Source organism: Pan paniscus, chromosome X, assembly GCF_029289425.2.
Source record: "Pan paniscus chromosome X, NHGRI_mPanPan1-v2.0_pri, whole genome shotgun sequence".
Classification (NCBI taxonomy): Eukaryota; Metazoa; Chordata; class Mammalia; order Primates; family Hominidae; genus Pan; species Pan paniscus.
Genome location: NC_073272.2, coordinates 155,860,386 through 156,004,564, shown reverse-complemented (window position 1 = coordinate 156,004,564; position 144,179 = coordinate 155,860,386). Strand labels below are relative to the sequence as shown.

Here is a 144,179-nt window from a genome sequence, read left to right as displayed (position 1 = left end):
TAGTAGTACTTGCTTCAATTGGGACAAATATTTTTCACCCGGAAACTAATTCAAGGCTACCTTTTTCAGACTCCTTCGAAGGCTGCTAGAATTGGTCCCTTGAGTAAGCTGAGTGTTGTGGTGCCCCTGAGTTCCCATGCCACAGAAGCTCGAACCTCATTCATTAATATACTAGCCCTAAGGCTTGAAACCAGCCTGGCCTGGCTTGGAGGCTTTAGATCACTCTCTAGCTTCTGGCCAATAAGAATGAGCTTCTAGGCCAGGCATGGCGGCTCACGCCTGTAATCCCAGCACTTTGGGAGGCCGAGGCAAGTGGATCACTTGCATCCAGGAGTTCAAGACCAGTCTAGGCAACATAGTGAAACCCCATCTCTACAAAAAAATACAAAAAATTAACCTGGCGTGGTGGCACGGGCCTGTAGTCTCAACTATTCAGGAGGCTGAAGTGGGAGGATTGCTTGTGTGGGGAGGTCAAGGCTGCAATAAGCTGTGATGACACCACTGTACTCCAGCCTGCATGACAGACTAAGGCTGGAGTGCAGTCTCCAAAAACAAAACAAAACAAAACAAGACAAAACCAAAAACCTGCAGCCTGCACCACTCCTACTGGTAGGCTTGCTCTGATATCAGCACTTCAAGCAGGTGATAACACTATGAGGTTTATTTTTAATTGCTACGTGTGGTGGTTGTATTTCCTCAGAATAAAAATGCACTTCCTTCCTCTCTTTGAAGTGAGATGTGGACCTGTGATTTGATCTGGCCAAGAAAGTGTGACCGAAAATGACCTGGACACTTCCAATGGGAGCTTTAAAAGCCAGTGCACAATTTATCACTGATCCTTGTTCTGCTTCAGTCATCGTAGAAGCCCAGGTCAGGATGGAACTCCCACCAGCCTGGATTGCTGATTAAGGATGCTCCATGTTAGAGCAAAAATATAAGTTGTTTTAAACCACAGAAATTTGGAGGTGGTTTCTTATTGCAACATAACTAGTCTCTATTGACTGATACTCCACGGTGTAAGATTACTCATGGGATTTTTCTAGCTCAGAGTTTCTCAATTTTGGTAGGATTGACATTTGGGGTTAGTTATTGCTTTCTTGTGGGGACCATCCTGTGCATTGCAGGATGTTAAGTGGCATCCCTAGCCTTTACCCACTAGACACCAGCAGCACCCCATCCCAAGTTGTGACCATCAAAAATCCCTCAACAGTATGATTCCACTTATTTGAGGTACCTAGAGTAGTCAAAATCATGGAGACAGAAAGTCAAATGATGGTTGTCAGGGGCTGGGAGAAGAGGGAAATGGCGAGTTAGTGTTTAATGGGTACACAGTTACAGTTTTGCAAAATGAAAAGAGTTCTATGGATGGATGGTGGTGATGGTTGCACATCAGTGTGAAGGTGCTTAGTGCCACTGAACTATACACATGAAAATGGTTCAAATGGCTAATTTTATGTTATGTGCTTTGCCACAATTTTTGAAAATGGAAAAAAAAATGTCTCCAGACATTGCCAATGTCCCCTGGAAAGCAAAATCGCCCCTGGTTGAGAACTAGTGTTCTAGCGGTAGTGCAACACATTCAATTGTAAAATATGTGTAAAAACGTGGGCTTAGGGCTCAGCCCTGCTTTTTGCCATTGAGGGTTAGAATCTCATCTCTTCTAAAATATTTTTTATCCACTCAGATTTTAGGCCAGGATCAACAGGACAATTGAACGGTTTGATCTAGAAAAAGCCCCTGTCTATGGACCCAAAACTGGTGTGATATGAATACACTCTGTAAAAACTCTTACACTGTTTTAAGCTTTACATCTGATAAACAGAGCACAGTAGAGACTCCACTTGGGATAATTTTTCCTGAAACCTACTTGGTTTTCATGCTGTTTCTGCAGTTAAGGTGCCTCGTCTTAAAATGTGTTGAAGCAAAAGAATGGGAAGAGCCAAGGGACACATAAGGGAGTTTCCAAATGACAGAACTGCAAACCTGCAGGGCAGTCCTCTGCTGAGGAAGAGGTAGCTTACACTCTGAATGCATCTTGAGGAGTATTCTCCATACCTGAGGAATAAATTAAGGCTAACAAGGGGGCCTAAATGGTGATTGGCTCTGCTCTTGACCAATTGAATTCCATGGTCGGACTGAGGCAGCAGAGGGCTTCTTACACCCACCTCCACCACCATCACCCTGCCTAAGTCATCTCAGAGAATCCTCTTTCTATCTCAGTATTGGGCCTACATTCTTATGCTTCAGCCCTTTTCCATAATGACCCCTCCAGATTGCCACACTCTAGAACCACTACAGAGGGTGGCGTTACTGCTGTATGGACACTTCATCTCAAAGTGAGGGGCCAGCTCACATGATTTGCAGGGTTCCTTTCTCTGGCCTTCTAAAACATTCTCCAGGTTGAGGCTGAAACTGCTCCCCCAAAGCCCCATAATAGGCATGAACAGATTATCCTCCTCTTCTTGGTTCTCATGGCTAGAATCCTTAACCAATCCTCTCCCCACAAAGTAGGGTTGATTTCACAAGCTGTTATTTCAGCTGCTCGTTCTGCCATCTGCTCTTGAGTTGCTTGGTGAACACCTCCAGCGTGCTTGGAGCCGCACTGTCACACTTCGCCCCAATCAGCTTCTGGCCCCCCACACTCAAACACATCTGCATTGGCACACCCCTCCCACGCCCCAGTTCTGCCCACAGTGGATCCATCCATCTGCGCTCCAGGCCCCAGCCCCTTGGGAGCTTGCGCTATCAATTACTTGCACTTAGTTCAGAACCTTTAGCCACTCCATGTCCATGGTTATTTCATTTATTCAATGTAGTAACATGTTTAAACCTCTCCCGTCCTGGAAAAAAAAAAAGTCCTACATTTAACCCTATCTCCCTCTTTAACTTAAAGTCATCTGTAATTTTCCTTGCCATTTATTTACTCCATGTCCCAGGCTGAACAGTATCCACACACCCCCAAAAATTCATGTTCTCCCTAGGAATCTTAGAATGTGACTTTATTTGGAAATAGGGTTGTTGCAGATGTAATTAGTTAGGAGTGGACCCTTAATCCACTATGACTGGTGTCGGTGTCCTTAGAAGAAGAATAGAGGGAATGCAGAGGCACACACAGAGAGGAGGCCATGTGATGATGGGGGCGGAAACTGGGGTGATGCATCTACAAGCCAAGGAATGTCAGGGCTTGCAGGAAACCCCAGAAGCGAATGGAAAGGCATGGAGCAGATTCTTCCTAGCATCTTCAGAGAGAGCATGGTGCTGCCAACACCTCGTTTTGAACTTCTAGCTTCCAAAATTGTGAGAGAAAAAATTTCTGTTGTTTTAACAAGACACCCAGTTTCTGGTATTTTGTGACAGCAGACCTAGAAACTGAATATACCCTTTAAACCACCACCGTTTTCCTTTTGGTTCCAAGATTCTTTCGTGTATGACCTGCGAGAGCCAAATCCAGTCTTTATTTGGCCTCTCTGGAGCACGTGCAACTCATTTATTCCTTATTGATGCTTCTCCCCCACATCCTTCTCGGCCTCCTTCATTGCTTCCTAATCTCACAGCCAGCTACCGCATACTGGAGTCCCTGGGTTCATCACCACCTTTTCCCACTCTGTTCCTGCTCCACTGCAATCTCATCCAAATACCAGCTCTCCTCCCACCCCCATGCTGATGATTCCCCAAGCCCTCTGGCCTAAGCCTCTCTCCTGAGATCTACTTTGAGTTCCCCACTGCCTCCTGGACATTTCCACCTAGAACTTGTACAAGCACTTCAAAAACTACATGGCTAAAATGGAAGTCATGGTCTAGAAGCCTCCTTCCCAAATAAACCTGCTTTTCCTCCTGTAACCTGCATGTCAATGAGAGGCTTCATGTTCACACAGGGGCATAAGCCAGACACCTGGCATCTTCTTGGGCTTCTCCTCTGCACCCTTGGCCGTGGTCACTGAAGCCAAAGGACTCTGCCCATAAGGGTTTGGGGAATGTATCCTCTGCATCCCTGCTGCAGCTGCTTCAGCTCAGCCTCTTACCACCTCTTGTGGCTAGCGGAGACCTCCACTACACCAGACTTTCATGCTGCTCTGGGAGCACTTTCTTATACCACCTTGTTTTAAGCCATTCCCCTGCTTTGAATGCTTCAGGGTTTCCTGGTCACCTGCAGGATGCTGTCCTTAGCATTCTTCCACTTGGAATAACAACGCCTCGTAGCATCTGGCTTTCAGGAGTTTAGAGTGGAGGGGCTCTGCATTCAACTCCAGGACCTACCACATACTTGGTGCGTGGCCCTGGGCAACATACTTACTCTCTCTGTGCCTCAGATTCCTCACCTGAAAATGGGGATAATAATAGTACCTACCTCATAGGGTTGTTGTAAAGATTAAATGAGCGAATATGTTCAGAGTACCCGGAACTGTGTCCAGCATGTCGTAAGTGGGCACTAAATATTAACTGCTGTTGCTGTTAAGTATTACCTTTCCCCACTCATTTCTGCACAGCTTCCCATGTGCGTTGTTTTCCAGCCGATCAGAACACTCTTCCATCTTAGAAGAAAAAAAAAAAGCCCTACCTGTGTTCCCCTGGCTCTTGGCCTTGACACACACTGTCTGGAATACCTTTCCCACCACCTCTCACCCCATGCTCCCTGTGAACATACTTCGACTCATCTTTTCTAACCTAAGTGCCCTCCCCTGCAGTCAAGCATGCTCTTCACTGAGCCTTCGTAAGGCCCTTGTGCTCACCTCTATTGCAGCACAGATCACACTGCATGATAAAGGACCATCTCCTGTCTCTCTGTCCATCTTTCAGAGTTTGCTGTATTGATCTTAGTGATGTCAGCACGTGGCACTCAGCTAGACAAAGAAAGCAGGCTCAATAAAGGCTGGTAGAATTAAGTAAAGAATTGTATAAAGGCATTAAATAGAGATGGGGTACAAATATGTCCCAGGCTGCCTGGGATAGTCCTGGTTTAGGCCATGGTCCTGATATAATTACTAACAACACCCTCTTTCACTGTCAAAAATATCTCCTTTGGACAATACATTATAAGGTCACTCTAGGTATTAGAGCTGTGATTCTCACCCTATCAGGCCCAATTTTCTCTTTGCTTAACAGCTATTTTAGAATACCCTATGCACTATCTTTAAATGGGATTGATAGGCAATAGAAACTGCCAATAACAGAATTTCAAAAAAACCAATGTAATACCCTAAATAGAATGCTAAATGGAAAATGAAGGCGATTTTTTAAAAAGTAGCTTAAACTAAAATTGTGTGTGCAGTATTTTGATGTGTAAATGCTTAGGTCTTACACTTCTGGCCAAGATGGAGTAACAGAGACCAAAATTACTTTCTGACCTAAAACAACAAAAATACTGGACAAAATATATGAAACTATGGCCCTCAAGCAACAAAGGGAATCAATCACTGGAATCAAGCATCAAAGGGCAGTGATCCTCAAGAAATGAGAAACAAATGAGGCTAGCCCCACAATTGACCTCCCAAACACCTTAGAAAACTTTCCAGGCCACAGCACAGGAAGAAAGAATGCAGATGGAGCTCAGAGATCTTCCTGAGTTGAGAAGACAGAACTGTGAGTCTGGGAAGGCCAATGTGGCTAGAATTCATAGGGCAGAATATTGAGGAGGAGAGGGCTGTACAGAGACAGAGCTCTGGAAATCTGAAGATAATACTTACCCTCCTTGACTGTTTAACAGAGTAGTGATCAGAGTATGCAGGTATGAAAATCGCCTGAGAGGCTGGACCCGGTGGCTCGCACCTGCAATCCCAGCACTTTGGGAGGCTGAGGTGGGTGGATCACAAGGTCAGGAGATAGAGACCATCCTGGCAAACATGGTGAAACCCCATCTCTACTAAAGATACAAAAATTAGCTGGGTGTGGTGACACACGCCTCTAGTCCCAGCTACTCAGGAGGCTGAGGCAGGAGAATCTCTTGAACCTGGGAGGCAGTGGTTGCAGTCACCCGAGATCCAGCAAAGCATGGGCAACAGAGCAAGACTCAGTCTCAAAAAAAAAAAAAGAAAGAAAGAAAAAAGAAAACTGCCTGAGAATGGAAAAAGAATCATCCACAAAGAGAGCCAGCCCCTCTTCCCCCACTGGCTCTTAGGACCCCCATCGCAGTGGGGGAGGCACCCCCCGCGAGGCCGGGACTGAGAGGCTGCGCCTCTTCCCCCCCTGTGTCCTGGGACCCCCATCGCAGAGGGGGGAGGCACCCCCCGCGAGGCGCGGTCTCAGAGCCAGCCCCTCTTCCCCCACTGGCTCTTAGGACCCCCATCGCAGCGGGGGGAGGCACTCCCCGCGAGGCCGGGACTGAGAGGCTGCCCCTCTTCCCCCCCTGTGTCTTGGGACCCCCATCGCAGGGGGAGGAGGCACCCCCCACGAGGCGGGGTCTCGGAGCCAGCCCCTCTTCCCCCCCTGGCTTATGACCCCCATCGAGGATTCTAAGATCCTTAGGACCGACCTGGAGGGCTGTGGGTATTAGGTGTCCAAGAAGAAAACTCAGATCTGCCGACGACCGCAGGTAGCTTACTTGGGATTTACTATTCGACAGGTGTCCGAAAGCAGCCCGGGATCCCAAAGAAAGCAGGTCATTTGCAATCTTCCGGAGCCTAAGGGCAGAAGGCTGGTGAGAGAATTCCTAGGAGCTGTGGGGTTTTGTAGACTGCGGAGCCCAAACTTTGCAGTATTAGCCACGCCTTTGTATGACGTCACAAAGGGGGCGGGGACCGGGAACATTTGGAATGGGGATTCCAACAACAGCAAGTCTTTCATGACTTAAAGGAAAAACTTCTGAAAGCCCCAGCCCAGGGGCTAGCGGATCTCACAAAGCCTTTTCCATTGTATGCGTCAGAGAAAAGATGGCAGCTGGACTTTAAACCCAAACTGTGGGGCCCTGGCTGAGGCCGGTGGCCTACCTCTCTAAACAACTAGACAGGGTTTCGAAAGGATGCCCCCCCTGTTTGAGGACCTTCGCAGCAACTGCCCTGCTAGAACCAGATGCAAATAAGCTTACTCTTGGGCAAAACCAGAACAGAAAGGCCCCCCATGCTGTGGTGACTGAGAGCCAGCTCCTCTTCCCCCCCTGGCTCTTAGGACCCCCATCCCTGGAGGGGAGGCACCCCCGTGAGGTGGGGACTGCGAGCCAGCCCCTCTTCCCTTCCTGGCTCTTGGAACCCCCATCGCAGGGGTGGTGAGGCACCCCCCGCGAGGCGGGGACTCAGCCAGCCCCTCTTCCCCCGCTGGCTGTTGGGACCCCCATCGCAGGGGGGGAGGCATCCCCCACAAGGCGTGGACTGAGAGCCAGCCCCTCTTCCCCCCTGTCTCTTGGGACCCCCATCGCAGTGGGGGGAGGCACCTCCCGCGAGGCGGGGACTGAGAGACAGCCCGTCTTCCCCCCCTCGGCTCTTAGGACCCCCATCGCAGGGGGAGGAGGCACCCCCCTGCGAGGCGGGGACTGAGAGGCAGCCCCTCTTCCCCCCCCCCCCGGCTCTTAGGACCCCCATCGCAGTTGGGGGAGGCACCCCCCGCGAGACAGGGACTGAGAGCCAGCTCCTTTCCCCCCCTGGCTCTTAGGACCCCCATCACAGGGGGAGGAGGCACCCCCCGCGAGGCGGGGACTGAGAGGCAGCCCCTCTTCCTCCGTGGCTCTTGGGACCCCCATCGCAGAGGGGGGAGGCATCCCTCGCGAGTCGGGGAATAAGAGTCAGGCCCTCTTTCCCCACTAGCTCTTAGGACCCCCATCGCCGGGTCCCCCCTTGATGCGGGGTGTAAGAGCCAGCCCCTCTTCCCCCCCTGGCTTTTAGGACCCCCATCGCAAGGGGGTGAGACACCCCCCGCGATGCGGGGAGTAATTGCCAGCCCCTCTTCCCTCCCTGGTTTTTAGGATCCGCGGTGGACTCGCAGCCTGTTTACGGTATTCGGAGTGATATCATCTCCCCCTCTGGAAATGATAAACTATTTCACAGATGGGGGTACACCCTCGGTGTGCAGAGGGTGTACAGCCGTCTGTTTTGGGAGTAATATCATCGTCCTCCTCCCTGAATATGAAGAACAGTATCATAGCTGTGTTTCTACTGCAGGTGTGATTGGGCGTCACATCCTCCTCTCCCACGTGGAAATTAGAACCGATATCAGTGGGGGCGTGCACACCTTCTGTGATATTTAAAGTGACATCATCCTCTTCCCTCCAGGATCATGAGAACAATATCCCTGGGGGGGTGTGCACTTTCTGCGATATTGGGAGTAATATCTCCCCCTCCGCCTTGGAATATTATTAAGGACCATCTCACACGGGGGTGTACACTTCCTGCCATATTGGGAGTAATATCGACCTCTCGGCCTCTGAATATTAGGAACAATATCATAGGGTGGGTGTACACCTCCTGCTCTGTTATGGGGAGTAATATCTATCTATTACGGGGAGTAATATCATCCTCTCCCTTTCAGGATGTTAATAACAATATCACAGGGTGGGTGATCACAGCCTGCGATACTGGAATTATCATCATCCTCTCCCCCTCGGGATACCAGGAACAATATCACAGAAGAGGTGTACAGTCCCTGCGATTTTGGAAGTAATATCCTACGCTTCTTCCGTGAATATTAGGAGCAATATCACCGGGTGGCTGTACATTCATTGCTATGTTGGGAGTCATGTCATACTCTACTCCCTGGATATTAGGATCAGTGTCACAGGGTGAGTGTACACCTACTGAGATATTAAAACTAATATCATGCTCTCCATCCCTGGATATTAGGAACAATATCACGGGTAGGTGTACACCCCCTGCGGTATTAGGAGAAATAATACGATTAATTATTAAGCATCAATCTTAATATTATTGTTAAACATCAGTCTTAATAATTATCAATGGTAATATTAATTAATAGTATAACGTTATTAATCATTAATGATTATTTTAATTGTACGATTATGCATGATTAAAATTATCTGTATTAATGTCATTTTTCAATAATATTAGTTATTAATCCCTGGGCGTGAGGACTGTGAGGACGGAGTTTTCTCTCCTCAGGACCCACCCAGGAGGGGCCACGGCTTCGAGACACCTGGGGACACCTGGGGCTGCATCCGCGATGAGGACATCTCTGGGACACCTGGGGCTGCATCTCCGGGACACCTGGGGCTGACCCTGGTACCGGGAAAGGAGGAGGAACACGGAGACGCCCTCGTGAGGTCGGGGACCAGCAGGCACCACAGTCTAAGGCCAATGAAACAGGCGCCCCTGGATTAGTGCTCGGTGTTTGTTTTGTTTTCTTTTGAGAAGGAGTTTCGCTCTTGCTCCCCAGGCTGGAGTGCGATGTTGCAATCTCGGCGCACTGCAACCTCTGCCTCCCAGGTTCAAGCGATTCTCCTGCCTCAGCCTCCCGAGTAGCTGGGATTACAGTCATGCGCCATCACGCCCGGCTAATTTTGTAGTTTTAGTAGAGACAGGGTTTCTCCATGTTGATCAGGCTGGTCTCGAACTCCTGATCTCAGGTGATCCGCCCACCTCGGCCTCCCAAAGTGCTGGAATTACAGGCGTGAGCCACTACGCCCGGCCAGTGCTTTGTGTTTTAAGGCTCTTTTGTTAACGCAGTGGAAACAACACAGGAAATGGAAAAGCAGGCACATTATCATTCTCAGGCCACTGCATTTAGCCTGGGCGACAGAGCGAGACCTTGTCTCAAAAAACAAAAACAAATGAAAACAAAAACAAACCATTTTGTGTGTCTAATGGAAGTGACCTCGTCAACAACAGTCTTTTGTTGAGAAAGTCTGTTTAATTGGCAGTGTATTTGTAATGTTACATAAAATGACGTCTGCTTTATAAGCATTCTCATTCCTATATTAGATGAAATGTATTAACTATATCAAGCTTTGATATTATACCATAAAATTACTTGAAGAAAGTCACTACTCTTTTTTTTCCTTTACCTTGACCATTTTAAATAAAATCATATTTCATTAAGGTTAGTTAATACTGAGCTGTAAATATGTATGGTCCTGGGGTCTTTTCTTTCTTTTTTCCTTTTTTTTTTTTTTTTTTTTGAAACGGAGTCTCGCTCTGTCTCCCAGGTTGGAGTGCAGTGGCGCAATCTCGGCTCACCGCAACCTCCACCTCCTGGGTTTGAGCAATTCTCTGCCTCAGCCTCCTAAGTAGCTGGGATTATAGGCACTTACCACCATGCCTGGCTAATTTTTTTTTTTTTTTTTTTGTATTTTTAGTAGAGATGGGGTTTCACCATCTTGGCCAGGCTGGTATTGAACTCCTGACCTTGTGGTCCACCCACCTCGGCCTCCCAAAGTGCTGGGATTACAGACATGCGCCACTGCTCCTGGCCTCTTTTCTTTTTTTGACATGGAGTCTCACTTTGTTGCCCAGGCTGGAGTGCAGTGGCGTGATCTCGGCTCACTGCAACCTCTGCCTCCCGGATTCAAGTGATTCTCCTACTTCAGCCTCCCGAGTAGCTGGGATTACAGGCCTGAACAACCATGCCCAGCTAATTATTTTTGTATTTTTCATAGAGATGATAGGGTTTTGCCATGTTGCCCAGACTGGTCTCAAACTTCTGGGCTCAAGCAGTCTGCTTGCCTCAGCCTCTCAAAGTGCTGGGATTACAGGCATGAGCCACCACGCCTGGCCTGTCTCATTCCAATAAGGAATTATTAGCTTTTTCTGAGCACCACTGTGTGCAGGTGTCTTGCTCAGGTGAACTCACAGCAGTCTGCTAGGTATGGCTAGCGCCCTGTGCAGAGGGGAGGGCCAGGCTTAGGTGACTGAGTGACTCACCTACAAATTACACAGCCTCCAGTGGCTTCACACTCAGGTTCCAGCCCAGAACCAGCTCTCCAGGGCCCACTCAGGGAAAGTTTATGAGTTGAATGAAGACGTGTCCAGGCCACACAGGAGAGGCATCCCAATTGTGGGTTCGTTTATGTGATCATGAGGTAGCCCAGGTCACACATGGAGCCTCATGAGCCACACAGCCCCTGTTATAAATACACTAGCCCGGGGCTCCCCAGAGCCCAGCTCCAGGAAGTGGATTCACACTAGTATTTTTATACTTGGTTAGAGCTGAGGATGCCTGTACCTCGCTTCCGTCCACACCCCTCCCACTCTCTGGATGCTAAAGATACATTCCGGGGCCTGCCTCGCCCCCACAGACCAGGATCCAGCTCTGCTGAGGCTCCCCACAAAACCCCAGAAGCTCTGCAGGCATGCAGGGTGGGAGGGCTGCCTATCTGAGCCAGAAGGGGCTTTTGCCTTTGGGGGCATCAGGCTGCAGGTACTTCTTTCTGCTCAGGTTGCAGGAAGCATGAGAGCACCCAGGAGAGTTGCTCCCTGTAGCTCAGGGCCCGGGGAGCTAACAGTCTCCATTTCATCCTGCCTTCAAAACTTCAGCGCTCCCAGCCCTAAAACACTCTTGATGCAGGAAAGGTGAGCCCAGAAATTGGGGTTTAGCACAGGAGGGATTTTGGCTTCACCCAGGAAAGAATTCAAGGGCGAGTCGGTGGTATTAGAGAGCAACTTTTATTTAAGCAGCTGTGCACAGTGGCAGCAGAGGTACTGCTCCTTATGGAGCAGGGATGCCCCATAGGCAGTGAGCCCAGAGTAGCAGCTCAGAGGCAGTTCTGCACACATATTTATACCCACTTGTAATTATATACAAATTAAGGAGGAGGTTATTTAGAAATTTCTAGAAAAGGGGTGGTAACTTTCAGGTCATTGCCATGGAAAGGGGCAGTAATTTCCAGCTGTTACCATGAGAACGGCAAACTCACTTGGCACCAGTGGGTGTGTCTTATGGAGGGGTGCTTTTGCCTGTTTCAGCTAGTCTGTAATCTGGTCCAGAGTTCAAGCCCTGCCTCAGGAGTCAGGTCCCACCTCCTATCTCAGTCTGGTCACAGCCCTAACTAGGCAGATGATCCCAATGTCAGCCCAAAACCCAGCAGTCAGGCCCTCCTGTGATCTGCCTGGGGCACCCAGGAAGGGGATGGGGCATGCTGGGATGGGCCATGATGTGTGGGGCCAGAAGTCAGGCCCTCTAGGTTGAAGTCCTAAGCCCAGTAGCTGTGAATGTGACCTTATATGGAAATAGTGTCTTTGCAGATGATCAAGTTAAGATTAAATCGTTAGGGCCAGCCTTAATTCACTATTATTGTGATTTTAAAAAGGGGAAATTTGGACACAGAAATGCACACAAGGAAAAATCCCTGTAAAGACTGGAACTTTGGCCAGGCACGGTGGCTCATGCCTGTAATCCCAACACTTTGGGAGGCAGAGACAGACGGATCACTTGATATCAGGAGTTTGGGACCAGCCTGGCCAACATAGGGAAACACCGTCTCTGCTAAAAATACAAAAACTAGCCAGGCGTGGTAGCAGGCGCCTGTAATCACAGCTACTCCAAAGGCTGAGGCAGAAGAATTGCTTGAACCTGGGAGGAGGAGGTTGCAGTGAGCCGAGATTGTGCCATTGCACTCCAGCCTGGGCGACAAGAGCAAAACTCCGTCTCAAAAACAAAACAAAAAAAAGATTACAGCTTTGGTGTCACAAGCCAAGAAACTAACAGAAGCTGAAGAGAGGCCTGAAACTAATCCTTCCCTAGTGCCTTCCGAGGGAGCATGGCCCTGCTGAGAGAGTATAAATGGGACTCGGCCCACCTCCACTAACGTGTTGTTCCATACATGCCCGCTGACCACCAGACCTTGCCGCACCACCCTCCAGGTGCCATACTCGCTGGCCAGACCTTGCCAACTGTCTGAAATAAACTAAGATAAGCAGCATCCCGCCATAAGTCTTACTGACGGGAGTTGACTGTATCACCTGCTTGTGCACAAGGCCAGGAGAATGACCCTGGTCTTATGATAATACTAAAGTCCTCACCCAGGGAGGGGCTTATCTGCCATTTTCTGATCATGCAACGTATGTGTTAGCATGCGTCTGAGCACCCTTGACTCCACCCCATACGTGCAATGACACTCATGTAGCTCATAAATTATGTATGTCACCCTCCTTAAGACACCACAATGCATTCCCCTTGGGGAGTCAGCCAAGAATTCTTCCTCCTGCACTGTCTCTCTTCTGCCCAAACTTTCGGGGCATAAGACTTAATAAAGTCTTGTCTGGGAAGCTTCCTTGGCCTCATATCAACTTCTGTTTCATGGGAGCCCAAGAACATGTGGTTGGGAACACTGCCAACATCTTTATTTCCAACTTCTGGACTTCAGAATTGTGAGACAACAAATCTCTGTGGTTCTAAGCTAACCATTTTGTGGCACTTTGTTACGACAGCCCTAGGAAACAAATGGAGGCACGTTCTGCTCCAACTGCCACTCTCTCCAGACCACAGCTCCTCCCCAAGCCCACGCCATGAGAGGCTGAGGACAGAAGCAGGACCCTTCACAGGCCACCATCACTGCTGGATGGTCACCCCCAGCCCTGACTGTCTGGAAGCTCCAGGCTCAGCTCTCAGTTTCCTGGAGCAAGTGGGAGGATGAGGACAAGGAGGAACGAGGGCACTGGCCTCCCAGGAATTGTCCCTGAGCCTCCATTCTGCTGTCCTGAAGCTGCCCCTGAACCTCCAACTTGCTGTCCCCAGAACTGTCATTGAGCCTCCACCGTGCTATCTCTAGAGCCCGGAAAGCCCAGGGCTGGACAAACCCCACCCCTCACTCCTCCTCTGGCCCCTTGTCCCAGCCATCAACACTTTGGAACAGCCATCAAGCCCCTTTTAATCTCTAGAAAGGTGCCTCAGTAAGGCACAGAGAGGTCACACCAGGTGGTCATGGTGCCTTACCTGTGTCCACTGGGCCCAGGCTGGCCCTTTAAGGGTATGAGGGCAGAACAGCTGAGAGACCACACCCCACTTCTCAGAGAGGTCAGGGATAAAGAAAAGGGACAACGGAAGGAAGAACTTGTGGCCAGGATGCTGAGGGTAGAGGTTCCTCCCCACAGGCACTGAGCAGAGGGGTTGAGGGGGGAGCCTCCAGCCTCCATCCAGACAGGACCTCTGACCGCTGCTAGGGGCCCCTTCTCAGGAGGTTCAGTCTCAGACAAGGGCTCCAGAAACTTCAGTCCATTTTCCCAAAATGGACATGATGCATCTGGCGAGTCAGGGACCTAGAATGTCCAGGACCGAGCCTTGCTGAGGACAGAAGGGAGCAACATGCCCTGGAGGTCCTCATGCAGCCCGGACCTCTGGCAGTGACCAGCCAGCACCCAGGCAACTCCTTGCTGGGTCTCCAGGCCCTGATGGTCACAAGAAAGGCCACAGGCCAGGGCTGGGATGGGCCCAGGGCTCTGTGTGTTTCCTGGGAGGGCTGAGAGGTGCCATCCCCCATAGCAGCCCAAGGCACAGTAGTTGTTGTTGTTGCTGTTGCTGCTGCTGCTGCTGCTGCTGCTGCTGCTGCTGCTGCTGCCCTCTGAGTCTGGGGGAGCCAGCCTAGTGGGGGACGTGGGGGCCCAGTCCTCCTGTGGCAGATAGGCAAGCGTCTGTACCCTCCACTCCGTACATCCTGCTGGCAGCACATCCTCTGAGCTCAGGTTCCCCGGGAGCCTGGTCCCAGGGCCCTCCTGTTCCTCCTCCAGGGCCACAGATTTCCAAGGATGCGCTGGGCCACAAGTGAGCAGTGCAGTGGCCTCCTGGACGCAGGGCTCCAAGGCTCCTCGTGGGGTGCCAGCACAGTCCTGGCTCAACAGCACACCGGCCCTGTGGGCCCCCATCCAAGTCTGGAACAGAGCACGGGAGGAGGGAAAGGCTCAGGCAGCATGTTTAGAACTCATCACGGGAGCAGCTGCCTCCTTTCTGGCAAGCCTACTCTCCCTCCTCCTCCAGAAAGCCCTCCTGAGGTCCATACCCAGAGGCCAAGCATCACCTGTGTCTTGAACATTCTGTTTTTCCTCCATGTGCCAGCCCAACCTCAACATGGGACCCGGAGTCCCTTCAGGCCCCTCACCACTCCGCCAGCACAGGGTCTGGTGCTCACAGCAGTTTGAACCAAGGTACAGATGGTGATATCTGCCCAGGACAGAGCCAACTCCTGACAGCATGTGCCTCAGAGCCTTTCAGCGGCTACAGAGACTGGGCACTCCCACCACACACACACACACACACACACACACACACACACACACACACACACGAGTCGCTGTCAGGACTGGTGACTTTCAAAGCGCTGGGCTACGGCCAGCAGACCTGGATCCTTCTGTGCGGCCACAGGAGACCCCCGCCTCCAAAAGGAAGCTGTTCCCTTGGTGGGACCAGGAGCCTCCATCCCATGCACCACACACACAGCACCCTCCGTCACTGCACTGCTCCCTGGAGACCAACCTATGGCACCAGATCCTCACCCACGGGTCTAAATAACCCGTGGCAGGTGTCCTAGTTCTCTAGGGAACAGCTGGTGCCCGCAACAGGATGACAGTCCAGGGTACAGTCACAATCTGACCTGCTCAGCCTTGTCATCAGCTGCCCAGGCTCTTGACAGTCACATCTACCACCTTGGGGAAAGAGGGAGACTCTGCCAAGAGCCAGATGCCCGGTTCATGGTTCAAATTATATTTTTGGACAAAAATCTTGAAAACTAGGCTCCTCATTGAGAGAGAAAAGGATTTTTCTGCATAGTAAGCTGGAGCCGCAGTGTGAAGGGGACATCCTTGCTGCACAGGGCCCAGGGATGCCCTAGGGCACAGGGAGGGAAGATTCTGGAGAAGAGTGGTCAGCTTGGCCCAGACCCCAGGGAGGGGCCCTCACTGCCTCTTGTCCTTTGCCCAAAGTGAGGAGTCTGAGGGGAAAAACCAGAGACCACTCACTGCAGCTCTCCCTCTCCCGCTCCTCCCACCCAGGGGGCATGAACCGACAGCTCAGCAGGGAGGGGAGGGGCTGATGCAACCCCCAAGTTGCTCACTGGTGCCTGGGCTGTAGGAGCCCAACATGGGCGGAAGAGGGGGAAGTGAAGAGCCCACTCCTCAGCTGTGGTGCCATCATGTGATCCGGGGAGACCAGGGGACCAGGCAGAGCAGGAGCCCAGAGGCAATGAGAGCCCCAAAGGCAGCGCACACACCACAGACCCTTCCCCACGGCCACAGGACAGACACCTTCGCAGAAGGAGGAGGTGAGACACATGGTGGGTGCAGACAGCTGCAAACCAGAGGGGACAGAGATAAGTCATGAGAAATTTACATTTTTTCAATCAACAATGGAACTAGAGACCTGAGAACAAAAAGAAATCAGTAATGGAGAATAAAGCTAGTTTTTCCCCACTTGAGACACAGCGTATAAATTGAAATTCACTGAATATACAAAAAAGGCTCCAAGCACTGACAAGCCTCCCATACTGGCCACCAACTCTCATGAAAGCCAACATCTTGGGCAGGCCAGAGCTCTGGGCAACCCCTGCCCCCCATGTCCTGCCGTGGTCTCTGCACACACCTGGAAGTTCCCATTGTGCACACTGTAGAGGGGCTGGAAGAACACCGCTGGAGAGGGCACGTTCTGGTAGAAGATTCTCTTCACCCTGAGGCCAAGAGAGGCCAGTCAGAGGCCTATGGCGACCCAGGTGGCCTGAAGTCACTGCAGAGGCTGAGCTTCCTTCCATCAGCAGGAGGTCCGCCCACCTCGTCCCTGCCACTGCCTCTCTCCCATCTCATCACATCCCAACCCACTCTCAGGGCAGGACCCAACTGGGCCTCCTTGCCTAACGGCTGCATAGAACTGACTTATACTGAGGCGCGCGTCCTTTACAGCATGAGCTGCGATGGCGGGTTCAGAACGGGGAGTTGTCAGCTAGATCCTCAGCCCGCAGAGGGAGCCGCACCTCCAGGAACTCTGTCTTTGCCATCAGCAAAAGGTCTGTGGCTCCCACCCCACCCAGTGTCTCCCTGAGCACCAGACTTGCTGCCAAGGATCCACTGACCCTCCCACAAGGATGTCACCTGGGGCTCCAACCCAACAGGTCCAAATAGACTTCACCAACCTCCCCGCAAGGCTGTCCCCCATTTCCCCACCTCAGGGGTCACCACTCATATCTCATCCACCCACATGTCCCTTCTATTTCCCCTCATGAGACCCTGCAATTCCCTCCACCTTGCTCTATCTCCACTTCTTTCACTGGCTCACGCCAAATCGTCTCCCTGTGGGCACCCCACTGGCCCCCAGCAGGTCCCCCATGTCCCCTTGTCCCAGCAATCTATTCCTCAAAACATAAACTAGGTTGTGTCACACAGTTTTACACTTTCCTTTGCTCCAAGGAGAAGCCAAGCACCCTCCCACTTAGCCCCACCCAACACCCCTCTCCCCACACCCTCTTCCTCACATCTGCGGCCTGACATGGCCCCTGCACCCTGTCTTGTAACCTGATGTGTGGTGCATGAGGCGTGACGGTTTATTTAAGGAGGGCCCTTGTCCATCTTGTTCTGAGAACAGGGTCCTGAGCACACCAGATGCCCCAACTGACCTTTCATATAACGTGTGAACAAATGAACAAACCAAGCTCCTCCAGAGGCAGAAGACTAGGACCTCAGGCTCTTGATCTTGGTGACTCTGGGTCTGGTCGGGACCAAGCTGCCCTTATCTTCAGCCTCTGCCTCAGATCCCCCTTCCCTGCTCTCCCCTGGCAACTTGACAACTCTCTACTGGCCCAGAGTGGAGACTGGAAAAGCCCACCCCATCCAGGACCAGGCAGTGGAGAGGGGAGGGGAGGAACCAGACAAGGGTGGCCCTTGACGCCCACCCACCACACACTCACACCTGCACACAGTCACACATCTGCACACATACACTCACCCACCACACACTCACACCTGCACACAGTCACACATCTGCACACATACACTCACCCACCGCACACAGACACACATCTGCACACATACACTAACAGGTACACTCTTACCCACTCACACATGCACACAGTCACACATCTGCACACATACACTCACCCACCACACACACCTGCACACAGTCACACATCTGCACACATACACTCACCCACCACACACTCACACATGCACACAGTCACACATCTGCACACATACACTCACCCACCACACACACCTGCACACAGTCACACATCTGCACACATACACTCACCCACCACACACTCACACATGCACACAGTCACACATCTGCACACATACACTCACCCACCACACACACCTGCACACAGTCACACATCTGCACACACTCACCCACCACACACTCACACCTGCACACAGTCACACATGCACACAGTCACACATGCACACACCCACACCTGCACACAGTCACACATCTGCACACATACACTAACATGTACACTCTTACCCGCTCACACATGTACACACACACACACACACACACACACATCAGCTACCTACCTGGGCGACAGCTTGAACAGGACGTAGGTCAGGCCAGTCAGCAGGAGAAAGATGGACACAGCAACAAGGGTGTTGTCTGGCCGCCCCCAGGGTGGGATCAGAGGGCCTGTGGACAGGAAAGGCCCAGGGCTGTGAGCAGCCTCAGTGCCAGGAGGCTCCCCACAAACCTACCTGGCAAGGGTGCGCCCTTTAGTGCCCTGGGCCAAAGTGGAAGGTTTGTGATGGGCCTTGGAGGTTTGTGTCACCTGCTGAAGGACCTTGTGTGAGCCATGCTCCTGGGCCTCACTCTTCCCATCTGCCACACGGTGGGTCATAAGTTCCGTGGGCGGTCTCAGCACTGCATTGCACAAGGGTCAGTCCAGCCCTCAAGGACACTGAGGTCATGTCCAGCCTCCAGGCAGGAGCACCAGCCCTGGTGTGCAGCCCTGCCACCCTTACTCCTAACAGGAGCCACTGACTACGGGTTCCCAGGAAACCCCAGAATTGGCAGGTGTTTGTGTCCTCCCTATAGACCTCAGACCTTCAGAGGAAGGGGATCAACTGAGGCATGGCTGCCTCGGGGAGGGGCTTACAGGAGGGTGAAAGGGTGCAGGGCTGAGGTGAACAGGGGAGAAGACGCCCAGCCCAGACTCTGGAAGTGCAGCAGCCACAGCAGTGCCCACCTTGTCTCTGGGGAGCCTGGAAGCACACAGGCTGGCTCCACTCACTCCACTGGCCTGTATAACGCTCCTCCTCTACCACATCATCCTCCAGTGTGGCCATCTGGACACGCAGCCTGGCCTCATGGATAAAGCCAGGGTCCAGCTCAAAGGCTTCAAGTATAAGCCAGGTCACCCCGACAATGTGATCCCTGTGCTGGGCCTGCTGTGGGGACAGTTGGCAGGTGCTGAAGGTGGGGCTGGGTCCCTCAGCCCTCGAGAATACACACATGCATTATATGCTCATATAACACACTCTTGAACACACTTGTGTTAACACACAGACACACTCACCACATTCACGTGCACACACACACACAGAAGGCACACTCACACTCACAGACACAGCTGCGTTTGCCCACAAATACACATATGCACACACAGGCAAACATGTCTACAGGCACACTTTCACACTCATCACACTTGCATGCACACTCATAAACAAAAGTGTGTGCACAGAAGCAACTCACCACACTCACATACACACTCATACACATAGGCATGCCCATGTGCACACTCACACAAACGCAAGGCACAGGCACACTCATATGTACACTTACATATAAACACACAAACATGGGCACACAAACATATGAGTGTGCACACTTACATATGTGCACACATAAACACATACATGCACACTCACCACACTTATGTGCACACACTCACAGAGACACAGGCGCACTCACCCTACTCCCATACACACACATAAAGCATACACATCTGCATGCCAGCATGTGTGTGTGCACACACACCCCGCTCTAGTTCCTCCCTTCTCATCACTACAAGTTGACATCTCCCTATGTAGAGTGGGGAGTCTACCCTGGACTGCTGTTCCCAGGAGAGAGGACCCCAGGGAAAGCCAGCCAAAGTGTTACCTCCCAGGCCTCTTCCTGCTTCTTGAAGGCCAGCTCATAGCTGAGAAGTGTGGTCATTGGCTCCAAGGCAGGACTGATGCTCCAGGTCAGGATGCAGTGGCCAGAACTGATGTTGCTCTGCAAGTCAGAGGGCGGGTCCAGCTTAACTGGAACAGAGTGAATCCATGTGAGGCTGAAGCCCCATGGATCTGGGTGTGTCAGTCAGAACACACAAGACTGGGGTCTGAAAGACTCCCAAGGGGAATGGTCAAGGCCCTCTCAGACCAGGCACCTCACTGGGAGACTGGTCCAGAAAAGCCCCAGGCGGGACAGGACAGCAATGACTTCCTCTGGCCTCTGCAGCTAGACTAGGTGGTTTCTAAATCTTGCTTTCCCTTTCCTTCACAGTCTGCTGCTGGAAGCTTTTCCCAGCATCTTATTGGAGTCCTTCCTGGTATGACTGAAGTGCATTTCACATGACTCAAGTGCCAGCCCCTGCCCCAACTAGCAGCCGTGCATGTTTATTTCCTGCCAAAACCCTGCCCCTGCAGTAACCATATGGGCCCTCCCCTCCCAGGGGCCAAGCCTGCCCCCAGCCCTGGATCTCACTCGGCTGGGACTGAGAACACTCACTGGGCCACTCACAGGCTGCAAGGCCCTGCTCCAAACCCCCAAGCAGCCAGGATGTTCTTGCCAAGCGGCCCCGCCCCAGACCTATAGCCGCTGCTCACCGTGTCTCCGGGGCAGGTACTCCGGGTCCACCAGGCTGACCTGCTCCCTCCCAGACATGCAGTGGTGGAAAGTGATGGTGAAATTGTCAGATGGCATGAGCACTGCCTCAGGTGGCAGCACGACGGTGCACTCACTGCCCCGCAAGATGCACTTATGTGTGTCGCCAGGAGCCTGGTTGCTGGAAAGGGCATGTGTCAGCACCACGGGGCTGCTACACTGTCCTGGCATAGCTGCTTCAATCCTGGGGACCTCACCCTCATCCCTGTCCAGGTGGGCATGGCCCTCCACGCTCACCTGGTGAAGAGGAGCCAGGGGCTGGAGCCCTGTCCCAGCTCTGGGGCAGACCAGTGGCAATCGATCCTGAGAATGTTGTTGGTGAGGCAGGTGAAGGTTCTAGACCTTGGCCCTGGAGACAGTGACCGTCAGGAGCCCACGGTAAGTACTTCAGGCCAGAGCTGAGCTCGGGGGTTGGGGAGGATCTGACAGCTGACACCCTAGCAGGGCAGTCACCAGTAAATGATCCCAGAATCTGTCCAGGGAAGCACTGGGAGGCCTGGGAAGTGATGGGCTCTGACCCGTGGTACACGGGCAAGTCAGATCTGGAGAGGCGTCAAGAGAGTGAAGGAAGGCAGACTACGGTCGGTCCAGGGAATGAAGGTAGGGAGGTAAAAGTAGGGAGACTAGAGACTGAGGTCCAGGCTGACCCCTAGAGGACATATCCCAGCACAGTTTGGGCCAAACCTTTCCCTAGAGGCTCGACATCGGACAACCCAGTCCCCCAAACATGCCCTAGTTCTCCACCCACCTCATACAGACATTAGTGCCCAGCCCTCACCTTGTCCTTCCCCTGTGACAGAGACTCCCAAGCAGACACAGGTGCAGATGCAGGTGCAGGCCAGGAGCCAGGTGCCCATGTCTCGCCTCAGGGCCTCACTCTCCAAGGTCCAGCCTGCAAGGGACTGGGCTGAGGGCCCTGTGCAAATCATCCCTCTCTGGAGGGGTGCTCCCCATGAATTGCTCCCCAGCAGAGTGCTCCATGGGTCCCCACCTGCACTCACACAGTGTCCTGTGTCCTAACACTCACACACTGTCCAGCGTCCTGGACCACTGTCCAGGCTTTACTGATAAGGAACTGAGCTCAGAAAGGCCATTTGACTCAGCCAAAGACTCATGGCTGCAGGGTGTAAGGAACACCCTCAAACTTAGATCCTGGCCTCTGACTCAGCTAGGTCTCCACATCTGCCGAGAAGACTCCTCTCTGGGACAGTCATCCTCTGCCAGCCCATCCCCCATTCCCGAGCCCAGGCCCCATCCTGCAGGGGAGTCAGGGTTGGGGGAACTGGTCACTACCAACAACCACCATAGGTACATTTTCTACTTTAATTCTCACAACAGCTCTGTAAGGGAGAAGCACTGTCCCCGTTCACAGGCAAGGAACTGAGTCCCAAGGAGGGGAAATGACTTGCCCAGGGTCACACAGACAAATTCTAAGCAAATTTTTTTTTTTTTGAGACAGTCTCCCTCTGTTGCCAAGGCTGGAGTGCAGTAGTGCAATCTTGGCTCACTGCAACCTCCGCCTCCTGGGTTCAAGTGATTATCCTGCCTCAGCCTCCCGAGTAGCTGGGATTACAGGCATCTCCCGCCATGCCCAGCTAATTTTTTTTTTTTTTTGTATTTTTAGTAGAGACGGGGTTTCACCATGTTGGCCAGGCTAGTCTTGACCTCCTGACCTCAAGGGATCCGCCTGCCTAGGCCTCCCAAAGTGTCGGGATTACAGGCATGAGCCACCAGACCCAGCCTCTATGCATTCTCTCTCCCTTTTGTCCTCTTAAATAAAGACCCATCCAAGTGTTCTGCCCCAGAAAGGTGGACGAGGGTGGCAGCAGGGTATCCGTGCAACAGATGGCACTTTCTGAACTCTGTTGCACCCCTGTTCCAAGGCACCTGCAAAGAAGAGCAACACCAGAAGGGCAAAGCCCCCCGATGCTGCAGCGTGAGGCCTGAGCCCCAGGATCCCTAGGGGAGCCAGAGGTTGGCTAGAGATGAGGGGCTGGGTGTCAGGAAGTGCTTGGGTGTGGGAAGGCCGCTGACGCCCTGTCACCCCATTTGCAACTCCAGATGGTACACCGATAGCCCCTAGGCAGGAAGCAGGGCCACCCTGGTTATACAAGACTGATTACTGATAAGGAGGAGGAAAAAACCAGACACGCACACAGACTACAGCATGCATGCCCTTAAGGAACCCGCACACCCCCAATGGGCAGCAGGCACTAGTCTAACCCCACTCTGCCCCACTCCCGGCAGCGTATCCAGGTACCCATAGGACAGTCCCCTGTTAAGACTGATGATCAGGAAGCCTCACCCTTTCCTAGAATGGAGTGTGCAGCCTGGAACCACCAGCCGCAGCATGAAACACCGTGGCAAGTTCTCTGCAGCAGTGTCTGTCCGTTCTTGCAGCAGTTACTGGAAAGGTGGGAATGGGCAAGGCAGTCAGCCTGCTCTTGGGATATGTGAGGGCAGGGTTGGAGTCACCACCAGGACCTGGGGAAGCACAGGCACAACAGCCACAGCTGAGAGCTGACGCAGGCCCCAGAATGGACAACTGCTGCCCCAGCAGTAGAGAAACACCCACATCTATGTAGAATCAGGCCAGGCCAGCCACAGGCTAACCCAGGAGTAGATGGCTTGAGAGCAGGGAGTGGGATGGCTCCAAGCTCAGCAGGCCTCGTTTCTAGACAGGGAAGGGGGATGGTAGGGCAGGATCCACATGTGACACCTGAGAGCTACAAAGTAGGACCGGAGAGTTGGGTACAGCGACAAGGGGGTATGGCCATCTGAGGGGAAGTTCTCTGCTTTTCCTCTGCACTGAAAAGTTACATCTGTACCTGGTAAGCTGAGCAGGGCAGGGTCACCACCCTCCTACAGATGAAGAAACTGAGGCTCAGAGACCTGGGACCTGCCCAATACCTGGCTCCTGACACCTCTCTTCTTGGCCCATTCTCACCAGCTTCCACATAAGCCTGTGAACTTCCCGAGGGCAGTGCCTGCGAGGCACCACTCAGCACATGCCCCAGCAGAAGGCACCACAGTGCTTTATAAATGGGGTGGAGCTGCAGGCAGAGCTGCCTTCCCCCATCCTTGACCACAGGGCCAGGCAGTCAGGGCAGGTGCATACACCCCTACTCGCAGGCTCCCTGCTCCTGAATGTCACCAGGGAGGCCTCACCACAGCTCAGACAACACCTGGTAACAGGCTGGTTGTGAGAGCAGGAGGGGAAACCAGTGTCTGCCACCTGGGACAGAGCTGCCCCGACACCCCCAGTCCCGCTGGGGAGCCTGGCTGACATCACTGCCCAGCACAGTCTATCCCGCCTTGGGTCTGTGGACATAGCCTTCAGCCCATGATCACTTTGGTCTGTTCTCAGAGCCCCACCCGTTCCATGACCTCAGTGTCAAAGTCTGGCCCAGATGCCTACTAGGCCTCATAGCCTGCCTGCCCTGCTTCCCTGGGCCACTGTGAAGCTGTGGGCTGCCCTGCAGCTGGAGCCCTGCCTCAGATCACAGGCTCTGCCACACCCACAGGAGGGTCTTTAGACAGCCTCAGCCCTTCACCTTTCCTGGCCCTCATGCCCTGAACACTCACCTAATACAGAGCAGGCCACCATCATGGAGGCAGTCCAGGCAGCCCTGAGCATCTCTGTGCCTCGAAGCACACTCTCCAAGTTGCCCTCACACCAGCTACTGCATCCACTTACTGCTACACAGAGACTATTATGCATATATATATGTGTGTGTGTATATATATATACACACACACATATATATGTGTATATATATGTGTGTATATATATATACACATGTATATATGTGTATATATGTATATATATATACACATGTATATGTGTATATATATACACATATATATGTGTATATATATATATACACACACATATATATATATATATATATTTTTTTTAGACGGCGTCTCGCTCTGTCGCTCAGGCTGGAACACAGTGGCGTGATCTCGGCTCACTGCAACCTCTGCCTCCCGAGTTCAAGTGATCCTCCTGCTTCAGCCTCCCAAGTAGCTGGGATTACAAGCATTTACAAGCATGAGTCACCATGCCTGGCTAATTTTTGTATTTTTAGTAGAGACAGGGTTTCACCATGTTTGTCAGGCTGGTCTCGTACTCCTGGCCTCAAGTGATTCACCTGCTTCGGCCTCCCAAAGTGCTGGGATGCCAGGCATGAGCCAACACGCCTGGCCATATTTTGTCTTTTTTAATGGGGGCAGGGAAGGTCCGGTTCTTCTGGACCATTCAGGAAGCTGGCAGCCATACAGGTGGATAGGATGGAAGTTACTATTGAAGTGGACACCTGTCCAGCAAGGTCTTCTGTCTGCTGGGGGAAGAGGAAGAAATGCAGACCTTGGTACCCCAGAAGCAGCTGGAGCCTGGGGACACGGAGGCTGTGCCAGAAAATGGCGCTGGAAATGGGAGCAGGGGCCAGCTCCCTCTCTGGACCACATGAGGACTTCCTTCAGCACAGTGGGAATCCCCAATGCTGTTGGGCACAGAGTATGTGAGGTGCTGACAGGGGTGGGGATGGGCAGGAGGCAGGAGGGATGGGGTCTGAAAGGCCAGCTGGAGGCAAGTACAGAGACAACAGACACCTCATAGAGAAGGTGCAGGGAAGGCAGGGTGGGAGAGAGATGGCACCAAGAAGCATTTCCCACACACTTTCAGAGAAGAGGATGAGGGGCAGTGCTGCATCCGTGAGGTAAATGTCTGTGGGAACGCTGGGCCACAGCTCAGGAAGAAGTCAGGGCTGGACTTGGCACTGCAGAGGTGTTGGGTGGACAAGGGCACATACCCAGGGCAGAGGGGAGCAGGCAAGGGTGGGTGGGAGAAGTACAGAGAGGCGTGGAGGAGACCCCTGCTGCTCTGCTTCCCACTGTCCCCTCTGCCATCTTCCCTCCCCATCACAGGCCTGGTCCTTCATGAGGCCTTTCCCCAGTCCCCTAGTAGGCCTCCTTAGCTGGACGGAACCCCTGAGCCTGAGCACAGGCAACTCTCCTTCTGCACAGCCCTGAACTGACAGGGCCCAAGGGTTGAGCAGTGGCCATGGGCCAGGGCTGGAGTAAGGATATTGGCACAGTTCCCTGGGAGTCTGGAGGTGAGACGGGAAAATGATGTCCGTGCTCTTCCTGCTGTCTTGGTGAAGAGGTACCCACGTCGCCTGCTCTGCCCAAAACACCCCTCCCACAGCCTTGCTGCCCCACTGCAGTTGAAGGTCATCACTGTGCGTTGTCCCTACATGAGGCTCCTTGAGGCAAGACCCTGTTTGATCATGTTGCATCCCCTGCACCCAACTCAACTGTTTGATAAATGTTTTCCAACCCCCGCCCCACCTGCAGAGGCTGCCCTTGCTTCTGGACGGTGTTCATGTTGTGGGTACCCAGGAGCGGGGCTCTGGGATGCTACTTGAAGACACGCTGAGAGGATACCCACTCTTGATACTGTCTCAAACTCTGTCTCAAAAAAAAATTAATAATAATTAAAACGCCTGCCCTGCCTGTCAGCTGTAGCGTGACAGCTCTGGGAAGAGGGTGAGCCCAGAACAGCATAAATCACAGGAAGAGAAAATGGGGGCAGGGAGGGGAGAGGAGGATCCAAGCAGGGCCCACATCCTCCAGCTCATCACAAGAACAGACTATCCAGACCCCAGGAAACTGAGAGGGTGATGTTCTTTCCAAAACAAACCCTCTCCTCCCCTTCCTCTGCTTGGCTGGGTTGACCCTCCCTCTGGAATCCCACCCTCACCTGCTGCCCCACACACAGCTCCAGTGGGGCATACCCATCCTCCTGGCTCCTCTTCTGCCCTAAAACACCCAAATGCCTCGGGGTTGGTAGAAGCTTTCCCAGCCCTGGGCCTAGACCTCAGCTCCACCCCATGGCCATCACAACTGAGGCCCAAGTATGCCCATTCTCACCCCACAAAGGCACCCCCACAAAGGTCAGTTCAATCACTGAGGAAGCAGAGTTCCTTCCATAATTAGAAATTCTGCCTGACAAACTCAGTGCCCTTCCCTCCATCCAGTTGGAGCGTGGCCACACTGGCCACAGCAGAACCCATGACCCCTACAGGACTGGAAATTAGTTTGTAATCCTTGAGGTCAGGGCTGCAAATTTTGCCATCTCTAAGAGATACCCAAGGCCAGGACACCAGAGGAGGTAAAGCTAGGGTGGCGCTCTCAAACGCCACGCTTCCACAGTGGCTCCCTGGGCCCCTAGTTGGAGGGCCACATGTCCCTCTCTGCCTTCTGAATTTCATGCTGACTTGAGAGGTTGGGAAGCCCAAAGCACAGACTCACCTTCCCAGATGCATCTGCCCAGTCCCATCACAAGTCTGAGGCATCCCCAACCTGGAGGTGATTTGTCACCCAACTATCTCTGGGTGCACAGCAAAGACCCTCAGCCTGATTCAGGAGATAACTGCAGCAGTTGGTGACATGAGCCTTGCACGACAGGTTCACACAGGCCGCCCACATCTGAAACCACAAGCGCATTACAGAGCTGCTCTCCCGAGCAGAGCTGAGAAGTGTCTGTCACCACTAATCTTCTAAGTCAGGGAACTGTGAGACATGACAACCTTACAGTCCCCATGACATTGAGAACTGCCAGACATGGACTTCAGTGATTTGTCTACTGACTGGCAAGTGAGTGTCCACTGTGTTCTTCCCAAGAAACACCACTGAGATGCATTAAACTGACCCCAGGAGGCAAGAACCTGTGCAGGTGCAGAGCAGTGCCCTTGTCCCCTTCTACACTTTGCCAAAACCAGAGGTGCAGGTTCTCCTTCCACCAGCTAAAGCAACCTGTGAGCATCAGGGGTGGGGAGAGTATTAAATATAAAATTAATGCAGACTCAGTTGAAGAAAAACAATACAGAAGAAAAATTATTTAACAGGGTCCCCTTTCACCTCCCCCAAGAAGTAGCCACTGTGAGTAGTTAGGCACAAGTCCATGCAGACACTTTTGCTTTTTGGGGATTTTGTTTGTTTGTTTGTTTTCTTTTCTTTTTTGAGATGGAGTCTTGCTCTGTCGCCAGGCTGGAGTGCAGTGGCGCGATCTCGGCTCACTGCAACCTCCGCCTCCTGGTTTCAAGCGATTCCCCTGCCTCAGCCTCCTGAGTAGCTGGGACTACAGGCGTGCGCCACCACACCCAGCTAATTTTTTGTATTTTAGTAGAGATGGGGTTTCACCATGTTGGCCAGGATGGTCTCGATCTCCTGACCTTGTGATCCTCCTGCCTAGGCCTCCCAAAGTGCTGGGATTACAGGCGAGAGCCACCTCGCACCCGGTCTTTTTTTTTTTTTTTTTTTTTGACCGAGTCTTACTCTGTCACCCAGGCTGGAGTGCAGTGGTGCGATCTAGGCTCACTGCAACCTCGGCCTCCCGGGTTCAGATGATTCTCCTGCCTCAGCTCCTGAGTAGCTGGGATTACAGCCACCTGCCACCAAGCCCAGTTAATTTCTTTGTATTTTTAGTAGAGATGGGGTTTCACCGTGTTGACTGGGCTGGTCTTGAACTCCTAACCTCAAGTGATCCGCCCACCTAAGCCTCCCTAAGTGCTGGGATTACAGGTGCGAGCCACCACGCCCAGCCAGACACTTCTTAAGCTGAAACAAATACCTATTTCTTAAAGACTCCTGCTGTGCTGCCACTTTGCAGCCTTCTTGTTCCCCTATGGTGTTGCACCATCTTTCTAGGTCAGCACATAAAACCTACCTCATACCTTTAATGGTAGTATACACCATGGTTTAATAATCCCTGCAATGTCTAGGCCCAGTGCCTCACACCTGTAATCCAAGAACTTTGGGAAGCAGAGACCGGAGGATCTCTTGAGGATCCCAGGAGGTCAAGATTAGTCTGGGCAACAGAGTGACACCCTGCCTCTAAAAGAAAAACAATAATAATCATAATTTCTGCAATGAACATTTGGATTGTTGCCTGTATATGCTATTTTATTTATTTTTATTTTCATTTCTTTAGACACAGAGTCTTGCTCTGTCACCCAGGCTGGGCTGGAGTGCAGTGACATGATCATAGCTCGCTGCAGCCTCAGACTCCTGGGCTCAAGCATATATGCTATTTTAAATGAATTTCGTGAATAATTCTGGGCATGGATCTTCAAACAACAGAGTGAGTCCTACTGTAGGATAAATTGCTAGGGGTGGAATTGTGGGGTCTTAGGGTTAGCATTTTAAAATATTGATAGATGCTGAGATATGGCCCTACATAAAAAGTGTTGCACAGACTTTTGCTCTCACCAACAATGTAAGAATGCCTGTAACCTTCACCAACAGTAAACATTATCAGTCTTTTTCATCTTTGCCAATCTGATAGGCTAAGATATTTCAATGTGGTTCTAATTTGTACTTCCTTGAGTATTAGTCAAGATAAGCATCTTTTCATGTATTTATTACTTGTGTGTTCTTTGGGGTTGAATTTTAATCAGCTTGGCTCCAGTCTTATCTGCTACAAGCATATACTGTTCTACTCACTGGAGCCATCCCTGCACTAGTGTCCTTACCAAGACAGCTTCTTTCTGTCAGTGTGCCTTCTATCTTGCTGAAGCCAGAATTTACTAACTCAAGACCAGCAGACCACACTACCCATATCATAACCTCAGAAGCAGAGACCACAAGGGCTGGATAGGGAGAAAGGAAATTCTCAAAAGAAAAACCAGAGAAGAGAGGCCCAAATTCTACATCTAAATTCTACCCAAATCTCTGGATGACCCTTGAACTATACATCTGCCAGCTAACTCCAAGGAGCCCAGCTAAGGTTAAATAACCTGAACAGAAGTTTCAGCTGTTCACCTCAGGACACAGAGTTTTCTGCCTGCTAAAATAACAAACAAACAAAAACAAAATTAAAAAAAAATTTTAAACACCCTCCAGAGAAATATAACAGAACACACAGTCTCAACAATGTATACCATTCACAATTTCTAAGATAAAAACAAATTTATCAAACACATGAAGAAAGAGTACTATGTCACCCATGCTTAAGAGAAAAGATAATCAGTGAAGATTGACTTCCAGGAATAAGTTGTTGGAAATAGCAAAGGTTTTAAAGCAGATACTCTTACTATGTTCAAATAGATAAAGGAAAATATGCTCCCAATGAATACATAGGAAATCTCAGAGGAGAAATAGAAACTATACAAAAGAACCAAGGCCAGGTGTGGTTCTATACAAAAGAATCAAGGCCGAGGCAAATGGATCCCTTGAGGTCAGGAGTTTGAGACCAGCCTGACCAACATGGTGAAACCCCGTCTCTACTAAAAATACACAGATTAGCTGGGCATGGTGGTGCACACTTGTAATCCCAGCTACCTGGGAGGCTGAGGCAGAAGAATCACTTGAACCCGGGAGGCAGAGGTTGCAGCGAGCCAAGATCATGCCACTGCACTCCAACCTGGCTGACACAGAAAGACTCTGTCTCAAAAAAAAAAAAAGAAAGAAAGAAAAAAGAAAGAAAAGAAAATATATAAGCAAAAAGTGCATCTTAAATAAAAGGAATAGGCCAGGCATGATGGCTCATGCCTGTAATAACACCACTTTGGGAGGCTGAGGTGGGTGGATTGTTTGAGCCCAGGAGTTCAAGACCACCCTGGGCAACATGGTGAAATCCCATTTCTACAAAAAAAAAAAAATACAAAAATTAGCTGGGCATCGTGGTATGCACCTGTAGTCCTAGTAGGAGGCTGAGGTAGGAGGATTACCTGAGCCCGGGGAGATTGAGGCTGCAGTAAGCCATGATCAGGCTACTGCACTCCAACCTGGGCAACAGAGTGAGACCCTGTCTCAAATATGGAATAAATTATAACAATGCATACAAGAAGAAGAAACATTAACCTCTCTGAGCCTCAGTTTCCTTATCTGTAAGATGGATACAGAGAGGACTTGTTATATGTTAAACTACATAAATTGTCACAGCCCTATGAGGTAGAACAGAGGTCAGCAAATGACACGGGCCAAATCCAGCCTAATTTTTAAAACCTGTGAGCTAAGAATGGTTTATACATTTGTATGGATCCAGCATGCTTCCACTGGTTTATACTTTTTTTTTTTTTGAGACAGGCTGGAATGCAGTGATGCAATCATAGCTCACTGCAGCCTCAAACACCTGGGCTCAAGCGATCCTCCTGCCTCAGCCTCCTGAATAGCTGGGACTACAGGTGTCCACCACCACACCTGGCTAATTTTTTGCTTTTATTTTAGAGAATGGGTCTTACTGTGTTGCCCAGGCTGGTCTTGAACTCCTAGCCTCAAGTGATCCTCCTGCCTTGGCCTCCCAAAGTGCTGGAATTACAGGCATGAGCCACCATGCTTGGCCATCTTAACCATTTTTAAGTGTACAGTTCAGTGATATTAACATATTAAGTACTATTATATTGTTGTGCAACCATCACCACCACCCATCTCCACAATCCTTTTCATCTTGCAAAACTGGAACTTTGTACCCTTAACCAACAACTCTCCATTCCCTCCTCCCCTCAACTTGACAACCACCTGTTAACCACCATTCTACTTTCTGTCTCTATGAATTTGACTATGCTAGGTACCTCATATAAGTGGACTTATATAGTATTAATTTTTTTTCCAAAGTTTTTTTTTTTTTTTTTTTTGAGACAGAGTCTCTCTCTGTCACCCAAGCTGGAGTACAGTGGCACGATCATGGCTTACTGAAACCTCCACCTCCCAGGTCCAAGTGATTCTTGTGCCTCAGCCTCCCGAGTGGCTGGGATTACAGGCATTCGCCACCACACCTGGCTAATTTTTGTGTTTTTAGTAGAAACAGGGTTTCATCATGTTGGCCAGGCTGGTCTTGAACTCCTGGACTCAAGAGACCTGCCCGCCTCAGTCCCCCAAAGTGCTGGGATTCCAGGTGTGAGCCACCGCACTCGGCCTATACAGTATTAATCTTTCTGTGATTGGATTATTTATATATGGCCACTCCTGATCTCTTCTGGTTACTATCTGCATGACATGTCTTTCCCTATCCTTTTACTTTCATCCTATTTGTGTCTTTAGATCTAAAGTGACTCTTGTAGACAGTGTATACTTGGATCATTTTTAAATGTTATTTCTGTATTTATTTTTTGAGACAGGTCTTGCTCTGTTGCTCAGGCTGGAATGCAGTGGTGCAATCACAGCTCACTGACATCCTGGGCTCAAGTGATCCTCCCACCTCAACCTTCTAAGTAGCTGGGACCATAAGTGGGCACCACCACACCTGGCTATTTTTTCTTTTTGTATGTTTTGTAGGGACAGGGTTTTGCCACATTGCCCAGGCTTGGATCATTTCTTTAAGTGGTACATTGACAAATTATAATTGTATATGTTTACGGAGTACAATGTTATATTAGAATTTAGGAATATAAGGTGAAGTGCTTAAATCAAAGTAGTTAACATATCCATCACCTCATATACTTTTTCTTTGTTGTGAGAACATTTACTCTTAGCAATTTTGAAATGTGCAATAAATTACATTTATGGCTGGGCAGGAAGGCTCACGCCTGTAATCCCAACACTTTGGGAGACCAAGGCGGGAGGACTACTTGAGGTGAGAAGTTCAAGGCCAACCTGGTCAACACAGCAAAACCCCATCTCTTACAAAGTTAAAAATTAACAAACAGTCAGGTGCGGTGCCTATAGTCCTAGTTAGTCAAGAGGCTGAGGTGGGAGGATCACTTGAGCTCATGAGTTCAACGTTACAGTAAGCTGTAATTGTGTCATTGTACTCCATCCTAAGCAAAATAGTGAGACCTTGTTGCAAAAAAGGCAAAAAAAAAAAAAAAAGCAAACAAAACCCTACATTCACCATGCGACCATGCTGTGCAATAAATTTCAAGTAAAACACTTTATTCCTCCCATCTGAAACTATACTCTTTGACCAATATCTTCCCCATTCCACCACCCACCTGGATCATGTTTTTTTAATCCATTCTGCCAATCTCTATCTTTCAATTGGAGAGTTTATCCACTTACATTCAAAATAATTACTGATAAGGAGAGACTCACTTATGTGATTTTGCCATGTGTTTTCTATATGCCCTATGGCTTTTTTTTGTGGTCCCTTATATCCTGCATTACTGTCTTCTTCTGTGTTTAGTTGATTTTTTTTTTACAGTGAAACATCTAAATTCTCTTTTCATTTCATTTTGTGGATATTCTATAGCTAAGCTATTTTCTTTGTGGCTACCACGGGATTACATTTAACCTCCTAATATTAAGACACTCCAATTTGAATTTATATCACTTAACTTCAATAACATACAAAAACCAGGCCAGGAACAGTGGCTCATGCCTGTGAGAACTTTGGGAGCCCGAGGCAAGATGATCACTTGAGCCCAGGAGTTTTTCGACCAGCCTGGGCAATATGGTGAAACCCCATCTCTACTAAAAAATACAAATATTATCCAGGTGTGGTGGCATTCACCTGTAATCCCAGCTACTCAGGAGGCTGAGGCATGAGAATCTTTTAAACCAGGGAGGTAGAGTTTGCAGTGAGCCAAGATCGCGCCATGGCACTCCAGTCTGGGTGACGGAGTGAGACTCCATCACAAAAAAAAAAAAAAAAAAAACAACCAGCCGGGCATGATGATGCACGCCCGTAGTCCCAGCTATTCGGGAGGCTGAGGTGGGAGTATCAGCTAAGCCCGAGAGGTTCAGGTTGCGATGAGCCGTTATTGCATCACTGTACTCCAGCCTGGGTGACGGAGAGAGACCCTGTCTCCGAAAAAAAAAAAAAAAAAAAAAACAACTATGCCCCTGTACAGTTCCATCCCCACTCCTTTTCAGTTACTGATGTTACAAAATTACATATTTATACATTGTATGTCCAGAAATATAAACTAATAATTTTAAATTCATTAATCTCCTACATTATGTAGAAGACAAAATGTGAAGTTACAAATCAGTTACAGTAATACTAGCTTTTACACTAATACTCATTATCATGTATTAGGCTCTTAAATCAAGTAAAATAACAAAAAATAGAATTACAACCCAAAGTTAATAGTAGCTTTTATAACTGCTCTTGTATTTACCTTTACTAAGATCTTCATTTCTGGCCAGGTGAGGTGGTTCACGCCTGTAATCCCAGCACTTCGGGAGGCCGAGGTGGGAGGATCACCTGAGGTCAGGAGTTCAAGACCAACCTGGCCAACATGGCAAAACACCGTCTCCACTAAAAATCCAAAAATTAGCTGGGTGCAGTGGCGCTACTCGAGAGGCTGAGACAGGAGAATTGCTTGAACCCGGGAGGTGGAAGTTGTGGTAAGCCGAAATCACACCATTGCACTCCAGCCTGGGCAACAGAGCAAGACTCTGTCTCAAAAAAAAATTTATTTCCTTTTATGGCTTCAAATTACTGCCTAGTGTCCCTTCATTTCAACCTGAAGGACTCCTTTTGGCATTTTTTGCAGGGCAGGCCTAGTGGTAATGAAATCTCTCAGCTTTTGTTTCTGTGGGCATGTCTTAATTTCTCCCTCACCTTTTAAGTACAGGAGTCTTGGTTGACAGCTATTTTCTTCCACTGCTTTAAATATATCAGCCCACTACCTTCTGTTCCCCAAAATTTATGATTAGAAATCTGCTGATAGCCAGGTGCAGTGGCTCACACCTGTAATCCCAGAAATTTGGGAGGCCAAGGCAGGTGGATCATGTGAGGTCAGGAGTTCGAGACCAGCATGGCCAACAAGGTGAAACCCGTCTCTACTAAAAATACAACAACAAAAAAATTAGCCTGGCGTGGTGGTGTGCACCTATAATCTCAGCTACTCAGGAGGCTGGGGCAGGAGAATTGCTTAAACCCAGGAGGTTGAGGTTGCAGTGAGCCCAGATCGCACCACTGCACTCCAGCCTGGGTGACAGAGCTAGACTCAGTATCAAAACAAACAAACAAAACCTAAAACTCCATCTCTACAAAATAAAAAAATAAAAAAATAATAATTAGCCATTTGTGGTGGCAAGTCCACTTTCACTGAACACTCTGTAACCCATGCCTTGGAAACAATAATCTCAACTCTTCACATTCCACTGGTTGTGGACACAATTTTGGATTCAACATCAGAGGCACCATATCCCAAGTTACGGGTGAGTTCTCCTTCCCATTAGGTTTGAGTTGACCACTCAAACAAGGGCACACCTGGCCTGGTCATCCAGGCAAGGGCAAGCCTTCTTTCCATGGTGGGACACCCTGGAATAGAGTGGGCCACAGGGAAAAGGGAGGTCCAAATCCCTCAGGGACACCTCAGGGATCTTGTAATCCCTTATCTAAACCCAACATGGGTCCAATTCATTCTTCAATTCATTCCTACTCGCCCTTGGGTTGCAGTCTTAAAAAGTGACCCCATTTTAACCCACAAACTCCCAAAAAGAAGTGTATACTTTTTTTTTGCATTCAGAGGTCCCACATGTTGAGGTCTTTTTGGCTTTATCCCCAAATCCCCAAATAAAAATTATCATATATGCTTCCAAGGAACTTCCTCTCTCCCTGATTCTGATGTCTTAGACGATCCTTCCTTTTGCATACCACACTCTCCTCAGCCTGCTCCTGCTTCACCTACAACCTCTCCATCTGCTCCATCCCCTAATCAACCCTTCCCATAACCAGATACTTTATCCCCCTCACATACTCACTCGGGAGTCACATATGCAACTCTAAGATTCCTCCAAAAATCCCAAAAATGTTTTGCCTGTCCACAAGATGGCAAATAGAGATTTGGGAACAATTTGAGTTCATGTCCCTTTTCCAATGTCTGATCTTTCACAAATTCAACCCACATTGGATTCATTTAGCCAGGATCCCTCTAAGTTCACTCAAGAACTCCTTTGATTTAACCTGACAAGACATATTCGTGCCATTCCCACAAAGAAAAATCACACATATGGTCTTTAGCTCAAGCGTAGACAAATAAAGTTCATGCTCATAATCCTAATGATAAAAGGGTTGAGGCAGAAGCTGTCCTCGACAGAGAACCCAATTGGCAATAACAAACGTTATCTCATCTGCCGATGAGATTATATAATAACGTGCTTGATGGAAGGAATGAAAAAGGCTGTGATAAAACCTGTTAATTTTTCTAAGTTACAAGAAATCACTCAGGAACCATCTGAGAACTCCACCCTTTTCCAAGCTGGACTGGTGGAGGCAATGCATAAATATACAAATTCACACCCTGAAAGCCCTAAGGGCCAATCCATTCTGGCTGTACAGCTTATAGGTCAGGCTTCCCCAGACATCAGACAAAAACTCCAAAAATTAGAGCAAGGCACTCACATTCCCTTCCCTACTTTACTAAATACAGCCTTTAAGGTTTTCAATGACTGGGAGGCAACCTCAAAAATAAAAAAAGGCTCAATTGGAGGAGGAAAAATGCCATTGCCAAGCGAATTACATGGCAATGGCATTGATACATTATTTTTTGTTAGCTAATAAACCCAAGACTCATCCCTATACTACTAACAGAATGGGGGCCTATCATCGCTGCAGGAATCCAGGACACTAGAGTAGAGAATATCCCAAACCTCCAAATTACAAGCTACCCCCAGGACCCTGTCCTCATTGCAAACAAGAGGATCATTAGAAGAGTAAGTGTCCCTCTCTCTCTCAGGAGAGGGCCACCTCTTCCTTCTAGGCTGTTACAGCCACAACCTCACCAACCTATCTGACAGGGGTGTCATGCAGGACAAGGATGAGGGCAAGGGCAAGGACAAGCACCTCTAACTCTATTCCTGGATTATGATCAAGCCTCTGAAAGTCATCCTCTAGATGACTGATGGGACATTGAGGCCTTCCAGGCTCCTATCTTTTCCATCTGTATGGATGAGCCTCAGGCAAATCTGATTGAGACTGAACTAGAGGTAATGTTCATTATAGATATGGGGGCCAGTTATTCAGCTTTAAATGTTTATTAAGGCCCAATGTGCTAGTCCTTCATTTTCCTCACGGGTATTGCATTAGTCCATTTTCACACTGCTATAAAGAACTACCTGAGGCTGGGTAATTTATAAAGAAAAGAGGTTTAATTGATGCACAGTTCCACACGGCTGGGGAGGCCTCAGGAAACTTACAATCATGATGGAAGGTGAAGGGGAAACCAGGCACATCTTACATGGTGGCAGGAGAAAGAGCAAATCAGGAAGTGCCACACTTTTAAACTATTAGATCTCATGAGAACTCACTATCACAAGAACAACATGGAGGAAATCTGCCCCCATGATCCAATCACCTCCCACCAGATCCCTCCCTGACACATGGGGATTACAATTTGACATGAGATTTGGGTGGGGACAGAGGCAAATAATATCATTCTTCCCTGGCCTCTTCCAAATTTCATGTCCTTCTCACATTTCAAATCTAATCATGCCTTCCCAATAGTCCCCTAAAGTCTTAATTCATTTCAGCATTAACTCAAAAATCCACAGTACAAAGTCTCATCTGAGACAAAGTAAGTCCCTTTTACCTATGAGCCTCTAAAATAAAAAACAAGTTTGTCACTTCAAGATACAATGGGAGTACAGGCATTGGGTATATGTTCCCATTCCAAATGGGAGAAATTGGCCAAAACAACGGGGCTACAGGCCCCATGCAAGTCTGAAACCCAGCAGGGCAATGATTAAATCTTAAAGCTTCACAATGATCTCTTGTGACTCCATGTCTCACATCCAGGCCACACTGATGCAAGGGATGGGCTCCCAAGGCCTTGGGCAGCTCTGCCCCTGAGGTTCTGCAAGGTACAGCCCCCACAGCTGCTTTCATGGGCTGGTGTTGACTGCCTGCAGCTTTTCCAGGTGCATGGTGCAAGCCATCAGTAGATCTACCATTCTGAGGTCTGGATAATGGTGGCCCTCTTTTCACAGCTCCACCAGGCAGTGCACCATTAGGGACTCTGTGTGGGGATTCCAATCCCACATTTCCCCTCCACACTGCTCTAGTAGAGGTTCTCACACTGCTCTAGTAGAGGTTCTCCATGAGGGCTCTGCCTGTTGGGAGAAGCTGAGTGTTGGGAGAGAAGCTGAGGCAGGGCTTGCATGTCTGACATAATGTAAAAGAGTCTTGGAACATTTCCAGGGTCCAAGGTCTAAAACCCCTCGTGGCCTTTGGAACACCAAGCTCTGTGGTAAAGGGTAGAAGGCTACCCTGATGCACCATAATCTAAGCCCAGGGCATAAAACCCCTCAGGGCCTCTGGAATGTGTCTAGACTTGCTGGCTCCTTGCTCCTTGCTCTCCCAGGATTGATTGTATCTTGAGTTAAAAGAACCTGCTCTCCATTATCTCAAGTAGCAGAGCATATTCTAAACCATCACAGCTGTAAATCTTGTGCTTAATGCAATGCGCCCTTTCAACCCCACATTCTCACCACCTGTTTCTTTGATCACCAATAAATAGTCTGGGCTTCCAGAGCTCAGGGCCTTCACAGCCTCCATACTCACATTGGCCCCCTGGACCCAGTTTCTCTCTCAAACTGTCTTTTCTCATTCCTTTGACTCCACCAGACTTCGTCACCCCCATGACCTCGTGTTGGGTCTGATCACCCCAACATCTGCCCCTGCAGCAGATTTATGCCTGGACGCCCAGGTGTTTCCATATATCCTCTGAAATCTAGGTGGTGGCTTCCAAGCCTTAACTCTTGCCTTCTGCATACCTGCATGCCCAATACCATGTGGAAGCCACCAAGACTTGGGGCTTTCACCTCTGAAGCAATGGCCCAAGCTGTACCTTGGTCCGTTTTAGCCACAGCTGAAGCTGGAGCAGCTGGGATGCAGGGTACCATGCCTCAAAGCTGCACAGACCAGCAGGGCCCTAGGCCCAACCCATGGAACCATTTTTTCTTCCTCGGCCTCTGGGCCTGTGATGGGATGGGCTGCCACAAATATCTCTGAAATGTCCTGAAGACTTTTTTCCCATTGTGTTGGCTATTGGCATTTGGCTCCTTGTTACTTATGCAAATTTCCACAGCCAGCTTGAATTTCTCCCCAGAATATGGCTTTTTATTTATTTATTTATTTTTAGATGGAGTCGTGCTCTGTCACCCAGGCTGGAGTGCAGTGGCACAATCTCAGCTCACTGCAACCTCTGCCTCCCAGGTTCAAGCAGTTCTCCTGCCTTAGCTTCCCGAGTAGCTGGGATTACAGGCGTGTACCACATGCCCAGCTAATTTTTGTATTTTTAGTAGAAACAGGGTTTCACAATGTTGGTCAGGCTGGTCTTGAACTCCTGACCTCAAATGATCCACCTGCCTCGGCCTCCCAAAGTGCTGGGATTACAGGTGTGAGCCAACATGCCTGGCTGGCTTTTTCTTTTGTACCACATGCTCAGGCTGCAAATTTTCCAAACTTTTATGCTCTGCTTCCCTTTTAAACATAAGTTCCCATTTCAGACCATCTCTTTGTGAATGCAAATGACTGTATGCCATTGGTAGCAGCCAGGCAACATCTTGAATGCTTTGCTGCTTAGAAATTTCTTCCACCAGATACCCTAAATCATGTCTCTCAAGTTGAAAGCTCCATGGATCCCTTAGAGCAGGGGCATAATGCTGCCAGTCTTCTTGCTAAAGCATAGCAAGAATGACCTTTGCTCCAGTTCTCAATAAGTTTGTCATCTCCATCTGAGACCACATCAGCCTGAACTTCACTGTCCATATCACTATCAGCATTTTGGTCAAAACCATTCAACAAGTCTCTAAGAAGTTCCAAACATTCCCACATCTTACTGTACTCTTCTCAGCCCTCTAAACTGTTCCAACCTCTGCCTGTTACCCAGTCCCAAAGTCACTTCCACGTTTTCTGGTATCTTTATAGCAGTGCCCCACTTTCCTGGTACCAAATTTCTGTATTAGTTCATTTTCACGCTGCTATAAGGAACTACCTGAGGCTGGGTAATTTATAAAGAAAAGAGGCTTAATTGGCTCACAGTTGTGCATGGCTGGGGAAATCTCAGGAAACTTACAATTATGGCAGAAGGCATCTTACATGGTGGCAGGAGAGAGACAGAGTGAACAGGGAAGTGCCACACTTTTAAGCCATCAGATCTCATGAGAACTTATTATCATGAGAAAAACATGGGGGAAATTCACCCCCATGATCCAATCACCTCACTAGGTCCCTCCCCTGACATGTGGGGATTACAATTGGACATGAGATTTGGGTGGGGACACAGAGACAAACTATATCAGGTATTGATGGAAAACCCCAACGAGGCTGTTTCACACCACCAGTCTCTCGTAAAAGGGAAGGTTATGTCTTTAGCCACTCCTTTTTAGTCATGCCAAGCTCTCCTGTTCCATTATTAGGTCATGACTTACTCACAAAATTACAAGACAATTTATAGCTAAGGCCCCACTTTCTAACTGTATGAACTCACACTTCACTAAAAGAGCTGCTACAGTCTATAGAACCTCACATTCTAAAACAAGTGCCGTTTGAGGTCTGGAATACTTCTATTTCTGGCCATTCAATATCAGCTGCTCCCATCATCATTCAGCTTAAAAATCCCAGTAAGTTCCCAAGAACCGCCAATACCCCTTGAAAACCAGAAGCCCAAAAAGTGTTAAAGTCCCTAATAACAAAATGTTTAACCCATGGATTATTGTGCCCTTGCAACTTGCATTGCAGCACTCCCATTTTTGCTGCAAAAAAACCAGATGGCTCCTACCAGCTAGTACAGGACCTTAGAATTATTAATGAAGCTGTTATTCCTATTCATCCTATTGTCACAAACCCTTAGTCTCTTTTGGACAAATTTCCTCCACTGCAGCTTGGTTTACTGTACTTGATCTTAAGGATGCCTTTTTCTGCATTCCGTATACAAGATAGCCAATTTTTGTTTGCTTTTGAATAGCAAGACCTAGATACACAAATAACTTAATAGTTAACTTGCACTATTCTGTCCTAGGAATTCAGAGATAGCCTCCACCGTTTTGGACAGGACTTAGCTAAAGACCTGTCCACCCTGCAGCTTCTCCCAGATAGCAATCTACTCCAGTATGTGGGTGACCTGCTGATCTGTAGTCCTAACAAGGCTGTTTTAGAGCAAAATACAGTACGAGTACTGAATAAAATTGCTGATTGTGGATATGAAGTATCTCCTTCTAAGGAACAAATATGCACATAAAGGGTTCAATCTGGGGGTATTTTAACCCCTGGTACAGAGAGCCTCTCTAGCACTTGTAAAGATCTTATTTTACACATGACAACTCCAGTAAATAAATAACAGCTTCAGTCCTTTTTGGGTAGGGCCAAGTTTTGCAGAATATGGATTCTTTCTTTCAGATTAATTGTAAAACCTTTATATGAAGCCCTTAGGGGTTCTTATAACCCTAACCCTAACCCTAACTCTAATACCTAACCAAATCCCAACCCTAAACCCTGTAAACCCAGAAAATCTGAGACAGGTCTCAGTTAATTTAGAAATTTTATTTTGCCAAGGTAGAGGATGCGGGCCCCTGACACAGCCTCAGAAAGTCCTGATGACATGTGCTGAAGGTGGTCAGGGCACAGCTTGGTTTTATACATTTTAGGGAGACAAGAGACATCATTCAATATATGTAGGAAGTACAGTGGTTCCGTCTGGAAAGGCAGGGACAACTTGAAGCAGGGAGGGGCTTCTAGGTCACAGGTAGGTGAGAGAAAAATGGTTGCATTCTGTTGAGTTTCTGATAAGCCTTTCCAAAGGAGACAATCAGAATATTCATCTACCTCAGTTAGCAGAGGGATGACTTTGAAAAGAATGGGAGGCAGGTTTGTCCTGAGCAGTTCCGAGCTTGACTTATCCCTTAGCTTAGTAATTTTGGGGCCCAAGATATTTTCCTTTCACAACCCTGACCCCTAACTTTAACCCTAACCCTAACCCTAACCATAATCTCTAATTCTAACCCTCACCCTAAGCCTAATCTTTGCTCTGACATTCTAACTCCTTAACCCTAATCCCCAACGTCTATCCTACACTTAACCTTAGCCCATAATCCTTCAAAAATTCTGGGTTTTTTTTTTTTTTTTTTTTTTTGGTATAACCTCTAACCCTCTAACTGCTAACCCCTAATACCCTAAATAGTACACCAAGCCATACCTTTTTCTAACCCCAATCGAGTACTGACTCAAACATATGATGTCACCAGGACAAAAAAACTAAACGTTAATAAATCTCATAATGATAGACTTAATAATGTTTAACCAAATCATAGTAAGTGGAATTTGGTACATAGCGAAAACATTATACACCACAATGAAGAGGTCTTTTTTTTTTTTCAGAAAATCAAAGGTTTTTCAACATACTAAAGCCATTCCTCTTCCGTATACTATATAATTAAAATGATGGAAAAAACACGTTTATCTCAACTGTTACAGAAAGTACTTAAAGATAATCAACGTATTTAATGATAAAAACCACCAATAAGCTGAAGATTCGAATTTTCTTCACATGATAAAACACCTTTATGCAAAACCCATAACAATCACCACCTGAATTGTTGGCACCCAAAGCTTTAAGATCAGGAACACAGCACTGATGCTCACTTTCATCATTGTATTCAACACTGTACTAGAAGTTCCATCCAGAACAATTAGAAAAAAAAAAATATATATATATACAAAGTCATTCATATGTGAAAGAAAAAAGTAAAACTACCTACTCACAGATCCCATGATCTCATACACAGAAAATCATAAGGAACCAACAAGAAAATGTTAAAACTAGTAAAGAAATTAAGCAAAGTTACAGGACAAAATATTAATACACAAAAATATATTTCTGTATACTAGCAATAAACGATATGAAAATGAAATTAAGACAACAATTTCATTTCTGAAAACTAACAGGCTGGAATACCTCCAACTGCCCTGGAACACACAGGGCAGGCAGCTTGGGGTGGGGGACGGCCTTGGAATAGGGGCTGTGGTGCTACATGGGGACTTGGCTGCAGTGGCTGCAGGGCTGACAAGAAACAACTGAAGTTCCTAGAGAATCAAAGTAGAATTCCTTAAGAACATAATGGATGAAGAGGAGAAAACGTACAGTGGCTGTGAAAGCCCTGATGCCAAGATGTCAAATGAATATCTTCTGAATCATAAATATGTTGTAAAAAGAGAACACGCCCAAACATCAGGAAGAAGGAAACCCATGTTGAGTGGCCCAGGTCATTTTGCTGAGAATGAAACCAATTAGGTCAATTTGAGAGAGATCTCTTCACAAGTGCTGCCAAAAGCAGGCACGTATTTTACCTAAAAGTTTCGCTATACCTACAGCTCCACAGAGATTCTTAAATTCCCATTTCACCTGAAATGACACTAGAACTCCTGAGGCTGTGAACTTCCTAGATTGTTAATAAAATAAATTGTAATAAACCGTTAGTTCTTTCAGTGTTTAAGACCTGTACTTGAGTTACTATTTTGTTTCATATATAGCATGTTCCTTGTATGCAATGGAGCTACAAAATTCATTGCAAAGAAGATTGTCTTCTGTTTTTTGCATGGCAGAGTTGAAATCTGTTTGCAACATCAACAAATTAAGGACATTTTCACAAACTGAGAGATAAACAAATATGTCAATTCGTAGGTGGTTTTGCCTTATCCTTTGGATATGACTTTTAAAATCAGAGCAATGATGACATAGTGAATGCTGAAAATTAGTCATAAATGAACATGGTCTACAAGTAAATAATGGGGATAAGTGTTTTTATGTATTTAGTATTTTCTTTAGAAAACTATTTCGATCTTATAGCTGTCCATAGCATTACTAGAGTTATGCAAATAATTGCATTATAAACATATTCGTAACTTAGCCAAAAAATCGATTTGTATAACTTTCCAGAAATAAGTGTTGAGGCTGGGTGTGGTGGCTCATGCCTGTAATCCCAGCACTTTGGGAGGCCAAGGCAGGTGGATTTCTTGAGCCCAGGAGTTTGAGACCAGCCCGGGCAACATAGCAAATCCTCGTTTCTACAAAAAATACAAAAAAATTAGCCGGGTATGGTGGCTGAGGCTAAGACAGGAGGATTGATTGAGCCCAGGAATTAGAGGCTGCAGTCAGCCGTGATGGCACCACTGCACTCAAGCCTGAGCAACAGAGTGAGACCCTGTCTTAAAAAAATAAAAGGGAGGGGGGGGAAGAAGAGTTGAAATTTCTTATGTCCTTTGATAAGCTTCAGTATTTTTTAAATGTGTCCTGTCATTTTTATTGCTACAATTTAAGAAGTTTATTTAAAAACAATTCTGGAAGGTTATTAGGTACAACTTGAAGAGGTAACTAAACTGTAGCCAGATGGTCAGCGAGTCAACTATACAACTTAGAGTTCTTATGCATTATGCCTCTTTTGGGCAATTCAAAAAGTACTATATTTTCATTGACTATAAAGCATCCTTTGGAATTTTCAAAACAGAAAGCAAAAAAAAAAAAAAAAAGGCTGGGTGTGGTGGCTTATATCTTTAACCCCAGTACTTTGGGAGGCCAAGGTGGGAGAATTACTGGAGCCAAGGAGTTTGAAGCTGCAGTGAGCTATGATCACCCTACCACACCCTACCTGGGCAACAGAATAAGGCCCTGTCTCAAAAAAACAAAAAAAATCAACAGTAATAATGTTTTAAGAATAAATTTAACCAATATTCAAGACTTAGACATGGAAAATTACAAAATATTGCTGAAATAAATTCAAGAAACCCTAAGTAAATGTAAAGACACTCCATGTTTATGGATTAGAACACAAATATTAATAATTCATCTGCTTAAATATCTAAGCTTACTTTACTAATTGTCCATTGTATAGAGAAAGATATTTGCAAATATTTCTGTAGCTTGTCAAGATATACGCTAGCACTTTTGTCAGTTAACTGTACCTTTTGATTACATAAACATAAGTGTTTAAGCCTGAAATCCCTTGCAACTGCTAATTACTGGTGCATGCAGCCCCCAGTCACGTACTCCCTGCTTGCTCAATTGATCATGACCCTCTCACATGTACCCCGCTAGAGTTGTGAGCCCTTAAAAGGGACAGGAATTGCTCACTTGGGGAGCTCGGCTCTTGAGACAGAAGTCTTGCTGATGCTCCTGGCCGAATAAACTGCTTCCTTCTTTAACTCGATGTCTGAGGGGTTTTGTCTGCGGCTTGTCCTGCTACATTTCTTGGTTCCCTGACTGGGAAGTGAGGTGATTAACGGATGGTCAAGGCAGCCCCTTAGGTGGCTTAGGCCTGCCCTGTGGAGCATCCCTGCCGGGGACTCCAGCCAGCTTGAGCAACACAGATCCTGAGAGCGCTCCCGGGTAGGCAATTGCCCTGGTGGAATGCCTCGCTGGAGCAGCATGTGGCAGGCCCCCATGGAGGATCAATGCAGTGGCTGAACACTGGGAAGGAACTGGCACTTGGAGTCTAGACATCTGAAACTTGGTAACACTAGTCTTTGGAACTTGCCTACCCCATTTTAGTGGAAGTGTGGCCTGATCACCCACAGCGTGCCCGCGCCAGCACTTTGGTTTTTTGTTTTTGACTTGACTTGGATTGCTTGATACTTTGGTTTTGGTTTTGACCTGGCTTGGATTTCTTGATACTCTGATTTTGGTTTTGATTCTGGTTTGGTGTAAACTGTAAAAGTGTGTGTGTGCCCTTTTTACCTGTTCTTTGTTTTGTGGTGTGCGTGTGGTGTGAGCGTGGTGTTTTGTCTTGAGAAAACATGGGTCAGGCACAAAGTAAGCCCACCCCACTAGGAACTATGTTGAAAAATTTCAAAAAGGGATTTTAAGGAGACTATGGAGTCAACATGACACCAGGAAAACTTAGAGGTGGGTTGGCCATCAGAAGGAAGCCTGGACAGGTCCCTTGTCTTGAAGGTATGGCACAGGGTAACCTGTAAGTCAGGGCACTCAGATCAGTTCCCATATATAGATTCTTGGTTACAGCTAGTTTTGGACCCCAACAGTGGTTAAGAGGACAGGCAACAGCAGTACTAGTAGCAAAGGGGCAGTTAGTTAAGGAAGGTTCACGCTCCACCTGCTGAGGGAAGTCAGCACCAGAAGTCCTGTCCGACCCAACACTAGAAGAATCATGGCAGGAATTGGTACCAGCAGTACCCCCTCCTTATCGAGAGGAAGGGCTCCCCACCCCTGAGCCCACAGCACCTCTACCTCCACCAGATAGCCACACTCCTAGACCATCCAGAGTAGACAAAAGAGGAAATGAAGCTGCGGGAGAAACTCCTCCCTTGAAAGCTCGCTTACAGCCCAAGACTGGAATCCAAATGCCCCTGAGAGAGCAGCGATATACTGGGATAGATGAGGAGGGACACATGGTGGAAAGGCGTGCCTTTGTGTATCAACCTTTCACCCCTGCTGACCTCCTCAATTGGAAAAATAATACTCCATCTTATACTGAAAACCCTCAAGCTTTAATTGACTTGCTCCAAACTATTATACGGACTCATAATCCTACTTGGGCTGATTGCCACCAGCTGCTCATGTACCTCTTTAATACAGATGAAAGGCGAAGGGTACTCCAGGCGGCAACTAAGTGGCTAGAGGAGCACATCCCAGCCGATTACCAAAACCCCCAAGAATATATAAGAATTCAGCTGCCAGGAACAGACCCCTAATGGGACCCGAATGAGGGACCAGACATGGAGAGGCTAAGACGGTACCGTGAGGCATTAATAGAAGGTCTAAAGAAAGGGGCTCAAAAGGCTACAAATGTAAATAAGGTCTCTAAGGTCAACCGAGGAAAAGAGGAAAGTGCAGTGCAATTCTATGAAAGACTGTGTGAGGCTTACCGTATGTACATTCGTTTTGATCCAGATAGCCCTGAAAATCAGCGCATGATTAACATGGCCTTAGTCAAAGCACAGAAGATATCAGGAGAAAATTGCAGAAACAGGCTGGGTTTGTGGATATGAATACCTCACAGTTACTGGAAATAGCCAATCAAGTGTTTGTGAATAGAGATGCAACAAGCCACAGAGAAAGCTGTAAGGAAGGTGAACGCCAGGCCAGGCAAAACACCGACTTACTGGCCACGGCCATTAGGGGAATTCCCCTGAAAGGAGAGGGAAAGGGGGGTTCCAGGAAGAATACCCAGTCTAATGGCACACGCTTGCAACGTAACCAGTGCGCCTATTGTAAAGAAATAGGACATTGGAAAGATAATTGTCCCCAACTGAAGGAAAAGCAAGGTGATTCACAACAAAAGACCTCAGATAAAGATGAGGGAGCTTTGTTCAATCTGGCTGAAGGGCTACTGGATGGAAGGGGACCGGGCTCAAGCGCCCCCAAAGAGCCCATGGTCAGGATTACAACTGGGGGCAAGGACATTAAATTTTTGATTGATACTGGTGCTGAACATTCAGTAGTGACCACCCCAATCACCCCCTTATCCAAGAAAATCATTGATATAATCGGAGCAACAGGAGTTTCCACTAAGCACGCTTTCTGTTTACCACAGACCTGCTCGGTGCGGGGACCTGAGATAGTTCACCAGTTCTTTTACATGCCTGACTGTCCCGTGCCCTTGCTGGGAAAAGGCTTGCTTAGCAAGCTGACAGCCAACATCTCCTTTACAAAACAGGGCTCTTTACAGCTAAAGTTACCAGGAACAGGAGTTATCATGGCCCTTATGGTCCCCCAGGAAGAAGAATGGAGACTTTTTCTAACTGAGCCAGGCCAAGAGATAAAACAAGCTCTAGCTAAGCGATGGCCCCAAGTATGGGCAGAGGATAATCCTCCGGGACTGGTGGTCAACCAAGCCCCTGTACTCATAGAAGTTAAGCCTGGGGCCCAATCAATTAGACAAAAGCAGTATCCAGTTCCCAGAGAAGCTCTCGAAGGAATCCAGGTTCATCTCAGGTGCTTGAAAGCATGTGGAATTATAGTTCCTTGCCAGTCTCCATGGAACACCCCCTCCTCCCTGTCCCTAAGCCAAGGGACCAAGGACTACCGGCCAGTACAGGACTTGCACTTGGTCAACCAAGCTACAGTGACTCTGCACCCAACAGTTCCTAACCCTTACACATTGTTAGGGCTGCTGCCGGCTGAGGACAGCTGGTTTACCTGTCTGGACTTAAAAGATGCCATCTTTAGCATCAAAATAGCTCCTGAGAGCCAGAAGCTGTTTGCCTTTCAGTGGGAAGATCCGGAGTCAGGTGTCACTACTCAGTACACTTGGACCTGGCTTCCCCAGGGGTTCAAGATCTCCCCTACTATCTTTGGGGAGGCCCTGGCTTAAGACCTGCAAAAGTTTCCTGCTAAAGACCTAGGCTGTGTCTTGCTCCTGTACGTGGACGACCTTCTGCTGGGACACTCCATGGCAGTTGGGTGTGCAAAAGGGACGGATGCCCTGCTTCAGCACCTGGAGGACTGTGGGTATAAGGTGTCCAAGAAGAAAGCTCAGATCTGCAGACAGCAGGTAAGCTACCTGGGATTTACTGTTCAGAAAGGGGAGTGCAGCCTGGGGTCAGAAAGAAAGCAGGTCATCTGCAGCCTACTGGAACCTAAAACCAGAAGGCAAGTAAGGGAATTCCTAGGAGCTGTGGGGTTTTGCAGATTATGGATTCCAAACTTTGCAGTACTAGCCAAACCTTTCTACAGGGTTACAAATGGGGGCGACTGGGAGCCTTTTGAATGGGGGCCTCTACAACAGCAAGCCTTTTGTAAGTTAAAGGAAAAACTTATGTCGGCCCCAGTCCTAGGACTGCCAGATTTGACAAAGCCCTTTACACTCTATGTGTCAGAAAGAGAAAAAATGGCAGTTGGAGTTTTAACCCAGACTGTGGGGCCCCAGCCAAGGCCAGTGGCCTATCTCTCAAAACAACTAGATGAGGTTTCCAAAGTCTGGCCACCATGTCTAAGGGCCCTGGCAGCAACAGCCCTGTGAGCACAAGAAGCAGATAAACTAACCCTTGGGCAAAACCTGAATATAAAGGCCCTCCATGCTGTGGTAACTTTGATGAATACCAAAGGACATCATTGGCTAACAAATGCTAGATTAACCAAGTACCAAAGCTTGCTATGTGAAAATCCCCGCATAACCATTGAAGTCCGTAACACCCTAAATCCCGCCACCCTGCTCCCAGTATCAGAGAGCCCGGTAGAGCATAACTGTGTAGAGGTGTTGGACTCAGTTTATCCTAGCAGACCTGACCTTCGGGACCAGCCATGGGCATCAGCAGACTGGGAGTTATACATGGACGGGAGCAACTTCATCAATCCACATGGAGAAAGATGTGCAGGATATGCGGTGGTAACTTTGGATGCTGTCATTGAAGCCAAACCATTGCCACAGGGCATTTCAGCCCAGAAGGCTGAGCTCATTGCTTTAACTCGGGCTCTAGAACTCAGTGAAGGTAAGACTGTAAACATCTACACTGACTCTTGATATGCCTTTCTAACCCTCCAAGTGCATGGAGCATTATATAAGGAAAAGGGTCTGTTAAACTCTGGGGGAAAGGACATAAAATATCAACAAGAAATTCTACAATTATTAGAGGCAGTGTGGAAACCTCAGAGGGTGGCAGTCATACACTGCAGGGGACACCAGCGAGCCTCCACCTCAGTGGCCTTAGGAAACTCTCGAGCTGACTCAGAAGCTTGAAAAGCAGCATCTACCCCTTACTGGGCATCGGTAGCAACCCCCTTACTCCCTCAAACACCTGACCTGGTACCTACCTATTCTAAGGAAGAAAGACTTCTTCCACTCAGAAGGGGGGCAAGTAAAAAAAGGAGGATGGATCAGACTGCCAGATGGGAGGGTAGCTGTGCCACAGTTGCTGGGAGCCACAATCGTATTGGCCATGCATGAAACCACTCATCTAGCACAAGAGTCACTTGAAAAATTGTTAGGCCAGTACTTCTACGTCTCACACTTGCCAGCCCTTGCCAAAGCAGTAGCACAATGGTGCGTTACTTGCCCACAGCACATTGATAGGCAAGGCCCCACTGTTCCGCCCGGCATACAAGCTTATGGAGTGGCTCCTTTTGAGGATCTTCAGGTGGGGTTCACAGAAATGCCAAAATGTGGAGGTAACAAGTATTTGCTGGTTCTTGTGTGTACTTACTCTGGGTGGGTGGAGGCTTATCCAACACGAACTGAAAAGGCCTACGAGGTAACCCGTGTGCTTCTCTGAGATCTTATTCCTAGGTTTGGACTGCCCTTATGAATCGGCTCAGATAATGGGCCAGCATTTGTGGCTGACTTGGTACAGAAGACAGCAAAGGCATTAGGAATCACTTGGAAGCTACATGCCGCCTACTGACCTCAAAGTTCCGGAAAGGTGGAGCGAATGAATTAGACTATCAAAAATAGGGAAAGTATGTCAGGAAACAGGATTAAAGTGCATACAGGCCCTTCCTATGGTATTGTTTAAAATTAGATGCACTCCTTCTAAGAAAACAGGATACTCCCCTTATGATATACTGTATCATAGGCCTCCTCCTATATTATGGGAGCTTCTAGGCTCCCTGAGAGTTAGGTGGAATTGAATTACAGCGACAGCTACAGGCTTTAGGAAAAATTACACAAACAATCTCAACTGGGGTAAATGAGAGGTGTCCCATCAGCTTATTCGCCCCAGTTCATACTTTCTCCCCAGGTGGTCTTGTGTGGATAAAGGACTGGAACTTAGCCCCTTTGCGGCCACAGTGGAAAGGACCTCAGACCGTCTTCCTGACCACCCCCATGGCTGTAAAGGTAGAAGGAATCCCAGCCTGGATCCACCACAGCCGTGTGAAACCTGCAGCCACTGAAACCTGGGAGGCAAAACCGGGCCCAGACAACCCCTGCAAAGTGACTCTGAGGAGGACGACAAGCCCTGCTCCAGTCACACCCAGAAGCTGACTGGTCTACGCATGGCTGAAGCATGAGGAGAATCATCAAAGGACTCATTTTCCTTATAATTTGGACTTGTATAGTAAAAATTTCCACTGATTTTCCCCACATGGAGGACTGCTCTCAGTGTATACATGAGGTTACCGAGGTAGGGCAACAAGTTAAAACAATCTTTCTGTTCTATAGTTACTATGAATGCCTAGGAACTTTAAAAAGAACATGTTTATATAATGACACTCAGTACAAGGTATGTAGCCCAGGAAATGACCGACCAGATGTGTGTTATGACCCCTCTGAGCCTCCCATGTCCACAGTTTTTGAAATAAGATTAAGGACTGAAGACTGGTGGGGACTCATAAATGATACAAGTAAAGTATTAGCCAGAACAGAAGAAAAAGGGGTGCCCAAATGCATAATCTTGAAATTTGATGCCTGTGCTGTCATTAATAGCAATAAGTTAGGAAGGGGATGCGGCTTTTTTAGTTAGGAAAAAGGCTATATTACTGAAAATAAGTACATTTGTCATGAATTAAGACTGTGTAGAAATGAATGTGGATGCTGGTCTTGTGTCATTTGGGCCACTTAGATAAAAAATGAAAAGGATCCAGTCCACCTTCAGAAAGGAAAAAATGGCCCTTCCTGTACTAAGGGACAATGTAACCCCTTAGAGCTAGTAATAACCAACCCCCTTGATCCTCACTGGAAAAAAGGGGAGCGTGTGACCTTAGGAATTGATGGGGCCGTACTGGATCCTTGAGTAAATATCTTAGTTCGAGGAGAAGTTTACAGACGCTCTCCTGAGCCAGTGATTCCAACTTTCTATGATGAACTAAATGTGCCAGTACCAGAAATTCCAGGAAAAACAAGAAATTTGTTTTTGCAATTAGCCGAGCATGTAGCCCAGTCTCTCAGTGTCACTTCATGTTATGTATGTGGAGGAACTGTAATGGGAGATCAATGGCCATGGGAAGCCCGAGAATTAGTACCTACAGACCCAGTTCCTGATGAATTCCTGGCTGAAAAGAATCACCCTGATAATTTCTGGGTCCTAAAAGCCTCAATTATTGGACAATATTGCATAGCTAGAGAAAGAAAAGAATTCACTCACCCTGTAGGACTACTTAGTTGTCTAGGACAGAAACTGTATAATGGTACCACAAAAACAGTCACTTGGTGGAGTTCAAATCACACAGAGAGGAATCCATTTAGTAAATTCCCAAAGTTGCAAAATGGGTGGACTCACCTGGAGTCCCACCGGGAGTGGACAGCCACCACTGGATTATACTGGATATGGGAGCATAGAGCTTACGCCAAATTACCCGACCAGTGGGCAGGTAGTTGTGTTATTGGCACTATTAGACCATCTTTCTTCCCACTGCCCACAAAAACAGGTGAACTCCTGGGCTTCCCTGTCTATGCTTCCTGCAAAAAGAGAAGCATAGCTATGAGAAATTGGAAAGATGATGAATGGCCCCCTGAGAGAATCATACAATATTATGGGCCTGCTACTTAGGCACAAGACAGCTCATGGGGATACTGGACCCCCATTTACATGATCAACTGAATCACACGGTTACAAGCTGTCTTAGAAATAATCACTAATAAAACAGGCAGAGCCTTGACTATTCTGGCCCAGCAAGAAACTCAGATGAGAAATGCTATCTATCAAAATAGATTGGCTCTCGACTACTTGCTAGCGGTTGAAGGAGGGTGTGTGGGAAATTTAACCTTACTAATTGCTGTCTACACATAGATGATCAAGGGCAAGTAGTTGAAGACGTAGAGATATGACAAAACTGGCACATGTGCCCGTGCAAGTGTGGCATGGATTTGATCCTGCGGCCATGTTTGGAAAATGGTTCCCAGCGCTAGAAGGATTTAAACCTCTTATAATAAGGGTTATAATAGTAATAGGAACCTGCTTACTGCTCCCTTGTTTGCTACCTGTACTTCTTCAAATGATAAAAAGCTTCATTGCTACCTTAGTTCACCAAAATGCTTCAGCACAAGTGTACTATATGAATCACTATTGATCTGTCTTGCAAGAAGACATGGGTAGGGAGAATAAAAGTGAGAACTCCCACTGTTGAGTGAGATTCTCAAAGTGGGGGGGGAATAAGGGAGGAGACCACCCCTCATATTGTCTTATGCCCAATTTCTGCATCAAAAGAAAGAAGAAGTAAAAACTAAAAGGCAGAAATAAAATCCACAAGCAGACAGCCCGGCACCACACCCTGGACCTGGTAGTTAAAGATCGACCCCTAACCTAATTGGTTATGTTATCTATAGATTACAGACATTGTATAGAAAAGCACTGTGAAAATCCCTGTCCTGTTTTGTTCTGATCTAATTACCAGCGCATGCAGCCCCCAGTCACCTATCCCTGCTTGCTCAATTGATCACGACCCTCTCATGTGCACCCCCTTAGAGTTGTGAGCCCTTAAAAGGGACAGGAATTGCTCACTTGGGGAGCTCAGCTCTTGAGGCAGGAGTCTTGCCAATGCTCCCGACCAAATAAACCACTTCCTTCTTTAAGTCGGTGTCTGAGGGGTTTTGTCTGTGGCTTGTCGTACTACAACAGAATTAGCTGGACAAAGTCTTAGAAAATTTGATAAGGTTGGGGGCGCTGGGTGCATGGTTTAAGAGAACATGCATAAAATTCCTGAGACACCCACAAGCCTGCTATGTCCCTGTAATTGAAAGCAAATTGGACTGCAGGTAATTGGGGCTGACTGAATGGGAGAGGGGAGCAGGCAGGAGCACTCATGGGCCAGTAGACCATGGAAAGCCATATGGACCTTGTTCTAAGGCCAGTGGAAACCCATTAGGAACATTAAATCAGGAGAGTGACAGGATGAGATTTATGTGTGTATTTTGTCATTATCCAGTTGAGATCACCTGTGGTGGGTGGGTGGCTCTGTGTTCCTCCTGGTGGGCTGTACTGAGGAGTGCAGTGTTTGCAACTGCTCAGGAGGAAACAGGGGGCAGAAGTGACAGGGGAGAAAGGAAAAAACCCAGTCAGGCAGGCAGTTAGGGTGGGTCCTCAGATGAATCCTTTCAAACAAAAGAACAGCCTGCAGGCACAGATAAGGGAACATGCACAAGGGGACTTGCCTAAGACATGCCTACAGCCACACAGATAAGAAAAGCTACACAGGTGACTTGCCCAGACATGCCCACAATGGAAAATTCTGTCCCCTGACACATGCACAGTAAGGGGAACAAAGCAATAGGTAGTAACTCAAGATAAGAGCCCGCATGTGCACTAGAAAGATGGGGTGGTGCCACCAGAAATTCATGCCTTATGCAAATGAGATACCAAGACCTCATCGGTTTCTTATAAAAGCCTTTGCATTCAACTGTAAAAACAGCAACCCTCTTCTGGGTCCCCTCTCCGTAGTGGAGAGCTTTCATCTTTGGCTTATTAAACTTTCACTCCAACCTCACCCTTTGTGTCTGCACTCCTTAACTTTCTTGGTCATGAGACAAAGAACTCCAGGTACTACCTCAGGCAAAGAGAAACTTCTACGTTGTGGTGCATTGGCAAAACTATGACAGAGGCAGCTTGGATTCATCTCTATTATTTAGATCTGCCAAGGTTGTGAAACTGAGAGATAGTCACAGGAACAGTTCCAGGAAAAGAAAACTGGATCCAAAGGGAAAGAGACATTTTTCTCACAGTCAGCACAGGCAGTAAAGTGAACTGGGTCAGCTGATTGGATTGTCAGGTAGAAACCATATTGATTTCCTGATTTGGAGGTTATGTGGTGGTTACCTGGGAGAGTGTCCCTGCTTTGAGTAAAATACAGCAGAGTATTTTGTGTGAAGTTGCAAATCTGGTACTGGAGTGACCACTGGGGAATCTGAGAGAAAGGATAAAAGGTATTTTGTACTGCCATTGCATGTTTCCTATAAGTATGAATTTACTGGAAAGTAAATTACTTTATAAAACAACCATATCAATACCATACCAGGAAAGTAGAGATGACATCAAACTTCATTATAGAGGCTCCATTTCAGCCAAAGCTGTGAAACCAATAATTCTCAAAAGAGTGTGAATTTCATTAGTGGCCACTGTGTGGACATGATTCCATCAGTAGTAGTGGCCACTGAGTGGATACTAACTACTAGAGGCCATTGTGTGAATATATATTGTAGCCACTATGTCTTGGACGTTGAGAATGATCTCAGGGTGCAATGGCAACAGTGGGATTTTGGGGTTATATTTTTCTACATGAACCCTTCCTGTGCAGAATCCTCTGAATCAGAATCTCCGCTACACTCCGAGTTGTGGACAGAAGCTTTTAATTCACCACTGAACAGTATCAAGTTTAGATCTCCGTCCTGGAGCCTTGAGGAAAATGAAGTTCTTGTCTCCCTGCTCCCACCATCTGAGGGGAGATGGTCAGAAGAGGCGGGTTCACATGCCATCTGGTGGCTGTCAGGACTCAGCACAGGACGCTCTTGCTCACAGTTTATCGGTGGACGTGTGCCCCCTCTTGGCTCTCTTGAAAAATCAATACAATTCAGCATTCATTTACTCAGTGCGATTATTTTGGAAATTCACTATCCCGTGTACTTTTCAAAAATAGTGATGGAACAATTATTTAGAAACCATATGGAATGAAAATAATGTACATGCAAACTAAAATTATGCAAAAATTCACTCACAATCATCCATAGGCTGAAATTTGAAATGCAAAACTATAAACATTCTAGAAGAAAGCCTGTGCAACCTTGGATTTGGTGCTGAGGTTTAACACATAATACCAAAAGCCACATCACAAAAGAAAAAATACTGATAACACAGACTTTATAAAACTAAATTTTCAACTCTGAGAAAGAGCCTATTCAGAGAACAAAGACAAGACACAGACTGGGAGAAAGTATTTACAAAATACATATCTGGTAAAAACAATTGTATTAAAAATATAAAAAGATGTTGGGTGGGGTGGCTCATGCCTGCAATCCCAGTTACTCGGGAGGCTGAGGCAAGAGGATGGCTTGAAGCTAGTAGTTTGAGACCAGTCTGAGCAATATAACAAGACACTGTCTCTAAAAATAATGATAACACAAAAAGAACTCTTAAAAAGAAGCAATAAGATAACTAAAAACCCAATTAAAATGAGTAAATAGCTAAATGGACACCTGACCAAATAAAATATAAAGATAGCAAATAATCATACAAAAGGGTGCTCAACATATCATTAGGAAATTGTAAATTAAAACAACAATGAGATAGCTGCACATCCTTTAGAACTGCTGAACTCTAAAAGAGCCCTGACAAACCACTTGCTGGAGGCTGAAGAACAATAGGAGCTGTCATTCATTGCTGGTAGAACGCATAATGGTACAGTCACTTCAGAAGACACTTTTGCAGTTTTTTTTTCCAAAGCTGAACAACTCTCACCTTATAATCTGACAATTGCACTCCTAAATTGCCTGTATTTAGACAACTGCTTTGAAAAGTTATGTTCAAACATATACCAGCATGTAATTATGTACAGCAGTTCTATTCATAATGGTCAAAATGTAATCAGAATTTCCTTCAATAGCTGACAGTTCTATTCATAACGGTCAAAATGTAATCAGAATTTCCTTCAATAGCTGAATGCATAATCAAATTGGGGTGCATCTATGCAATGGAGTACCATTCATAAATAGAAAGGAATAAACTATCTACGCATGCAAAGACATGGGTAAATCTTGCATGTATACTGCTAAGTGAAGGAAGCCAGTCTGAAGAGGCTACCCACCATTTCACCCCATTTTATATCATATTTTGGGAAAGGCAAAATTACAGAGATAAACGAATCAGTGGTTACATAGGGTGGGTATTTGAAGTATTCTGTATGGTACTTCAATGGTGGATACCTGACACTATGCATTTTATAAAACTGATATAATTTTACAGCCCAAAGAATAAATCACAAGCTATACAAATTAAATCAAACATTTAGGGTGCAGTAGTATCCAAGGATAAAATATAGAATGGGATCAGGAATCTAACTGTATTACAAATTTATGGAAAAACTCACTGCAGGTGATGGGCAGAAAGTGCTAACCTAAGTCACTTTGGAAATGAGTAGAATCTATAGTCTAAAAGCAGAATATACTGAATATAAATAGTGGACTCTATTTTATAAAGTTCTCTCCCCCAGGGGTAATAGTCAATTTTGAAACTACTATATCTGTAAAAAGAAAAAAAAAACCTGTTTTTCATCTATACTCTCAATACTTCACTTCTGACACCAAATATATGAGGGATTTTCCCATATCAACCAATTCTCCAACTTTCTGGACACCAGCTGGGTGTTACATAGTTCAATTATGACATGAACTAACTGGAGTTATTACATACCTAATAGTTTAAGGGCTCAGTAACACCAGACTGCCCCCCCCCCACCACTTCAGATGCCAATCACAACTAGTAAATCCCCAGTTTACTCATACTTCTGTATGACTTAGCTGCAAATTGAACAGTCCCACACCTCCTCCTCAGGATTGATAATTTGCTATGATGGCTCATAGAACTCAGGGAAACATTTACTTATGTTTACTGGTTAATATGATCTCAATGTTGGTGTCCCCCCAAAATTCATATGTTGAAACCTAACCTCCAAGAGGATGGTTTAAACAGGTAATTCATTGTCAAGTGTTGTGGGAAGTCAGAGACCCCAAACAGAGGGACTGGCTGGAGCTGTGGCAGAGGAACATAAATTGTGAAGATTTCATGGACATTTATCAGTTCCCAAATAATGCTTTTATAATTTCTTATGCCTGTCTTTACTTTAATCTCTTAATCCTGTTATCTTCGTAAGCTGAGGATGTATGTCACCTCAGGACCACTGTGATAATTGTGTTAACTGTATAAATTGATTGTAAAACATGTGTGTTTTAATGATATGAAATCAGTGCACCTTGAAAAAGAACAGAATAACAGCGATTTTTAGGGAACAAGGGAAGACAACCATGTCTGACTGCCTGCGGGGTCAGGCAAAAAGAGCCATATTTTTCTTCTCGCAGAGAGCCTATAAATGGACGCGCAAGTAGGAGAGATATCACTAAATTCTTTTCCTAGCAAGAAATATTAATATCAATACCCTGGGAAAGGAATGCATTCCTGGGGGGAGGTCTATAAACGGCCGCTCTGGGAATGTATGTCTTATGCAGTTGAGATAAGGATTGAGATACACCCTGGTTTCCTGCAGTACCCTCAGGCTTACTAGGGTGGGGAGAAACTTCACCCTGGTAAATTCGTGGTCAGACCGGTTCTCTGCTCTCGAACCCTGTTTTCTGTTATTTAAGATGTTTATCAAGACAATATGTGCACTGCTGAACATAGACCCTTATTAGTAGTTCCGCTTTTGCCCTTTGTCCTGTTCCCTCAGAAGCATGTGATCTTTGTTAGACCCTTACTAGCAGCACTGCTTTTTGCCTTTTGAAGCAGGTGATCTTTGTACCTACTCCCTGTTCTTACACTCCCTCCCCTTCTGAAACCCTTAATAAAAACTTGCTGGTCTGAGACTTGGGTGGACATCACGGTCCTACTGATATGTGATGTCACCCCCGGCAGCCCAGCTGTAAAATTCCTCTCTTTGTACTGTCTGTCTTTATTTCTCAGCCAGCCGACACTTATGAAAAATAGAAAGAACCTACATTGAAATACTGGGGACAGATTTCCCCAATAATCAAGGCTCTGCCCTCATGAATGGCACAAGTGCCCTTATAAAAGAGTCTGTAGGGAGCCTGTTTCTCTATTCTGCCATGTGAGGACATGGCTAGAAGGTACTATCTCTGAGAGACGAGCCCTCACCAGACATGGAATCTTCCAGTGCCTTGATCTTGGACTTTCCAGGCTCCAGAATTATATGCAACAAATTTATGTTGTTTAAAAGTTACCTAGTCTATGGTATTTTGTTATAGCAACCTGAAAGGACTAAGACCCCAGTTCATTATAAAGGATATGGTAAAGAAAACACATGAACAGCCAGATAAGGGGGTACACAAAGCAAAGTTTGGAAGTGCGGAAGCTCTGTCCTCATGGAGTTGGGGTTTGCCATGCTCCCTGCACATGGATGTATTTAACAATTTAGAAACTCTTTAAACCCCATCTTTTAGGATTTTTTAAGAGACAAAGTCTCGCTCTATCCCAAGCCTGGAGTGCAGGGGTACAATTATAGCTTACTGCAACCTTGAACTCCTGCCCTCAAGCAATCCTTCTGCCTTAGTTTCCCAAGTAGCTAGGACTACATGCACACACTACCACACCCAACTCTCTTATTTTCTGTAGAGATGGAGTCTCACTGTGTTGCCTAGGCAGGCCTCAAATTCCTGGCCTGAAGTGATCCTCCCACCTCTTTCAGGGATTTTTATGGAGGCTTTATCACATAGGCATGATTGATTATTAACTCAATCTCCAGCCCCCTTTCCCCTCAGAGGATAGGATATGAAGCTGAAAGTTACAAGCTTCTAATCATGGCTTGGTATTTCTGGTGACCATGCCCCATCCCAAAGCCATCCAGGAGCAGAGCAAAAGACATTCCTATTACCTGAGAGATTTTTAAGGCATTTGGGAACTCTGTGTCAGAAACCAGGGTCAAAGACCAAATATGAGAACAAAAAATGCTCCTAGCACCCCTATCACTCAAGAAATTGTAAGGGTTTTGGGAGCTCTGTACCAGGAAATAGAGACAGAGACCAAACATATATTTATTATTAAATCACAACTTATAATTTGAATCAACAACAATAAATTCGGTGTTTATACTGGAACAAGGGATTAAATAAATGGCAGATGGTAGAAGCTAATTCCTTGCTGTCAGAGTGAGAATTTACAGACAAGAAAGGCAGGGGAGGCTAGAATAATTCTTGTGATAATGGATCAGAGTCCATTGATTGGAGATATCAGTATAAACTCACATGTAGCTTAATATATACACAGATGGATCCACATAGAAATCTTTATAATTAGGCATGTATATGTAGGTTAGAACACACACATATATATTTCCTTGCATTGTCAGCTGTGAGGGACAAGATGCAATGAGCATATTTAGCTGCCAGATATAAGTTTTTAAAACCATTCTCTAATAAGGGAAATCAGTGCTCTTGGAAGAAATAGCTAAACTAGGGCTGAGACAGTAAATATATAAGCCAGGATACTCTTGAAGTGTCAGAAAGAAATTGTTAAAACAAAACAAAACATGCAGTTATGTCAAAGGAAAACAGGAGCCAATAGAAAGATCTCCCAATGGCCACAGGTAGGAAATCAAAGCAACAAAATACTGTACAATTGGATAATAACCAAAAGATTGAAGTAACTGTCTGGTTGTCCATACTGTTCTAAATAAATGATTAAATAAATACGCAAATTGGCCAAATAGAAATATCTTATACAGAAGAATTCCAAATACCTAATGTAGACACTCAGCCATCAAGGAGGTAGAGCTAACTCCCTACTCCTTAAGTGTGGGCTCTGCATGCTTATTTCCTCCAAAAGAATACATACAGTATGGACATGGGGAAAAAGTAACTTCACAGTGAGAAACCTGAAAACACTACCTCAGCCAGGTGATCAAAATTAACATTAATGGTGATAATGCATCTTGAGAGCATGAAGAGACTAGAATAGCACTACACATCTGATCTGCTTCCCCCAAACCCATAACCCCAGTATAATTATGAGAAAAATACCAAGTAAACCACAATGAGATATATTCTACACAATACCTGACCAGTCTTTCTTACACTGTCAAGGCTATCAGAAGGAAAGTCTGAGAAACAATCATAGGCAAGAAGAGCCTGACATGACAACTAAATGTCCTGTAGGATCTGAGATGGGATCCCAGAATAGAAAAAGATAGAACTGAGGGAAACCAAATAAAACGTGGGCTTATTTAATAATAACATATTAATATCTGGTCATTAATGGTAACAAATGATGTAAGATGTTAAGAAGACATCTGATACATACTAATATGTTAATAAGAGGGAAAACTAGGTTGCAGCTACAGGGGAAATCTGCATTCTTCTTTCTAATTTCTGTGTGAATCTAAAACTAATTTAAAATAATAACTTTATTCAAAATGTAATTTTTTTCAAACATCTGCTTATTTATTTGTACTAATAATTAAGACTATACTTTCAGGGATCATTTCTATAGTTTGTTAATTATTTGTACTAATACTTAGTAGTAATTGACACTAATTAGTCCTACATTTAAAAAATAAGAACATTCATGATGCTGTGAAGTATATAATGCAGACTAATAAATAATTCCAAATAAGTGCCTCTTTTGCATGTTTTATGTTAAAATAACATACTCGTGTAAACTTATTAATCATATTTTTTACTTGTGGTGTGGTTCTGTCCTGGGTTCACTCTCTAGAAATCTGGTCACCTTAGACCAGGGAAAAAATTACATTTTAGAGACTATTTCAATTCATTGCTGAACATTTTCAAAAGTACAACTTTAAAAAATAAAAAAGGGCCAGGCACGGTGTCTCACACCTGTAATCCCAGCACTTTGGGATGCCAAGGCAGGTGGATCACGAGGTCAGGAGTTTGAGACCAGCCTGGCCAACATGGTGAAACCCGGTCTCTACTAAAAATACAAAAATTAGCTGGGTGTGGTGGCAGGCACCTGTAATCCCAGTTACTCAGGAGCCTGAGGCAGAATTGCTTGAACCCAAGAGGCGGAGGTTGCAGTCAGCCGAGATCGCGCCACTGCACTCGAGCCTGGGTGACAGAGCAAGACTCCATCTCAGAAAAAAAAAAAAGTCCAAATGACAAATTGATTTATTGTGACTGGATCACTTATTGTAATGAATCTTTGTCTTTGTTTCCAAGCATTCCTTTTAACAGTAATACAACAGAAACAAATATTTGTCACTGCAAAAAATATTCAGAGAAAGGAAGAATATGAACAGATTTTGTGACCACGATCATTCGATGTTTCCTTGTGATGCTTTCTAAAACAGAAGAGTTTAAAGGGATATTCAAAGTCAATTTTAGAGAAATTGATGAAACTAGATGAACAAAAGTGGCAGGACATTCTATGAGTGATTTTAGATATTGCTATGTCTTGAGGAAAAATGTAATATACCTTTTAGAGGATCACAAAGGATTATTGGAAGCCCAGACTCTGGAATGTTTCCAAATTCAGTTGAAATTATGTCAATATAGGTAGTAATGAAGGTAATGATAAAATGGGATCTGTGCCTTATTTGTGTAATAAAATCCACAGAGTATTTAATGCTCCTAGGAAAACATGTTAGACTTGAAATACAGTTAATAATATCAAAAGCAAAATACACTTCTGTAAACCAAAAATAAAATTCTAAGGCTCCCAACCTTCTAAATGGACTTCCTCCTCAGCCAAGGCTCTCTAAAATTTAATCTGAGAGACTGTTTCAGGCCAAGACGGGAAGTGAGGGTCGGACATGCCTCATTATACCTCTTTGGAATTAACATCAACACAGACTTTAAGTATGATAAGAAACATTTTAAAACCTATTCTCTGTGAAGCCTACTGCCTGAAGACTTCCTCTGCAAATAAGAATTTGGGTCTCTACAATCCTTTATCTTAACCCAGACATTCCTTTCCATTGATCCCAGGTCTCTAGATAAATTCAACCAATGGTCAACCAGAAAAATTTTAAATCTACCTGTAAGCTGGAAGCCCCCCATTTCGAGTTGTCCCAGCTTTATAGATCAAGCCAATGTATTTCTTAAATGTATGTGATTGAAGTGCCATGTCTCCCTAAAATGTATAATAACAAGGTGTACCCCGACCACCTTGGTACATGTTCTCAGGACCTCCTAAGGGCTGTGTCCTCATATTTGGCTCAGAATAAATCTCTTCAAATGTTTTACAGAGTTTGACTCTTTTCATTGACACTTCCTTACATTTGATTGTACAACAGAAGTAGCTCATCAGGAACAAATGTACCATATTAAAGTATGTTCATATTGTTGACCTAAAGGAAGAAGCTGAGGCACAAAATAGAATTTTACAGTTTACTTGAGCTAAGATGAGGACAGCTGCCCAGAAGACTCAGACCTAAATATCTGTAGATATGAGCTCCATTCAACTTCTGTTACAAGCAGGTTTTTTAATTTGGCAGCCAGCACCAGGGCACCAGGGAGACACAATCTCCTGATGATCCACAGCTGTTAACATTGAAGTGTTAATTGAATGCAAATGACAGGGAGAAGAAACTTCCTGGGCATGTGCTTAAGAGACAAAATGGTGAAGTATGACCTTCTGGGGACACTCCACCAGAAAAGAGAGGAAAGCCTCAGATGGGCACGCGTACAAGCTTCCTAAAAAGACGGCAAGTGCTCAGTTCCCAAGGGTAAGGAGGGCACTGTGCATGCGGGCAGCCCACCCTAAGGGAAAAATCATGGGAAAGAGGTGAGCCTATAAAGTCCTAGGATCAAAGTTAAATGCTGTCTTTGACCTTCAGATGCCCACTTGGGTCTCTTCCAAAGCAAATTTTCCTTCCTTTCCTGTTCTATAAGCCTTTTTAAAATAAACTTACACTCTTCCTCTAAAACTCACCTTGGTCTCTTCTTCCGCTTTATGTCCGTCTAGTCGAATTCTTTCTCCTAAGGAGGCAAGAACTGAAGTTGCTGCAGACACATATGGATTCACTGTCAGTAACTCAGGGTAACTTGCATACCTGCCACTGGTAACAATAATGGAATAAAGTTTTCTTGACTTTACTGAAACGATGTGTTGATGAGAGGAGGTGCCAGCTGGGCTTCCTGGGTCGAGTAGGGGCTCCGACAGCTGTGAAACTCACTCATTTTCTGCAACAGGACTTACTTTGGTCCTGGATGAATAATATTGAAGATATATACTTAAAATATTCCTAACATCAGAATTTGTGCATGTGTTTTCTTCCCCAAGAAAGCTATAAACAGCGAAACTTTTGCTGTAAGCTTCCCTGTGTCCTCGCTCCCTCTCTCCCTTCCCCCTCCCCTGAAACTGAAAGGAATGTTAAAAGCCCGTTTTTCTGTGACCAGCAAACCTTATCTATGCTCCCAATTCCGATTCCTTGTAAACACAGTTTGTAAAATCCTGTGAGATCCTGTCTCCTTTGCCATGCCGCTGCAAGGTCATAAAGTAGATAAACCTTAAGTTACAATTCCGGTTTTCCTCAAGATCTGATACATGTTAATTGTCTTTGTTTCTCGCTCTGGTAACATCTTCCCGCCGCACGTATTTCCCGCCTTAAAGGGCTTAAAGGGTGATCAAAAAATCTAACACTGGCTACCGGCCCAGGACCCCTTCCACGCTGTGGAAGCTTTGTACTGCCACTCTGCTCAATAAAGCCTACAGCTTTTTTCTCTCAGTCTGATCCGTGTCTCTCTCTCACCGCGGGCTGCCGCCACACCAATTCTTTGGCATGGCTAAGGCAAGAACCTTTGACGTTACATTGAGACCAGAAACCCAAAATGATGGTGACTGAGAGTACTACTAATGCCCTATGTTATAAACAAACTGAAAATCTGACTTAGAAATCTGTCTTTATAACAAATAGCTGAGGCTAAACCAATCACAGCTGCCAAGAGTCAACCAATGGCAGGCGGCCAACTGTTCAAACTAGGTTCCATAAAGGCAAATCCAGGCTGTAACCAATGGAGCTGTCTCTGTATTTCACTTGTTTTCTGTATGTCACTTTCTTTTCTGTGGTTATAAATATAACCTGCAGATGTCATGTGGCAGAGCATTCTGGACCATTTTTGGTCCGGACTGCTGCCCGATTCTAGAATCTCAAACAAAAGCCAATTAAGATCTGCAAACCTAGATGTGCTGTAATTTTGTCTTTTAACAGTTGGGTCCTGAAAATGATGGCCTATTAAGCTGAAGTTAATTAAAAATCACTTAACGTCATCATTGGTGTCACGCGCGTCAGTGTGAAGAGACCACCAAACAGGCTTTGTGTGAGCACCAAGGCTGTTTATTTCACCTGGGTGCAGGTGGGCTGAGTCCGAAAAGAGTCAGTGAAGGGAGATGGGGTGGGGCCGTTTTATAGGATTTGGGTGGGTAGTGGAAAATTACAGTCAAAGGGGGGTGTTCTCTTGCAGGCAGGGGTGGGGGTCACAAGGTGCTCAGTGGGGGAGATTCTGAGCCAGGAGAAGGAATTTCATAAGGTTAATCACTCAGTTAAGGTGGGGCAGGAACAAATCACAATGGTGGAATGTCATCAGTTAAGGCAATAACTGGCCATTTTCACTTCTTTTGTGATTCTTCACCTGATCAAAAAAAAAAAGTGCAAAAGTAGATAGAATTAAGAATTCTGTACAAAACTAGTAAGAGAAGAGAAATCAAAAGTCAAATAAGGAGCCAAGTGTATCAAACTGGAAACCTAGAAGAAACAGGTGATTTCCTAGTAAAAATACACATTAAAAAATGGACTCTGAAATAATGAAACTATGAATATCAGCATAGAACAGCTTTGAATAGTGTTTAAAGATCTCCCACTGGAAAAGACCCCAGGACCATCTGAGTTCACAGCTTAATGTTAGCTGACTTTTTTAACTAATTCTGATTTTACAGTCACACATCACATACATAGGATGGTGGTCCTATGAGATTATAATGGAGCTTAAAAATTTCTTCCTAACCATCTTGTCATAACCTCATGGCTCACAGCATTCTTTTCTATGTTTAGATAGATACACAGATACTTCCCATTGTAGTAAAAACTGCATGCAGTATTCGGTACAGTACCATGCTGCACAGGTTTGTACCCTAGGAACAATAGGCTAGACCATATAGCCTAGGTGTGGCAAGGTGTAGGCTATACCATCTGGGTTTGTGCAAGTACACTCCATGATGTTCGCACAATGATAAAAGCACTTAAGGACACATTTCACAGAAAGCATCCCCCTCCTTAAGTGACATTTGAGTGTATTTTAAATGGCCAAAGCCTAGGAGAAAAGTGGGAGCTCAATTCATGTTACAGTTTAATAACAAAGCTTAATAGAGTTAACATATTTCATATAATCTAAGACACCAATGATTATAAGACACACATTCCTTTATGTACCATTACAAATATGCTGCCAATTAAACCGACTTTGTGAATAACAACAACAAAAATGTTGTGAGTTTACTTCTATTAATGCCAGGAAAGTAAAATGAAAATGAATTATGGTTTTGACATGTTAAAGCAAATAAGGAGGAGGTCATTACCCTGAGGTCTTCCTAAGCAAACGCAAACTTAACTTGGAGGCATTTCTAGTAACTCACTTTAAAAAAATTAACAAACCAACTGAAGTCAATCACAAAGAGCCCAGCAGTTGGTTGGCTATAAGCCTAGGGATGCCCACAGAACCATTCCCCAAATCAGGCAGTCATCTAGCTGGAGCCAATCAGGCCATTTCTTCACTTAGCTTCCACCTCTAAAATCTCTGCTTACTCTGCGAGCGTGGAGCCCATAATGCGTTTTCTGTTTTGGTGCTTCTCAATTCATGAATCATTCTTTTGCACAAATAAACTCTGTTTAAATTTATTTTGCCTAAAGTTCTTCTTTTCACAGACATAAGCATACTATTCACACTTAAAACAATGTTGTAAGTTTTAAGACACTTACTCTTCAAAATTTTCAAGCAGTTTAATACGGTAAGATAAACGAGCCACTTAGACACAAATAAAAGCAAGTCTGTAGAGTGTATGTCCTGGGGGCTCTGAGGGGATCCCCTGTGTTGCTCTCAGGGTTTCCCCTTTCTCTGTACCAAGATTTTCTCCAGAAGCAAATCCAAATCTGGAAAAAAAACACTTGGGCTTGCTGTGATGATGAATACCAAACCCTCAACGAAGGGACACTTTTGTAAAATAAAATAAATATAACGTTGATGGCAGCGGCAGGTTGTCTGGAGCGGCTGCTGCCATCATGCCGCCTGCAGCAGGGAGGTGCGAGTGCTGGTGGCAGGAGCGGCTCCAGGAGCAACAGTGGTGGCAGTGGAACCCCTGTGCCCTGTGTCCCCTGTGCCCTGCATCCCTGAGGCAGTCAAATGTGCTGCCTCCACCCTCGCATGGCCGGGTGGGACCTGCTCCCAGGCCCAGAGACTCTACTGCTCCGGACCCTGACACCGTGTTGCTGCTCACCCACCACCACTACGGGGAGGGCACACGGAGGAGGCGGAGCTGGGCCTGGGGCAGTGCTGCACTCCATGGAGCCAGTAGGAGTCAGGGACCAGCTGGTGCCCTCCTGGAGCCCGGTGCCCTGGGAGCTGCCACGATGGGGCCAGGCTGAGCTGGCCGGGCTGTGATAGCACCTGAGCTCAGCCCCAATCCACCTCGCAGATTGGAGCAGGTACTGGGAGCCAGGAGAAGCCAGGCAGCAGGAGCAGACACCCCTGAGCCTGCGAGGGTAGAATGCAGAGGGTGCAGAGTGCAGATGCCCAGGTCCTGTGCCTAGGAGGGTGGGGCTCCCACTTGCTCAATGGCCATGTCAGCCCCCTGCCACCTCGGCCCCTTCTGGACTTTGGGCACTGACAAGCGCTGGGGGGAAGCTGAAGGGGTGGGCTGAGGCTGGCTTGGTGCTGGCCTGTAGGTGCCCCTTAGTGCAGCAGGAGGCAGAAAGGCTCCTGGGTGGAAGGGGGTGGTTCCCTAGTGAGGCCCCACCTTCAGGCTGGAGAGGGCCTGGAGGCTGGGGGCTGAGCTGCGAGTCCTGCCGACCAGAGTGAGAACTTGTGGTGCCCATTCTGGGCCTGCTCATGGCCACACATGGACAAATTGCTTGCACTTCCTCCCCTCTGAGGCCCATAAAAGCCCCGGGCTCAGCCAGAGCAGAGCAGACAATGGGACAACCAGCTGCAGAGAGGAGCTACCCTCTCTGCTAGGAGCTGAACACTCTTCAGGACCCCCTACCTGTGGAAAGGAGTTACCCCTGTGGGTCTCCTCTGAGCTGTTCTATTGCTCATTAAAGCTCCTCTTTGTCTTGCTCACCCTCCACTTCTCTGTATACCTCATTCTTCCTAGTTGCAGAACAAGAACTTGGAACCCACCGAGTGGCAAGGCTAAAAGAGCTGTAACACAAACAGGGCTGAGACATGTCCCTTGCTCGCGACATTGTGAGCAAAGAGAAGGAGAGAAGAGCTGCAGCCCTTGGGGGAGCCCAGATCTGGGAGCTCCCCCAGCCAAGGCTGTGACTCCCTCTTTGGGGCCCTGTGATTCTCTGTGCCTCCAAGCTTCCGGTTGCCACCATGTTCCCTGGTGCCAGGTGTGGAAGCTGCTTGTGGTGTGCCTGGTCCAGCTACAGCCTTGCAGAGAGCCAGCACCCATGCCGGCACCCTGAGCTGCCTGCCCCACTGCAGCAGCTGGCGTGTCTGACTGTGCAGTGGCCAGACCCTACAATCGCTCAGACACCCCTCACCACTCCACGCCTGACTTGCCCTTGGCAGGCATGGGCTCCAGGCCAGTAGCATGAGCTGAGTGCAGCCTACCAGGCCAAGTGGGTAGAACGAGTCCAGCGGGCCAGGGTAAAACTGCAGCAAAGGCTCCACTAGCCACAAAGGTTTCCGGCCAGAAAAGTTACACCCCAAGGATCCCTAACAACATGAGAAAGTAAAACATATGGCAGCGTTCCCTCCTCTGCACTCAGGGCATGGACAGGAACCTTCTTCCTCACCTTCAGGTGTCCTGAAGCCAGGGTGCTTCCCCCGGTCCCTCCTGAGCAGAAGGAGGCTTGGGTCTTCCCTGGGCACGACCCCCAGGTGTTCCTTAGCCACAGAGGGGTCTCCCAGGTGGGTCCTGAGGAGAAGGAGATTTGGGTCCTCCCTGGGCATGGCCCCAAGCTGTCCTGTAGCCACAGCGGCACCTCCTGGGTGAAACCTGAGAACAAAGCTTGGTCCTCACTGTGGAGCTGCCGGATGTCTACGCGGGGAACATGGGGGCCTCATGAGGGTCCAAAAAGGTGGGTTTGCATGCCCCTACAGGCCGTTGGGGGCAGTACAGGATGCTCAGGCACTCACGATTTAGCGGTGCCCATAGGCCTGCGGTCCTGCGGTCCCCGTGAATCTCTGAAAATCCATTGTTCTGATAATTCCATGCCATGATTTTGGAAATTAAAACTGAAAGAGAGCCTACCATCCCTTGCCTTGACCAAAATGGATAGAGATAAAAAGCAAAGTAGATGGTCAACGGACAAAAGTCAATTGATGTCCTACGTATCAGCAATTATGTATGGATAAAACTGGAATTTGAAAGCTGGAATACAGTATTTTAAAAAATCAATATCATTTACAACAGCAGGCCTCAAAATTAAAGTTCTTAAGTATAAATTTTTTAAAAAGGTACACATATGCATTCATAAAAACTAGAAACACAGTTAAAAGAAACAAAACGTAAATAAATGCAGAGATATTCCTTATTCACCATTGGTAGACTAGACATAGTTAAGATAAAAATTGCTTCAAAGTTGATCTATATATTCAGTGCAATCTCAATTAAATTCCCAGCAAACTGTTTCTAAACCTATAATAGACAACACTGAATAAACACAAACTTAAGGAACTCACACATCTGTACCCTAACACTTATTATAAAGCTAAACTAATGAGGAAAATGTGATAACGACCCTGACCCCAACACTGATCCAAAACCTAACCCTAACCCCTAAACTTAACCCTATGCTGACACTGACCCTGATCCAACCCTGACCCTGACCCCAACCCCTACCCAACCCAGATCCAGACACCAACCCCAACCCATATTTATAACCCAGACCCTGACCCTGACCCAATCTCTGACCCCTAACTTTGATCCTGACCTTTAACCTGACCTAGACTTCTGACTCTAACCCTAACTCAATTTTCCCCAGTTCAGCTTGAGTGCCTAAATCTGAAACCATAATCAAAACTCAATATTATCCCAAAGTGAAACTCAACATCAATTTCACCCTAACCGTAGTGGTAACACCCACCGTAAGTCCTAAACCAGAATTGAGCCTGTATCCTGAAATTGTAACTGAACCCAGGTTCAGCTGCTTGCTACTTGAAAGACAAAACTCAAGAGACAGGAGGTGAGAGGAAAAGCAGGTTTATTAAGAAAGCCAGCAAACCTAGAAAATGACATGCTAGCATCCTAAAGTATCATCTTAAGTCACTATAAATTTTAGGTTCTTTTAATGTTAAAGGCAAGAGGTAGAGGAAGGAGTTGGGATCTAGAAGTGACCAACAACTTCAGACATCTGGGCGCCAGTGAGGGCCCAAGGAGGTTGGGAAATTCTTTGTCCTTGGTCAGGTCACAATGCTCCTATAAGTCTTTTAACAAAACACAGTTAGTTGTTTACATGCTTTTTTCTTTAACCTCAGAGTTAGTTTTAAAAGCTACGTGATTGCTGTTTTTCCATATTATCTCAGTGCTCTAAAATTATCCTAGCCTATGTGCAGGAATGGGTAAATGTCCCTTAAACAAAAATAGAATTAGTTATGTTAGTTTTTTTGCTGTTTCACTGTTACAAAACCATCCCCACACTTGAACCCAAATCCAGAAATCTTGACACTTAATCCAAATGTAAACTAGGATCCAACTGAAACCTATTAACCCTATCCTGAGCCTAAGCCCAAGTCCCAACCACAATCCTAAACTCTTTATGTGACCTGTTTGTCAATCATAACCGTGACCCCAATACAAAACCACAAATCCTATCCACATCTGAACCCTAGTCCTAAACACTAAACCCTAACCCAAATCGAGGCCAAAGTCCTATACCCTAAAATCCAGCCCAAGTCAAGAGTCTAATCCCAAACCCCAACCAGATTCCAATCAGACACTGACATCAAACCTGATCCCATCCATAACATCAATACCAACCTGAAGTTGAACCAGAAGGTGAACTATGAACATGAACCAAAACCCTAATTCAACCCCCTAAACTCTAAAGTCAAGCTTCATTCAGAGCCTATGCACAGGCCAGGACATAAACTGCAATCCAAATCTGAATCAAACCCCAACTCCAATTCCAACCCTAACCCTTACCATAAACCTCGATCCCAAACTTGAACCCAAATCCAAACTCTGAATTCCAAACAGATCATGACCTGAACCCTGACCCCTACACCAATCCAAAATCCTTAACCAGAATTGAACACAAACTCAAACTTTAAACCGAATGTAACCTGACCCAAAACCTAAACTCTAAACCCAAGCTGAAACCTGAAGCCAAACATTGAAGCTGAATAAAACCTTAGTCCAAACTTCTAAACTTTAAAACCAAGCTTAAATCAGGAGCCCAACCCAGGCATAAACCTGAACCATACCAAGCCCCAAAGTCAAAGCCAAACCCAAACCTAACTCCAATTACAACGATTATTGTACCTCTAATTTTAACCATAAACACTAATCCCAAACTCTAACCCAAACCTAAACCCTTAACCATGAAACTGACATCTGGGCCTGTGGTTCTGCCCTCTGGGGGCATGGCTCATTCTTTTGTTCCCAGCTGCACCCACTGCTCCTCCATCTAAGGATGAGACTGCTCACCCTGGGCCTGAAGCTCAGGCCTCTGCCTATGCTCATGTGGCTCAGCCTTTTGTTTCCACAGCTTCACCATTTGGGGCCAGGCTGTTTCCTCTAACTCCAGGGCGATGCCACCCTTTAAGCTCAGGACCCCGCCCCCTGCACTCTGGGGTCTGCCCTCCTCTGGGTTAAATCTGCCTTCTACCATTGTGCTCTTGGCTCTGGTCTTTGAAACACAACACTAAAACTGAACCAGCACACGAACCCCCCTATACATTGAAACTGAGCACAAGTGAGAGTCCAAGTTCAAGCTCAACCACAAACCCCAATCAAACCCAAAGCTGAACCCCACCAAAATCCCAGAACACTATACTTACACGAGAACCAGAACATGTACTTGAACCCCTAAACCCTAAAACTTAGCCCTAGAACCCCAATTCTAACATTGACCTGACAAACAAGCCAAACCCCAAGCCCATCCTAATACTAACCCTAATACTAAATCCCAACTAAAAGCCAAACACTGAACACAAGTCAGAACCTGAACCTGAACATTTGAACCTGAACCTAAAACCAAGCCCAAGTCAGAGCCCAAGCCTAAACAAGATAGAACACCAGTCCATATCAAGGCCAATGCTGTTCCCAACTTTGACTCCATGCCACCCTAATCCAACTGTAATCAGGCCCCTTGAGATTTCAGCATCCCAGCATTTTAGTGACTGAAATAATGAAAATTCTGATCAGACCACTGCTTAAACATGTTAACTACTCATTTTTGGCCCATTATTCCCTGTTTCCACAATATAATTATAAACTACTGACATATTCTTTCTTTGTCAAGCAGGAGGAGATAACTTCAGGGCCATGAAAAAAAAAATGGCAGAAGGAATGAATGTTTTGAAGGACATTGCGACCAGCTGTTGATGCCCAGAAGTCTGGTTGTTCCAGGTGTTATCTGAGATTGAAGAAACACAGACTTTGCCCTTCAGTTCTCTGAAATCCTCCCTTATTCCCTAGCTGCATAAAAACTCCTTGCTGCATCTTTTTGTTAAGGCAGATTTGACAGATCTTGCTCTCCCGCCTTCTTGCTTTGGCAAAATCTAATAAACCTTTCTCTATCTCCAAGAACTGGTGTCTCGGTGTTTGGCTTCAGCTGTGCATTGGGTACACGAGTTTGAATTTGGGGTTCCACGACACAATCACAATAATCCAAAGCAGCCCCAACTCAATCCTAGCCCAAGTTCTAGTCAAAACCAGCACCCCAACCCTACCTAACCCTAACCCAAGCCAAGCCAAGCCCTAGCTTCAGCCCTGGTACAAACCTGAGCATGAACCTAGACACTACACCAAAAGCAACCCTGACCACAACACCAACCCTAAACTTTAAAATCGTACTTGACTACTACTCAGACCTCACATCTAAACCCTAAAGACAAATCCAAAGGAGAACACAAACATGAACCCTAAACTGTAAAGCCAACTCAAACCCAAAGGTGAACTCTCAACCAGAATCTGAACCTGAACTTCAACCCTAAAATTAACCTTAACCCTAAACATGAACCAGGATCCAAACTGTAAACATGAACAAGAACTCATACCCTTAAATGCCCAAACCAAGCCTGAATCAGAGCTTGATCTGAATCCTGATCAATACTCCTGATGAAATTCCAACCCCGAACTTTGACCTCAACCCCAACCCTAATCCAAACATAATCAGAAACAAAAAACTCTAGTCACAACCTGAACCCTATCCCCAATTCAGGCTAAGCCTTAGCCCCAGTACATTCAAAGAACAGGCCAAGTCCAAGTGCCAGCTCCAGCCCATGCCAAGCCCCAGCCTGAGAACTGAGTCCAAGCTGAGTCCAAACCCTTACCCCAACCCCCAAATCGACCCTGACTTGAACTCTGTCCCCAACCGTTCCTAACCCCAACCACATACCCAACCTTAAATTCTTAAAACCAAAAACTCCAACCTCAACCTCCAATCTAAACCCATATACACAAACCTGAACTAGAACCTAACTCAAATTTCTAAAGCCTGAACCCAAGCTGGAATCCCTAAACCCCAAAACAAAGCCAAGTCAGGACTCAAGCCTGAGCACCATAAAAAACCCAATTCAAATCCTGCCCCCAACCCCAAACCCAACCCTGACATCCCACACCCACACTTGACATCAATCCCAGTCCCAGCACCAGTGAGAGCTTGAGCTGTCAAGCTAGAAATAGAGCCTGAGCTTGAGCCAAAGCCAAATCCCAAAACCCATTTTGAACCAAACACCAACCTGAATCCCAACCACAATGCTGACTTCAACCCAGAACCAAACCTGGGTTCCAAACCCTGTCCCCAACCACAACTACACCAAACTAAAGCCCTAAACCTGAAATATAACCTAAATCCAAACTCTGAAATTAAAGCATAATTTACTCAAACTCTAAACATTAAAGCCTGACTCAAACCTAAAGGCAAAACCTGAACCCCAATCAAAATCCTAATCCAAAGCCCTTAGCCATAATATTGAAATGGAGTCAAAGCCCAAGTCTGGGCATGAATGTGAACCGCAATCCAAAGTCTGAATGTGAACCTAAAATTTAACTCCGAAATCCTGAACTAGAACCTAACTGGAACCTAACTACACCCCAGCCCAAGCCTGAATCCTAAAACCAAACCCAAACCTAAACCCTATGCCTGAGCTACACCCTGACCTCAACCTAGCCCCCAAAAGAAGGCCTAAGCATGAACCCAAACTCAAACTGATACTCTAACCCTAAACTCAAACTCCAAACATGACTAGAACACTGCACCTGACCACTAACCTGAATTCAAAACCCAAACTCTAAAACCAAGTCTGAGGCAAGGCCCAGGCTGAGGGATCATATCCTGACTTAATTCCAAACCCTGACCTGATCCTTTACCCAAATCCTGATCCCAACACTAACCTCAACTTCAACCTTTTCCATGGTCCCAAACTCAAACCCAGCCTCAACACTGGCCCAAACCCCATCCCCATCCATGGCACCAACTCCAGTGTGAGCAGAGCACTAGTTCAAACCTGAGCCCAAAACTCTAACCTGAACCACATTCCAAAACCAACCACAACCATAAATTAGAGCCAACATTGTCCTCAGCCCAGACCCCTGAATCCAAACTTGAACTCAAGTCAACCCCTGCATCCAAACGAGACCACACCCAAACCCGGACCTCTATTCCAATCATATACCTAATGCCTGACCCATGCCCTGAGTTTGACCTGGAGCCAAATAGCAACTCTAACCTGAATTCGTACCCAAGCCTAAATCCCTGAACATAAAACCATTGCCAGAGTCTGAGCCCAAGCCCATGCCCAAACCATAAATCCAATCTAAACCTAAACTCAAAACATGACTTAAACCGTGAACTCAACCCTAACACTAACTGTAATCTGAAACCAAATTCCAATCAAATTTGCTCTTAAATTCTGACATTGAATGAGAGTGATACCTCAGGCTTAAAACTTAAAACTAAACCTGAGTGAGAGCTCAAGCCCAAATGTGAATCACTCCAGCACTGACTCCAAACCTAAATCATAATCCTGAACCCAAACCCCAAATTGTAAATCTGAATCCAGACCTGAACCTTGAACCCAAACTACTAAACTCCAAACCCAAGCTAGAGCCTGAACCTGAACATGAAAACCCTAAATCCAAATCTGAACCTGAACTAGAATCCAAACCTAGCTAATCCCAATCCCATTACCATTTCCAGCCCCAGCCATAAACTTGCATAAAGCAGGTTCACTGTGCACTGCTTACCAACTTGTCTGGGTCTGGTGAGACAAGTTATATGATGAAGCAAATGTATTAATTACAAATAGGCAGTAAGAGAAAACAGAAGCCTAGGATTCACTGTGAGCCAGTCCCCCAAGGTTCAGGAAAGCTGCTCAGGGCAGATAGAGTCTTGTCGTGCATGCCTCACTTGCACTGCAATTGAAGGATCCTGGAAAGCAGTTTGCTCTGGATTTTATACCCTGGGGAGTACAGGAACTACTTGTCTAAAGCGTCATATGACATCCTGTTCTGGGTGAGGGGCACTGGAACAAAGCCTGGGCTGTTCCAACTAGCTCTTCCTCATCTCAGGGTGTTGCATTCCCAGACATTCTACAATTATTCTTGAAAATTACGAGTGAGAAAGAAGGGAGAACTGGGATGGTCCAAGGATATCTGGAGAACTATCCTGCACCTAGCTCCATCCTAAGCCCCTGCCCTAATCTCAATCTCAGCCAGAGCCCAAGCTCTAGTCCAAACTGAGCTCTAGTCAGAGCTCCAACATGAACTGGACTCAGAGCCCGAGCTTCAACACAGACCTCAAACTGAACCAAATCCCTACCTTAACTCCAGCCCAGAACCAAACTGCATTTCAATAATGTCCTTTAATCCAACCCCAAATCCTAACACAAATACAAATCCAAACTCTGAACCTGAACCAGAACCCAAGTCTGAATCCATACACCCTAAAATCAAAGTCAAGTCAGAGTACAAGCCTGAGCCCAAACCAAATTTCAAACTAAGCCCAAACCTCAGACTCAACATCCACACTAACCCTAACCCAAGCCTTATACCCTAAACCCTAACCATAAATATAAACCTTAATTCCAAACTCAAAATCTAACCCAGACTTGAGCCCAAATCCCTAAGCCATAAAACTGATCCAGAGTCTTAACTTGAAATGGAACCCCTAAACTCTAAGCCTAAACTCACCTGAGCTAGAACCTTACCAAAACCCCTAAACCTGAACCCATGCCTGTAACCTGATCAATCCTAAACCTAACCAAACCCTGACTATGACCTCAATCCTAAATTTGAACTTGATTCCAATTCAAAACCTTCAATCTGGCTGGGTGCGGTGGCTCATGCCTATAATCCCAGCACTTTGGGAGGCCGAGGCAGGTGGATCACTTGAGGTAAGGAGTTCGAGGCCAGCCTGGCCAAGATGGTGAAACCCTGTCTCTACTAAAAATACAAAAATTAGCCAGGCGTGGTGGTGTGTGCTTGTAGTCCCAGCTACTTGGGAAGCTGAAACAGGAGAATTGCTTGAATCCAGGAGGCGGAGGTTGCAGTGAGCCAAGATTGTGCCACTGCACTCCAGCCTGGGTGACAGAGCAAGACTCTGTCTAAAAAAAAAACCAAAACAAAAAAAAAAACCCAAAACCTTCAATCTGAGTATGAATCCAAACCTCAATAATAATCCCAACCCAATCCCTGATGTCAGCACTAATTCTAAAACAGAAGCTCAAGCTGAACTCAAACCCTAACCTGAACTCAATTTCTTAATCCCAAAGCTTACATCTGAACCTGAACCTTAGGAAATAAAACACTGCAATTGTTTTATAACACCAAGTTTTGGGGTTAGGGTTATTTTGCACTGGAGTTCAAATTCTGGGCAAGATGGAGAAAGCACACTCTATTGTGTCTCTCCCACAACTATAAATCCTAGATGGAATGTATGGAGCAGCTAATTTGAAGACTAAAAATGTATGTTAACAGGCAGATTGAAGATCAGAATCTGAAGTACCACCAAGCCTGAAGTATTTCATTGCTTTTTCTTCTCAGACCATGCAGGCTCCAGAGGAAGCCCAAAACCTAACTCCTAGATTTTAAACTGGTAATCCTAATCCCCAACCTTAAACCCTAAAAACCCTGACACCTGATGAATTTACCCACTTATCATTATGAAACAATCTTCTCTATCCCTGGCAATATCCTTTGCTCTGACATCTACTGCAGTTTTCTCATTACTGTCTGCATGGTATATTTTCCCATGCTTTTACCTTTAACCTATATTAACATTTTAAGTGAGTTTCTTAAAGGTAAGAGTTGACTCTAAAAATACACTTTGACATTTAACACTTTATCTTTTAATTGATGTGTTTCATTTGGAGAGTTTCTATTGCTTAGTCTTCAAGGTCAGTAATTTCTACTTCTGCTGTGTCTACTAGGTCATTAATCCAATCCTGTGTATTTTACATCTCAGATATCCTAGTCTTAATTTCTAGAAATTAAATGTGCCTTTTTATTTCATGTCTCTGCTTACCTTTTAGAACACATGGAATACAACATTAATAGCTGTTTTTATATCTTTGCTAATTCTAACATGTCAGTTCTCCATTTATTTAAATTGATAAATTTTTTTATCTTATTGTTGGTCATATTTTCCTGCTTCTTTGTGTGACCGGTAATTTTGTATTTGCTGCCTTACACATTGAATTTTAATTTGCGTGCTGTGTTTGTGTTTCCATAAATATATTCTTGAGGTTTGTTGTGGGATGCAGTTACCTGGAAAACAGTTTCGTCCTCTCAGGTCTTACTTTTAAAATGTATCAAGCTGGATGAGAGGTGTGTTTAGTCTACAGCAATGGTTCTCAATCAGGGACAATTTTGTCTTCCCAACTTTGTGAAATCATTTGGAACGTTTTTGGTTGTCAGAACTGGGAAGACAGTGGCCCTGGCATCTAGTAGATTGATGGCCAGGGATGCTGGCAAAATACTATAATACAATGCACAGGACAGCCCCACATGACAAAAAATATCTGGCTCCAAATGCCAACAGTGCCAAGGTTGAGAAGCTCTGGACTAGGGTTATTTATTCTCCATTACTGAGGTAAGACCTTTCTGGGTACTCTATCAAATACTCTGTGATTCATGAAATTTTCCAGTTTGAATGCATATACAGGCACTACTTCTGGTACTGCGTGAGTGCAGGAAACTCTTCCGTCTAATCTTTTTTCGGGTGGTTCTTTCTCTGCCATTGAGTAGTTTCCTCAGATCTGGAGTCCTTTCTGTGCAGCTCTCTCCTCTCTAGTACTCTATCCTGCAAAGACATCTGTCTTGATCTTCCTGGAAATCTCAAGTCACATCTCAACCCAGGGAATCTGCCAGGCTCTGCCTGGGTTCCTCCTCATTGTATTATGACCTAGTTACTCTCTCTTCAGAATAAGCTGGTACAATTGTAGGATTCAACTCTTCGAAATATCACTGTCCTTTGTTGCCTAGTGTCCAGTGTCTTGAAAACTGTTGCTTCATATATTTTGTCTTTCCGGGGGTGTTATTTCACGCAGGTAGGTAAATGCCCTGTATCTGTTACTCCATCTTGGCCAGCAGTGAGTTGCAGTCTTGAGTTCAATATTCTCTATGAGACTTCTTAAAGTTTTCTTTGTGCTTTTCTAAACTTGCAATGGGGATTTAAAAAGAAAAAACATGGTGTCAGCCCGTGCATGTTAGTTTTCTTATACAGAATATTGCCATGATTTTTTTTCTCTTTGGAAGAGATGTAAAAAGTCACAGCATTTTGGATTTAGATTGTTTGGGCTTAATAAATAGCACGAACCCAAAATAATTTTGTACAGTGTATTCTGACCAGAAGAATGCTTTAACTTACCAAAATTGTCTTGACAAAGCAGTAGAGCCAATACTATGAATGAGTCTAGGAGGAACTGGGCTATGCTAGACTGGCACCATTGCTTTTGCCAGAAGCTGAGAATTTCATAGAATCCCCTTACCCTAGATGGTTTTAGGGTTAGCTTTTCTCAGTGAGTTGCACTTATATGAGACTTGGAAAGCAGAACAAAAGTAGAGGCCAGTACCCTTCAAAGGATACAAAGATGCTTAGGTGCCTGGTGTGTCGCAGCTTTTCCTCAACCTTTTCCATTCCACATCCAACTCATTCTGTGGACTGTTAGTCATGCTAACCAACTGGGGCTGCAAGCCTACTACTTGGTACTTGGCATCAGATCTACTGAAGCTGTGGCTTCCATAAACCTTTCCACATGTCTCTCTTCACACACCAACTTTGGCAAGTGTATTAGTCTTCTCTCATACTACTGTACAGATACTACCCGAGACTGGGCAGTTAATAAAGGAAAGAGGTTTAATTGACTCACAGTTTCGCAAGGCTGGGGAGGCCTCAGGAAACTTACAATCATGGTGGAAGGGGAAGCAGCCACCTTCTTCACAAGGTATCAGGAGAGAGTGAGTGTGTGAAGGAGGAACTGTCGAACACTTATAAAACCATCAGATCTCATGAGAACTCCCTCACTATCATGAGAACAACATGGAGGAAACTGCCCCCATGGTCCAATCACCTCCCACCAGGTCCCTCCCTGGACATGTGGGGATTATAGGGATTAAAATTCAAGGTGAGATTTGGGTGGGGACACAGCAAAACCATATCAGCAAGCAGACATACAGGGATTCTTAGGTTTTCCAGCAAGCTCCGACCTGTCTGCCTATGTCACTGCCTCAAGTGAAAGTACTAGGACTGTTCTTCTGATCTTCTGGTACCTGCCTTCCAGACCTTCACTTCCCAGTTTGTCACACATTTTTGTAACCTTGAATCCTATATTAAACTCTTTGTTTCCCTAACACTTGTCTTGCCTCTGCTGTCTTCACTGGATTCACGCTGATATACATGGCAACCACAACCACTACTTCCACCCTGTTTATTATACTTGAGAAGATGGCATTGCAAGACATAGACTTGCTTCTAATGTAGAACACTTTGGTAGGGTCTAGGGTGCTGCTGTTATTGTTGTTACATTCATTTCCATCAAGATACCCTGGGAAGCAACCCAGTATCTTTGTCTATCTTGAGGCCAGAAAAGATAGATACCAAGAGTCAAGCAAGAAGAAACCATTATCTAAAGGCACCTACATTCACTATTAAGGAAACTTTTGGATTGTAACACTGTTTTTTTTTGCCAAGGGTTTGAAGTAAAGAGAAATAGCTGGTGTCACTTCTTTCTTTATTCATAACCAAATAAATAACCATCTTTTATTTTTCTCTAAGTGTCTGTTAGAGAATGCACATTTCAGTTGAAATCTGGATAAAGCCTAGGGAGAACTTAAATAGGCTGTTCTTAAGTTATTGCAGCCTGTACAAAAATATATTCTATACCTGATTTTAGCCACCTTACGTTCAGAGGTCCCAAGTGACTGATTATTTTGTTGTGACCTATCTATTTGTATATTTGATTTGTGCCTGTTTTTCTTTTATTTCTGTTTAGGTAACCCTGTTTGCTATAATGAATTATTCCCTTCCACCATTATGCCTTCCGCTTGAGTCTCTTTCAGAACCAGTCATTTAACTTTAGATGGAAAGATTTTTCAGAATTGTGCTAAACTGGATGAAAATCCCTGGGGTTCTTTTTCAGTTCTGTCTAAATCATGCACTCAGGATGATAGTTGTGAAGGCTGTGTGATCATTTCAGAATCTTTCATTGGTTTCAGCATGGGCTATATATTTTTTAAGTTCATTTGTGTCTTTTGAAGAAATTCTACACACCTGAGACTATGCTACAGATCTTTACTGGAAGTCTCCAGGTAACACTTCTTAATATATTTTCCGCATAAGTAAAATACTTTTGTTCTGTAAACAATGGCAAATGTCATCAGAAGAAATTAGGTTCCAGAAAGAACTTCTAAAACAAGCAAATCATTGTATTACTCTTAAATTTTATTAACGTCTTCAGTTTGTGCGTCATTTAAAATGAGACATGTGCTTTAAAAAGCATTCTTATACATAAATAGACCAAGGAACAGTTAGGTAATTGATCCCTAAAACATGCACATCAATTTTATTCAGGTGTGTATAAGAAAGGGAAATAAGCTTTAAACCTTTTTCTTTGGATTAAACACATTTGGAAATTATTCAGGAATGCCAAATGTTTTTCTGGAACAGATGTATTTTCCAATAGGAAATACTGATGCAATTAAGAGGCATTAGTGTTGATAAAGAAGACTGGAAAAACGTTTGTGCTATGCTAGATAAACAAGAAAAGAGTTCAAGTGGGCCTAAGATCTATGTCAAATAAATGAATCAGGTAGCATGAATTGAAAGGTTTGGATAGAAGAACAGGTACCATGAGCCAGATTATGGGACACATATATGTTCAAGGCACATGACTAGGCTAAACAGGTGGCTAGATTCTACAGACTAATTTGTTCATTCATTGAGAAAGTGTAAAATGTAATATAATTTCAATTTAATGGCACTTATTGATAAATAAATGCAATTGGATCTAGGGTAGAAAATGTCTTCCTTTCAGATACACACCAGAAATGCATACTAGATAACAGATGCCAGTAGCGATATGATTACAGTCCAATTTTCTTACACTGCAGTTAAATGGTTGTTAAACTGTTTTGTATTAATTCTATATGTCATACTGTCTATTCTCTTTCGAGTTTCACAAAAGAATTCATCAAAACTAGGCAGATTTAAGAATTTATTTAACCACAAAGAATGCTCAAACTATTATTCAACAGGAGTCAAGCCCAAACCCTGGAGTTGACTGCTGACCGTATTCGGTTTGGGCTTTTCCCAGAATGGAAACACTTTTCCAACACTACCTCCCTTTGCACAGCTAAAATGCTAGCATATCCACTGTGGTTCCCTTCTTTTTCTTTGGCAAGTCAGAGGAATTTACCTCCCCACCCCCTCTACTACATATTCTATTAGCGACACGATTGCCCTAAATATTCACAGAAGAAAAAGGAACACATTTAAAAAACTGCAACTTTCAACAATATTTAAACCTTCATCTTCTCAAATCAACTGCAATGGGAAAACAGAAGATATCAAGCTATCCACTGTATTGTGAATGATCAGCACACCGAACTTTATTCCTGAAAGTCAATATTAGAAGGACAAGGATAATTCTGTGTGCTTCTAATGGGCTAGCAAAATGTTCCCCATCTAACTGAAATAAGAATGTTTCATACTTTACTTGTCTGAGCTCTTAGAAGGAAGCAGCACCAACATCATTACAATTCCCCAAATAACAACTATTATCCATTTATATTGTTTTGAAGCACCTAAAACTTCTCAATAACAAAAGACATTAAGATGAGATGTTAGCAATACTGTCTCTTGAATACTTTTGTGTGCACATACAAAGTTTCTCCATAGTTTTAGTAGATAGCTCATAAGACTAGCGGCGACAGCTTTGCGCAATTAAAAACAAAAATGTTTCTCTAAATAGATGACACTAGTTAACAAACCAAAGAAATAAACAAAAGCCTTTTTAAGGCTACTGCTGCAATGAATGGTTCAATCTGAAGTTCACAGGAATAAACTGGTAGATAAGACAAAGATAAACCTGGAGGCATGGAACAAGATTTTAAAAAGTGAGAAGAGGGTTGAAGAGACTGGCAGATACCATCTGTCAGTATGTGAAAGGCTTGAGTCACATGGATTGCTTTTAACTCCTTGTTCTCTCATATCCTTGGTTAATGGTAACTTCTTCTTTCCTATTTCTTCACACAGCTTGGCCATGTAAATCCACCACAGAGAGGTGAAACAATGATATAGATGAACACCTGGAGGGAGGAGGAGAGCAATTTTCTTTTCTTGAATCAATCATATTATTCTAAATAATATATATAGGAAAGTAGACCCTTATTAAGAAATACTTCTGATTCCATTAGAGTAGCAGTTATGTAGTAATGGAACACACTAAACAAGTATTTTCCAAGACAGAAGTGTAGTTAACATTGTCGTTTTTGGTATAACTCACACCCACTTGAATTCTAGCGTTTCCTTCAGTGGGAGAGAAAGCAGTGGGGTTGTTGCTCTTCACTGGTAACTCGGCAGAATCAAGGCTAAATGAGCAACTCATACTGATGTGTCATTAACAAGTCATAAAAAAATCACAAATAACCATAATTCTCCTGAAGTATGGTTTCATTAATTATATTTTTAGGTTTTGCACATGAATTTTATTTTTGATTAATATAAGAATATATTTTAAAAGCCTGAGTAGAAGGCTTTCATCTATATCACTTATGAGCAAGAACACTGCTACGAACTGTTCAGTGGATAATGACACAATAATTACGATGACCAAAACAATGAAAAGCAGATGATGTAAGTAACACTGCAAAAATACTGGTGCTATTACAGATGTGTTTGCTTTTTAATTCTAGATTATAATTTTAAATTATATTATAAAAGTCACTACTTGTTCACATTATTATATCACAAAAAATAGACTTTAAACATTAGGTTCACTGCATTAGTCACTTTATTTTATTTATTTTTTATTTTTTATTTTTGTAGAGATAGGGTGTCACTATGTTGACCAGGCTGGCTTCAAACTCTTGGCCTCAAGCAATCCTCCTGCCTCAGCTTCCCAAAGTGCTGGGATTACAGGCATAAGCCACTATGCCTGGCTTTATTTTGCTTTAAATTACAACTTTTTGAGATCTTTAAGTGACTGATTTCATTATTTGCAAGCTTGGAAAAGGATGCATTTATGAATTGCATGCCCTTTGCTCCAAAAGTGAGCAAAGCATTTTGCCTTGTAGGGAACTATAAATATTGCCAGGGTTGGGGGGCAGATTACAGCAGATTCTGTTTATTAATGAATAGGTTGAACTTCTGACATCATATTCACACATACACACACATACTCACACATACACATGCCACAAATGTAAAGTTTACCAACTTGATGTAAAGTTGACTATTTGTCACAGCTGTAATATAAGGATTTTTCAAGCTGAAGTACATCTCGTTAGGTGACAACACCTTTTGGCAAAGATTGATATTGCATTTAGAGCTGTGCTCTGCATGTAATAAGTAATCAGTAAATATATTCTGAATTTAACAATAATTCAGCTGCACAAATCAACCTAAACTCCCAGACCAAATAATAAGTAAGAAGCTAAGCTCAGGAGCCTAAAATGTGATATTAGAAAGAGAAACCTGAGCAAGGAACCATTCAAGGCCATGACAATTACTTCCAGTATAAAATCTACAGATCTATGACTGCTCTTCTCTTTTAGATAAATCCAGCTGTCTAAGGCAGAGGACCCTCAAGCTGTGGTAGAGGAGAAGCAGGGTCAGAGTTATCTGCTTGGAGGTAACTTTGGGCTTCTGGACATGACTGGAGGATGGGGAGGAAAGGCAACTTTATCTGACCATGAACAGGGTAAAGCACCCCCCACCTGTTAGCAATAGTTTTTAAAGTTGTGGTTTAGGACCTCTTTACACACTCAAAAATTACTGAGGACTCCAAAGAGTTCTTGTTTAAGGGGGATTATAATTATCAGCATTTGCCATATTAGAAATTAAAACTTTAAAAATACATAATTAATTTAAAAATAAAAACAATAAACCCATTACATATAAACAGAAATGTCTTTATTTAAAATAACTACATTTCTGTGAGGTCAGTTTTATAGGTCTCTTCCTATTGAGAATATATAATAATTCTCAATAGGAAGGAGGGGTTTAAGTAGAGATATTTCATAGTGACTTCATAGGAAAGCCACTGCCTGGTCATGTGTTTCACTATTAAAAGACATATGTAGCTCATTTCAGAGTGTTAATCATTGAGAAATAATTCTAGTACCTAATTTCTTAGAGATTGAAAAATAAAGCCATACACTAAAAGGACAAAAACTTACAATTGATACGATGATGATGATAATAGTGAGCTTGAGGTTCTTCATACACATGGCTCGAGCAAGATTTCTGCTGGTAGTTTTGAAGGTGACAGACTAGAAAAGAGGCGAGAATTGTTTAACCCCTGGCACTGACTACATGAATGATTTGCAGTAACAACCTGTGAACATTTTACTTCCATTAATTCCATTTAAGTCCAATGACCTCTCTTTACAAGTAGAGACTGGCCATTCATACTCAATAGTTGCCAAAAGCAAGACTCTGCCAGGCCTATCATAAGCAGTATGAGCCCAATGAAAACGCTTCCCTCTTTTTTCTTCTCCACTGCAGCAATGCACATGATGTTGAGCACCAGAAGTGGTTCTTCCCGCTAGTGGAAAAGAATTTTCCTCTCTATACTTCCAATAAGAAAGGCTCTTTTAAAGCCAGCTGACTGCAAGCACATTCGCCTATTCTGCCCCGTATAATTCCGGGGCTTTGAGCCATAAAAACCTGTTTGATTTCTGTAGGAAGATATGTATTTACTTTTGTGAGGGCCAAAACCCATAGAACTTCATTCCTTCTGCTATCCATTTTCTTTTGCATCATCAATTTCTCAGTATCTACTGAACAATTCCCACCAGGACACAAGGAGTTTAAAACAAAAAGGCAAACAACCAACCAACAAAACTCCCTAATAATCCAGCAATTCCACTCTGGGTATGTACCCAACAGATGTATGCACAAATTCACCAAAAGACATATAAAAAAATGTTGTGGACAGCACTACTTTTCATACCTTAAACTGGAAACCACCCAAATGCCCATCAACTGTACAATGCATAAATTACAGGAGAGTCATAACATGGAATACAATACAGTAATGACAATTCACAATCTACTACTACATTTATACAATTTACCACAGATGAATCTCACAAACATCATTTTGAGCAATAGAAACTTGACATAAACAGAATACCTGCTATATTTTATTATTTATTTTGAGACAGGGTCTTGCTCTGTCGCCCAAGCTGGAGTGCAGTGGCACAATTACGACTCACTGCAGCTTTGACCTCCTGGGCTCAAACGATCCTCCCACCTCAGCCTCCTGAGTAGCTGGGACTATAGGTGTGTGCCACCACTCTTGGCCCCTGCTATGTTTTATTAATCTATGTGGAGAAATCAGGACAGTGGCCACCTTTGGAGAAGAGTAGTGACTAAAAGAAGGCAGAAGGGAGCTTCTGGGGTACTGTTCGTGCTCTAGTTCTTAATCTGGGTGTTGGTTCTACATGGTATGTTTACTTTGTGAAAACACAACATGTTGTACGCTTACAGTTGATGCACTTATGTATATTATACTTCAACATATTGGTTTTAAAAAATCCACTCCCTTAACCATAGATTCATCTCCAACCACATACTCCACAAAGTCTCTGCAGTAGAACAACTGACAGGGGCACCAGTCTTTGGGTTTCACTTCATGAAGAGTGCACAGGATGCCACCTGGAGGCACATACCAAAACTGATTACATCTAGAGCTAAATATATATGTTGAATAGAATATATGCATTGACTAGAACTTTTGAGAAGAAACAGCAGTTAAAGTGAGGAGACAAAAAAAGCAATGGGGGCAAACAGTCCTTAATGGAACAAAGTTAATATGGGAAACAAGATAGAATAACAGTAATAAAAAAATTTCTAATAAGTATCCTCAGATACAAGACATAATTGAACTAATCTTAAACAAAGTCATCAGAGGACATAAAAAATTAGATAACATGACAACATTCCAAAAACTATATTTTAATAAAATGGCATAATTTTTTAAAAGCAGAACATAAATGAGCAAAAGCAGCTTCTGCAGTAACAATTCAAAAAATTTGTTCTGAAAACAGCAAAATGTCTAGGTTGTAAATCATGAAAGAAGATGTAAGATACACGGAAAACTGATCAAGCAAATCCAGGATCAATTTATACGATCAACAGATATTTAACATGTGCTTATTATGTGCCTGGTACTGATTTACACACCTATTAGCAGTCACAGGAGAGAATACAGCCAAAAGAGAAGGATCAATAATCAAGGGACTAACCGAAGAAAATATCCCCCAAATAAGAAAGACTTGAATCTTCAGACTAAAAGGACCTACCCACCATGTGGCAAGAATATTGAAAAAAGGAAAATGTTACACTTTTAGTAACATTTCAGACCTCCAAGCTTTTGTTTCTACTCTAATTTTATTTTTTTCTGCCTTGAAGTATAATTGGCAAATAAAAATGGTATATATTCAAGGTATACAATGTGACATTCTGATAAATGTATCCATTGTGAAATTATTACCACAATCAAGCTAAGTAAAATATCCATCACCTCACATAGTTACTTTTTTGGGTATGTGGTGAGAATGCTTAAGATCTATTCTTATAGCATATTTCAAATATTCACTACATTATTATTAACTATAGTTGCCATGCTGTATGTCCGGTATCCAGAACTTATTCATCTTACAACTGTAAGTTCATACACTTTGACCAACATCTCTCCAGGTCTCCCACCCACTGTCAACCACTGTTTTACTCTCTGCTTTTATGAACTGAACATTTTTTTTAGATTCCATATATAAGTGAAATCATACAGTATTTATCTATCTGTGTCTAGTATATTTCACTTAATATAATGTCTTCTAGTTTCATCCACATTTTAGAATTTTTTTTTCTATTCTGTGAAAAATGCCATTGGAATTTCAACAGGGATTGTGTTGAATCTGTGTATTGCTTTAGGCAGTATGAACATTTTAATAATATTGATTCTTCCAATCCATAAACATAAGGTATCTTTCCATTGATTTGTGTCTTCTTGAATTTCTTTCATCAATGTTTTATAATTTTCAGTGTGCACACTATTACATCCTTGGTTAAATTTATTCCTAACTATTGTACTCTTTTTGATGCTATCATAAATGGGATTTTTAAAAAATTTCCTTTGATTCCTGTTCCAAGATGGCCAAATAGGAACAGCTCCAGTCTACAGCCCCCAGCGTGAGCAACGCACAAGACGGGTGATTTCTGCATTTCCAACTGAGATACCGGCTTCATCTCACTGGGGCTTGTTGGACAGTGGGTGCAGCCCATCGAGCGTGAGCCGAAGCAGTGTGAGGCATCGCCTCACCCGGGAAGCACAAGGGGTCAGGGAATTCCCTTTCCTAGCCAAGGGAAGCTGTGACAGATGGCACCTGGAAAATCGGATCACTCCCACCCTAATACTGCGCTTTTCCAACGGTCTTAGCAAACAGCACACCAAGAGATTATATCCCGTGCCTGGCTTGGAGGGTCCCACACCCACGGAGCCTCGCTCATTGCTAGCACAGCAGTCTGAGATTGAACTGCAAGGTGGCAGCGAGGCTGGGGGAGAGGCGCCCGCCATTGCTGAGGCTTGAGTAGGTAAACAAAGCTGCCCCGAAGCTCGAACTGGGTGGAGCCCACCACAGCTCAAGGAGGCCTGCCTGCCTCTGTAGACTCCACCTCTGGGGGCAGGGCATAGCTGAACAAAAGGCAGCAGAAACCTCTGCAAACTTAAATGTCCCTGTCTGACAGCTTTGAAGAGAGTAGTGGTTCTCCCAGGACAGAGTTTGAGATCTGAGAACAGACAGACTGCCTCCTCAAGTGGGTCCCTGACCCCCAAGCAGCCTAACTGGGAGGTACCCCCCAGTAGGGGCAGACTGACACCTCCCACGGCCGGGTACCCCTCTGAGACAAAACCTCCAGAGGAACGATCAGACAGCAACATTTGGTGTTCAGCAATATTCACTGTTCTGCAGCCTCCGCTGCTGATACCCAGGCAAACAGGGTCTGGAGTGGCCCTCTGACAAACTCCAACAGACCTGCAGCTGAGGGTCCTGACTGTTAGAAGGAAAACTAACAAACAGAAAGGACATCCACACAAAAACCCCATCTGTATGTCACCATCATCAAAGACCAAAGGTAGATAAAACCACAAAGATAGGGAAAAAAACAGCAGAAAAACTGAAAATTCTAAAAATCAGAACACCTCTCCTCCTCCAAAGGAACGCAGCTCCTCACCAGCAACAGAACAAAGGTAGACAGAGAATGACTTTGACGAGTTGAGAAAAGAAGGCTTCAGATGATCAAACTTCTCCGAGCAAAAGGAGGAAGTTTGAACCCAGCACAAAGAAGCTAAAAACCTTGAAAAAAAGATTAGATGAATGGCTAACTAGAATAACCAATGTAGACAAGTCCTTAAATGACCTGATGGAGCTGAAAACCATGGCACGAGAACTAAGTGATGAATGCACAAACTTCAGTAGCCGATTCGAACAATTGGAAGAAAGGGTATCCGTGATTGAAGACCAAATGAATGAAATGAAGCGAGAAGAGAAGTTTAGAGAAAAAAGAATAAAAAGAAACGAAAAAAGCCTCCAAGAAATGTGGGACTATGTGAAAAGACCAAATCTATGTCTGATTGGTGTACCTGAAAGTGATGGGGAGAATGGAACCAAGTTGGAAAACACTCTGCAGCATATTAGCCAGGAGAACTTCCCCAACCTAGCAAGGCAGGCCAACATTCAAATTCAGGAAATACAGAGAACGCCACAAAGATACTCCTCGAGAAGAGCAACTCCAAGACACATAATTGTCAGATCACCAAAGTTGAAATGAAGGAAAAAATGTTAAGGGCAGCCAGAGAGAAAGGTCGGGTTACCCACAAAGGGAAGCCCATCAGACTAACAGCTGATCTCTCGGCAGAAACTCTACAAGCCAGAAGAGAGTGGGGGCCAATATCCAAAATTCTTACAGAAAAGAATTTTCAACCCAGAATTTCATATCCAGCCAAACTAAGCTTCATAAGTAAAGGAAAAATAAAATCCTTTACAGACAAGCAAATGCTGAGAGATTTTGTCACCACCAGGCCTGCCTTACAAGAGCTCCTGAAGGAAGCACTAAACATGGAAAGGAACAACACATACCAGCCACTGGAAAAACATGCCAAATTGTAAAGACCATCAAGGCTAGGAAGAAACTGCATCAACTAACGAGCAAAATAACCAGCTAACATCATAATGACAGGATCAAATTCACACATAACAATATTAACCTTAAATGTAAATGGGCTAAATGCTCCAATTAAAAGACAAAGACTGGCAAATTAGATAAAGAATAAAGACCCATCAGTGTGCTGTATTCAGGAAACCCATCTCATGTGCAGAGACACACATAGGCTCAAAATAAAGGGATGGAGGAAGATCTACCAAGCAAATGGAAAACAAAAAAAGGCAGGGGTTGCAATCCTAGCCTCTGATAAAACAGACTTTAAACTAGCAAGGATCAAAAGAGACAAAGAAGGCCATTACATAATGGTAAAGGGATCAATTCAACAAGAAGAGCTAACTATCCTAAATATTTATGCATCCAATACAGGAGGACCCAGATTCATAAAGCAAGTCCTTAGAGACCTACAAAGAGACTTAGACTCCCACACAATAATAAAGGGAGACTTTAACACTCCACTGTCAACATTAGACAGATCAATGAGACAGAAAGTTAACAAGGATATCCAGGAACTGAACTCAGCTCTGCACCAAGCAGACCTAACAGACATCTACAGAACTCTCCACCCCAAATCAACAGAATATACATTCTTCTCAGCACCACATCGCACTTATTCCAAAATTGACCACATAGTTGGAAGTAAAGCACTCCTCAGCAAATGTAAAAGAACAGAAATTATAACAAACTGTCTCTCAGACCACAGTGAAATCAAATTAGAACTCAAGATTAAGAAACTCACTCAAAACCGCTCAGCTACATGGAGACTGAACAACCTGCTCCTGAATGACTACTGGGTACATAACTAAATGAATGCAGAAATAAACATGTTCTTTGAAACCAATGAGAACAAAGACACAACATACCAGAATCTCTGGGACACATTTAAAGCAGTGTGTAGAGGGAAATTTATAGCACTAAATGCCCACAAAAGGAAGCAGGAAAGGTATAAAATTGACACCCTAACATCACAATTAAAAGAACTAGAGGAACAAGAGCAAACACATTCAAAAGCTAGCAGAAGGCAAGAAATAACTCAGAGCAGAACTGAACGAGATAGAGACACAAAAAACCCTTCAAGAAATCAATGAATCCAGGAGCTGGTTTTTTGAAAAGATCAACAAAATTGATAGACCGCTAGCAAGACTAATAAAGAAGAAAAGAGAGAAGAATCAAATAGACACAATAAAAAATGATAAAAGGGGATATCACCACCCATCCCACAGAAATACAAACTACCATCAGAGAATACTACAAACACCTCTACACAAATAAACTAGAAAATCTAGAAGAAATGGATAAATTCCTTGACACATACACCCTCCCAAGACTAAACCAGGAAGAAGTTGAATCTCTGAATAGACCAATAACAGGCTCTGAAATTGAGGCAATAATTACTAGCTTACCAACCAAAAAAAGTCCAGGACCAGATGGATTCACAGCCAAATTCTACCAGAGGTACAAGGAGGAGCTGATACCATTCCTTCTGAAACTATTCCTATCAATAGAAAATGAGGGAATCCTCCCTAACTCATTTTATGATACCTGGTACCTAAGCCTAGCAGAGACACAACACAAAAAGGGAATTTTAGACCAATATCCCTAATGAACACCGACGCAAAAATCTTCAATAAAATACTGGCAAATCGAATCCAGCAGCACATCAAAAAGCTTATCTACCATGATCAAGTGGGCTTCATCCCTGGGATGCAAGGCTGGTTCAACATACACAAATCAATAAATGTAATCCAGCATATAAACAGAACCAAAGACAAAAAACACACGATTATCTCAATAGATGCAGAAAAGGCCTTTGGCAAAATTCAACAGCCCTTCATGCTAAAAACTCTCAATAAATTAGGTATTGATGGGACGTATTTCGAAATAATAAGAGCTATGACAAACCCACAGCCAATATCATACTGAATGGGCAAAAACTGGAAGCATTCCCTTTGAAAACTGGCACAAGATAGGGATGCCCTCTCTCACCACTCCTATTCAACATAGTGTTGGAAGTTCTAGCCAGGGCAATCAGGCAAGAGAAAGAAATAAAGGGTATTCAATTATGAAAAGAGGAAATCAAATTGTCCCTGTTTGCAGATGACATGATTGTATATCTAGAAAACCCCATTGTCTCAGCCCAAAATCTCCTTAAGCTGATAAGCAACTCCAGCAAAGTCTCAATACGAAATCAACGTGCAAAAATCACAAGCATTCTTATACACCAATAACAGACAGAGAGCCAAATCATGAGTGAACTCCCATTCACAATTCCTTCAAAGAGAATAAAATACCTAGGAATCCAACTTACAAGGGATGCGAAGGATCTCTTCAAGGAGAACTACAAACTACTGTTCAGCGAAATAAAAGAGGACACAAACAAATGGAAGAACATTCCATGCTCATGGATAGGAAGAATCAATATCATGAAAATGGCCATACTGCCCAAGGTAATTTATACATTCAATGCCATCCCTATCAAGCTACCAATGACTTTCTTCACAGAATTGGAAAAAACTACTTTAAAGTTCATGTGGAGCCAAAAAAGAGCCTGCATTGCCAAGTCAATCCTAAGCCAAAAGAACAAAACTGTAGGCATCATGCTACCTGACTTCAAACTATACTACAAGGCTACAGTAACCAAAACAGCATGGTACTGGTACCAAAACAGAGATATAGACCAATGGAACAGAACAGAGCCCTCAGAAATAATACCACACATCTACAACCGTGTCATCTTTGACAAACCTGACAAAAAGAAGAAATGGGGAAAGGATTCCCTATTTAACAAATGGTGCTGGGAAAACTGGCTAGCCATATGGAGAAAGCTGAAACTGGATCCCTTCCTTACACCTTATACTAAAATTAATTCAAGATGGATTAAAGTCTTAAATGTTAGACCTAAAACCATAAAAACCCTAGAAGAAAACCTAGGTAATACCATTGAGGACATAGGCATGGGCATGGACTTCATGTCTAAAACACCAAAAACAATGGAAACAAAAGCCAAAATTGACAAATGGGATCTAATTAAAGAGCTTCTGCACAGCAAAAGAAACTACCATCAGAGTGAACAGGCAACCTACACAATGGGAGAAAATTTTTGCAATCTACTCATCTGACAAAGGGCTAATATCCAGATTCTACAAAGAACTCAAACAAATTTATAAGAAAAGAAACAAACAACCCCATCAACAAGTGGGTGAAGGATATGAACAGACACTTCTCAAAAGATGGCATTTATGCAGCCAACAGACACATGAAAAAATGCTCATCATCACTGGTCATCAGAGAAATGCAAATCAAAACCACAATGAGATATACCATCTCACACCAGTTAGAATGGCTATCATTAAAAAGTCAGGAAACAACAGGTGCTGGAGAGGATGTGGAGAAACAGGAAGACTTTTACACTGTTGGTGGGACTGTAAACTAGTTCAACCACTGTGAAAGACAGTGTGGCGATTCCTCAGGGATCTAGAAGTAGAAATACCATTTGACCCAGCCATCCCATTACTGGGTATATACCCAAAGGATTATAAATCATGCTGCTATCAAGACACATGCACACGTATGTTTATCGTGGCACTATTCACAATAGCAAAGACCTGGAACCAACCCAAATGTCCATCAATGATAGACTGGATTCAGAAAATGTGGCACATATACACCATGAAATACTACGCAGCCGTAAAAAAGGATGAGTTCATGTCCTTTGCAGGGACATGGATGAAGCTGGAAACCATCATTCTCAGCAAACTACTGCAAGGACAAAAAACCAAACACCACATGTTCTCACTCATAGGTGGGAACTGAACAATGAGAACACCTGGACACAGGAAGGGGAACATCACACACCGGGGCCTGTTGTGGGGTGGCGGGAGGGGGAAGGGATAGCATTTGGAGATATACCTAATGTAAATGATGAGTTAATGGGTGCAGCACACCAACACGGCACATGTTTACATATGTAACAAACCTGCACGTTGTGCACATGTACCCTAGAACTTAAAGTATAATAAAAAATATATATATTTATTAAAAAAAAAAAAAGAAAAAAGAATTAAAAGAAAAAAAAATTTTTTTTTTTTTGAGATGGAGGTCACCCCTCTGTAACCCAGCCTGGAGGAATGCAGTGGTGTGATCATAGCTCTCTGCAGCTCTGAATTCCTGGGTTCAAGCAATTCTCCATCTTCAGCCCCCCAAGTAGCTAGGACTACAGGTGCACCCAATCACACCTATTTTTTTTTTTTTTTTTGGTTTTGTAGAGATAAGGTCTCACTTTGTTGCCTAGGCTGGTCTTGAACTTCTGGATTTTAGAGATCTTTCAGCTTTGGCCTCCCAAAGTATAAGTATTAGGATTATAGGTATGAGCTACCATGCACAGCCTTGATTTATTTTTCTAATAGACTGTAATCTAGATAGTAACAATGTGATTTAGGGTGGGGAAAAGACACTCCAGAAAAAATGACTATGTGATTTAGGAGGCTTTGGATCACACCAAGTGGAGCTGGAGACTGAGATCAAGCCAGAGGGCAGTCAGTCAATAATGCCTACATAATGAAACCCCAATAAAAACTCTGAACACTAAGGCTTGGGTAAGCTTTCCTGTTAGGCAATGCTCTGTACATTTTGTCACACACTGATGCCAAGAGAGCAACGTGTCCTGACTCCATGGGAAGAGGACAACAAAAGCTCTACATTTGGTATCTTCCCAAACTCCACCCTATGTACTTTTTCCCTTGGCTGGTCTTACTATGTATAATTTGCCTGTAATAAGCCATAACTGTGAGTATAATAGTGCTCACAGAGTATTATAAATCCTTCTAATGAACTATCAAATCTGAGGGTGGTTTGGGGAATCCCCAAACTTGCAGTTGGTGCCATTAAGTGAGGGTGGACTTGAGTAAACTGTATAGTTGTTCATGCCATGGCTCCAGCGTGAGTGGATGGCTTGACTGAGATCCTGTTGCTCTGCTCCTCTGTGTTGCCAATCAATTTGGCCTTGAGACCTCACTAAGTTCTTTAAGCCATAGTACCTTTTTTACGTCTTTCCATCCAACACGGGACAAGAATATCTGGGAATAAGCCTCCCCAGTGACATGGGATAAACTTATATCTAAAATGCTGATCATCAATGCTTTCAGAAGAGAAAAATTTTGATCAAAAGGGGGAAATGAGAAAAGAAAAACAGCTCAGAGCAGCCTGAGCTATGTGAGGTATATAAAATTTATCAGGCCCAGAAGACATGAGTATGGGGACTTCAGTCACACCCCCCACACAATGCCCAGGGGGGGCAACTGTTTAAAGGCAATTTGTTGCTGACTAGCTGCCTCAACCATTATCTTCATGTTCCTGGAATTTGTGATACAAAGGACAATGTATAGCAATCAATAGCTTATGCTATTTTAATGTAAATTCTTGGTAAACAAATTAGATACTGCCTCTCCTTTTTTCCTTTAAAAACCTACTTGTAACTGCTGCTAATTAGAACATATATTCAGAGCAACTTGAATCTATGCTCCTGGGTTGCAGTCCTCAAACTTGGCCCAAATAAAAAACGTGTAAACTGTATAGTTGTTGAACTTCTCAGATGCCTAAATTCTTCATGCACTGAAATGCAGCAATATTCAGAGAATTTTGAGAGAAAATGATCTTAACCCTAGAATTCTACACCAGTCAAAAAATTGTTCAAATATGAGACCAAAATAACACTTTTGTTCTTGAAGGGATTATCATCCACAAACTCATATGAAGAAAATGTGTGAGGATATACTACAAACAAAGACTAATTCACAATAAATAATTCAAGAAAGAGAAAGATGATGTAGATGAGAAAAAGCAGTGAGGAATGAAACTAATAAATCCGAACATAGTTGTGTGATTCAACAGGTTGTAATGGAGATTCCTCCACCACCCTCAGGTCAACATCTGAACAATGACAAACCATCTGTTTAAAACAAGTTCACCTATAAAGAACAATTGTTAAATGTTTCCCTAAGACATGCCTGTGTCCTAATCCCTATGAATGTGACATATGTGATATTATCTGGAAAAGGGGTCTTTACAGATGTGATTATGTCAAGAATCTTGAGATGAAGAGAGTATCCTGGATTATCCATATGAGCCCTAAATGACATCACAAATGTCTCTATAGGAGGAAAGTAGATGGAGGCTTGACACACATGCAAAGGAGAAGGTAATGTGAACATAGAGGCAGAGACTACAATGATACAGCCACAAGCCAAGAAATACTGGCAGCCACCTGAAGCTGGAAGAGGCATGGAACAGATCCTCTCCTAGAGCCTCTGGAAGGAGTGTAGCCCTGCTAACACCTTAATTTCAGCCCAGTTAAACTGATTTTGAACTTCTGAAATCCAGTAGTGGGAGAAAATAAATTTTTGTTGTTTTAAGCCACCAAGTTTGTGATAATTTGTGATAGCAGCCACAGAAAGCTAATAACCATATATAAAAAGTTGAAAACCAAATATAAAAAGACTCTTAAAACCAGCCAAAGGGGGCCAGGTGTGGTGGCTCATGCCTATATTTCCAGCACTTTGGGAAGCCAAGGTGGGAGGATCACTTGAGCCTGGGCATTTGAGACCAGCCAGAGCAACATAGGGAGACCCCTGTCTCTAAGAAAAATTTAAAATATTAGCTAAGTGTGATGGCGCATGCCTGCGGTCCTCCTACTTGGGAGGCTGAGGCAAGGCAGGAGGATCACTTGAGCCTGGGAGGTGGAGGCAACAGTAAGCTGTGATCGTGCCACTGCACTCCAGCCTGGGTGAGAGAGAGAGACTCTGTCTTAAAAAAACAAAACAAACAACAACAACAACAACAACAAAAGCCAAAGGTGGGGTAAGAATCATTATTTTTCAAGTAAGACTAAGAGAAATGACAATCTCTTCGAGAACATATGAAAGTCAAAGAAAAATGGAATGGCATTTTTAAAGCACTCACTTCAAAAAAAAAAAAAAAACTGCCATTGTGAAAAACTAAAAAACTCTATGCAAAGAAAGTATTCTTTAAAAAAACGATGAAACAGATTTTCAGACAAAAGTTTAGAGAATCTCTCATCAGTAGATCAACATAAGAAACAATAAAAGAACTTCTTCAGTTTGAAGCAAACAAAATCGTACACTGAAACAGAACTGCAGAAAACAATAAAGAACAACAGAAAGAATTACAGGCATATCTCCTTTTATTGTACTTCACATTATCGCACTTCATGGATGCTTTTTTTTTTTTTTGGCAAATCGAAGGTCTGTGGAAACCCCATGATGAGACTATCAGCACCATTTTTCTGTTTTTTTTTTTTTTTTCCTGCTTGGCCTGCACTTTTTGTTTCTTTTTATTATTATTATTATACTTTAAGTTCTAGGATACATGTGCAGAACATGCAGGTTTCTTACACAGGTATACACGTGACATGGTGGTTTGCTGTACCCATCAACCCGTTATCTACATTAGGTATTTCTCCTAATGCTATCCCTCCCCTAGCCCCCACTCCCCAACAGGCCCCAGTGTGTGATGTTCCCCTCACTGTGTCCATGTGTTCTCATTGTTCAACTCCCACTTAGGAGTGAGAACATGCGGCAGCACCATTTTTCTAACAGCATGTGGTCGCTTCATGTCTGTGTTTTGGTAATTCTTATAACATTTCGAACTTTTCATTATTTTCATTCTATCTGTTATGACGATCTGTGACCTCTGATGTTACTATTGTGATTGTTTTCAGGTGCCATAAACTGTGCCTATATAAGATGACGGAGCTAACGGATAAATATTGTGTGTTCTAACTGTTCACTGACCAGCTATTCTCTTATCTCTCTCCCTCTCAGGCCTCCCTATTTGCCGAGACACAATATTGAAATTTGGCCAATTAATAACCTTACAATGGCATCTATGTATTCAAGTGAAAGGAAAAGTCACACATCCCTTGCTTTAAATCAAAAGATAAAAATAATTAAGCTTAGTGAGTAAGGCATGTCAAAAGCTGAGATGGGCCTAAAGCTAGGTGTCCTGTGACAAACAGTTAACCAAATTGTGAATGCAAAGAACAGTTCTTGAAGGAAATCAGGAGTGCTACTCCAGTGAACACACATATAAGAAAGCAAAACAGACTTACTGCTGATATGGAGAATGTTTTAGGGGTCTGGATAGAAGATTAAACCAGCTATAACATTTCCTTAGGCCAAAGCCTAATCCAGAGCAAGGCCCTAACTCTTCAACTCTATGAAGGCTGAGAGAGGCGAGGAAGGTGCAGAAGAAAAGTTTAAAGCTAGCAGAAGTTGGTTCATGAGGTTTAAGGAAAGAAGCCATCTCTATAACATAAAAGTACAAGGTGAAGCAGCAAGTGCTGAGAGAGAAGCCACAGTAAGTTATCCAGGAGACCTAGCTAAGATCATTGATAAAGGTGGCTATACTAAACAACAGATTTTTCAATGTAAACAAAACACCCTTCTTTTGGAAGAAGATGCCATCTAGGACTTTCATAGAGAGAAGCCAATGCCTGGCTTCAAAGCTTCAAAGGATAAGCTGACTTTTATTAGGGATCAATGCAGCTGATGACTTTAAGCTGAAGCCAATGGTAATTTACCATTCTGAAAATCTAGGGCCCTTAAGAATTATGCTAAATATACTCTGCCTGTGCTCTTGAAATGGAACAACAAACCTGGAAGATAGCACATCTGTTTACAGGATGGTGTACAGAAGATCTGTGGAGATCTGCTGCTCAAAAAGAAAAGATTCCTTTCAAAGTATTACTGATCATTGACAATGAACCTAGTCACTCAAGAGCTCTGATGGAGACTTACGAGGAGATAAATGTCGTTTTCATGCCTGTGTGAAAGGAAAATAAATCTTGGGGCCTCCAAATCACTAAGCTAAAGGGAAAAGTCAAGCTGGGAACTGCTTATGGCCAACCTGCCTCCCATTCTATTCAGTCACCCCTCTGCTCACTGAGATAAATGCGTATCTGATTGCCTCCTTTGGAGAGGCTCATCAGAAACTCAAAAGAATAGAACCATTTGTCTCTTATCTATCTAAGACCTGGAGGCCCCCTCCCCACTTCGAGCCTTCCCGCCTTTGCTTCGAGTTGTTCCGCCTTTCCAGGCCAAACCAATGTTCATCTTGCATATGTTGACTGATGTCTCACGTCTCCCTAGAATGTATAAAACCAAACTGGGCTTTGACCACCTTGGGCACATGTTGTCAGGACCTCCTGAGGCTGTGTCACGGGTGTGCGCTCTCAACTTTGGCAAAATAAACTTTCTAAATCAACTGAGACCTGTGTCAGACTTTTGGGGTTCACACCTGCTAATACAACATCCATTCTGCTGCCCATGAATCAAGGAGTGATTTCAACTTTCAAGTCTTATTATTTAAGAAAAACATTTAGTATAGCTGCCATAGATAATGATTCCTCTGATGGATCTGGGCAAAGTAAACTGAAGACCTTCTAGAAAGGATTCACCATTCTAGATGCCATTAAGAACATTCATGATTCGTGGGAGGAAGTCAAAATATAAACATTAACAGGTGTTTGGAAGAAACTGATTACAACCCTCACAAATTACTTTGAGGGGTTCAAGACTTCAGTGGAGTGAGTAACTGCAGATGTGGTAGAAATAGAAGAGAACTAGAATTAGAACTGGAGCCTGAAGACATGACTGAACTGCTGCAGTTTCTTGATAAAACTTTAATGAATGAGGAGTTGTTTCTTATGCATGGGCAAGGAAAGTGGTTTCTTGAGATGGCAACTATTCCTGGTGAAGATGCTGTGAACACTGTTGAAATGACAACAAAAGATTTAGAAAATTACATCAACTTAGCTGATAAAGCAGTAGCAGGGTTTGAGAGGATTGACTCCAATTTTGAAAGAAGTTCTATTGCCAGTAAATTGCTATCAAACAGCAACACATGCTACAGAGAAATCTTTTGTGAAAGAGTCAATCAATGTGGTAAACTTCACTGTTGTCTTATTTTAAGAAATTGCCACAGCCACCACAACCTTCAGCAACCACCAGCCTGATCGATCAGTCAGTAGCCATCAACATCAAGGTGAGACCCTCCACCAGCAAAAAGATTAAGGCTCATTGAAGGCTCAGGTGATTGTTAGCATTTTTTTTTAAGCAATAAACTATTATGCTTAGTGAAATAAGCCAGACACAAAAGGGCAAATTTTGTATGATCCCACTTATATGACATATCTAGAATAGGCAAATTCAGAGACAGAAAGTAGATTAGAGTTACCAGGGGCTGAGAGTAAGGGGAATGGGGAGTTATTATTACTTAATGGTTACAGAGTTTTTGTTAAGGGGTGATAAAAAAGTTTTGGAAATAGCTAGTAGTGATGGATGCACAACATTGTGGATGTAATTAACATCACTGAATTGTGCACTTTAAAAAGGTTAAAATGGCAAAATTTTATGCTATACATATTTTACCACAATTTTAATAATGTAATATACTAAATTCCACTGAAGTGTACCCTTTAAATGGGCAATTTGTATGGTCTGTGAGTTATTTCTCAATAGAAGTGTTAAAAAACAAATAGAGATGGTTAAAAAACAATTTAAAAAGTACTTGAGTAATCAAAATAAAAAAGAAGAGGACAGGGATGCGGCAAATAAAAAACAAAGAGCAAGATACCTACACCTAACTCTATCAAAATTTGCATTACATGTAAGTGGAATAAGCACTTCAATTATAAATATACTTCATATACTCAAGGTAGAGGAAAGTATGCACATGTTAAGGAGACACATGGAAGATATAAAAAAGATCCAAAACAAACTTGTAAAGATGAAACATACACAGGACAGAAACAGCAGATTGCAAACTGCAGAAGAAAAGGTAAGTAAACTTGAAGACATAGCAATAGAAACTATTCTAAATGAAACATAGTGGAAAAAAGACTTAAAAATGAACAAAGCATCAGTGAGTTGTGGGACAGCTTCAAGTGGCTTAATACAGATGTCACTGGAAGCCTAGAAAGAGCTAAACATTTTCATAATTTGACGAAAACTACAACAAACTCAAAGCCAAAGAAACATAAAGAAATATATACCAAGGCATATATATTATAATCAAATTTCTTAAAACCAATGATAAAGAGAAAATCTTTAAAGCATCCAGAAGAAAAAAAAAATACACTTTATGTATGTAAGAATGACAGCAGAATTCTTGTCAGAAACAATGTAAAAGACAGTGATGAACCACCGTTCATCAAGTATTAAAAGAAAGAAAAATCACTGACCTAGAATTCTATACTCAGTGAAAATGTCTTTCAAAAAAAAAAGGAAGTGAAATAAAAACTTCTCAGACATACCAAACCTGAAAGAATTCATTTCCAGTAGACCTACACACTTGAACTACAATGGAAGATTATATGTTAAATTAAAGCATACAGGCAGAGAGAAAATAACATCAGATAGAAACTCGGCCTACACAAAAGAATTAAGAGCACTGAAATGGTAGCTGCATGGGTAAACAGAAAAGACTTCCCTTATTATTTAAATCTCTTTAAAAGATAATCAACTCTTTAAACAAAAACAACAACAATGTATTATGAAGTTTTTAATACATGTGTAAATAAAAATATTCAACAATAGCATAAAGGCCAAGAAGAAACAGCTAGAAGTATACTATTATAAGGTTCTTATCTATTCATGAAGTGGAAAAATGCCACTTTAAGGGAGATTATAAATCAAAGACATACTGTAAACCCTAAAGCAATCAGAAAATGACAAAATGGAGCTATAGCTAATAAACTGACAAAGGAGACATAATGGAATAACAAATGTACTAAATCCAATGGAAGGCAGAAAAAAAAAGGGAACAAAGACTAGATGGGATAAATAGGAAACAAACAGCAAGATGGCAGATTTTAAATTTTCCAATGAAGAAAACTCGAGGCCCAATCTGCTTTACTAGTAAATTCTTCCAAACATCTAAGACAGATAATACCAATAGTACCCAAACTCAGAAGATAGAGAGGTAAGATTTCCCAACTTGTTTAATGAGGCCAGCATATTCCTGACACCAAAACCTAAAGAGAAAAATAAATTACAGACCACTATCTCTTATAAACATAGATGCCAAATTCCTGAACAAAACAATAGCAAATCCAATAAAGTGTTACATAAGAAGGGTAGTAAGTCATGACCTTGCAGGAATGCAAAGTTGGTTTAACACTGAAAAAATCAATGTAATTTGCCATACTAACTGAATAAAGGAGAAAAACCAAAGATCTCAATAAATGGAGAAAAAGCATTTGATAAAATCATGAATACAACTCTCAAATGAGGAATTAAAGGGAATTCTTCCACCTATTAAAGGGTACCTACAAAAAATCTACAGTTAACCACAAACTTAACACTGAATTTATTTTTTTCAAAAAGTATTCAATTTTTCCCCACAAGATGGTCAATAGGCAAGGATGTTCACTGTTATCACTTGTATTCAGTATTGTGTAGAAGGTTCTAGCCAGAATAAGGGAAGGAAAATAAAAGGCAGGAATGTACAAAACAGTAACCAGAACTGGTAAATGAATTTTTCTAAGGTTGCAGAATACAAACAAGGTCAATATACAATAGCCAACTTTATTTCCATATACTAGCAATAAAGAATTAGAAACAAAATTTTAAAATTTGTTACACAATACAAAAGCATGATATTCTCAAGGGTAAATTTAACAAATATGTGCAAGACCTGTACACCAAAAACTAAAAAATACTGCTGAGAAAAATTTTTAAATCCTAAGCAAAAGCAGAGATATGTCACGTTCATGGACCGAAAAACTCTATACTGTCAAGATACCAATGTCCCCTAAAGTGACCTATATATTAAATGCAGTCACAAAGATACACATTGTTGTGGGGTCAAGAGATGGAAAACAAGCTTATTCTAAAACATATATGGAAATGCAAAGCACCTAAAAGAGTGAAGACAATATTGGACAACAAGAATATAGTTGGAAGACTTACACTACTTAATTTCAAGAATTCTATTAAGTTATACTAATCAACACAGTGTGGTACTGGCATAAAGGTAGACAAACTGACCAATGGAACAAAATAGAGAATCCAGAAATAAAGCCCCACAGAGAAGAACGGATAAACAAATTGTGGTAGATTTGTATAATGGAATAATATAAAACAATAAAAAAGAATAAGTGATTACTATAATAAAAAACGTGGATGAATTTCACAGGCATAACAGTGAGTGAAAGAGGCCAGACACAAATAAATTTTAAGAACAGGCAAAACACTATCTATGGTGATATAAGTCAGAAACATAATTACGTCTATTGGGGATTATTAACTGGAAGGGGTATGAGGCAGCCTTCTGGGGTGTTGGTAATGTTTTCTATCTAGATCTGGGTGGTGGTTACATGGGTATAGATATACATAAAAAATAATTGAACTATACACTTAAAAGTAGTACACTTGATACAATTTGCTGCACGTATGTTATTCTACCATAAAGAGAGATACCTGTTAGTTCATTAGTACCTTCTGTTTTCAGTCATGAAGTCAACAAAATTAAGACTTTTATTTGTAAAGTACAGATTATACTACTATTGGTCAAAGACAGACCATTCCCCCTAAGCAGGGTAATCCTCAAGAATTAAGAATAACTAAGAGACAGCCTGGAAGTATCAAAGAAATTGGTCTGCAGATCTGGAATCAGATACTTCTCTGTTTTCTTTGCTCCCCAGCAATGGGTCACAAAGTGAGATCTAGAACCCAGGTGTTTTGACTTCCTGTATGGTAGCATCCTTCCTCCAACTACCACATGCTTTGATGAAAAAACTGTTTATAAACTCCTAGAAAACCTGATAGTAGACTGTATATACTAAAACCTGCTGCTAATAGATGTCCCTGTAAAATTAACAATAATGATGAACATTTAAATAGCTCTTACTATGTATCAAATACTGTGTTAGGCACTTTACATGCATTATCTGATTTAATCCTTAAAATGCTCTGAAGTGGGTACATCTTCATTTTACAGAAGATGATGACTGAGGCACAAAGAGGTTAAGTCATTTGCCTAAGGTCACACAACTAGTAAGTAGCAGAGGTGGGATTCAAATCCAGGCAACCTGATACTAGAGCCTGTGTTCTTAACCACTACAATCCAGCTGTCAGTCACAACGAACATAATCAATCACTGTTTTCTTTCAAGGTGTAAACCTGTACTGTACATTTAAATTTATAATTGTGTAGACCCAAATTGTAGCTGATCTCTGCCCTCCTTCTGTTCACCATATATCTGTCATCTTTCCTTAAAACTTTCATCCACAGTAACTGCATTGAAAATGTGAGGACATATGGAACCATAGTATAAGCAGCTCACAAGGACACACTGTCTCCTTTAAGGCTTATTGGCGCTTTCCAATCGATGTCTCTTGATTGATACAAGGCAAGATGAAACTATCAGTGTAAGCAAAAAAGTGAATTGTCCAGTTTTCAAGATTCATACTGGGTCACAAACGGCTTGCACATTTGTTTCATGTTTTACAAATTTGTAAAGGGAACAGACTGTTACATGCAGTTGAGGTGCTAAATTATACAGGCCTCAATCCAAAGCTTTAGAAAATTGTTTCTGTATACTGAGTATGTTTTCCAAACCAAAGCTACCTTAATGGCTATTAGGGGATGATGTTTCTTTTCTATGCCTCATTGTTATCCTCATTATTACAAAGTAATCACACAATGGAAACGAGAAAGAAAAAAAAAAACCACCAAATATTTGAATTTAAGGTATTTCCCAATTATGTTAGCCATCATCCATAGTTTCTCCACTTTACGTCAGATTCCATATTATCAGATTCCATACTTACAGAATCCACAAGATTTTCTGTTTTGTCAATCAATAATTCCAATCTTTCTCCTCGCTGAGCTACCAGATCTGAAAATATTGGAAAAGTAGAAAAGGTCAAGTTTTCCATTGTAGAATAAAATAAACTTTTTTTAAAAAAGTAATATAACTTAATGAATACACTGTCCTGGGGCCAAAGGACAGGCATGCTTCACCCACTGGTGACACCACTCGAAAACAAGGACTAGCCCACCTGAAATCCCCATGCCCATCAAAACTTCACCACGGCCTCCATAACAACTACACCCTAAGCCACTAAGAAAAATACAGACATGGCTGATGCTGTTTATAGCTGAAGAAATTATACAGACTACACTACTGAATGTACCCATAATCAAAGTCTAAGTGCCCTGCCCAACCAACACCATAGATATATCCTCAAGAAAAGTCCTTGCATATTAAAGCAAATCTAAAAATTGGAAGAAGTGACCATAGAAATACTATTAACAACTATATGCTAATAAACTTGAAAACCCAGAAGAAATGGATAAATCCCAGGACACATGCAACCTACCAAGACTGAATCAGGAATAAATAGAAAACCTGAACAGGCCAGTAATGAGTAATGGGATTGAATCAGTAATAAAGTATAATCAGTAATAAAGTCTCCCAACAAAACCAAAACAATGCCCAGAATCAGCTGGCTTCACTGGAGAACTCCATGAAACTTATAGAGAAGAACTAATATCACTTCTCAAACTATGCCAAAAAATTCAAGAGGAGGGAATTCTCCCTACTCATTCTATAAGGCCAGCATTACCCTGATACCAAAACCTGATAAGGACTCAACAAAAAAACAAAACTGCAGGCCAACAACCCTGATGATCACAGATGCAAAAATCCTCAACGAAATACTAGCAAACCAAATCAAACATCACATCAAAAAGATAATACACCATGATCAAGTGGGATTTATCCCAGGGATGCAATGATGATTCAATGCATGCAAATCAATAAACATGAAACATTCCATCAATAGAATAGAGAATAAAAGCCACATGATCACCTTAATAGATGCAGAGAAAGCATCTGATAAAAAAAGCATTTGATAAAATTCAACATTTCAGGGTGGTTGGCAAGATGACCGAATAGGAACAGCTCTGGTCTGCAGCTCCCAGTGAAATCAATGCAGAAGGTGGGTAATTTCTGCATTTCCAACTGAGGTACCCGGCTCATCTCATTGGGACTGGTTAGACAGTAGGTGCAGCCCACGGAGGGCGAGCCGAAGCAGGGTGGGGCGTTGCCTCATCCAGGAAGCACAAGGGGTCGGGGAACTCCCTCCCCTAACCAAGGGAAGCCTTGAGGGACCGTGCCGTGAGGAATGGTGCACTCTGGCCCAGATACTATGCTTTTCCCACAGTCTTCGCAATCTGCAGACCAGGAGATTCCCTTGGGTGCCTGTGCCACCAGGGACCTGGGTTTCAAGCACAAAACTGGGCGGCCATTTGGGCAGACACCGAGCTAGCTGCAGGAGTTTTTTTTTCATACCCCAGTGGCGCCTGGAATGCCAGTGAGACATAACTGTTCACTCGCCTGGAAAGGGGGCTGAAGCCAGGGAGGCAAGTGGTCTAGCTCAGTATATTCCACCCCCACGGAGCCCAGCAGGCTAAGATCCACTGGCTTGAAATTCTCATTGCCAGCACAACAGTCTGAAGTCGACCTGGGACACTCGAGCTTGGTGGAGGGAGGGGCGTCTGCCATTACTGAGGCTTGAGTAGGCAGTTTTCCCCTCACTGTGTAAACAGAGTGGCCAGGAAGTTTGAACCGGGCAGAGCCCACCGCAGCTCCGCAAAGTCCCTGTAGCCAGACTGCCTCTCTAGATTCCTCCTCTCTGGGCAGCGCATCTCTGAAAGAAAGGCAGCAGCCCCAGCCAGGGGCTTATAGATAAAACTCCCATCTCCTTGGGACCGAGCACCTGGGGGAAGGGGTGGCTGTGGACTCAGTTTCAGCAGACTTAAACGTTCCTGCCTGCCAGTTTGGAAGAGAGCAGCGGCAATCTCAGCACAGTGCTCAAGCTCTGCTAAAGTATAGACTGCCTCCTCAAGTGGGTCCCTGAGCTCCATGCCTCCTGACTGGGAGATACCTCCCAGCAGGAGTCGACAGACATCTCATACAGGAGAGCTCTGGCTGGCATCTGGCAGGTGCCCCTCTGGGACGAAGCTTCCAGAGGAAGGAACAGGCAGCAATCTTTGCTGTTCTGCAGCCTCCGCTGGTGATACCCAGGCAAACTGGGTCTGGAGTGGACCTCCAACAAACTCCAGCAGACCTGCAGCAGAGAGGCCTGTTAGAAGGAAAACTAACAAACAGAAAGGAATAGCATCAACATCAACAAAAAGGATGTCCACATAGAAACCCCATCCAAAGGTCACCAACATCAAAGACCAAAGGTAGATAAATCCATGAAGATGAGGAAAAACCAGTGCAAAAAGGCTGAAAATTCCAAGAGAACAAACTGGACGGAGAATGAGTTTGACAAATTGACAGAAGCAGGCTTCAGAAGGTGGATAATAACCAACTCCTCCAAGCTAAAGGAGAATGTTCTAACCCCATGAAAGGAAACTAAGGACCTTGAAAAAAGGTTAGAGGAATTGCTAACTAGAATAGCCAGTTTAGAGAAGAACATAAATGACCTGATGGGACTGAAAAACACGGCACGAGAACTTTGTGAAGCATACAAAAGTATCAATAGCCGAACTGATCAGGTGGAAGAAAGGATATCAGAGAATGTAGATCAACTTAATGAAATAAAGTGTGAAGACAAGATTAGAGAAAAAATAATGAAAAGGAATGAACAAAGGCTCCAAGACATATGGGACTATATGAAAAGACCAAACCTATGTTTGACTGGGGTGCTTGAAAGTGACAGGGAGAACAGAACCAAGTTGGAAAACATTCTTTAGGATATTAACCAGGAGAACTTCCCCAATCTAGCAAGATAGGTCAACATTCAAATTTGGGAAATACAGAGAACACCACAAAGATACTCCTCGAGAAGAGCAACTCCAAGACACATAATCGTCAGATTCACCAAGGATGAAATGCAGGAAAAAATGTTAAGGGCAGCCAGAGAGAAAGGTCAGGCTACCCACAAAGGGAAGCCCATCAGACTAACAGCAGATCTCTCGACAGAAACCCTACAAGCCAGAAGAGACTGGGGGCGAATATTCAACATTCTTAAAGAAAAGAATTTTCAACCCAGAATTTCATATCCAACCAAACTAAGCTTTATAAGTGAAGGAGAAATAAAATCCTTTACAGACATGCAAATGCTGAGAGATTTTGTCACCACCAGGCCTGCCTTACAAGAGGTCCTGAAGGAAGCACTAAATATGGAAAGGAAAAACCAGTACCAGCCACTGCAAAAACATATCAAACTGTAAAGACCATCGACACTATGAAGAAACTATATCAACTAACAAGCAAAATAACCAACTAGCATTATAATCACAGGATCAAATTCACACATAACAATATTAACCTTAAATGTAAATGGGGTAAATGCCCCAAATAAAAGACACAGACTGGCAAATTGAATAAAGAATCAAGACCCACCCATGTGCTGCATTCAGGAGACCCATCTCATGTGCAAAGATACACACAGGCTCAAAATAAAGGGATAGAGGATTATTTACTAAGCAAACGGAAAGCAAAAAAAAGCAGTGGTTGCAATCCTAGTCTCTGATAAAACAGACTTTAAACCAACAAAGATCAAAAAAGACAAAGAAGGGCATTACATAATGGTAAAGGGATCAATGCAACAAGAAGAGCTAACTATCCTAAATATATATGCACCCAATACAGGAGCACCCAGATTCATAAAGCAAGTTCTTACAGACCTACAAAGAGACTCAGACTCCCACACAATAATAGTAGGAGACTTTAACACCCACTGTCAATATTAGATTGAGACAGAATATTAACAAGGATATTCAGGACTTGAACTCAGCTCTGGACCAAGAGGACCTAATAGACATCTACAGTACTCTCCAAGCCAAATCAACAGAATATACATTCTTCTCAGCACCACATTGGACTTATTCTAAAGTTGATCACATAATTGGAAGTAAAACACTCCTCAGCAAATGCAAAAAATGGAAATCGTAACCAACAGTCTCTTAGACCACAGTGCAATCAAATTAGAACTCAGGATTAAGAAACTCACTCAAAACTGCACAACTACATGGAAAATGAACAACCTGTTCCTGAATGACTACTGGGTAAATAACAAAATTAAGGCAGAAATAAATAAGTTTTTTGAAACCAATGAGAATAAAGACACAACGTACCAGAATCTCTGGGACACAGCTAAAGCAGTATTTAGAGGGAAATTTATAGCACTAAATGCCCACAGCAAAAAGTGGGAAAGATTTAAAATCAACACCCTAACATCACAATTAAAAGAACTAGAGAAGCAAGAGCAAACAAATTCAAAGGTAGCAGAAGACAAGAAATAACTAAGATCAGAGCAGAACTGAAGGAGAAAGAGACATGAAAAACCCTTCAAAAAGAATCAATGAATCCAGGAGCTGGTTTTTTGAAAAGATTAACAAAATAGATAGACTGCTAGCGAGACTAATAAAGGAGAAAAGAGAGAAGAATCAAATAGAAACAATAAAAAATGATAAAGGGGATATCACCACTGATCCCACAGAAATACAAACTACCATCAGAGAATACTATAAACACCTCTATGCAAGTAAACTAGAAAATCTGGAAGAAATGGATAAATTCCTGGACACATACACCCTCCCAAGACTGAACCAGGAAGAAGTCAAATCCCTGAATACAACAATAACAAGTTCTGAACTTGAGGCAGTAATTAATAGCCTACCAAACAAAAAAGGTCCAGGACCAGAAGGATTCACAGCTGAATTCCACCAGAGGTATAAAGAGGAGCTGGTACCATTCCTTCTGAAACTATTCCAAACAACAGAAAAAGAGGGACTCCTCCCTAACTCATTTTATGAGGCCAGCATCATCCTGATACCAAAGCCTGGCAGAGACACAACCAAAAAGGAAAATTTCAGGCCAATATCCCTGATGAACACTGATGCGAAAATCCTCAATAAAATACTGGCAAACCGAACCCATCAGCACATCAAAAAGCTTATCCACCACGATCAGGTCAGCTTCATCACTGGGATGCAAGACTGGTTCAACATACGCAAATCAATAAACGTAATCCATCACGGAAAAAGAACCAATGGCAAAAACCACATGATTATCTCAATAGATGCAGAAAAGGCCTTCGATAAAATTCAACACCGCTTTATGCTAAAAACTCTCAATAAACTAGGTATTGATGGAATGCATCTCAAAATAATAAGAACTATTTATGACAAACCCACATCCAATATCATACTGAATGGGCAAAAGCTGGAAGTATTCCCTTTGAAAACCAGCACAAGACAAGGATGCCCTCTCTCACCACTCCTATTCAACATAGTATTGGAAGTTCTGTCCAGGGCAATCAGGCAAGAGAAAGAAATAAAGGGTATTCAAATAGGAAGAGAGGAAGTCAAATTGTCTCTCTTTGCAGATGACATGATTGTATATTTAGAAAACCCCATTGTCTCAGCCCAAAATCTCCTTAAGCTGATAAGCAACTTCAGCAAAGTATCAGAATGCAAAATCAATGTGCAAAAATCACAAGCATTCCTATACACCAATAAAAGACAAACAGAGAGCCAAATCATGAGTGAACTCCCATTCACAATTGCTACAAAGAGAATAAAATACCTAGAAATACAACTTACAAGGGATGTGAAGGACCTCTTCAAGGAGAATGACAAACCACTGCTCAAGGAAATAAGAGAGGACACAAATGAATGGAAAAACATTCCATGCTCATGGATAGGAAGAATATGGCCAAACTGCCCAAAGTAATTTATAGATTCAATGCTATCCCCATCCAGCTACCATTGACTTTCTTCACAGAATTAGAAAAAAACTACTTTAAATTTCATTTGGAACCAAAAAAGAGCCCATATAGCCAAGACAATCCTAAGCAAGAAGAACAAAGCTGGAGACATCACGCTACCTGACTTCAAATTATACTACAAGGCTACCGTAACCAAAACAGCATGGTATTGGTACCAAAACAGATACATAGACCAATGGAACAGAACAGAGGCCTCAGAAATAACGCTACACATCTACAACCATCTGATCTTTGACAAACCTGACAAAAACAAGCAATGGGGAAAGGATTCCATATTTAATAAATGGTGTTGGGAAAACTGGCTAGCCATATTCAGAAAACTGAAACTGGCCCCCTTCCTTACACCTTATACAAAAATTAACTCAAGATGGATTAAAGACTTAAACGTAAGACTTAAAACCATAAAATCCCTAGAAGAAAACCTGGGCAATACCATTCAGGACATAGGTATGGGCAAAGATTTCATGACTAAAACACCAAAAGCAATGGCAACAAAAGCCAAAATTGACAAATGGGATCTAATTAAAGCAAAGACCTTCTGCACAGCAAAAGAAACTATCATCAGAGTGAACAGGCAACCTACAGAATGGGAAAAAATTTTTGCAATCTATCCATCTGACAAAGGGCTAATATCCGGAATCTACAAGGAACTTAAACAAATTTACAAGAAAAAAACAACCCCATCAAAAAGTGTGTGAAGGATATGAAAAGACACTTCTCAAAAGAAGACATTTATGTGGCCCACAAACATATGAAAAAAAGCTCATCATCACGGGTCATTAGAGAAATGCAAATCAAAACCATAATGAGATACCCTCTCACACCAGTAAGAATGGCGATCATTAAATGGCAATCATTAACAAGTCAGGAAAGAACAGATGCTGGAGAGGATGTGGAGCAATAGGAATGCTTTTACACTGTTGGTGGAAGTGTAAATTAGTTCAACCATTGTCAAAGACAGTGTGGCGATTCCTCAAGGATCTAGAACCAGAAATACCATTTGACCCAGCAATCCCATTACTGGGTATATACCCAAAGGATTATAAATCATTTTACTATAAAGACACATGCACACGTATGTTTATTGCAGCACTGTTCACAATAGCAAAGACTTGGAACCAACCCAAATGCCCAACAATGATAGACTGGATAAAGAAAATGCGGCACATATACACAATGGAATACTATGCAGCCATAAAAAAGGAGGAGTTCATGTCCTTTGCAGGGACATGGATGAAGCTGGAAACCATCATTCTCAGCAAGGTAAGAAAGGAACAGAAAACCAAACACCGCATGTTCTCACTCATAAGTGGGAGTTGAACAATGAGAACACATGGACACAGGGAGGGGAACATCACACACTGGGGCCTGTTGGGGGTAGGGGGGCTAGGGGAGAAATAGCATTAGGAGAAATACCTAATGTAGATGATGGGTTAATGGGTGCAGCAAACCACCATGGCATGTGTATACCTATGTAACAAAGCTGCACATTCTGCACATGTATCCCAGAATTTAAAGTATAATAATAAAAAAAGAGCAAATGTGTAACATAGAAATTGCAATGGGTCAGGTTGAAGTATTTCCATTTTCATCCATAATTTTAGCAGTATGATGACAAAGCTCAAAAGGAAAATAGGATATTCTACTTTTATATATTCAAATAAAAATATATAGTTCGAGGTATCAAAAAAAATTCAACATCTCTTCATGATAAAAACTCTCAAAAAACTAGGCATAGAAGGAATATCCCTCAACATGATAAAGGCCATTTATGACAAACCCACAGCTAACATCATACTGAATGGGAAAAACGAAAAGCCTTTCCTCTAAGAAATGGAAAACTCTCACCACTCCTATTCAACATAGTACTGGAAGGATGCCCAGTTTCACTACTCCTATTCAACACAATACTGGAAGTCCTAGCCAGAGCAATCAGGCAAGAGAAAGAAATAAAGGGCATCCAAATTGAAAAAGAGGAAGTCAAATTATCCCTCTTTGCAGATGATATGATCTTATGTCTAAAAGACCCAAAGACTCCACCAAAAAACTCCTAGATCTGATAAATATATTCAGTAATGTTGCAGGATACAGAATCAACATACAAATATCTGTAATGTTTCTATGCATCAATAATCAACTTGGTGAAATAAAACTTTATGAAATCAAGAAGGTAATCCCATTTATAATAGTTATGAACATATAAAATATTGAAGAATAAATTTAACGAGTAGGTGAAAGACTCCTACAAGTAAAACTACAAAACACTGATGAAAAAAACTGAAGATGACACAAAGATACAGAAAGACATCTTATGGTCATGGATCATAAGAATGTATATTATTAAAATGACCATAAGCCCAAAGCAATCTACAGATTCAATGCAATCTCTATCGAAGTACCAATGTCATTTTTCACAGAAACAGAAAAAACAATCCTAAAATTAGTATTTCAGGAACCAAAAAAGAGTCCAAATAGCCAAAGCAATCCTGAGCAAAATGAACAAAGCTGGAAGCATCACACTACCTGACTTCAAAACATATTACAAGGCTACAGTAACCAAAACAGCATGGTTTAGTATAAAAACAGACACAAGGTCGATGGAATAGAATAGAAAAGCCAGACATTGATCCACGTATGTATAGCCACACATATATAGGCAACTGATTTTCAACAAAGGTGCCAAGAACGTACACTGGGGAAAGGACACTCTCTTCAATAAATGGTATTGGGAAAACTGGATATCCATATGTGGAAGAATTAAACTGGACCTCTGTCTCTCATCACATACAAAAATCAACCAAGATAGATTAAAGACTTAAATTTCAGACCCAGAACTATAAACCTACTGGAAGAAAACACAGGGGAAACACTTCAGAACACTGCTCTAGGAAAAGATTTTATGGCTAACACCTCAAAAGGACAGGTAACGAAAAGAAAAATAGACAAATAGGACTATATTAAACAAAAAAGCTTTTGCACAGCAAAGGAAATAATCAAGAGTGAAGAGACAACCAGTTGAATGGGAGAAAATAGTCGCAAACTATTCATTTGATAAGGGAATAATATCCAGAATATATAATGAACTCAACAGGAGATATACAAATAATCCCCTTAAAAAGTGGGCAGAGGACATGAGTAGCCATTTCTCAAAAGAAGACATACAAATGGCCAAAAGGTATATGAAAAAATGCTCAACATCATAGAAATGCAAATAAAAGCCAAAATGAGATATCATGTTACCCCAGTTAGAATGGTTACTAAAAAGATACAAAATAACAGATGCTGGCTAGTATAAGGAAAAAAAAAAAAACACACACTGTTGGTGGGAAAGTAAACTAGTGCAGCTACTATGGAAACCAGTGTGGAGATTTCCCCAAAAACTAAAAATTAAACTACCATATGATCCAGCAATCCTACTACTGGGTATTTATGCAAAGGAAAAGAAATCAGTGTATAAAAGGGATATCTGCACTTGCATATTTATTGCATCCCTATTCACAATAGCAAAGATATGGAGTCAACCTAAGTGTCCATGAATGGATGAATGGATAAAGAAAATGTGGTTTATAAACACAATGGAATACTATTTGACCATGAAATAGAATGAAGTCATGCCATTTACAGCAACATGGATGTAACTGGAGGTTATTATGTTAAGTGATATAAGGCAGGCATGGAAAGACAAATATCACATGTTCTTACTCACATGTGGGAACTAAAACAGCTGATCTCATGGAGGTAGACAATAGCACAATAGATACCAGAGGCTAGGAAGGGTGTGGGTATGTGGGGCCGAGCAGGGAATATGAGAGGATGGTTAATAGGTACAAACACACAGTTAGATAGAAGGAATAAGTTCTAATGTTTGATAGCAGAGTAGGGTGACTAAAGTTAACAATAGTGTATTATATATTTCAAAATAGCTAGAAGAGAGAATTTGAAATGTTCCCATCACACAGAAATAAATTCTTGAGCTGATGGACACCCCATATATCCTGACTTGATCATTACACAGTCTTTGCATGTAACAAAATATCACACGTACCCCATAAATGTGTACAAATATTATGTATCAATTAAATAAAAGACACTAGACAGCTAGCTCTCTTTTCCTTGCCCGATGGGAGAACAGAGAGAGAAGATGCTGTCTGCAAGCCAGGAAGAGAGCCCTTACCAGAACCTGACCATACTGGCACTGTGATCTTGGACTTCTAGCCTCCAGAAATGTGAGAAAATAAATTTCTGTTGTTTAAGCCACTACATCTATGGAATTTTGTTATGGCAGCCTGAGCTAAGACAAATGATCTCAAATTAACAACCTAACAACTTAACTTTCTACCTTATGGATCTAGAAAAGAAGGGTAAACTAAATCTAAAGCTAGCAGTGGGAAGGAAATAAATATTAGGGTGAACAAATTAAATAGAGAACAGAAAAACTATAGAAAAAAAATCTATGAAACTAGAAGTTGGTTCTTTAGAAAGATCAATAAAATTGACAAACCTTTATGTAGAATGACAAAGTAAAACAGAAAAAACTTACATTACTAAAATCAGAAATGAAAGAGGAGACATCACCACCAAACTTACAAAATGAAAAGGATCTTAGGGGAATTCTATAAACAGGAGTGTGTAAATAAATTAGGTAACTTAGATGAAATGCACAAATTCCTAGAAAGATACAAACTGCTAAACAGACTCAAGAAGAAATAAAAAATCTGAATAGCTACAGCAAGCACAGAGACTAAATCAGTAATTTTAAAACTTCAGGCCGGGCATGGAGGCTCATGCCTGTAATCCTAGCACTTTGGTAGGCTGAGGCAAGTGGATCGCTTGAGCCCAGGAGTTTGAGACTAGCCTGGGCAACATGGCAAGACCTTGTCTCTACAAAAAAACCAAAAAACAAAAATTAGCCAGGCGTGGTGGCACATGCCTGCAGTCCCAGCTGCTTGGGAGGCTGAGGTGGGAAGATTACCTGAGCCCAGGAGGTCAAGGCTGCAGGTAACCCTCCCACCAAGGGAATGAAAGAGGAATTAGAGAGGATCGTGTCACTGCACTCCAGCCTGGGTGACAGACAGACCCCGTCTCAAAAAACAAAAACAAAAACAAAAAAGCTTCACACAAAGAAAAGCCCAAGCCCAGGTGGCTTCAAAGGTGAATTCTACCAAACATTTCAAGAATTAATACAAAACTTTCACAAATCTTTCCAAAATAGAAGAAAAGGGGAACACTTCTTGACTCATTCTATGAGCCCAGCATTACCCTGGTATCAAAACCAAACAAAGACATCACAAGAAAAGAAAATGGCTCTCCCTCTCCCTCTCCCTCTCCCCCTCCCCCTCTCACTCTCCCCACGGTCTCCCTCTCCCTCTCTTTCCAAGGTCTCCCTCTGATGCCCAGCCGAAGCTGGACTGTACTACTGCTATCTTGGCTCACTGCAACCTCCCTGCCTGATTCTCCTGCCTCAGCCTGCCGAGTGCCGCCACGCCTGACTGGTTTTCGTATTTTTTTGGTGGAGACGGGGTTTCGCTGTGTTGGCCGGGCTGGTCTCCAGCTGCTAACCACGAGTGATCCGCCAGCCTCGGCCTCCCGAGGTGCCGGGATTGCAGACGGAGTCTCGTTCACTCCGTGCTCAATGGTGCCCAGGCTGGAGTGCAGTGGCGCGATCTCGGCTCGCTGCAACCTCCACCTCCCAGCCGCCTGCCTTGGCCTCCCTAAGTGCCGAGATTGCAGCTTCTGCCCGGCCGCCACCCCGTCTGGGAAGTGAGGAGCGTCTCTGCCTGGGCACCCATCGTCTGGGATGTGAGGAGCCCCTCTGCCTGGCTGCCCAGTCTGGAAAGTGAGGAGCGTCTCTGCCCGGCCGCCATCCCATCTAGGAAGTGAGGAGCATCTCTGCCCGGCCGCCATTCCATCTAGGAAGTGAGGAGCGTCTCTGCCCGGCCACCCATTGTCTGAGATGTGGGGAGCGCCTCTGCCCCGCCGCCCCTTCTGGGAGGTGAGGAGTGTCGCTGCCCGGCCACCCTGTCTGAGAAGTGAGGAGACCCTCCACCCGGCAGCCGCCCCGTCTGCGAAGTGAGGAGCCCCTCCGCCCAGCAGCCGCCCCGTCTGGGAGGTGTACCCAACAGCTCATTGAGAACGGGCCATGATGACAATGGCGGTTTTGTGGAATAGAAAAGGGGGAAAGGTGGGGAAAAGATTGAGAAATCGGATGGTTGCTGTGTCTGTGTAGAAAGAAGTAGACATGGGAGACTTTTCATTTTGTTCTGTACTAAGAAAAATTTTTCTGCCTTGGGATCCTGTTAATCTATGACCTTACCGCCAACCCTGTGCTCTCTGAAACATGTGCTGTGTCCACTCAGGGTTAAATGGATTAAGGGCGGTGCAAGATGTGCTTTGTTAAACAGACGCTTGAAGGCAGCATGCTCCTTAAGAGTCATCACCACTCCCTAATCTCAAGTACCCAGGGACACAAACACTGTGGAAGGCCGCAGGGTCCTCTGCCTAGGAAAACCAGAGACCTTTGATCACTTGTTTATCTGCTGACCTTCCCTCCACTATTGTCCTATGACCCTGCCAAATCCCCGCCTGTGAGAAACACCCAAGAATGATCAATAAAAAAAATAAATAAATAAATAAATAAATAAATAAAATGATATACCAACAACTCTTAAAAATACAGACATTTAACAAATCCTCAACAGACTACTGGCAGGATGAGTCCAATAATACGCAAAAAGGACTATACACCATGATGCAGTGGGATTCATTTCAGAAACATAAGGTTGATTTAATATCTGAAAATCAATTATTATAATACATCATATTAATAAAGAACAAAAATCATCATTTCAATAGAGGTAAAAAAAGTTGACAAAATCCAACACTGTTTAATGATAAAACCACTCAACAAATAAGAAAAAGAAACTTCCTCAACCTGATAAAGGACATCTATGAAAAACCCACAGCTAACCTCATACTTAATTGTGGAAGATTCTTCAAGATCTCCCTAAGAGCAGGAATAAGACAATGATGTCCACTCTTACCACTTCTATTCAACATTATACTGGAGGTTCTAGCTAGGGCAATTAAGCAATAAAAAGAAATGAAAAGCATCCAGATTGAAAAGGAAGAATTAAAACTATCTCTATTTGCAAGTAGCATGATTCTATATAGAGAAAATCCTAAGGAAACTATTAAAAAGCTATTAGAACTAATAAATGAGAACAAGGTTGTATGATACAACACCAATTTATAAAAATCAATAAAATTTCTATACATTAGTACTGAACAATCCGAAAATGAAAGAGAAAAATTCCATTTACAATAGCATAAAAAAATACTTAGGAACAAGGCAAGAAGGATGTTAGAAGAGATATTGTTAAAGAAAAATTATTCTGACACTGGTTAAAAAATGGTAAGGCAGATTTTGAGATTACTGCAATAGGGGTCAAGGCTATCACAATGGAGGGGAGAGATTGAGCTCAACTCCTAACACAACCAAGACCAGTGGGGATTTGTGGCCAATGAACAGAGTGAGGGGGTCAGAGGATGGAAAATTACTAAGAGGAGGCATCAAGGGCAAGGGGATTCTCTCTAAACTGGCCTAACAGGATTCCTGCTAAAAGCTGGCCGGACTTATATATCAAATATAGGGGACAAGGAACTTGATCAAGGGTGGGGTATTAGCAGGATTCTTTGCTAAGACTTCCTTAGGCAGGCCAAGGACAGAGCCTGAGGATGAGACCTAGTTTAACAGAGTGCTCAGAGGAGCTTGTCTAAAATTTGGCGAAGCAGAGTCTTTGTCATGTAAGACTTGCACACTGAAAACTACAAAACATTGTTGGAAAAAATTAAAGAAAACCTAAATGAATAGAAAGAAAGCCCATGTTCATGGATCAGAAGTTTAATATTGTTAAAATGGCTCCCCTAATTGATCTACAGATTCAACACAATCCCTATCAAAATCCCAGATAGCTTTTTTTGCTATCTGAAATTGACAAGCTCATCCTAAAGTTCATGAAAATGAAAGGTACCCAGAATAGTCAAAGCAATTTTGAGAAAGAATAAAGTTGGAAGATGAATATTTCCTGATTTTAAAACCTACTACAAAGCTATAATAATCATGACAGCCTGGTACTGGCATAAAGATAAATTGAACAGAACTGAAGGTCCAGAAACAAAGCTATACATCCATTGATGACTAATTTTTGATAAGAATGCTAAGATCATTCAACAGGGAAAGAAAAGCCTTTTCAGCAAATGGTTCTGGAACAACTGTATATACATATTCAACAGAATTAAGTTGGATCTCTTCTTTATTCCATACATAAACATTAACTCAAAATAGATCATAGATAGAAATGTAAGAGCTAAAACTAGTCTTAGAAGAAAACAAAGTAGTAAATCTTCATGATCTTGGCTTAGGCGACGGTTTCTTAGATATGTTATTCAAAGCACAAACTAAAGAAAAAAATAAATTGGACTTCATAAAAACTGTTGTGCTTCAAAGAACACCATCAAGAAAATGAAAAAGACAACTCACAGAATAGAGCAAAATATTTGAAAATCATGTATCTGATAAGGGTCTAGTATCCAGAATATATAAAGTACTGTTATAGCTCAACCATAAAAAGACAAATAACCCACTTAAAAACAATATTTTTAAATAGACATTTCTCCAAAGGTAAAGAAAATATACGAATGGCCTATAAGCACATGAAAAAATGCTCAACATCATTAGTCATCAGGGAAATGCAAATCAAAATCACAATAAAGTACCATTTCACTAGACTGGGTATAATCAAAAAAGATACGTTTTGGCAAGGATGTGGAGAAATCAGAATCCTCATACATTGCTATTAGGAATGTATAAAGGTGCAGTCACTTTAGGAAAGTTTGGCCCTTCTTCAAAATGTTACAAAGTTGCCATGTGATCCAGCAATTCTATTCCTAGGTATGTAAGCAAGAGAACCAAAAACATATATATATATAAAATATATAATGTATATAATATATATAATGTTACATATAATATATATTATATATTATATATATTATATGTAACATTATATATAATATGTTATATATAACATATTATATATTATATATAATATATATTATATAATGTTATATAATATATAAAATATATAATATATATATTGTTATATATTATATATAATATATATATATGCTCACACAAAAACCTGTACACAAATGTTCATAGCAGCATTATTTATAATAACCAGACCATGAACTAATGAGTAGATACATAAAATGCATTAATGCATTGGAATTATTAGTCATAAAAAAGAATTAAGTATTGATTTATGCTACGACATGAATGAATCTCACAATCATTAAGCTAAGTGAACGAAGACACAAAAGGCCACATATTACAAGATTCCATTTATACGAAATGTCCAGAATAGGCAAATTTATGAAGAAGAAAAGGGAATTAATTGTTGCTTAGGTCTGAGAGTTGAGGAGAAATGAGGAGCAACTGCAAATGAGTACAGGGTTTCATTTAGGGATGATAAAAATGTTACAAAATTGATTGCAGCAATGGTTGTACAATTCTGTGAATATAGTAACCACTGACTGTATACTTTAAATGGGTGAATTATATGATATGTGAATTATATTTCAATTAAGCTGTTAAAAAAATGAAAGGGAATTAACTAGGAATGTTCTTGTCACATTTTAAATTTGCTGTTTTTTTTATTTTATTTTATTATTATCATACTTTAAGTTTTAGGGTACATGTGCACAATGTGCAGGTTTGTTACATATGTATACATGTGCCATGCTGGTGTGCTGCACCCATTAACTCGTCATTTAGCATTAGGTATATCTCCTAAAGCTATCCTTCCCCCTCCCCCCACCCCACAACAGTCCCCAGAGTGTGATGTTCCCCTTCCTGTGTCCATGTGTTCTCATTGTTCAATTCCCACCTATGAGTGAGAACATGCGGTGTTTGGTTTTTTGTTCTTGCGATCGTTTACTGAGAATGATGATTTCCAATTTCATCCATGTCCCTACAAAGGACATGAACTCATCATTTTTTATGGCTGCATAGTATTCCATGGTGTATATGTGCCACATTTTCTTAATCCAGTCTATCATTGTTGGACATTTGGGTTGGTTCCAAGTCTTTGCTATTGTGAATACTGCCGCTATAAACATACGTGTGCATGTGTCTTTATAGCGGCATGATTTATACTCCTTTGGGTATATACCCAGTAATGGGATGGCTGGGTCAAATGGTATTTCTAGTTCTAGATCCCTGAGGAATCGCCACACTGTCTTCCACAATGGTTGAACTAGTTTACAGTCCGACCAACTGTGTAAAAGTGTTCCTATTTCTCCACATCCTCTCCAGTAACTGTTGTTTCCTGACTTTTTAATGACTGCCATTCTAACTGGTGTGAGATGGTATCACATTGTGGTTTTGATTTGCATTTCTCTGATGGCCAATGATGGTGAGCATTTTTTCATGTGTTTTTTGGCTGCATAAATGTCTTCTTTTGAGAAGTGTCTGTTCATGTCCTTCGCCCACTTTTTGATGGGGTTGTTTGTTTTTTTCTTCTAAATTTGTTTGAGTTCATTGTAGATTCTGGATATTAGCTCTTTGTCAGATGAGTAGGTTGTGAAAATTTTCTCCTATTTTGTAGGTTGTCTGTTCACTCTGATAGTAGTTTCTTTTGCTGTGCACAAACTCTTTAGTTTAATTAGATCCCATTTGTCAATTTTGGCTTTTGTTGCCATTGCTTTTGGTGTTTTAGACATGAAGTCCTTGCCCATGCCTATGTCCTGAATGGTAATGCCTAGGTTTTCTTCTACGGTTTTTATGGTTTTAGGTCTAAATGATAAAGGGGATATTACCACCAATCCCACAGAAATACAAACTACAATCAGAGAATACTACAAACACCTCTACGCAAATAAACTAGAAAATCTAGAAGAAATGGATAAATTCCTCGACACATACACCCTCCCAAGACTAAACCAGGAAGAAGTTGAATCTCTGAATAGACCAATAACAGGCTCTGAAATTGTGGCAATAATCAATAGCTTACCAACCAAAAAGAGTCCAGGACCAGATGGATTCACAGCCAAATTCTACCAGAGGTACAAGGAGGAACTGGTACCATTCCTTCTGAAACTATTCCAATCAATAGAAAAAGAGGGAGTCCTCCCTAACTCATTTTATGAAGCCAGTATCATCCTGATACCAAAGCCGGGCAGAGACACAACCAAAAAAGAGAATTTTAGACCAATATCCTTGATGAACATTGATGCAAAAATCCTCAATAAAATACTGGCAAACCGAATCCAGCAGCACATCAAAAAGCTTATCCACCATGATCAAGTGGGCTTCATCCCTGGGATGCAAGGCTGGTTCAGTATACGCAAATCAATAAATGTAATCCAGCATATAAACAGAACCAAAGACAAAAACCACATGATTATCTCAATAGATGCAGAAAAGGCCTTTGACAAAATTCAACAACCCTTCATGCTAAAAACTCTCAATAAATTAGGTATTGATGGGATGTATCTCAAAATAATAAGAGCTATCTATGACAAACCCACAGCCAATATCATACTGAATGGGCAAAAACTGGAAGCATTCCCTTTGAAAACTGGCACAAGACAGGGAGGCCCTCTCTCACCACTCCTATTCAACATAGTGTTGGAAGTTCTGGCCAGGGCAATCAGGCAGGAGAAGGAAATAAAGGGTATTCAATTAGGAAAAGAGGAAGTCAAATTGTCCCTGTTTGCAGATGACATGATTGTATATCTAGAAAACCCCATTGTCTCAGCCCAAAATCCCCTTAAGCTGATAAGCAACTTCAGCAAAGTCTCAGGATACAAAATCAATGTACAAAAATCACAAGCATTCTTATACACCAATAACAGACAAACAGAGAGTCAAATCATGAGTGAACTCCCATTCACAGTTGCTTCAAAGAGAATAAAATACCTAGGAATCCAACTTACAAGGGATGTGAAGGACCTCTTCAAGGAGAACTACAAACCACTGCTCAATGAAATAAAAGAGGATACAAAGAAATGGAAGAACATTCCATGTTCATGGGTAGGAAGAATCAATATCATGAAAATGGCCATACTGCCCAAGGTAATTTATAGATTCAATGCCATCCCCATCAAGCTACCAATGACTTTCTTCACAGAATTGGAAGAAACTACTTTAAAGTTCATATGGAACCAAAAAAGAGCCCGCATCGCCAAGTCCATCCTATGCCAAAAGAACAAAGCTGGAGGCATCACGCTACCTGACTTCAAACTATACTACAAGGCTATAGTAACCAAAACAGCATGGTACTGGTACCAAAACAGAGATATAGATCAGTGGAACAGAACAGAGCCCTCAGAAATAATGCCACATATCTACAACCATCTGATCTTTGACAAACCTAAGAAAAACAAGCAATGGGGAAAGGATTCCCTATTTAATAAACGGTGCTGGGAAAACTGGCTAGCCATATGTAGAAAGCTGAAACTGGATCCCTTCCTTATACCTTATACAAAAATTAATTCAAGATGGATTAAATTTGCTGTTTCTATAACTCTAAAAATAAATAAGTCATTTAAAAGGAGTCGATTAAAAACGTTGATTTTTCTGGAAACTTTATGCATCTGCAATAAATAATATTGTAGCAATTGTCTGCCTTCACTTTCGGGCAAAATAAATACATTTGGTGACAAAAAAAGAGTAAAAATAAATAGTAGTTGTCTCAACAGATTCTCTAGTCTCTATCTAGATATATAATTAAGACTAAAATCAATTAAAGGAAATCACTTTAAATAGCCAAGACGTACATATCAAGAACCACGAAAACGTTTGCGCATTTTGATTATTAATCCCATTCCTGATAATTAATCTCAAGAAAATAAGAAAAACATAATAGGCACAAAAATATAACAGTACGGTTACTACTGTAGGATAAACTTCTAAATCAGTCCTACTTAAGAGTATTTGCAACTGGTTTACTAAGTCTCTAAGCATACTGTTCAGTCCAATTGACATTTTCATAGCAAGAGGGCCTCAGTGAAGGAAGCACAATATTGATTGACATTCTTCAGCAAGCTCCTTATCTGGTTGCAAAACAGCACTCTAACACTGTGCTAAAGAACCTATGCGTCCAAAATTCAGGCAAGGTTAGGTAACCCGTGATACATTAACTCAGTGAAATACTGTACAATCACACTGACCAAATTATTCTAAACTGCTGAATTATCATAAGGTTCTTAGAAATTAGTCTTGTTAAGCAAACTAGTAAATTTAGAATGAAGAATAGTTGCAAGGACAAAGAAGAAACCATTTGCACAAGCAGACAGTATCACAGTTGTCTCAGCTGACAATTAACTTCCAATGGTAAGAATAAGGAAGTGCTATTTTGGCTTCTCTAGAATAATTTGACCCCAGTCAAGTAATCTTTATCATTTTTGCCCACATGCATGAAACTATGCCATGAAACATACCTATGTTTCTGACCATGATTCCTTTCAGTTCATCCACTTGGGCTTGAGTCTCCATCACTTTGTCTAGGCCCTTATTCTCAGAGTGATGCTTCTATAAGAAAATAAGTTTTAACTTATGGTACCCAGACATTATTTACAATAGGAAAACAAAAATAAGGGGAATGACAATTTACACTGAGGAATGCTATAAAATTATGTCTCTATTGATATAAAAGATACATGTCACTTCACTGGAAAAATGTTACAATACCCAGGAAAAAATATGGGCAGCATAAAAAATGCTTCTATACAAACTATAAGTATGTAGTCTAAAAATTACCTTATTTTAAATAAAATAAAAATAAACATTATATCAAATATACATGTGACTTGTGGGGCAGAGATTGGGGAGGATAGATAATCTGTGCTCAGACAAGGAAGAAAGGAGAAAAAGAAGACTGTAGTTGGGGCAGTGGGGGAAAGAATGCTGCAAAATTGTTCCCCACTTCTTGAGTATGATGAGGTAGGGGCTGGCCCAGCTTCTCAGCATCTGTTCTTGTATCTGCCAGGATCACAGCATATAAACTATTTTTATTGGCTTCTCACAGGATCTAGAATCTAAGACACTGATAATATATAGTTTGAAATTATTTATCCATAGCTAGCAATTATGGGGTGCTTAATACACAATGTTCCAGTCATTTCATTGTGTTAAGTGCTTCAAACGGGATATTATTTAATCCACCCCAAAACTCTATGAAACGATGCTATTATTATCTCTATTTACAGACGAAGGAACAGGTAGAGATTTTGTTCAGAAGGTCACACAGATCTAGAGCTAATGACAAATTGGTTAATTTGAAAGTTTTGTTTCTAGCTGACCCTTTACTTTTGACTAAGTACTGGTATTTTTGTTGTGGGTAGTGTTTTATACAGTTTTACATAGATGAACATTTCCTAGTGGGGAGTATGAAACAAACCAACTGCTTGAATAATAAAGGTTTATAAGTAACCAATTTAAAGGGACTTTATTGCCAGAAGAGTATGTGTGTGCGTGTGTGTGTGTGTGCATAAAATTTAGAAATGTAATACTCAGAGTATTAAAACCACAGGAGAAGTGAAAGTATTCCATTACAATACAGCTTTTTTTTTAACTCACAACAAAATCATAGCTAGAGCTTACGTCTTTATACTCAAATAGTTTCATGGATAAAAGGGAAGCATTTCGAAAGGTGTCTGACATCATGAAAACATAAATTAAAACCACAATGAGATACCATTACACATCAACTGGAATGGCAAAACTTAAGACCACATCAAGTACTGGCAAGGACGCAGAGACACTGGAACTGCTGGTGGGAATATAAAATGGTGCGACCACTTTGGAAAAAAAAAGTGGTGATTTTTTTTTTTCAATTACACATCACCTACCATATGACCCAGCAATTCCATTCCTAGGTATTTATCAGAGAGAAATAAAAACATATGTCCACACAAAGACTTATACATGGAGGTTAACAGCAGCTTTATTCATGATAGCTGAAAACTGGAAGCAACCCAAATATCCAGCAACAGGTGGATGGATAAACAAATTGTGGTATATGCATATACTACTACTTAGCAAAAAGGGGAACAAACTACTGATTTATACAACACGGAAGAATATCAAGAGCCTTACACTGACTGAAACAAGCAAGACACAAAAAAGTACATACTGTATGACTCCATTTACAGAAAGTTTACATACGGTATGATTCTATTTACAGAAAGTTCTATAAAAGACAAAACTAATTTATAGTGATAGAAAACAGATCAGTGGTTGCCTGGGGCAAAGTGTAGGGGAGGGGACCAACTGGTAAGGGATATGAGGGAATTTTTAGGGTGATTAAAATGCTGCCTTAAGTACAGTGGTATTTCACAGGTATATACACATGTAAAACCTCACTAAGCTGACAATTAGGGATTCATACAGATGAGGAGAGTTTCAAATTATTAATTTGGGTTGTTAGAAAATTAAATTTCCCTCATGGAAGGGTAGAAGGTTTATGTATAGTTTAAAAGATCATTTGGCATGCTGAACACATTTAAGCATCAGATGGGTAGTTCAACTAGATGATCTTTAATGCTCTTCCAATCATGAGACACTGTGACCACTATTAATACAGATAATAAAGACTATCACTGTTTTCTACCCTAAAATGGCCCCTTTACATTTTTTTTTTAATCAGGGAAGTTTTATTATGTTGGCTTACAGTAACACAATCAGAAAACTATATTGCAGGTCAGGGCCCCCTAGATTCATAGTGTTTGAAGGTAATGAAGAAGATATAAATCAAAATACCTTATCCTGAGAAAGATCTTACCAGCTGTGCAGCTAAGACACTTGAGAACTCGCTATTCATGGCATACGGAAGTGCTGTCTGTGCTCTTGAACCATAAGTAGTCTGGAACCTCTTCTTTATCTCATTCAGAAAATTAAAGGCTCGGGAACGTTCAAAATCCTGAAAAGAGATCAACACAGAACTCACATTTAGAAAGTAAACAAAGATGATGTGAGTGATTAAGAACAACAATAAAAAACAGCTAACATTTACTGAGCAATGATTATCTGAGGAGGAACTAGCATTGATCCTATCTTAAAGATAAGTAAAGGAAGGCTCTGAAAAAGTAACTAACTTGTCCAAAGGTCCAACAACTAGTAAATGAAAGAGCTGAGAATGAATCCAGATATATCTGGTCATTGACAACTGAAGATAATGATACCTAGGTTATCAACTTCTTGACATCAGGAATTGAATTTTACTTCCTCCATATATTTCATAAGATCTATTAGAAGGCCCAGCACAAGAATATGTTTAATAAATCCCATAATAATCATAGAGTCTTTCACACATACAGATACTACTACTGATATTAACTTCAAATCGAATTTTTTCAATAGTGGTGGTATATTTGAAAAGATCAAGTGACATACTCATGTCTAATCCCAGCCAGCCAAAAAGTATGTGTGTTCTCTGTAAGAATACCTTAGAGGAAAAAAATGAATGTGTGTATGTGTGTTTATGTATACATGTATATGTGTGTATCAAATTATAGCTCAAGAAATATGAGGCTCGACTCTAACTATCCCAGATTTCATTAGTATTTTCCTTCTACTACAAGCTGTTTCACATCAGTCATTTCACATATAGCTAGATTTTTTTGTACTTTTGGAAAATATTGTGAAGCCAGAGATAAAAATCACTGTGATGATCACTATGGTTGACAGTCATTTCCCTTTCACCCAAGATGCTTAGTCTAAGCCAAGGGTTCTTAAATTGGGGTCAATGGTCCAAATTCAAGGGGCCTTTGAACTTGGATAGAAAAAAAGAAAATCACATCATTATTTTTATCAATCGTTAACTTATATTTCAATTGTGAATATAGGTTGTATATTCATAATCGGGGTAGTATTAAACAGTACCTGTAACTGTCACCAACAGAAATCTTTTTTCGTATACCATCACAGTTACAGATATCTCAAAATATTGTCAACACCCATCACATCAAGATTATTAGTTATTAGACCTATGACTAGATCTTGTTAATGAGTTCATAAAGAAGCATATATATTACTACATCAAGTTTTTAAAATATTTTGAATACTATATATATATATTTCAATATAATTGGCTTTGTTAGAATTGTGTGTGTGTTATACATTTAAAAGCATTCTGGAAAAGGAAAATTAAAAAAAGAAAACAAAAACATTCTGGGAGTGTCCCACAAGTGACGAGTCTGTGATACAATAAAGATTAGGAACCCTGATCTATGGCAACCATGCCAATTCCAAGTCTCTTTGTCAGTAGGCAGTTTAGAAATGAGCATGCAGCCAATAAGACATGAAAGGAAGTTCACTTTGAAAGCAGGGGGAGGGGAGGGCATGCAGCTGGGAAAAGCTTCCTCATTCCTACAATAAGACACTCAAGAAGACACAGTCCCTCTTCTCCGGACATGAATAAATAAGTATGTAGCTCTACGTAACCATAATGGCAACCTGTCTGGGAAGAAGGAGACATGGAGAAAAGCAGAGAAGAGAAAGGACCTTAATGACATCATTAAGTTACTGAGAATTTTGGGCTGAGAGCCGACAAACAGTCATACCTAACCAATGTAAACTACAGGTTTATATAGCTGATCATAATGTATTGTAATTTTGTTTTTCCAAAGTTCACATACATTAAAGGATTCATTAACTACTGATAGAAGAAATGATGCTATCTAATTTAACATTCCACGTAAACAATTTTTGAGAGGTTTTGATATCAAAGAATTATAATTATGAACATCAATTCTCACTACAAAATAGAATAAATATAGAAGTTGCAAGAGGCTAAGCTAAAACTCTACCAAAATTGAGTTGATTTGCACATACCCCAGTATCAAGTTTTCTTAACATTTGCTGCTCTATATGACAAATGCAAAATATTAACAATTCCAGCTATGTAAAGTTCGCATCACGTTTGCCCACTATAGGTACAGATCAGCAGTCCCCAACCTTTTTGGCACCAGGGACCGGTTTTGTAGAAGACAATTTTTCCAAGGACTGGGGGAGGGGGAATGGTTTCGGGATTAAACTGTTCCACCTCAGATCATCAGGCATTAGATTCTCCTAAGGAGCATGCAATTTAGATCCCTCGGATGCAGAGTTCACAACAGGGTTCACACTCACATGAGAATCTAATGCTGCTGCTGATCTGACAGGAGGCAGAACTCAGGTGGTAATGCTCATAGGCCACTCACCTCCTGCTATGTGGCCTGGTTCCTAACAAGCCACAGACCTGTACCGGTCTGCAGCCTGGGGGTTGGGGACCCCTGGTATAGATAATTAAGAACTGGCTGTATTAACAGTACACATAGTTAAATAGCAATATGTCTTCAAGTTACTTACATCATCAGTGATACAAAGATATACAATCCTGTCTTGGCAGATGTAATGAAACAAATAACTGTAGAATAAAAGATATAAAACTTACTGTGGTTATAAGCAACATCACTTTTACTTCTATCTTCTATCTATGTATAAGCACGTTCAGTACTGCCAATGTCACCATATTACTTACGGATACAGTCTATTCTCCCTCTTCCCCTTCCCAATATACCTGTTTCTTTCAAGTCAAACTGATAGAAGTACATAAGAAATAAAAAGATCTCTATTCTAGCTACATAGCACAACAGCATGAGTATTACCCATTAGAACGATAGCTGCAAAAGCATAATTGGACTCTTAAAGCATGAACAAGAGATGACATCTTAGGAGGAGCATGTAATTAAGATTAACCCCCAATAGGCCATATGGTTTTCTTTGCTTTTTCCTAAGTTCTTAAAGCAAACATCTTTTCTACCAAATTCTCAACATTTGAGTATCCACTTTGAGTTAGTTACTGTGCTGGATGCTGAGGATACAAAAAAGCAAAACCACCAAGTCCCAGTCTTCATAGGGATCACAGTGTAAGGAATTACAGTGCAGCATGGCAAACAGGATGACAGGAAAGTTAAAGGCAGTACATGGTGCTCTGGGGACATATTAATAGATGAGGCACGAAATGGAGATTTGCCAAAGGGTAACCAGAAAGACTTCCCAGAACAAGTGATGTCTGATTTAAGACCTGAAGAATAAGTAACAGATGGCAAGGTAAAGAGTGAGCGAAAGGCCAGGCGTGGTGGCTGGCTCATGCCTGTAATCCTAGCACTTTGGGAGGCTGAGGCGGGCAGATTGCTTGAGCTCAGGAGTTCAAGACCAGCCTGGGCAACGTGGCAAAACCCCGTCTCTACACAAAATACAAAAATTAGCCAGGTGTGGTGGCACACGCCTACAGTCCCAGCTACTTGGGAGGCTGAGGCAGGAGGATCGCTGGAACCCAGGAGGTTGAGGCTGTAGTAAGCTGAGATTGCGCCACTGCACTCCAGCCTGGGTAACAAAGTGAGACCTTGTTTCAAAAAAAACAACAACAAAAAAAAGTGAGCAAAGAGTTTTTCCAGAGAGGAAGCAGCAAGCATAAGGGCCTAGAGGTAAAACAGCACCTAATAGATTTAGGAAAGTAAAATTGGCTCACATGACTAGAGTACAGAATGTGAAGAAAAAGTGAATTATCTGGACAGACAAGACTGGAGAAGTAAGCAAAAACCAGGTTATACAAGACTTTATAAACCACACTGTGCATTATCCTAAGAATAATGAATAAACATCCAAAAGTTTTAGCCTAGGGAGGGTGTGATCAGATTTGCACTTTTAAAAGGACACATTAAAAAAAAAAACAAAAAAAAACAAAGGACACATTGGCTAGAGTGCGGAAAACTGACTCAAAGGAGGACCAGACAGGAGACTACTGCAGTATACCGGGTAAGAAATGAGGAGGGAAATAAACTAAAGTAGAATGGGTAATAAAGAAAAAGGGACAGAGAAGAGATAGGAGGCAGCATTTATAGAACTTGGTGACTGGCATGAGACAGGTTAACTAAATTTTGCCTCCCACATTTGTACCTTGGGCAAGTGGATAGATAGGGGTACCTGTTGAATTATATTAATGTTCACAGAGGACTGACATGAATTACAAGGAGATACAGGAACTCAGGCAAAATCTTTTCCTCCAATACTCTAAAACTATTTGCACCATTTCCACCAATGACTTCCACATTGCCATATCCAGTGGCTCTCTCTGAAACATATGATAGTGTTGACCACTTCCTTTTGGAAAGTGTTTTATCTTCACTAGCTTTCTTGACATCAGGCTTGCCTGGTGCTATAGACTGAACTGTGTCCTTTCAAAATTCATATGTTACAGTGTGACTATATTTGGAGACAAGGCCTTTGGGAGGCACTTAAGATTAGATGAGGTCATGAGGGTGGGGTCCTCGTGATGGGATTAGTGGCTTTAAAAAAGAGGAAGAAAGAGATCACTCTCTTTCCACCACCTGAGAACACAGCAAGAAGGTGGCCATCTGCCAGCCAGGAAGAAGGCCCTCATCAAGAACTGAATTAGCGGGCACCTCACCCAGTCTCCAGAACTGTGAGAAACAAGTATCTGTTGTTCAAGCCACTCAGTCTATGGTATTTTGTTATAGCAGCCCAAGCAGGCTAATATACCTGGTTTATATCATAGTCCCTTTCCCTCTACACTAACGTTTTCTAGCTTCCTTAGCCTCCTGCTTTTTTCACACTTACTCCCTGGAGGGCAGCATGCACTCTCATGTTTTGTTGTAGTTTGTTTTCAGCTACCACAATTATGCCAATGATTCCCAAATCTCCATCTGACCTATCTCCTGAGCTCCAGGACTACCTACACTACTGTCTACTAGACATATCCAACTGGACATACCATAGACAGCTTAAACATGACATGCCCAGAATGAAAGTCATCACTTTCCCCATAAAATTTGTTTCTCCTAAACCAGACTTGTAAGTCACTTGGTGCACAGGCCACAAAAGGTAACAAGGTATGATCCCTGCCATCAAGAAGCCTACAGTCAGGGTACATAAATAAACAATCATTTCAATTATAATACAGTCTGAGGCCAGGCACGGTGGCTCATGCCTGTAATCCCAGCACTTTGGGAGGCCGAGGCAGGCGGATTGCCTGAGGTCAGGAGTTCGAGACCTGCCTGGCCAACATGGTGAAACCCCATCTCTACTAAAAATACAAAAATTAGCCAGGCGTGGTGGCACACGCCTGTCATCCCAGTTACTCGGGAGGCTGAGGCAGGATAATCACTTGAACCCAGGAAGTGGAGGTTGCGGTGAGCTGAGATTGCGCCATTGCACTCCAGCCTGGGCAACAAAAGCGAAACTCCGTCTCAATAATAATAATAATAATAATAATAATAATAATAATACAGTGTGAAAAGTGTTACAATATGAACAAACTAGATGCTATGTAGACACATAAAAAGAGTGTCTGATTGCGGTGCCTGACTCAGTGTTAATGTTCAGGGGTTTCTGGAAAAGGAAACATCTAAGCTCAGGCACACAAAGTGAGATTTTTAAAAAATTAAGTAGATAAATATATTCCAGTAAAAGGTAACAGCTATTGCAAAGGCTAGGAAGAGAGAAAGAACCTAGCATTGAATTGTAAATGGCTAAGTATGAAGTATGGCTGGAAAGCAAAACTGAGGACTAAAGTAGTAAAAGATGAGCCCACAGAAGGAAAAAGTGGCAGATCTTGAAGAATATTCCAAGTCCCGTTAAGGAATTTTACCTCGAGGGCAGACAGTATCTGTTGAAGGAAGGAATATGATCAGAACTGCCCTTTTAGAAGCATTAAAGTACAAATTAAGAAAGTATTTCGCTTGGGACCTGTAAAGTGAGCAAAAGTTTACAAGGAGGCTTAGGGGGAGAACAGCATTCCTAGAAGATAACAAAAGCATCAAAAAAAAAGGTACCAAAGCTCGAAATAACACAGCTAGATCAGAGACACAGGCAGAGAGGCATGGCAGACAGATAACATCTCCTTCTACTATAACTGCATTTTAATTGGATTACATATTCTATACTCTCTTAAAGCTACATATGGCTGTGACTAAATTCTGGCTCATAATACATGAGTGGAAGATATATGCCCTATTTCCCAGTCTTGCCTCTAAAAGGACGACTACATGTGCTTTCCCTGGACATTTTCCCAGGAACTGCCTAGAAACACAAAGACTGTAAGTCTAATACATTTTTAGAGAAAGTATAAAGCCAAAATCATAAGAAGCTAAGATTATTTAACCCCTAACCTCTAGGCCCACAAACCTACACTGGCAGCAAGAGGACTACAAAATGTGTACAATTCCCAAAGATGATATACTCTCTAACTACCATTTTGGATGTGGCCAGAAAGGAAAAACTTCCTGGAGAACAAAGCCAGGAGTCAGGGAAAAAGGGTGAGGGAGTTCCTTCAAGAAAGCAGAACCACTAACCACTTCCTGGTCAGAATAGGGAGTCTTTGAAATTGTGTGAGGCAATTATTTGATCATTACTGGAAAGCAATGACTTCTACATGTTTCTCATTCTTCCCTTTTCCAAATGGGAGTTTGTAACTCTCACTGTGATGATCCTTTTCTTATTTCACCATTGTCTACTGGGTTAGGCTGGGAAAGCAGGGAAAACATATGACTTATCTTTTACTTTATGGTCAGTGGACCACAGGAGCCACACCAGGGCCTGATGGATAGGACTGTGTACCACCTAGACATGCTGGACTTGGAGCCAAACACACTGACTAGATAGGTCTTTGGAGCTACCTCTCTCAGAGAAGAGGCGTATTCTACGTTTGGGAAGAAAGGTTCACTGAAATATCTGGGTGGCCAGAAGAGTAGGCTGGAAGACTGCAAGTCATCCCCTGATATCCTATAACTTCCTCCAGAGTAACAGAGTTTTAGTTGAGCCTACGACTGCATAGCCAGAGATGACAATTCCTGGCCTCCCTTCTGGCTATGCTAGCTACATGACTGTGTAGTGAACAGTAAGATGTAAGTGGAAACTTCTCAACAATATCAGGCCACTTCTGGGCCCTGCCTTTAAAATTACTGGGCAAGCACTGGGATATAACAAGCATCAAAGGAGCTGCCTTGGCCAGAAGTGGAAAGCACTAATTGCTTTGGGAATTAGGGAATTGGAAATGGCAGAGCCACCCCAACATCCCAAACCACTCATCTCTGGACTATCTCATTAAAATTAATACTGTATCTTGGGGGTCTCTCTCATAGTAGCTTAGAGCACACCTTAAACTGTATAAGGGGTTAGCCATAGAAAGTAATAAGGACCTCATTCTGAGATAAGAACTAAGGAAGTAAGGCTGGGTTAAGTAAGAAAAGATTTTTAAGTGCCAACGGGGAAGGTTGAGGCACTTTTTAAAACTAATTACTAAGATTTCCCAACTATGGCCACTCTAATAAGCCACCAGAGTGATCTTTCTAAAGCAAAAACTGACCGAAGGGCCAGGCGCAGTGGCTCACGCCTGTAATCCCAACACTTTGGGAGGCCAAGGCAGGCGAATCACCTGAGGTCAGGAGCTTGAGACAAGCCTGGCCAACATGGTGAAACCCCAACTCTACTAAAAATACAAAAATTAGCTGGGCATGGTGGTGCACGCCTGTAATCCCAGCTACTCAGGAGGCTAAGGCACGAGAATCATCTGAACCTGGGAGATGGAGATTGCAGTGAGCCAAGATCGCACCACTGCACTCCAGCCTGGGTGACAGAGTGAGACTCTGTTTCTAAATAAATAAATAAATAAATAAATAAATAAATAAAACAAACCTGACTGTGTCACACCCTGGCTGAAAACCTTCAATGCCTTTCCACTGCCCACAAGGTAAAGTCCAAGCTCTTAATATGGCCTACAAGGCCCTACATGACTTTTCTTCTACCCATCTCTCTAGCTTTATTTTCACCATCCTGGGCACCAGTCACAGAGAACAGTCTGCAGTTCCCTAAATATGCCCGCCCTATGATCTCATGCCTCCATACTTCTCTACCTGCTGTTCCTTCTACTTGGAATACCATTCTCCTATCTACTACTTCCCATCCCCCCAACCCTTGACATCGTGGATTTGACTTTCTCCCTCATTAAACTATAACCCTTATGAGGGCAAATACTACATATCTTGTTATATCCCCAGCACCAAGCAAAGTGCCTGGCAATAGTTAAGTGCTCAGTAAATATTTACTGAAAGAATGAACAAAGGAACATTATCTATCTTATCTGAATTATTTCACATATCACACAGCTCTAGAGCAAAGTCATTTTTACATTTAACATTTCCATCTTTCTTCAAAATAAAATATCACTTCAATAATAGAATAAAATAATTACAAGTTAAATTTATAAGTAACAAAACCAGATATATTTTCTAAGTTGGTGAAGGTTACTATTCTGTCAGCTTATTCAAATTATGTACCTAGAAGCTTGTTTTCTACTTTTCTACCATTCTGATTAGAGTAACAGAATTCCCTTCTTTCATCCCTTACCACATGCAGAACAGAACTCACTTGCCATGTGAGTACGTTAGTTTGTTATTTTCAGAAGGTATCTTAGCCAGAATCTGCTCTGTCACCTCCAGGAAGTTTCCTCCACACCAAGCATGTTTGGCAAGGATAGTGGTCCCCCTGGCAACAACAGCAAAAAGAATCGCCATGGCTTCAGTCTATCAAAAGGAAAAAGACACAGATTTAGAATATTTCTTTGACATAATCTTTCAAAGGTAACTTACTACCATTTACCAACATACTACCTGGAGATAGTATCTAACGAGGCACTACAACATGAAACTTAATAACAGACTTAAGAGCAGGCTTAAAAAGAAGGTCAAAGTTTTCTACAAACTTACAACCTAAGCCATGCTTGTATGCATTCATATAAAGAGACATACAAAACACATACACACACACACACCATTGATAGATTGCATTTACAAATTATTACAGCACAAACAGATATCACTCTTTTGAAAAGCAATGACTATAGATAGCAAAGGGACATAAAGATGTCTTCATTCTTTAATGTAGAAATTCCATCCTGAAAATTTATCCTAGAGAAATAGTTCAACAGAAGTTAAGACTCTAGATTCACAAAGATAACTATTAACAATAAAAATAGCCTATATTTATTGTTTACTATGTGGCCAGGTACCATTTTAAGTACTTTATAATTATTAATCCATTTAATCCTCACAACTCAATGAGATTATACACTATTATGATACTTCTATTATAGATGAGAAACCTGAAGCACAGATGACTTAAATAATTTCCCCCAAATTACAGAGCTAGTAAGTGTGGAGCTGCAATTTAAACCTAGGCAGTATGGTTCTAGAGCTCATAATCTTACCCTTTTACTGTACACTGCCAGTATAAAGGCATTATCCATAACAGAAACAAAGTGAAAATAACTCAAAGCTTCCACAAGAAAGGAATGGTAAGACCCTTCATAAACAAAACATTACTAAAACCATATGGCATGAGTTTAAGATTATTTTCCTTATGTCTGCCTATGAATATGTGCTATTATTTCCCACCTAACAAGCCCAGCTTCTCTTATTTAATGGCATAAACATAAAAAGAGACGAACAAATCCTTTTCTAGTCTTCGATTAACTGTTAAACCTACTCTTATTTCTTAACATGCTCAGTACCCAACATACCAGTGGTTCTCAAACTGTAGTGGGAATACGAATCATCTTGTGTGGCAGAGTATGAGTCATTTGCTAAAAATTCAAACTCTTGGCATCACTTCCTGAAATTCTGATTCCGTAGGCCTGAGGTAGGGCCCTGGAATCTGTATTTAATACAAGTCTGTCTGGATGCAGGTGATTCACACAAACATACTTTGTGAAACACAACAGCAAACTATAAACTGTTTGAGATCAAGGAATGTGCAGATTCCTTATTGCAATCCCAGCATGGAAGGACAGCACACAGAGCAGAAGGTGCTCATCTGTCTCTCGGGCTGAATGCCTTTTGGGGATCTCTTTTTCATTCCTACTCTCTAACTGAAGTTGTTCCCCAGGGTTGTGATCTCAACCATCTTCTTTCTAGAATTCTCCTTACACATATGCAGTAAGTTATAGTTTCCAAATTGCTGTCTTATACTTTATCTCCCTTGATCCTAAAGCCTCCCTAACTGTGGATCCTACTGTTCTGTTTCTTTTCTTTTTTTTTTTTTTTTTTTTTGAGACAGGGTCTTGCTCTGTCACCCAAGCTCCAGGCTAGAGTGCAGTGGCACAATCTTGGCTCACTACAGCCTCCACTCATCAGGCTCAAGTGATCCTCCTACCTCAGCCTCTGGAGTATCTGGGACTACAGGTGTGTGCCACCATGTCCGGCTATTTTTGTATTTTTTTTGTACAGACAGGGTTTCACCATGTCACCCAGGCTGGTCTTGAACTCCCAGGCTCAAGCGATCCACCTGCCTTGGCCTCCCAAAGTGCTGGGATTACAGGCGTGAGCCACTGTACCTGGCCCTGTTCTGTTTCTTCAAAGCATCGTTACGCATTATCTCTGCTCCTCTGCCTCCTTTCAACTCTTCTACTTACTATAATCCAGCTTTTGCCCTTAAAACTCCAGAAAACCATGCTTCCTAAGGTCACCAACAGCCTCTATATTGCAAAATACAGTGGTTGCTTCTCTATTCTTACCTTACTTGACCTCTTAGGCACAGTCAACACTGCTGACCGACCCTCCTTCTTGAAATGCTCCTACATCTCTGGCTGCTCTTTTTGTCTTCTTGCTGACTCTTCCTCCTCTACCTGACCTCTAAATGTTGACTTTCCTCCGGGACTGATTCTGTGCCCTTTTATTCCCAGATGAGCTCAGTTAGATCTGCCATTTTAAACATGATTTATTTGCTGAAGATATATTGCATACAGAAAAAAAAAATAGTGCCAAAGATAAAACCCAAAGCACAACCAACTGTTGAGGGAAAGGTAGATAAATAGAGACTCACAAAGACTGAGGAGGACCAAATGGGAAAGCCAAAAGTGTGGTGGCCCAGAAGCCGAAAGGAAAGAAAGAGAATGAAGACTGTAAAACAATCAGTGAAATTTTATAACAAGGAAGGAGGTCATTGCTTAGGGTCAAAGAGACACAGTAGAGAGGAACAAAAACACAAAGAGAAACAGAGATAAGAAATCATATGGTCCCTGGAACAGAGAGATGAAAAAGTAGCAGCCTCAGTCCCTGTGCAGGTTCAAGAAGAAAACTGACCTTGGCAACAATTAATACAAAAAGATCTAGTGTTTCAGTGGACTGTAAGTTCATTATGAACCAACGGTATGCGATATTGCTTAAAAATGCTTACATAATCTCAAAGTACATTAAGAAATAGGGTGTCTTGACCTGTTTAAGTACTAGTCCCATTACACTCTGTGCTGGTTAGAACATATGTAAAATACTGAATTCAATTCTGGGTAGAATATTTAACGACTGGCCAAAAGGGAGGCAATACAATACGGGTGAGAGACATGGAGACTGTGTCATCTGAAGACTGGCTGGAGGAACTAGAGATATGTAACATGAGAAAGAGAGTACTTAGAGGGAACATGACAATAGTTTTTGAGTTTATATAAAGTACAGTCACCTGGAACAGGGAGCACATTATTCGGAATATAACTAGGAACAATGAATATAAGTTATACGCAAGTAGTGTTTCTTCCAATAAAAGCAGTCCCCAACTTAAAAATGACTGTTAAACAGTGGGTACATAGCAACAGAAACTTTACTTTCCTTCCAGATGTCACTAATAGGAATTCCTTCCTCTCTGCTATACTGCTAAAAATCCCACCTATGAAGTCTTACCTGCCCCCATTGTAAGTGTCTTGTAATAGAATCCATAACGTCTTGATGAGTATTGGGATAACAGAAACAACTGTGGCACAACAAACACTGCACTTGAAGTTAGAAAACCTGGCTCTGCTAATTATTAGCAGTATGTAAATGCCTAATAAACCATAAAGTGCTATATAAAGATAAGATCCAAGAAGAAAAAGAATGAAAAGATAAGCCAGAGAGAGAAGGGAAGAAAAAAAGATAATGCAACATAAAGGAAAGCCCCATATCAACACTGTTCCTCTTTGTTCTCCTATTCACTCCCCACTTGGTCCCACAGCCACCATCCCAATTCTACTTTATTCCTGCTAAGAATCCTGTATTAGTTTCTTGTAGCTGCAGTAATAAAGTACCAAAAACTTGGTTGCTTAAAACAACAGAAATGTATCGCCTACCAGTTCTGAGGGTTAAAAGTCCAAAATCAAGATGTTGGCAGGGCTATGCTCCCTCTGAAACCTGTAGAAGAGAATCTTTCCTTATCTCTTTCTAGCTTCTGATAGTTTGGTGGCAATCCTTGGTGTTCCTTGGCTTGGAGGTGCAGCACTTCAATCTTTACGTCTGTAGTCACATGGTGTTCTCTGTATCTGTGTCTTCACACTGCATTCTCTCTGTCTCTCTTCTTTTATATGGATGCCAGTCATATTGGATAAAGGGCCCACTCTACTCCAGTATGACCCCATTTTCAATTACATCTTAATTACATCTGCAAAGATCCTATTTCTAAATAAGATCCCATTCAGAGGTACCACGGGTTAGGACTTCAACAGAGCTTTCTGGAGGACACAATTCAACCCACAACAAACCCCCATTTTAAACTGATACTACACCTGATCTTAGCCAAAAGGCTGACAAGCAATGCAAACTTCCATTTTAGAAACTCACAGTTCATCCCAAATAAATCCTACCCTTCCCTTTCCAGATACTCATATCACCCAACTTGCCTCCCTCTCTAAAACCTCTGTCCCTTCGTTTTCCTTGCTCATATTGGAGGACTGTCCTTAGAGCTAAGGGCTAGAAGGGTCACCCACAACAGTTTGGAGTTAGAAAAGCCTGTTTTTACTATGTTAAGGGACTAAAGAAAGGATATTTTTGTTCTAGTTGTTGGGTTTCTAAAAAAAGATATGCTATAAGGGAATTCAAATGAGAATTATAAATGCAGTTTTTTAATAGAGGAATTATTGTAAATTGTGGGGAAGGTCTTCGAGTCCACTAAATTAAAAGTTAATAAAATGATACTGGTTGGCATAACAATGTAAATGTCATGGATAGCATTATTTATAGAAGGAAATGCATCCAGCGTTCCAAACAATAAGCTTACAACAGTACTTTTAGAATATATCCATTTGTAAGTAAGAAATTGCCTGTATTAAAAAATTTGGTAATAACATAGAACAGCAATGATGAAAATGCTCCTCCTCAGCAGAAGCATCTTCAAGTAGAGGCTGAAGACAGTTTCAGGTAACTGAGTAAGGGGAAAGGCCAAGTCCATGTGTTTTGAGAAATCTTTTAATTCTGCATTTGTATTTTGATAACACTGAAAAATGTATAAGAATATTCTGGATCATCTACATGTGTATCTTATAAACAAGCAATGGCACACAATTCAGTGCTGCACTTGCATTCCTGTCTATAAAGGAATAGGTGTCAATAAATCACCTAAAATAACAATGCTTAATGTTTACATCTTAGAAGTATCTGGCTGATCTTAGGTTGGCACATCCTAAATTCACGACAGTCATGACTCAAGCACTCTTGTACTGCTGTTGTTTTTAATCAGTTATAAAGACAAAATTTGTCTTTTGCAGTAATGATTTACAATTGAAAGATACCTGCATGGAATAAGACTTTAATTTTGGCTGGGCGCAGTGGTTCATGCCTGCAATCCCAGCACTTTGGGAGGCTGAGGCGGGCGGATCACCCAAGGTCAGGAGTTCGAGACCAGCCTGACCAACATGGAGAAACCCCGTTTCTACTAAAAATACAAAATTAGCCAGGCGTGGTGGCACACGCCTGTAATTCCAGCTGCTCGGGAGGCTGAGGCAGGAGAATCGCTTGAACCCGCGAAGTGGAGGCTGAGGTGAGCCAAGATCATGCCATTGCACTCCAGCCTGGGTAACAAGAGCAAAACTCTGTCTCAAAAGAAAAAAAAAAGTTTAATTTTAATACTTGAGGCTTTTATCTGACATCCTGAAAATGACAATGTGGCAGAATAACATTACCACTTAAATTACCTCAGGCTGAGAAAGTAATACTCAAAGATGTGCTTCTTGGCCGGGCATGGTGGCTCATGCCTGTAATCCCAGCACTTTGGGAGGCCGAGGTGGATCACCTGAGGTCAGGAGTTCGAGACCAGCCTGACCAAAAATGGTGAAATCCCGTCTCTACTAAAAATACAAAAAAAAATTAGTCAGGCGTGGTGGTGTGCACCTGTAATCCCAGCTACTCAGGGGACTGAGGCAGGAGAATTGCTTGAACCTGGGAGGCGGAGGTTGCAGTGAGCCGAGATCGCGCCGCTGCACTCCAGCCCAGGCAACGGAGTGAGACTCCGTCTCAAAAAAAAAAAAAAAAAAAAAAGATGTGTTTCTACCAAGTAGAAACCAAATGATACCAAAACATGCTGTGTGAACAGAGGTTATACAACTGTTCAAATAAAGTAGTAGAATTAACTCATTACATAGCACATGGTGATAGTCAATGCAAAATTTTTAAAAAGTATTCTGTATCATTATATTATTGCAGGAGGATCTATTATGTTAATTCTTGCAAGAGTTCATTGGCAGAATGTTTCATAGGAAATATAAAAAGGAAATTAATTTTTTTCCACCCCTGTATCATGAGCAGATTATTAAATTAACTGGCCCACTAAATTAATGGAGGGAGGTACACAAGGTGCTTGGGAAGAGATGGGAGATCCTTTTAGGAGGGATGGATGGAAGAAGAGAAGGCACTGAGAGCAAGGTAAAGAAGGTACATAAGCTAGCCTGATAAGATGGAATGGTCCACCTTTGGTGAATGAGAAGGTTGAGGAATACGGCTGATGGCCTTACATAAAGAAGGCCTTGTATAAATCATGTCATTTAAATTTGATCAAATAGGGAGTCTATTTCAGTTCAACACGTATATACTGGTGGGTTACTATATGACAGTCAAAGTAGACACTAGAGGTATAAAGTTAAGGAAGAAGGGACTCCTATACTTGAGGGAGCCATAGAACAATGGGGAAGACAGATATAAATAAATGCAATAAAGTATAATAAGTGAATAATCTAAGAATGTCCACAATTGCTCAGGAAATGTCTTAATGTTTTGTGATGATCTCACCTCGGATGAAGAACAGGAATGCAGGTGTCAGCCTATGCCTTAGAAATTTCCTCAGTATACTGTTAGGATTATTTCTCCTTGGAAGAGAGGTCAAAGTGTCTATTTTACCCTATTTTCCCAGTGCTCAGCACAGTGCCTACCATCTAATATTCCCTCAAATATTTGTTGAATAAATGAGTGAACATTGAGCATATTTTGGTTTTAAATATACTATAAATGGTAGATAACTTTATATTCAGAAGGACCTGGTAAGAATAATATTTTCACAACCAAACTATCTTTCTAAGTAAGATAAAGCAGTTGAGCTAATAGTAATCCAATCCCCCACTCTTCTCTCTGGGTCTTAGAAGGAATAAACCAACTACAGATAAACCATGAATTCTGATGCAATAACCTTGGAGGAGATAGAAGAATGAAGAATAAATACTGCTTAGATAGGGGGAAAGAAGAGGTGTTTACGAAAAGTCATGTTACAGATCAAGATTATTCCTGTTGGTATTACAACTATTCTTTCTGGACGATGCCCTGACCTCTGACTTTCTTAGGATAGGGTCCCATCCTTTCAAGTCAACCACCTGTTTTATTTTGCATTAACCAATACATAACATAATCCTGATTATTCCTGTTTTCCCCTCTAGACACAAACATGTAAGTTCCTGAGAGTAGCAACCTCCTAAGTCTTGTTTACAGCTGTATCCCCTGCACTTAAAAGAGTGTCAAGCATATACCAGCCGTTCAATAAATATTTGTTAAATGTATGAATGGATCTGCTCTCAGCCACAGGTATTCAAAGGGAATTAATATCCTAAACATGACTGTATCCTCTGGGATCAAGGGAGGGATAATGGAGATACAGGTAGTTGAAAGCAATTAATGAGGCCAAATGAAGACAGTTGGTTGTTTGTGAGAGTTACGGGAGAGGGAGATGTAAAGCATTTACCAAAGTACGCGGTCAGAATTTGATAAACATTGGCCATTAATAAAAACACCAAACAGGTCTGAAGCTGAGGAAACGGGTCTAGGCAGAAATACAGTTCCTGAACAGAGGAAGAAGGGGACTGTCAATACTGAGCAGTGGAGGAAGGGCGAATAAGGGGCTAGGAACCCACGAAGGCGCATAAACAGCCAGAAGTAGAAGGTGAAGCAGAAAGTGACGTCACCGAACAAAGACGTAGAGAGTTTTTAGAAGACTCGGGCGATCTCAAGAGATTTAAATGCTACAGAAAGGTCTTGTAGAATACAAACTGAGAGAAAGTTAACATTTTTTCCCTCCTGTAATGACAGCTTAAGTGACGCATTCTGACACTCTTTAACTCGAGGCCTTTCCAGTGGCATAAGACGCACCTCGCCAAAACCGGTCCTGCCCGACAACTGGAACTGTCGACACCAGAGAAGCCCAAGTCACCCCTGCACTGCCTCCTCGCTCCACCCCAGCACCTTTCCATCGACACCTCCGCCCTCCCTCCGCAGTTCTCTCCCCGCCTCCCGCAGGGCGCACCCCACTCCATTTACCTGTCCGGGCACCCTCTGAGGGCGCGCGGGCTCGGGACGGAGGGACGCGGGTCAGTGCAGGGTCGCCAACTGCCCGCTCCCAGAGGAGGCTGGGACCGGACGCCGCTGACTTCCGCATGAAGCGCCCCGTCTACGCGTGGCCTCTTGGGAGTGGGAGCGCTCCTCCAATGGCAGCAGGCGACACGGCTAGGCCTGCTGGGTTCCCAGCCCCCCGCACTTCCCAGGAGCCGTACTGCATTCTGGGAGTAGTAGTTCCGATTGGAGTATCACTGAGTGTTTCACGTTCGTTCGACAGCTCTTGTGGTAAACAGCGTCAAATGCCGTATAGGGATCCAGGAAAATGAGAGGATGCAGGCTAGATAAAGAATCTACCAGCAATGAGTAGGCGGCATAAATGAAGAGCCAAGCTTGCCCCGTCTCTCCTGCTTAGTCTCAGTAGGCAGCGTCGCCCGTTTCCTCACAGACAAAATAGAATTCATCTGACAGGAACTGCCTCTACTTTCGCCATGACATTTTCTAATTTTCTTGTACCCCTCACCAATCCTTTCTCCTATTCTTTTTGCAATAATAATAAACGACTACTCTCCTTTGATCTAAGCCAGCCCTCTTCCATCCCTATTCCCTGTTGCCGACTCAGAGCCAAGCTCCTCTGATGAACCCTTCCGTTGCATGACTCCTCAACGGCTCTCTGCTAACTCGCTCTTTACTATCAGGACTTAAAGGCTGTCAAAATTTCTCTCATCTAAAACATTCCAAAGTCACCTTTCTTAACCCCATACCCCAAGCCCTCTCATCAAACACAGACCAAACACAGATAAGCTAGTGGCCTTTCTCTCACCTCTCCTTTACAGACAGAATTCTCAACAGTGTTGCTAAAACAAATAGATACTTTTAAGCCATTACCGTATTTCAACTCTGCAGGACTTTAGTTTGATTATTCCTTTTTTTTTTTTGAGATGGAATCTCACTCTGTTGCCCAGGCTGGAGTGCAGTGCCGCGATCTCGGCTCACTGCCAGCTCCGTCTCCCGGGTTCAAGCTATTCTCCTGCCTCAGTCTCCCAAGTAGTTGGGACTACAGGCGTGCGCCACCACAGGCAGCTAATTTTTTATATTTTTAGTAGAGACGGGGTTTCACCATATTGGCCAGGCTGGTCTCGAACTCCTGACCTCGTAATCCACCCGCCTCAGTCTTCCAAAGTATT

At 43.0% G+C, this 144,179-nt stretch overlaps 2 protein-coding genes, 1 long non-coding RNA gene and 1 pseudogene across 7 annotated transcripts; 1 reads left to right on the top strand and 3 right to left on the bottom strand.

Moving 5' to 3' along the window:
* Positions 1-2,984: 2,984 nt before the first annotated feature.
* Positions 2,985-7,240, bottom strand: LOC129395201 (uncharacterized). The gene is made up of 2 exons (XR_008622706.1): positions 4,731-7,240; positions 2,985-4,532 (listed from the first exon to the last, which is right to left on the bottom strand). It is a non-coding gene; the product is annotated as an uncharacterized LOC129395201 (long non-coding RNA).
* Positions 7,241-13,700: 6,460 nt separating this feature from the next.
* Positions 13,701-27,068, bottom strand: IL9R (interleukin 9 receptor). Of its 2 annotated transcripts, XM_055106470.2 has the most exons (9): positions 27,025-27,068; positions 23,015-23,115; positions 21,488-21,625; positions 20,947-21,058; positions 20,652-20,823; positions 19,942-20,058; positions 19,028-19,229; positions 18,366-18,471; positions 13,701-14,741 (listed from the first exon to the last, which is right to left on the bottom strand). In XM_055106470.2, the coding sequence occupies exons 1-9, from the start codon at positions 27,066-27,068 to the stop codon at positions 14,705-14,707; spliced, it is 1,029 nt and encodes a 342-aa protein (XP_054962445.1). In that variant the 3' UTR covers positions 13,701-14,704. The 2 variants fall into 2 exon arrangements, with proteins under 2 accessions (XP_054962445.1, XP_054962444.2); XM_055106469.2 differs by lacking the exon at positions 27,025-27,068 and adding an exon at positions 16,444-16,528 and having other exon boundaries at positions 14,133-14,741; positions 19,942-20,087; positions 20,652-20,830; positions 21,488-24,029.
* Positions 27,069-60,660: 33,592 nt separating this feature from the next.
* Positions 60,661-60,740, top strand: LOC112438654 (small nucleolar RNA U3; annotated as a pseudogene).
* Positions 60,741-80,471: 19,731 nt separating this feature from the next.
* VAMP7 (vesicle associated membrane protein 7) lies at positions 80,472-143,190 on the bottom strand. Of its 4 annotated transcripts, none has more exons than XM_003807323.4 (8): positions 142,978-143,190; positions 134,813-134,967; positions 128,732-128,789; positions 126,165-126,302; positions 123,823-123,913; positions 104,341-104,408; positions 84,446-84,538; positions 80,472-82,354 (listed from the first exon to the last, which is right to left on the bottom strand). In XM_003807323.4, the coding sequence occupies exons 2-8, from the start codon at positions 134,956-134,958 to the stop codon at positions 82,286-82,288; spliced, it is 663 nt and encodes a 220-aa protein (XP_003807371.1). In that variant the 5' UTR covers positions 134,959-134,967; positions 142,978-143,190; the 3' UTR covers positions 80,472-82,285. The 4 variants fall into 4 exon arrangements, with proteins under 4 accessions (XP_003807371.1, XP_034805534.1, XP_034805535.1 ...); XM_034949643.3 differs by having other exon boundaries at positions 134,878-134,967; positions 142,978-143,176; XM_034949644.3 differs by having other exon boundaries at positions 134,792-134,967; positions 142,978-143,113.
* Positions 143,191-144,179: the final 989 nt, after the last annotated feature.

Excerpts from the sequence above, each read along its gene's own strand:
- VAMP7 (XM_003807323.4), bottom strand. The coding sequence starts at position 134,958 with ATGGCGATTCTTTTTGCTGTTGTTGCCAGGGGGACCACTATCCTTGCC. Across the intron at positions 128,790-134,812 it reads CTAACGTACTCACATGGCAA|TTATTTGTTTCATTACATCT; the intron begins GTGAGTTCTGTT and ends TTTATTCTACAG. Across the intron at positions 82,355-84,445 it reads TCATCATCATCGTATCAATT|GTGTTCATCTATATCATTGT; the intron begins GTAAGTTTTTGT and ends TCCTCCCTCCAG.
- IL9R (XM_055106469.2), bottom strand. The coding sequence starts at position 21,638 with ATGATTTGCACAGGGCCCTCAGCCCAGTCCCTTGCAGGCTGGACCTTG. Across the intron at positions 20,831-20,946 it reads CCCTGGCTCCTCTTCACCAG|CAACCAGGCTCCTGGCGACA; the intron begins GTGAGCGTGGAG and ends TGCCCTTTCCAG. Across the intron at positions 16,529-18,365 it reads CTGTTCAAGCTGTCGCCCAG|GGTGAAGAGAATCTTCTACC; the intron begins GTAGGTAGCTGA and ends TCTTGGCCTCAG.